The sequence below is a fragment of the Hippoglossus stenolepis genome, chromosome 2 (assembly GCF_022539355.2).
Source record: "Hippoglossus stenolepis isolate QCI-W04-F060 chromosome 2, HSTE1.2, whole genome shotgun sequence".
NCBI classification, from domain to species: Eukaryota; Metazoa; Chordata; class Actinopteri; order Pleuronectiformes; family Pleuronectidae; genus Hippoglossus; species Hippoglossus stenolepis.
In genome coordinates, this window is record NC_061484.1 from 4,153,877 (window position 1) to 4,276,102 (window position 122,226).

At 41.2% G+C, this 122,226-nt stretch overlaps 2 protein-coding genes across 5 annotated transcripts; both read right to left on the reverse strand.

Annotated features, from left to right (window-relative positions):
• Positions 1-13,951: 13,951 nt before the first annotated feature.
• LOC118101415 (endonuclease V) lies at positions 13,952-86,780 on the reverse strand. Its single transcript, XM_035147166.2, has 9 exons — positions 86,485-86,780; positions 84,162-84,333; positions 77,225-77,359; positions 73,302-73,341; positions 67,851-67,963; positions 61,790-61,858; positions 61,486-61,614; positions 43,558-43,627; positions 13,952-14,405 (listed from the first exon to the last, which is right to left on the reverse strand). Exons 1-8 carry the CDS (start codon positions 86,526-86,528, stop codon positions 43,559-43,561), a joined length of 771 nt encoding a protein of 256 aa, XP_035003057.2. The 5' UTR covers positions 86,529-86,780; the 3' UTR covers positions 13,952-14,405; position 43,558.
• Positions 86,781-87,698: 918 nt separating this feature from the next.
• si:dkey-237i9.1 (SEC14-like protein 1) lies at positions 87,699-119,742 on the reverse strand. 4 transcript variants are annotated; one of them, XM_035147144.1, is made up of 17 exons: positions 119,357-119,742; positions 117,766-117,855; positions 101,657-101,806; positions 100,556-100,687; positions 98,974-99,102; positions 98,126-98,399; positions 97,792-97,901; positions 97,327-97,516; positions 96,471-96,559; positions 96,145-96,215; positions 94,898-95,069; positions 94,504-94,638; positions 94,168-94,302; positions 93,322-93,573; positions 93,028-93,218; positions 92,567-92,593; positions 87,699-90,567 (listed from the first exon to the last, which is right to left on the reverse strand). In XM_035147144.1, exons 2-17 carry the CDS (start codon positions 117,826-117,828, stop codon positions 90,462-90,464), a joined length of 2,226 nt encoding a protein of 741 aa, XP_035003035.1. In that variant the 5' UTR covers positions 117,829-117,855; positions 119,357-119,742; the 3' UTR covers positions 87,699-90,461. The 4 variants fall into 4 exon arrangements, with proteins under 4 accessions (XP_035003035.1, XP_035003017.1, XP_035003044.1 ...); XM_035147126.1 differs by lacking the exon at positions 119,357-119,742 and having other exon boundaries at positions 93,040-93,218; XM_035147153.1 differs by lacking the exons at positions 92,567-92,593; positions 119,357-119,742 and having other exon boundaries at positions 93,040-93,218.
• Between the last annotated feature and the right edge of the window lie 2,484 nt (positions 119,743-122,226).

Consider the following 122,226-nt stretch of genomic DNA (forward strand, 5'->3'; position numbering starts at 1 on the left):
AACCCTACAACACAGAAAAGTTATAAAGGTCATGAAATCAAAACAATGGGCTAAAAGATGGTAAAATGCTTGATGGAGCAGAGTGGATCAATGGGCTTATTATTCCTTTTAGTTACAAGTATTCATGTAATCCACTGTGAATATGAAAGTGTTGCTGCTTTTGAAGTGGCACTTTAAAAACAGCAACAGGTCCATTAATAGATGATCCCAGATTTAAAGCATAGACATCTAAAGGCTGCAGGCTCTCTTTGAAGGTGATATACCTCTGAGCTAATACCTGTGAGTAATTTGCTGTGCTTAATTCAAATCAACAGTGACCCAAATGATTCTCTTCACATGAGAATGAGCTGATGCCTTTGGGTAGAAGTAGTAAAAGTACTGAACAGTGTGTGTGTGGGTGTGTGTGTTAAAAGAGATGGGAATCAGATAATCAGCCTCTACTGTCCCATTAGATTCCATTGATTGTCTTGTCTCATCCACTGTTATGACGAATAAGAGTGAGAGCAAAGACTGAATGATTGCCTTAGGCTCATTAGTTTGCTGAGCACTCACTGTATCTGTTGTTGCCCAATAAACCTCCGACATTTAACACCTAGAACTCTGCTTTCATTCGATTAAAAAAAACACACTCGTCCCCAAGGCTGTGTTACCAATTGGGCAAAGAGCCCACATCCTTTAAAGGCCTGAAAAGCCCTTGTTTCACATTATTTGCAGCACAAATGTAGCACTGATCTGACACCATAACAGGACAGTCCAAACCCAAGCAGTGTTTTGTGGAAATTTGGAATAAAAACCTAGAACTAGCTACTTTAGACACCTCTGCCAAAGAGATTATGTTTTCACTCCTGTCTGTTTGTTTGTTTATAAGCAAGATTATGCAAAAACTACTGGATGGGTCACCACGAAACCTGTGGACGAATGCGGTATGGGTCAGGGAAGTACCCATTAAATTGTGGTGCGGATCTGTATCAGGAATGTTTTCATAACTTTCTTTAACATTGCGACAAAGGGCGTTTATATATTTTCACAGATTTCCCAGGGAGTAATTAATGGATCTTATAAAAAAAAAAAACTGACATATTCAGGGAAATGATATGTTTATGCAATTGGATGCAGCTTGATTAAAATTGGGCCTTGAAAGAGGTACTCTACCGAATGCCATTTTTGTAACCACAAGAAATCGGAGTACATGAAAACACAAACAAATGTGCATATACGTGTAATGTGTCAAACCACAACAGACCCAAACTACAAAACACAAGTGTGTATTGGGGACTAAAGGGAACAGTGCGGCTGATGAAGTTGGCTGAGTGCGACAGAGCAGAGCAGGTAATAAGAGGCAGGGTGAGTGGAGCGGCTGCCGGCACACTAAAAACAAGAGCCATAGCAAACAGGGTAAAGACTGACAAATGCTCGTCTGACGTACAATACCATGAGGCAAAGAGGCATTCTCTGGAGGAGGTAGTGATCAGACCAGAGGCTGAACAGTGGGACACACACTGATGTTTCAAAATGTCATTTAAAACATTATTGTATCAAGTTGATTGTGTTTTTGCTCTGTAACACATTTCATTCCAGTGTTAGGGATTGTCCCAGCCTCTCTCATGTAACAACCCATTGCCCACGAACCCTCAACCCTAGTCAGTGTCTGTGGGAGCTCGTCTAAATCCCAAACGAGGCCGGACAACCCTGACAATCGGGCTGTTGTTTGAGATGCAGAAGCCTTTTGAAGTGTGCGTTTGATCTGAGCTCTCAACAGATGGATTCTCTCGCCTGTGGTTCTGGGGCCTCTCAGGTGTTTCCTCCTTCTGTTTGCGATGACTTTCTCCCAGGTGATCCCAGGTTTCCTGTGGACCTCTGTGTATATCCATGAATATTGACATTTTCTTCAGGTTTATTTTCATGTTTAAGATTCATAAAACAAACATACATGAGTAAAATCTCAATCATACTCAGTCTCACTCCCACCATTCCACTTCCGATCTGCTTTGATTTATTAATGTGCCTAGCCCTAACCTACTACCACTTACCCCCTGCTGAATCCTCAATGAAATATGAATGTCTGACGCACGACAACAGGAAGTCAAGCAGGAAGCTGGAGGCACATTGGGGAGGGTACAAGGGGAGGAGTCGTCATCACCAGGAGTCCTGATCTCATTTAAAAGGTCGTCTCAGTTGAACTCCCCCATGGAAATGAGAATCTGTGAGGCAGATGAAAATGACAGAGCAGGGATTTATCAGAGCAGGAGACAGATACAGAGCTGGTTTGCATTGGATTGTTTTTTTCTCCAAATCAAATGAAAACAAATGAATACTCCCTGAGACACTGCCTATAAATTGATCTTTCTGGAAATTATTAGAAGAATTTGGGCCTCAACCTTTTTTGTGTGCCAGCCTGCAGCAACTAAGGAAGAGATAATGGAACAAAACTTGCAGCAGAGCCATTCAAACACAGTTCTGTACATCAGCACTGATTCTCAGTAGAAGATCGGTAACTATTGACGTCTCGTGCTCATGTGTTAAGGCAAAAAGTTGTGTATGACATCACTGATAGAATCTATCATGGTGTCGATATCAAATAAAACCGAATACAGTTACTAAGTTAAAAAAAGTTAAAAAAAATGTATATAATAAATAATAGATGCAAATTATATATATATTGACTTATTATAATAAATAATGAATAATATTGTGATTATATAAATGAATACAACAATCTTATAATAAATAAAAAATACATTTTGTATAGACTTTATTTTTTGATCAATAGACATAATTAATAAACAAAGTGAATTATTCTGCAAACAAACATTATTACACATCACATGAGTAACAGGAAAGGAATATAAAACAAATTTTAGGATAATGGCAAGAATATTGATGAATATCCATATGCATTCAGTTCAATTTGTATTGTCCACAACAAAGTTTAAATTAGATATTTTGTGTGTATTTTGCATAAGTGACAATGATAGTCAATCTGTGTTTATTTGTACCTAATGTGTTAATGTGTAAAGTTACTGTGTTTTGTCCACTGCTCATGTTGAATGGTCTGATCTAAACTCCACAACAAGGTGCATTCAAAGTAAAAGACAGAGTCAACACAATTTTTTCTTCTCACCAACTGTTGATTTGAAAGTGGAGCCCCAGAGCTTAGACATTAGACACTCCAACACAAGGGCTTTCAACCATATCCCATTTTTATATAGTTAGCATTAATATGTTGTTAACAATGGTTATAGATTGTTAGCTTTTTGTTACATATGAACCATTAATGAGAGCAACCTTTGTATAAAGGAGTAGTTTTTCTAGTAATTGAATCAACACTGCTATTTAGGAAGTCATTAGACATACAGGATATGAGTGTCTTCTTTTCATATCAGCAAGTCTGATGTTTTACCAAAAACTTGATATGCATTTATTTTGTATTGTGTATACACTAGATAATTAAACAGTACTTTTAAGTATTAGTCTTATATTTACTGGTTTTGTGTCATTTGTCGGATTTCAAACAGCTTTTTATAAATTTGCAATTTTCCAGAAGTAGACCCTTTAAGGCATTCTATTGTATTCTATTTTACTCTACTCTACTCTACTCTATTCTATATAAAAAAGATAGAAACCTAATTCTGCACAACTTGGCAACCCAAATAGATGCTCATAACAAAGGCCCTGAAAACATATTTTCAAGCAAGTGTATTGTCTGACAAAGCTAGATAAATGTTGTTTATGATATTTATCTACCTCCATACACCCTCATGACATAGATTTAAAACTATGTCCGAGGGGCTACAAAAGCTTATAACTGATCCAAAAAGAATGAGCAAAGGATCATTAACGAATAAAGAATTGGATTTGTTTTGGTGGCTTATTTGAATGTGTTACAGGAACTTTAAATTAAAAGTGTAATGAGTCCACTGACAGTGCTGTTGGTTCCTTGTACTCTCAGAGTTTATATGCCCGTAGCTCTCGTTTTCCCCCTCCAGTCTTCTCCTCCTCCGCCTCCTTCATCATTTTCATTTCTCTGAACTCAACTAGCAGCCGTATGCTCTTAACTCATTTTACCCTTCCTGCATGTTCACCCTCCCTCAAGTTCTTTTTACTCTCTCTCCCCACGTTCTCTTTCTCTCGTTCTCTCTGGGGAAGCAGTTACAGCCCACATCTCTCAGAAACAGGACATCCACCAGAGGAGGCCAGTGATTTCCACAAAGGGGGGAGGGTGCTCAAAAGATGAGTGGGCAAGAAGATCATGGGAGGGATGAAACAGAAGAGGACAAGAGGAGGAAAATAGGAAGGAAATTAGTCACCAGGAGACGAGAGGGTCACAAGGTTTGAAAAACCATTGAGGCCAAATATAGGCCCTGGACTTGTCATCAGTAGGTCCCCTCCACAGGGGCCAGTGCAGTGTAGGGTGACCTGTAAATGGGATGATGTTACCTCCCACAGGGGGTTAAGTATATGGAGTGATCGCATATTCAAGGTCAGCTATATGAGCGGGAGTTTGCATCCTGACGGAGATTATCACCGCAGCTCTCTCTTGAGTTTTGGTGGCTCTAATGGTGGGACTTATCCTGGGATCATGGCCTTGAGGAGGGATGGAAGATACAGTGTCACAAGGAGGAAGAGGGAGCTGGAAACAAAGTAGATAGAGAGCGACAGATGAGGTGAACAGGAAAGAGACTGCGAGGGGAGGAGAGAAAGAACAAGGAGGAGAGAAAGAACAAGGAGATGTGAAAGAGAAAGACGGATCAAATGGAGCAAAAAGAGGAGGATGTAAAGACAAGGAGAAGAAAGAAGAGATAGGAGGGGGGATGAGAGGCAAAGCTGGACGAGGCTGACGACAGTGAAACAGAGGAGATGCTGCAACTGGGTATACATACTATACATATTCCATCTCTGAAGCTGCTTTTCTTAACACCAACTCCCCACCCCTCACTTCACTCTCTTTCTCTCTCCCTCCCTCCCTCCCTCCCTCCCTCTTTCCTTCGCTGCCTCTCTCCTCCATCCCTCTCCCTCCCTCTCTCTCTGTGCCAGAGCACCGCAATAGCACTATGAATAATTGAACAAGCCTGAATCGGGATTGAGAATTTCTGTTGCGGTTGTGTCCGCTGCTGCTGCAGGCAGGCGTTCATGACAAAAACAAAACAACACCCACAAGCACAAACACAAACACAAACACAATGACTGACCGTCTTGTTTGCGTCAGTATATAAATGTGAGAGTACCCTTGAAGACACAAGAACACACACACTGTCTTCATGCACAAGGTTAGAACTTGCATTTGGAATAAGTAGCCCGTGTTCACCATCTCACAGTGGGGATTTAAGTAAAGCAGAATATTCAGCTACAGATGTACTGGAGCCTTTCAGAGCCTTGTATGACACTGAGCTGATGTTCAGACTCAGAGCCTGAAGGCGAGACCGAACCGGCAACGTTTGATAGGAATATTCCCGCTCAGATTTCTACTGGAAGGGAATGTGTGCAGGATGGGTTCAAGCCATTTTCCCCGTGGGAAAAAAACAACAACACATGAGGACAAAAGTAAGAAGTATACTGCAGTAGATGGGTTTCTGTGTGTGTTGTATGTGAGAGGAAAGAGGAGACGGGAGGGCTGCACTGTTTGTGTGTGTGTGTGTGTGTGGACAGAAAACAGGCTGAGTACCTGAGCTGTGGAACCGAAGGGAAAAACGTGTGTATGTGTGTGAAAGAGGAGGATGGTGTACACACAGGATGATGTCAGGTCGGGCCAGAGTTCGAGCTATAGCATGTGTTTGTGTGTGTGCGTGTTTTTGTGTGTCTATATATTTGTGACAAATGCTCCAGTTCCAGCCTAATTGGCCCAAATCTGCCATTCAGTGGGGCCGGTTCCTCGCCCCTCCATGTGGCCCCCCCAGGAGAGAAGGAACATAAGTGACATATTAAGCTAGTTCCTTCTCTCTCTCTCGCACAAACACACACAGTCACACACCTGCCCACTCACCTTACCTCCATCTGGGAACACTGCCAACGGATGTTCAGAGTAATTGGGTCAACTGTGTATTGTTTGATGCATATTTACAGGTATGCAGTACACAAACAGACAAACAGACAAACACACACACACACAAACACACACTGAAAAGAAAATGTGGCCCACAAGTCTTAAAAGGTTAAAAACTATTTAGAACAACACCTCCTTAAAGTTGTGGCCTTGCAGGGGAAAGATATCAGTGATTCATCTGTGCTGCTCTCATAGTGTAAGAGTCGACTTCCATGTTAGTGGCTGTTCTTTAAGCTAACATTAAACCCTATCACGCTCCCAGTGACTACACTAACAAGCTGTAACGGGTTTACCATGGCCACAGTTTAATTCAGTAAATACGTACATTTATGGGAATGTCAATAGCTTTGCACGTATTTTGGATAAATTCTAAATTTGACCTGATGATGGCACAAAATGTAAAGTCAAGGCATCAAAACAGATATTACAATTCTTTTTGAAACGACTTTATTAAAGTGTCTCTTTACTTACGTCCGCCCTGTGATAATCTGCCGTATGTGAACCCGGCCTCTGGACCACTGTGGAATTTGGGGATTGGCTAACGGCAAAGGATAAGCTGTATAGATGTTGGACGGATGAATTGATTTAATGACACTAACAAGCTATCTTTTGTTGCCAAATCTGAAAATCAGCGGGTGGACATATTTCTAATGAATTCTTGGTGTATATTTGGACCTGGTTTCTCTCACACATGACAACTTATGTTCGGGGCCAGAGCTGTGACGTTATGTATGTTTTTACTGTGTGTTGCCGAAAGATTGTATCGATGCTTGGGTTTATACAAATAAATTAACACCAAAGCTGGACACATTGAACACACAGTGATCTGTTGAAGCTGCAGTGCTCTTCAGTCATTCAACTTAAATAACTGCTCCTTCAACCCCACAGTGACGGAGGGCATGTACAATTCACCAGAGACCTGGACAAGAGAACTAAAGTCAATTGACTTTGCTCTGCAAAAAGCATCCACCTCTCTGGCCTGTGCTCTCTCACACAGTGGTAAATATTTTAGCTGCTCTAAAGGTGTCTTCAACCCAACCCCTAAAAAATCCCTATATGTATTTTTAGACATTCTGAAGTGTATATTTTAGAAAACAGAATAGATGCATCTGGAAATAAAAAGTATTTTTCCATAATTTCGTTTCTTTTTTCCTCTTCCACACTGGTCCAGACTTTAGTACATGAAGTAATCCGACATTACACTAAGTCAGATTGTTTTTTTTATTATTTTACTGCATAGGAACCCTGACTGAACAGGAGGTGCAGCATTAAACTGTGCAGCAACATCGTGGCTGCATCTGTTGTTTTTTAATGGTAATGCAGAGCCAATAATTAGGCAAAATGTCAGCGGCTGAATGAGCTTTGCTAAAATTCTGAGTGCATACGGGCAAAGTTAAATCAAGACAGCAAAGTCCAAGAGAGCTAAACTAACGTCTGCATGGTAATAACCGACACATTGCCACTAATTAGTCACTGCTACACTGTTTAGTTCAACACGATTCATGTCTGCATTAAGCCTTACTGGCACAGTTAGTGTTTTGAATTAGGCTACTAGAACAATTACATTACATAACATAACATATAAATAAGTTTGAATTACATAAGCGAACACAGAGCAACTTTTTCTTGTATCTGCGGCAGGGGACGGAGACCTGGCAGATGACGGAGCGAGACTGACACAAAGATGGGAATAAAAGTGATGATTCAGCAACTGAGCGAAAGCCAAGCAGAGGCCATGTGGCTGTGAGGCTGACGATGACAGGGCAGAGGGAGAGGAACATTTCAAAGGCAAGCAGGACAAAAGGGACCTGGATTCACCTCCGACTGATGAGTTTAATGCTGAGAGACTGAGAGAAGATGAGGAGCGCAGGGATGAGGAAGAGGGAGAGAAGAGCAGAGTCAAAGAAGGAGAATACAAGACAAGATAATCCATATGATGTGTTTCGAATATCGTGTGCTCACCAATCTTTTTTACTCTGTAGACCATCATATTGACGCCATCCCATTGATGACAAGTGGATTTTAGCAAAGAGAGAAGCCACGAGACCATTAATCAATCCAGTGATGGAAAGAGAAATAATTACAGGACTATTACAGAGAGGTTTGCTATATTCCCCTAATTCTTTACAGATACATCACTGTAGCTAAAGTATATTGATTTCAAGATGCCTGTGTCATTCAGTGGTATATTTACAGTTTTTTCCTGCATCTATCAAAGCCCTTCATCCTGATCCCTTTGTATTCCACTGTCCTAACCACAACATCAAGCTAAATGTGAACATCACAATAGATTTTCTGCTTATTGTCAACAAATCTTGTGAAAAGACCAAAACAACAATAAAACGATAAATGACTGATATAACTAACTCCTTTGTGCCAGAGAGTTTATTAATTAAAAACTACTAAAACTCACCACTTAGTTACACAGTGAATACACATTCAGTTGGCTGTGGCTCAGGAGGTTCAGTGGGTCGTCTACTAACCAGAAGGTCGGTGGTTTGATCCTCTGCTCTCCTCTGTTCACATTCTGGAGTGTAATTTAGGCAAGACACAGAACCTCCTGCTGCATGTGTGATAGAAAAAGGGCTGTGTGAATGTGTGTGAATGGGACTTTGAGTGGCCAATATTATATATTATATTCAAAATTCATTTGGGAACCATTTGATAATGTCTATATATGGAATATATTGGTTATATCGGGACTATGGTGAGCAGTCACACTAGAATTCTTAGTATTTAGCACTCAAAATGTTTTTTATAATTGTGAAAAATAAATTATCTTATGAGATTTACATAAAAAAACATAAATCCTATAAAAATATTTACATCTTCAGTAGGAACCGATGTTTGTTTGTGTTGCAAGAACTCAGTTCAGGTTAAAATGCACTAGAAACGTAAAAAAGAGCAAAAGCATCCAGTCATGTTGCGGTTGTCCTTTAGGGAACGAGGACGTGTGTTGAAGTCCTGCAGCTGAATATGACCTTGTGAACTGGTGACAGCGCCAAGTGGAGTAAGAGCCAACAATTCCCTGATGGTTTATCCCAGTCACCCTCACCAATTGCTGCTCCGATGTCCCAAAGAAAGACACCTCGAGCTCTAAAAATCCCTCGCCTCCCTCTAACCACACACAGGTAGCTCACAGGCTCATTAAAAACCCTCGCTCTGGTCTTCTTTCATGTGTACTTCTCCCCTAAGAGACTTCTGAGATCTCCTCTTGTCCTTTTTCCACTTAACTGGGCCCCAGACTGACCTTCACAAGGATGAACAGCAACACAGGCTCCTCATGAAGGTATTCACCTCACTTTGAGACACATTGTCATGCACTGTGTTGGCAGAGAAAATGTACTTTGCAGCTGAATGCGCTCAGAGCAGAGCAGCAGAAATTAGTGGAGCGTGCATGATCCCCAAGAAAGACAAACACTAAGTAATATGTGCAATAAGAAAGCAGGATAAAAACAAGTCAAGGATGATATTAGATATTATGTATGTGAAACATCTCAATAAACATATAGAGGTGATAAATAGACAAAATGATATCCACAAATAAAAATAGGAGAAAAACTTACCAGTCAAATTTAGCTCATTATGTTTCTGAAACTTTACAAAGCTTGTCAAGTTCAGATTAGTACCAGGCTGTTGTTATGAGAACAAAATGTGATTGTAATTTGCAGGTTTGTGACAGAACACAAACATTAAACTCAGATGTGCTAGAGCTCCACTCACCATCCTGAGCTCCACATTCTTACCTCCACCACATAAAGGACAGACCACTTCCTCTCTTGACACTTTGTGTTGGCACAAATCATGAGGTGCAGAACTCAATATGGATATCATTACTAATGATACTGGGCAGGGTCAAATATATTGTCCTTCCAACTAAGGCATCAGAGGGCATTTCCAAATGACGAGGACTTGTTGCAGTTGGTCAGACACTACTTTTTGAATTAGTGAATAAATAATTATAATAAAGGACCACAGTGGTATTTACAAACACTAGTTCTGCTCTATCATCAGCATGGCAGAGGCACCGAGGTGAAGCAGGAGACCACCAGGACACTGGCAGGTAGAGGACAGAGTCAGCCCAGTGTAGAGGAAACTAAACCAAATCAGAATTTCCTCCTGCACGCTACCTTGCTGCCAGCACGCACACACTTATACAAACAAACACAAGTTTACCCGCACAGAAGTACAACATGTGCCTAATTCATGAAAGTGTTACCTTCAGTCAAGAACGCACAAAAGGGACGAGGCGTGTTCTCTCTCTTCATCTTCTCTGTAGCTGTGAATGACATGATTTCTGTCTCTGCCCCTTTAATCTCCAGCCAGCTGAAAACCACCACGAAGCGTAGGTATACTGTAGCTACTCCAGGAGGGAGACACAGACAGACAGGCACTTAATATTTGATGTCTGCAGAGAATCTTCCGCTCACAACGAGCTAGGGACCACATGAAACACCGTTTGATGGTTAAACCAAGTAGTGAGAAATCAGCGGGATGAAACCCCCAGGATAAAAGCGACTGAAAGAACATTATCACTTCTTTCTCTTGGAAGTCATTCATCTGAGAGAATGGAAGATCGTTGTGGACCACAGTACAAGCGGAGAGTAAATCTGTACCCAGTCCCTGTGTTTCTGTGCAGTCAAGCATCTGTGACAGAGTGTGTTTATACTCACCAACATGTCAAGGGTGCCCTGTTTGTTTGTGTTCTGTACAAACATGTTAAACCAAGTGACAAACAGCAAAATCCCAAACGCTGCACAATACAAAAGGCTTGAATGTTTGGCATTGTGTTAAACAGAAACTATAGAGACTCAAACTTGAATTACATTTTAGTGAGGTACACACACATACACACACACACACACACATGCATGTACAGGCACACGCAGGCACAGTTTTGCACAGCTACAATAGGCCGAGGTTCTAGTGTGAGCCCTTTATATTAAGGCAAATAAAGAGTCAGATCAGCTCAACATGGGGTCCGTGTCAGGAGCTGGGGAACCAGGGCAACCTGAGGAGAAGTGAGCTACTAGAACACAACATTCAGGGAACTGTTGGAAGGCTACAAGTTGGCAAGATGATCCCAACTGAACCAGAACTCACCTTGGCAGATGTTGAGGACAGCTACAACTACCTTGGTGTTCCAGAGGCAAATGGAAACCATAGTCAAATATAGTGTCCATTTACCAGAACTTCAACAACTTACTGACTTACAACTGGACTCAACTCCAACTTGTGTCGATTGACTTTGGACTTGACTTGAACTGATGGGATTTGAATTCAGATTTGACTGCAATTCATTTTGGTGCTAAATTATACAAATCCTTATTGATATCATTTTAAAGAAATTTGACATTAATGAGGAACAAAATAGAGTTTCAGTGGCTCTGATTAACATGAACATGAACCCCTGTGGTAACAAGCATAAAAAACAATATGAGACGCATCTTAACTTGAATATGAAATTGTTGCATTTGTGGTGTGCTGTTGTAGATACACATTACCAATATGTTTCTGAACTAACTTTCAGTACATTGTGGGAAATGTAAGGCTGATGCAGGAATAGATGACGTTAATACACAAAGTAAGTAAAGTGAAAAAATTGATTCCAATATAACCTCAGGCAATTCACCTTTGTGGAGGATTTCTTTTAACCTCTCCTTCGTGTTTATTTTCAAAGAGTATTGAATCACAGATCTACCTCCACATCGTTGTGTAAGAGCGGTCTGGCTGCACACGTTACCGTTGTATTTATCTAACGGCGAAACAGTAACAGACATATATCGACCGTGTGATTGAACAATCTAAATCTTTGTCTATCCATTTGCAGAGAGTAGGTTGCTCGCTCAGATGTTTTAGATTCCAGTAGCGAAGGGGATTACGGAAGAGTTGACAGGCCACAAAGCAGAAGGGGAGGAGAGTGTGGGGTGAGACGTGATCGATGGCAGGCTTGTGTACCTGTAGCCTACATCCCGTTAGTCAGACTTGGCCTCTGCAGACTGTGGAAGTGGTCAAATCAAATCAAAAGAGACATGAACACGTCTCTTTACAGATTAACACAGCTGCCTGTCACCACTGCCTTGCTCACCCTCCTTTGTTTGGCTTCATTTCAGTTGTGTGTCAGTAGAGTTTGACACAAAGATTTACGCTTTTTATTTTTTTATTCCTCGTTAAGAATGCCACATTTGGTTTTCACTCATGATGGTTTTGGTTTTTACTCCACTTTGACACGTGGAGGAGATGTCACTGCTCCCCACCTTACAGAGAAGTGCATGTGTATGTGCATTCAGAAACTTCATTGCTTCTCTCAATAACAATTTGTTCTTGAAAACAGCAAACGTCTTTGTTTCTGTGTCTTGTGTATTTTTCTTTTCTTGTGTCTCTATGTCAAATCTCGGACCTAATGCAGAATGGAATTAGCTTAGTGGGTTTCACAGCAAGTGACGGAGATCAGGGACACAATGAGCAAAAAATCAAATGTTAAAGCTGAGACAAACTAAAATAACGAGGGAGAGAATGGAGGAGACCCGAGAGAACAGTGGCCGATCTGTGGGAGAGGACGGCAGGATCACTGCCCTCTGTCAAAGTCTTCAGCCTCGAAATAACGAAGGAGCAAAGATGTCCACCAAGATTTTACTGCTCAGGGCAACTGAGACTCAGAGAGTGAGAGCGGAGATGGAAGAGAAGATGGAGGGATCACACGATGGGAAAACAGCAGAGGAGGAAGCCGTCAGATTCTTTGTTTGAGTCAGTTCTTCACAGACATTATTAAAGCAGAGGTCTAATGAAGGGGTTATATATCACTATGTAAAATCCGGTGACATTAATACTTCTTAAAGATGAGCTTTTCGTGACTTGTGGTGGGTGGAGATAGGACCTGCAACTTAAAGATAAGTACAGGTATGAAAGTGAGTTTTGACAATTAAACTTCCATTCAAATTATGAAATTGTATCTTGAAAACCCCCCAAAAAACAAACTTTTGGCTCACTCCTGGAAGATTTAAAGTGTATATAAAGATGGACGACATGGAAGAGCACCCTGCAAGAAACCAAAATATCCCAGTCGCCTCCTAGTGGCTGGCTGCAGTTTTGATGGGTTTTGTCCTATTAGGTAGTTTAATCACAATCGGTTTAATAACATGAATATTTTTTCTATATATTGTTGTATATTTCTATTGCTTTATATTCCTTCACCCAAGTACTGCATGCTACTTATGTGATGTCTTCTGCTGCTGTAACATTGCAAATGTCCCCATTGCGGGACTAATAAAGGACTTCTTCTTCTTCTTATTATTAGTTCTTATCACACTGATGTATGTTCCAGTGTTCATTACTCTGATGAAAATGTTGTTAATTACTGATGCAGTAAAAACAGGGGGAAACATCATGTTTGACCCCTGACACTGACTCCTGATTGGTTGAGCACTAACAAAACCCTGATTTATGGAATGAGTAATAACCTGCACTCTCTTCCCAATTGTCACAATCTGTTCATACTGTAAATACATTATGTTCCTCGTGTCCCACGCTGTACATCACTCTGACGCGAGATCAGCCTGCGGTCTGCACCAGCTGATCTTCTGACCCCTCCTGCTGATCAATACTGCCCCATCTGACCACTTCTATTCCTGGACACCATCGTGCAGAGTCAGCCCCCTTACCCCCTGCTCTTCTCTTCCGCTCGCCGCCTCGCCGGGACCAGCCTGGCACAGCAGTACCTGCTGCTAGGTCTGACTCATTTTAAAGAGACACACGCAGTGACACATCTTATACAAGGCCCGTGACTGATTTTGTGTTACTGTGTTTGCTGTTCCCACATCGAGCCACATGGGAAAAGCTCTCTGTATAATAGAACAAAAAGCACAACTCACACACCTCTCGGATATTAACAGACGACCACTCTGAAGCAGGTCAGGGACAATTATGATTTATTCACAAGGCTCCCAGTGTAAAAAGCTGAGTGACCCAAAAATGTAATGAGAACAGTATATAAAAAGAGCCAATCTGACCCATATCCAGTTTAAATATAGGGCGAGTGCTTAAAAAGGTTCAATTAATCTGATAGTGTCTTCTGGCCCCGACTAAAACAGCAGTGGTTTTAAAAGTACATGAACGACAAAGCACTTTTTCTGTCTCACACACGCAAACACACGCCACATACACACAAATGTTTGTACTTCTATCTTAGTGAGTACACTTATTGGCATTATGCATTCCCTAGCCCCTTACCCTAACCTTAACCATCCCATCTAAATGTCTAACCCTAACCCTAACCCTAACCCTAACCTACACACACTAATGGAAGCTTCACAAAGCTGCTGCAGATGCTGGTGTTAACGTTCTTGAGATCCTCTCCGTCATCAACCTGTAACAAGAGCAGAAGAGACAAAAGATGGTTTAAATAATATGGCATTCACATTCAGCAGCGGCTCTCGGCCCAAACAGATCAAAACACCAGAGATACACAACATCCAGCCTGAGTCTACGTATATTCATCAGGCATCTCGGAGTCACTCCTCGGATTTGCATTGAAACTTCCCCCTGGACAAACAACACTCTTACCTCAGAGAGTAATGCCCTACACTTACTGTCAGTACTACTCCTCTGAGAGGGGGGGACATTGTTTTTTTACAACACTCAGAGCTCAAAAGTAGAAAGTATTAGGACGTGTGGTTCTCTGACAGCTAAGGTGAGCTACAAATTGGACAGTGGTCAAATTGAGACAATGAGAGAATGAGCACTATTCTAGTATGTGAATGTTTTACATGTAAGGTGGCCTACCAAGGTTCTATATGCAAAAATATGATGCCAGGAATAATTTGAGGATGACATTTCCAAATCACCATGTCAACAAAGACACGAGTGGCTTTAAGAAAGTGTCATCTTTGAAGTTAAACATTAATAGTTATTAGATAATTCCACTCTGTTCTCTTCCACAGGCATGTTGCAAATCCTCCGTGTACTGTGGCACACTGGTCCATGAACATCGTATTTTCTACAATTCCCCTCTCAGCTACATCCCTTGTTAACTATATGCCTGGCATGTGCATTAGGGGATAATTAGATGTTTTCTGTAAAGTCAGTCTGGGGTGATGCACCATAACAATAGAAACATATTTCTACAGTGCATCCTAGCCTGAGCTGTTACTTGGATCAGCCTCCATAACAAATAATAAGATATTATATCCTTTAAAAATAGTTTTCCTGTTATAATTAGGTGGAGATATCATTATGCAGCTGACATCCAGCCGGGGGGAAATTATTATGATTATTATGATTCACTTTTTGTGAAAGTGTTGATTCAATAAGCTTTTCTTTCATCAAGTACTCACAAAATGCCTTTCCCCTCTTGCCAGAACACAATCTAATGAAATCTCCTAACAGGTTAGAAAACTTCAGGAGTGCAACTAAATATCCGCAGAGATATGATCGATGAGAACATTAAAAAAAGTTGATAAAATCCTTTTACCTCAATTCCTAAAAGAGGACCAGCAGGGATTCCTACTCTGAAACACAGACCCTGATCCATTGCTGGCAAAACATCCAGATGGTAATGAAGGGAAATTAGTTAACAGGTGAGTTTACACTGAACAGATACTACTACCATACCACTCAGTACTGAACACATACTACTACCATACCACTCAGTACTGAACATATACTACTACCATACCACTCAGTACTGAACACATACTACTACCATACCACTCAGTACTGAACACATACTACTACCATACCACTCAGTACTGAACACATACTACTACCATACCACTCAGTACTGAACACATACTACTACCATACCACTCAGTACTGAACACATAATACTACCATACCACTCAGTACTGAACACATAATACTACCATACCACTCAGTACTGAACACATTATATACCCACTCAGTGGACCTGAGGTTAATATACTGCAGCACATATTATGTAGACATTATATCACGGCCGGTGTGTAAACAGAGCTATCATTAGTTTTATTAGTGGGATTTAATGTGCATGTGAGTGTGTGTGTGTGTGTGTGTTTGATGACTCAAGCATCCATATTGTTTTCTGTAACTGTGTTTGCGGGTGGACATCTATTAAACACACACAGCACCCCTGGGCACACAACATGAAGTAGGAGGGCTTGTTTCTCCTCTTTTGTTCAGACGTAGCCCTTCAGGGAAAAACAATAAAGTTTTCAACAAGTATTGTAATTACTACTCTTTTATCTTGTCTTGTGTTACCATGCAGCTCAGTAGGTAGATCTGGGTACTATCAGTGCCAGGATGAAAGGATAATTCTGTTTTAGTGCAACCTGGGTCTTAATTTTGTAGCTTTCTAATTCTATCAGTAATAATGAAGGTACTAAGGGTAACTAATCAGATGTGTTAAATGTGGAAATCAGATGGGGCAAGAAACATGAGCAGACGGTCGGGCAGATTATAAATAGAGCACACGTTTGACGAGCTTCTTCTTGCAAACTGATTAGACACTTAAAAATGTTCTTATTCAACTTGTTCTGAGCTTCACATGAACACAACATTTTCTACCAAAGCTGTAAAAGTTTGGGGTATTTCGTATGAGATATATGGTGTCATTTTTATTTACTGTATGTTTTAAATGTGTGCTTCTGACTGATTTGAAGAGGGCACTGTTCAGATATACAGCGGGCAGGGGTTGTATTTTTCAGAGAGATGTTTTAGCCCCAGCGCTTTGTATTAACCAGCCGCCACTGATTAGACCACTCCCACACAGTCCTGATGAAAACATTTAAGTGAGATTTTGATGTCTCATCCACATTTTAACTCTATATATCCATCCATTATTATGACTTATCCAGGGTCAGTTTGTAGTGGCACCATGTCAAGCAAAGTAGTCCAAATGTCCCTCTGCCTAGCAATGTTTACCACCTCCCTTCGGGGAATCCTGAGGCAATTTTAGAAAATATGAGATATGTAATATCTCCAGCATGCGCTGAGTCTACCCGGGGGTCTCCTCCGAGTTGGATGTGCCCATAAAACCTCCAGCTGAAGGTGCCCAGGAGGCTTAATCAGATGCTCGACACAACTTAACTGATTCCTTTCCTCAAAGCAGCTTAGCTCTGAGCTCCCCTTAGATACCCAGACTGAGCTCAGCTACTACCCAAAGCTCAGGGCCATAGATGAGGGTCGGAAGGAAGATACATTGAGAGCTTTGCCTTCTTTTTGGTCTCAAACTTCTATGTAAAGTGCCCTGAGACAATGTATATTATGATTTGGCGCTATACAAATAAAATTGAGTTTAACTGAATTCTGGGCAGAATCTCTCTCCATCCCAACCCAAGAGCAATCCACCAATTTCAGTCAGAGCTGCAAACCTCGGCCTGAAAAGCCAAAAGAATCACATCATCTGCAAATAGTTGAAAAATAATTGATCCTATTTAGTAATTCATATTAAATGTTATAAAAAGGTGAATATCTTCAGAGGTCTTAATATAATATTTAACTGGCTTGAGAGTTTATTATCAGTAATGAGAGGATGAGGTACTGAGGAGCATTCCCTGCTCTTCCTCTGATAAAAGAGTCAACAGGATAATGAATGTCCGTAGATATTACGATGGAACAGGATTAATTGAGTAGCTTGTTGAACCACTATGTGAACACAGGTGAGAACTGTTGCAACAGACCAGGCATGCCATGTTGCAAATCAGTGCTTCTTAATGTGCAGTCTAGATAATGACTCTGAGAAGTGGGAAAACATAAAAAACCATCCATTCCCATTTCTTCTTTCATTTTCCCTGGTCTTTCTTAAAATACACACATTAAAAATATCCTCACTGTCGAGTATGGCCTCATTCTTCTGAACACACTGCAGCACATGTTGTCATTGTGTGTTTCTGCTAAAAGGTTTTTGCAGATAAAAGACACATGATGAGTGTTATTCTGTGGAAGTAACACCTTTTGATAATGCTCAGTGGGGCTTCGATGGCTTATGACTCAGGCAGTTAGAGTTGGGTAATGTTACTCTAAAAGGCTTTTATGCATCTTTTCTAATTAGATATAAGACATGATGATACATGAGGGGGAAATTACAGGGATGTAGCACTAATTATAAAAAGGGAACATTTCAATTTAAATAAATATTTCCAAACAGTGTGTATATACAAACACACAAACATGAGTGTGAGTTACACTGAGGTGTCTTTCGGTTACAAAGTGACTGGCGTTCAGATTCAGTCTAAAGTCGGAGGTTTCTCTGCTCCCTGTCCCACTCGCCCTGCTGTCAAACTGGCCATGACCTGTGTGTCTCCTTCAAAAAGGACATCCCCTGGATCTTTGAAGGATGTCAGCAGAAATCTACTGAGTCCAGAATTATTGAAGGTACAGGTGAAGTTCAAAATGAAATAAAACCTCAGAGTGAATGAGTGATGGAAACATACCAAACAGCTGGGCCACATAGTTGTGGCAGAGCTCCAATAATGCAAAACTCCCTCTAAATTGGCTAATCTTCAACCCGCAGCTTTGTTACGGTTGATTCATTTGCAACAAAACAAAAAGCTGTAGAGCAAAATGTTCTCTGCCTAATAAATCAAAAAGAAAAAAAGAACACAATCACCAGTAAAATGCCAAGCTTCATTTGAAAAGTGGAAGGAAACAGGCTTATATAAAAGGAGTCGGCTTTATTTTCTTTACCCCAAAGTCTCGATGGAACTTCATCATCAAACTTGACTTTTATTCTGATAAATATGATGTGATGCTGCACACTCGCTGCAGGGAGCGTTCTGCACTGGATTCAGCAGCTGTTGATGCCAACACCCATAGAAACTTAGGATCAGAAAACACCAGCTGTCAACTAAGCGTAGATGGCTGCTTCGCATATCCTGCATCCGTTTGGTGCGCAGGTTGCGCCGACCTCAAAGTTAACACTATGCATATGCAAGTTGCAATACGCACATAAAGGCCGGGGCAGTAGTGAGAGGGTTGGTGGGGACGTCACCAGTGACAGAAACACCTCGGTTTTGAAGAGCAGGTCTGGAATCATCGCCACACTGCCTGACTATGACAAACTGCCAGGACGCCAAAGAATACTGAAGTTTGACTGATACACTAAAAAACTTCAACAAACGTGCTAACGCTTGGCTACACTTGCTTACTCTGCTGACATCATTCAACTTTTCTTTTTGCTGTCTCATACTGACAAAAATCCCACAGACTCCGATCAACTAACACATCTCTGGTTGCTGTTTCAGACGCTGGATGGTAACAAACAGGGATGATGGGTAACCCCTCACCCCTCAAAAATGTCACATCTGGTATGAATGCTGAACTGAACTCTTATAATCACATTAACAGCATCGCCGACAAGAGACATTTCAAAAGATCAGAGGTTTTCATGTTTTCTCTTCTCGTCTGGCTGAAAGCACAATGCCTGTAATGAATAGGCTGCATTTCGTCTTTATTGGTTTTCCAACTGAAACCACTTATTGGCTGCAGCTCATTTAGAGTTATTCTCAGACACCTGGGTGAGCTACTTGTTACTTTCCGTGTTCAGAATGCAATTAAATTTAAGATCCTCTTCATTGTGTCCAAAGCTCTTAATGATCTGTCTCTGCACCACAGGTCGGACGTTCTTTTATTTCAAACCTGTCAGACATCTCAAGGCACAAGGAGCTTTCTCCAAATCTGGTGAGAACACTTAGCATTCATGCACCTCAAACAGTGAGAATTCAACAGGCATTATTTAAATGCCTCATGTCTCCCATTTTCTCAAGGAGAGCTGTTTCAAAGGCTCAAATTAGTTTGCTTCCAGTTCTGTGTATGAGGAGTAGGAGTCTCTCCCCTGTGGATGGAGACCATAAAAAAGCAGGCCTGGAGTACAGTGTATATTTTATTTTGTCTTACATTTTTTGTGATACTTCTTTGTTCATTTATTAAAGAAATATGAAAATATAAACAAATGCTCAAACACAAAAAGAAAAAAGGCCGTCCCCCATCATGTATTCCTTACCTCCAAGCAGTTGACAACTCTTAGTATACTGTGCCCAAATACATCGGAGCACAAACATGAAAAGAGAGGCAATTGCGAAGCTTCAAATACGTGGCAAACCATTTTTTCGTTGCTGTATTTCCAGTTAACAGTGCTCGTTGATAAATCAATCACAATGGGCCTCATTCACCATTATCTTCTTAAGAATTTTCTTAAATTGGTTCTAAAGAAGTTCCTTAAGAAAACACTACATCAGATTAATGAAGCGTTCTTAAACTGCAGAATGGTTCGCACCTATGTTCCTGTATTGAAGAATGCCATGTCTTTGTAAGTTCCTAATTAGCATAGGTAAACGCCCCATCAATGACCATAAAAGGGCATTAAACTGCAGTCCTGTGTGTAGAGACAAAATCACAGAAACTGAAAAGAAAATTTAAGAAGTCAAGAAAGTCTAAAGAAAAATCTAAAGATGGTGGCACACCGGACTCAAACCATTAAACAGTTTTTTATAGTGTCAGTAGTGGATATAAAATGCCGACGATATGCAGTCACACATTCAGTGAAAGCTGTAACAGGAAAAAGTCACACAGTTAAAGTAAAAAAACATAGTTTGATCTAAAATTTTAAAACTAAAGAAATATTGTCTGAAGAGAGAGGGGTAAGAAAAAGTGAAAGTAGGGGGACAGACTGAGCTGGAGCAGCGCATCATTGGAAGCTCAGCACTGCAGGTGAACCCTCAGCTGAGCATCTGTGGATACTTGACCTGAGCCTGACAGGACTTGACAAGCCGGGCGGGGTTCAGACAAAATGTTTTAAATAATGTTTGGGTTCGGATCGGTCACATTCACTGGGCTGATGTTTTTACACTGCACATGTCTGTAATGGTGAGACTACGTGGCAGGAACACAAACTCATTGCAGCTACATTTACTGCATCGGGTTCGGCGGCGCACACAAAAAACTGAACGCCTGTCAGGTTGGGTGTGTGCGGATGGTGAATGAGGCCCAATGAGTGTAACGGAGGGGGCGGGGCAGTGTGATTTCAAACACCTTGGAGAGGTTGTGATAATAACTACCAGTTGCTTTCAAGGAACAAAAGTAGAAGTAGGGTCAGCAATTGTTTTCATTGAATAAAGCTTCCAAGATAATAGGCACTATACTTGTGTATTAAATTGCAATGAATTTGCTGGTTAACTTTGTCCCAATCAAACACTGGGCTCAGATCTGTCCTCCACAGAGCTTTTCATTTTGTCTTATGTCAAATTTGTTCTTTTAAAAATGATCCTTTTTATTAAATGAATTGTTTCTTGTGTTGTAACTTCTTGTGATTATTCTGTTGCCTGGGTTCTACTCTTTTTGTTCTAGTATTTGTTGCCCTCTGATGCACTTTGAGCTGCATTTGTATTATGGTGTTTCATAAATCTACTAAAGCTTTATTTTATATTAATAATTGTATATTAAAAGGTAGTGTTAACAGATACTTGGAGGATTAGATCTAACCTCTGTTTAGTTATTCTGAAGTCTCTCTGGGAGGGAGAGAAAAAGATGAATGGACTGACCTTCGACCTTGAGCAGCAAGGTGAACCATCATCTCGGCTAACCTGTCTGACCTGAGTGTCTGTGCTCGACAGCCAAGGTCTGTGCTGCTTTCATTGGCCTGCCACAGTCGAGCTGTCTGTCAGACACCCAACGTGGACATATAACAGAGAGCGAGGGGCAGGAAGCGAGAGAGCAAGGGGGATCTGTTCCATAAGAAAGAGTTACTTTAAGACTTAAGACTTTAAAATGCTTCTTTTATTTATGTTTTGGTTCACAATAATATAATAAATATAAATAAATACATATATTATATACATATATATTGAGCCTTTTTTAATCCTTTTTTCCCCCTAAGTTTAATCTTTTATCTTTATCTTTGTGCATGGATGTAGGAGTGGTGAAGTCAGTCCAATGCTTTGGTCCAGACTGAAATACAGTCAATACCCTGTTGGATGGACAGGCTCCGAACACTGTACATTCATGGTTCCCACAGGATGAATCCGACTGACTTTGTTGATTTTTGCCATTTCGGTGAACATAATCCTGGAGTTGTACTCCTGTGTTAAAGCTACATTAAGTACTTCTTAGTTTTCAACCTGTTTCAATAGAGGATTAGCGAGTTAGCCAAACTATGTTATGTGATTTGATACACATCATGCTCAGACGTCGGTAACTGTCTCGGCTGCTTGCTTGCTGTGTTTCAGATGAACTTAAACACTGTAATTCCTCTCATTCTCTTTGTTGTATTACTTTTCATTTCTAATGTCTCAACAAATAAAACTGTCGTACTAGTGTAAAATCTTTGGCTTATGAGGTTGCCATTTTTTTCTCCGTCAGCTCATCAACAAACACAGGTGTGTGCAGCTGTGTTCATGGGGAGGGTCAAACGGTAACTTATATTTACAACAGTGAAGTATGTATCCCACCTGTAGGGGGAGCGCGAGTATAGTAGAGAGCAAATCTTGCATTGTGACGCTTTAAGGCTACTTGTGCTTTCCCAGGATGTTTCAGACACCGTTGGAGTTTGAGGAGAATAAAAACGAGTTGTTAAAGTTAAAGACAGACTCTCATAGAGAGTAATCGTCTTCTTTTCACCAACAAAGCAATGTGCTCACTGTGAGAAAGAAAGAACAAAAGCTATCACAGTAGTGGTAGCCTCCTATTCTGTAATGAGGCGCAGTAAAATACGACAGTAAGCTACCTGCATGTAACTCAAGGTAAATACATTTGTGTGTAGCTCACCATTGCTCTGCATCACGGGCTAAATGAAAAATGTAAAATCAGCTTCCACGGGGGAATATAAATCCTGACGCAGCCTGATCATAAACATCACATGAAGTCCCACCCTCAACTATAAATCAGAACCTTAACACCTTGCACCAATCATATAACTGTTACCATTTAGCTCAAAGTTTAGCCTCAAAGTCTTATTTAATTTTGTTTATGTTTTGTTGTTGAATTCTTTTTTTAATGTTTTTTTATATATGGTCACTATGACACAAATCAAATTTTACAGTTAAATTCTCCTATCGCTATGCAGCTGGTAAAAAGGGGATGTCCCATTAATTTCTGTATTCAGTAAGATTTCATTAGGAGGGAGACTTCCACATTTTTGGTGCTTTAAGTGCATCAGATTTCATCTTTAAGAATTTATGGAAATCTGTGACATTAACGCCCTGGAAGCGAGCACTCTGCACATCCCTGATTTCACCATTTGCATGCACACACACTGCAATCATGGCAACTGCTCTGGGTACCTGGTTCAATATATCTATGCTAATTCAAGGAGCCGGGTGAACTGGGGCGCAGTCTGGATATATAGGTGCCCCCACCCTACAAATCATTAAGAAATAATGAGACTGACCTATAATTTACATGATGTGTGCTAATAGGTTTTCTTTTCGACTTGCATATGAGTCAGCTTCCATGCACTAATCAGAGCTACTGATCAGAGTATCATGATGGTGTACCTGTTTGGGACTGTGCAGTTTAACAGGCCTCTGTCCTGTTCTGGTCAGAACAGAAAAAGAGAAAGATGAAGAAAGAAACACTGTACAACACTGTACAACACTGTACAACACTGTACAACATACTGTACAGGCTGCAACAACAGCTGGCTCCTGGGTTTACTGCTGTGCAAAAATATATACATTAACGCACAATGACATTCCTATGGCCACACACACACACACACACACACTCACAGGTACTTCTGCAAACGCATACAAAAACATTTGCTCACACAAAACCTCCTGAAGTCAGCACATTTATAGATGGTAAACAAGGCTGGGAGCTGCTTAGCCATGCTGGTCAGGCTTCAGGCATTACTAGTGCACATAACATGAACACACACACACACACACACACACACACACACACACACACACACGTTCTCAGGGCTGTAAACATTAGCAATATTTTCCCATTTCCTCTGCAGGGCAGACGGGAAAGCAGTAGATCTTTCAGGGGGCTGAGCCCTTCACTAGTAATAATCTTCTTTACACTTCACTCTGCCAGGGAGATGAATCATGGTGGATGGGGTCAGTGTGTGTGGGAGAGGCAAGGAGGCATTGATATGCCACGTGAAGGCTGGCTGTTACGCTCTTTTGGTGTGTGCGCATGTATGTATGTGTGTGTGTGTGTGTGTGTGTGTGTGTGTGTGTGTGTGTGTGTGTGTGTGTGTGTGTGTGTGTGTGTGTGTGTGTGTTCACAGGGGCAGAGGGGGGCCAAGGATCCTGTTCAGATATAGTCGGCAGATAAAAGGTGCTGAGCTGAGAGCCTGACACAAATATACATAGATTAATTAGTGGACATTTTTATAAATATTGTGGTCTCTGTCACCCTCATTCTTCCCATTTCCAGAACAGATGATTTATTTACATATATAAAATCATAACAATATTTTTTGGGGTAGAACTACAGTAAACAGCAGGAAAGAATAGTTTGGTATTTCGGGAAATATGCTTATTTACATTTTTGCTGAGAGTTCCAAAAGAAGATTGATGCCACTCTCAGATCTGTACAGTACCTTAACCTGCATGTTTTGTTGCATCGCCCAGAGCACAAACAGAACAGCTGCTAAAAATATATATACAATTTAAAGAATATCATATCTAAGGAAGTGGAAAAGTCTCAACAGCACAAATCTACTACTAAAAATATTAAAAAGCTATTCATGTTGAAGATATAGATGCATGTGTTCCATCAGAAAGGAATAAAGAGCATTACAACTGTTTTCCTATCACCTCTTGTTACTTTTCACATGAACAGCATGACAGGTTTAATGGGCCACGCTCAATAAGCATATAAACCAAACCGTGGTTCTGCTTCACATGAACATTGTTAGTGCATCTGGGCTCATTTTTAACTGGAGGTTGATTTTTGTGCAGATGCATATTTGCATTCATGTGCCTGAATGAGCCTTATTTCATCTAAACCTCTAAAATGTGCACATACAACAAGATTTGGCCTCAAGGTCTTTGTAGTTTACATAACTCCAAAAGCTTTCCATAATCAAAGTTTCCACGTTTTGTTATTCAACCTTTAACTAATCACATTATTACCATTAACCAAACTCCCGCTTAGTTCCTCCTGTGCTCACTATTCTCTCGTGGCGTTGTCTGATGAAACAGAAAAAATGCAGATGGCTCATTTGGTCTGAAAATTATACTTTCCCACATATGTAAAAAAAATGTTTTATCTTAGTTGGGTCTCTGAACAACATCAAACATAATGTTGGTTTATTCATGACTGTGTGAGGAGGCCGAGTGCTGAATACTCTGGATTGGTCACACCTTTGAAATAACTGGATGCAGATAAAACGCAGGGAACTCGCGAGAGGTCATCTATAATAAAACAGTAGTTGAAGTATATGAGATGTAGCATTATCAGGCCTCAGAGCTACACTGTGTGACGTTAGCAGTGACCTGACGGATGAGGACATGGCACTGTGACAGAGACACCTGCTGCTTGTCCCCAGGAGATGTTCACTGCCTACGTAAACTGCTGACCGACTTCTAAACCGAAACAGAATCACCTAAATTTATGGGGGCGAGATCTGCACTGCAGTGACGGGCTGCAACTCAAGATCAGAGGTGTGCCTTCATGATTCAAAATGTCATCCACAGCATATTTCATAGAGGGTGACATTTTTACCAGATATTTATGACAGACACTTATAGTCAGAGTGATATTAGTGTTAGCAATAGAAGTACAACCTTATTTCTGTAGCAGATACCTATAGTTTACTTATTTGTGTATTTTATTTTTGAGCAATTTATACAACTGCATATAGCAATTACTTTTTTTATACATTCATAATTTATATAAAAAAAACATATGATCTTATATGATGCCCTGTTTAAGATTAATCTACCTTAACTTACAGTGAGATAAGTAAGGGATAATATTTTGCTAATTTGAGGAAGTTGACACAGAGATTTTAAAGGTTTGTGCTGCTGTTGGACAATATTGTGTCAAATTGTGTTGGTTCTAGAATTTAGTCTCCCGCCATAAATGTGTGCGTCAACCTGAGATATTTATACATAAATGATCAATTTCATTGTTTCACAAGAGGAAGAGTCAGAGGATTGGAAAGAGGGTTTATGTTATGGACCTTTTTTTAAAGATTTTCTGTTGTATGGACTTATATTATGGTCATTTAACTTGTTCTCCTTGTATTTTGGTTTCTAGATTTGTGACCTGTGTTTAGTTATTTGTTTGTACTTTGAGTTCTCTGTTTCCTGTCTTATTTTGAAACTTTTTTCCTCCACCTTTCCTAGTGTGTTTCACCTGTGTATACTTTTGAAACTTTCTCCACCTTTCCTAGTGTGTTTCACCTGTGTTATCCAAAGTTATCCAAAGTTATCCCTGCCTCCCTTGTGTATATAAGCTTTGTCTCAATTCGGAGGCTGCCTCCTCCAACACGGCCCACGAACGCCGTCTCCTTCATGGGCCAGGAAGACCACGAAGGACAAACCTAAATGAGATGGTCTGGTCTACAGTTGTTACTGTTGTCTAGCAACAAAGCTGCTGTTCGACACGCCAAGATAGTTTAATGCCCCTTGAATTGTTTTTTTTTTGTACCATTAGCTGTTCGGTTGAGTGTGATACTCAAGCATTGGACTTCCGGTCGCTCACCGGTGCCATTACCACTTTGAAAAACGGTTCATGACTGAAGTGCAATGAATGGGATTTGTTGGGCCAAGAAGGGTCCACCTGCTAGAGCCTTCGTTTCTCGGGGAGAGAAGGAGGATTTAATGGAGCCTTCGAGTTGCAATCAATCTTCAAACGCAGCCTCTGAAAAATGCGGCATCTGAACTGAGACACAGCTCGAGTCTCTGTGTTTCCCTTTGTCTTTGTCAGGTCGGCGGTCCAGTCTTGTGTGCTCCTTTTTTTGTATCCCTTCTGCCACTGTACGCCTGTTTTGTGTTTGTTTGTTTTAAATTGTCCTTCACCAGCTTTTGATTGCATTTTGCCTGCATTGAGGTCCTCCTGCTGGAATGTGACAGATGCATCTCATTGCATTCAGCACAAGAGAATTTGCTCAATGGTAGTGGGTGTAAAACTGGTGCACTAGTAGTAAGTCAGTAAGTAATATCATGGATGTTTCCAGAGGTTCATACTATCTGAGCCTTGATCTGAATCTTTGCAGAACATTATCCTCCTGCTGTCAAGCATTTTTCATCAATGAGAAATTTCATCAATGACATCCACATATTTCACAGTAGGCCCGTTTCATTTGAGTGAACCGCTCCGTTACAAACGCCTACAGCATCAGAGATAAAAAAAATCTGAAACGTGAGAAGTCGAGACATGATATTTGTCCTTCTCTCTCTGTCTGTCTTCTCTGTCTGTCCGTCTGCCAGTCTGTCTCGCCTTGGTTTCAGCTCCAAAGCAGCTGCTTACCAATGGCCAGCAGTCGCTTTGAAGAGATGCCCCGCTATGCTGAATTCTGATTGGGTCAGTGTGATAAGATGCACTGCAATGTCTGACAGCTGTGCACCAGAGACCGTGTTGATGGAGGGGAGGCAGAGTCAGAGAGACGGCCTAGGTGGGAGAGATGAGGAAGAGGGAGCTCGAGACAGATGAATACAAAAAAAGAGCGAGGTGTGAGAACAGAAAATGGTGAAGAGGAAGAGAGGAGAATGGAAAGGTAGAAAATAGGAATGCTCATAGACCAGGGTGAGAAAAAGACAGGATGTTTAAAGCCGCATGTCTGATATTAAAGCTCAGGGTGTCGGCTACAAGGCAGCTGAGGTTTGACACTGAGGGGTAGGATGGGGAGGAGGAATGAGGGGTCTCTGTTACTCTCCGTCAGAGAGGAGAATTGACATAACGAATAGTACAATCTGTAGCTAACAATCTGCACCACTGCCCTTCAACAGCCATGATTTACCACCACGCTCCCTGTGTACTACATGTTCTGCAACTATGTAGCACTATGCCTGCATGTCATTAATAAATTCATAAACCTATAGCAAATGTGTGCATGGAGAAAAAACACATACACTCCTGTGACATTTGAGCTGAAGCCAAATATCAACATCATTGATTCACTGCTCATCTCGCCAACAAATCACACTGTTGCCTCGCCTGCAGTAAAAACACCACATTACACCCTGATGCAAATGAGCTGTAGTGGCTGTGATGCATGGACGTGGATGTGGTGTCTTCAGCCGATACAAGCCGCCAACCATCATGTTGATCTACTCCAACACCAACATGTACGTTATACGGCTTATGAATGGCCCGGGAGACGAGGCTTTACCGTGGGCTGCGGTGAAAGAGCCCATAGGCCACGGGTTCTTTATAGTGAGTAATGATGTGTGTGAGTGCGCGTGCTGTGTGCATGGTGTTTGTGCGTAGGAGTTGACGGTTTTCCCCCGGTAACGAGAGGGCTTGATGGCATATTACGAATATGAAAAAGCCACAAAGTCGTGAGCACAAACACAGAGAGTAGCATGCAGAGAGGATCTCCGGGGAGCAGAGTGAAATGTGAGCGAGTAGGCGCACACGTGAGAGGGTTAACGACACTGGAGCTGCTGAGGAGATGTCAGGGCTGAGATGAGAGGCTGATGCTTCAGATCAGCATGTGATTATCTCAGGGACTTGAACCTGTGAGCTGCGTCCATTATTTCCTCAGGGTTTATGACGAGTGCTTTTGAGCATAAGTGTGTGCATGTATGAATAATAAAAAGAAACAATGTATGCGGGAAAAGTGTGTGGGTGAATCTGTGAATTAATACAACACACAGGTTTATTGAAGAGCTAGACAGTTGGACAATGCAGCAATGTCTTCTTATGAATCATGAGTTCAGCTCTTGCAGGTCCTGACCAGACACCACAAATACAATATTGAAAAACATTATTCTTTATCTACATAGTTAACTTCGGTTTAATTTCCCAACAAGGTCACAAGTGATGTTTTCAAGTAGTGCTGGGAGATATGGTCGTATATCAAAATAAAACAACAAAACTTCAGTCAATATCGATAATTATCACAATAAATGTCACATTATTTCTTGAATTTTTTTTCTCCTGAGTGAAGGTTGTGGTTTTAAAGTCTTGTTTATGAGCAGAGAATGACAAACACTTGATAAACAGCAAAACATTTTACAAATCTGAGGTCCATCAATACTGTGTTATGTCTCCCCAATGTGCTTACACGATGCAGAAGCATTATATTAATATATATTGGATTGGACTTTTGTTATATTGCTATTGGTGAAATTAATGTTGTGATGATTATTGATATTGTTTTAATGCCCATTCAGCCTTATAAATTCTAAACCTTCAGCACAGTCAGGAATACAATTCTGGCAAGGAACCCCAGGGTACACTGAGTCCCTTTTTACTTCTTCCTCTGACTATAACACAATTTATGTATATTTGTATGTAATTATTTATATATATTATTCATCAATACTACAAAATATGGCTAATACTGGAATAAGCCTGTGAATTAATGAGGAATGTCAACTGCCCGTTGTTGCTAAAACCCTAAAAAACCATGACCTGCTCAGTGTCCTCAAATGTCGCTACGGCCTGACAGATTTAAATAATAGCTGTGCAGACCCAGTCAGATGGATGTCATGACATCACGTCTGGGCTATAGCCTCTATTCCACCTGCTTCTGCTATGCAATCTTTCATTCAGCATAACTTTCATTAACCTTGCAAAGCAGAGAATCCATCTTGCCAGGCTCTAAGATATTTGCATGTGGCCGGACCACAGTGGTTCGGACCAATCAGGATCCTGTGAGTCATCGAAAGTCACTAGTCAACATCGTTCAGAGATATTTTTTAAAACTCTCGTGGAAAACTGACTATTTAGTCCTGGTTGGTTTCGGACCTGCTCTCCTTCACAATGCTGTACAACAACAATCCTTCTCTTTATTCGACCGTCCAAACAATAAGCGCTGAAAAAGGTTTAAATTTGTTTTTGTGATAAAGTGAGTCATTTATTAGCTAACTTTACCTGCAATCTCACTACATCCACAAGGAAGAAAAAGTGTTGTTTAGCACCAGCAGCTTCTTCTTTATTTTTGTGAAGCAGTGAGCGTCGCAGAAAATGCTGAAAAGGTTACCTGATAAACAGTGATGAGTGAGGTGATATTGTAATAAAGGTAATAGAAAATATGTCTTGTCTACAGGCCTTTATTCGCTGTGTAACAATAACTACTGTCGATCTATTGATGTTGGGTACAAATCCTTTATTCCACAAGTAACTGAATCCTTCCCACAGCACAACTCATGTTTGAAGAAGTCAACTGATTAATGGAGTCGGAGGTAAAGCCCTGACTGCTCTGAGAGACGGACTGAAATCTCAGCAGCCAGAAGAATAGACAAACAGATTCAGTCCATTCAGTGAGTGATGCTTGGCTGAGTTCATCGTGATGAGATGCTCTGAGCACTGTCTATCCAACGCTCTCACTCAGATTATTAATATTTATCAGCATCTGCCAACAATTGTGCCAAATACACAATGAGACTCAACTGTATGCTCAGTTTAACAAACAATAAAACTTAATTTTTCCAGGTTCTATTACTTGAGATCTCTACACTCTCACAGCCTTTGACATTAAAGGAGAAGCTGATTGATTTAAAAGAAGAAAAGAAAGGGGAGTAAACTTGATTATGAAGAAGCCTGAGCACAACATGCAACATGTCTGAATAATTTAAAATGTTCATTTCTTCGCACACACCCCCTAGTGGACTGAACCAGCCAATGGGACAAATTGATGTAACCCAAAACATTGAGCAGGTTGCACTCAAACTGAGTCCTTTTTTAAATACCTTGATTAACCACATTTGTATTCATATGTTATTAAATATTATCTGTTCTTGAGACAAACTTCTTTTCATAATTTGTAGCTCTTGTGCGGAAGTAGTGCGTCCACTTACCAAGTGTCCTTGGCCGAGATACTGAACCCCAAATTGCCCCTGATGGCAGTGCGTGATAGACATGTGATAGAGAAAGTGCTGCGCACCGATGCACTGTATGAATGTGTGTGTGAATTGGTGAATGGCAAAGTTCCTTGAGTGGTGTCTCCATGTGTGTGTGTGTGTGTGTGTGTGTGTGTGTGTGTGTGTGTGTGTGTGTGTGTGTGTGTGTGTGTGTGTGTGTGTGTGTGTGTGTGTATGGGATAAATGACTGTTCTTGTAAATGTTTATGAAAAAAACACAAAAAAACAGCAAACACAATGTAAAATGGGCAATAAAGTCCCACTGGACATGTGGTAAAGATTCCTGAATACTTTAACACACAGTTCATTGCTACACAACAGAGTTCAGGTGAGAATCTCATTAATGTCTAAAGGCTGCAGTCAGTGGGAAAGGCTTCTGAGAGCGTTAATCCCACTCCTGACGAAGTCGAGCCTTGCTGCTGACTGAAGAACCTTACAAGGGGGAGCACAGCGGCCCGCTGGCAGCGACCATGGAGTTGCTAAACAGGGGTGGACTTCACATAACAGCCACTCAATGAAAACAAAAGCCCCGGCCCTGTCTGCTAAGCCTCTCTTCCCCTTGCCGGAAAATCTAATAACCGATGTTCGCAGCATCTCCTCCGCCTCGTCCAAGGCTGACGCATCCTTATTACAATAGATTGGCCTCAATTGATTTGTCTTTAGAAGCCTCAGGGAAAAAAAGAGGCCGAATTGATTTTCTGGTTTACAGCAGAGGCATGGGAAAAGTTTGTGCATGGGGTGAAATGGAAGGCAAGACACCTGGACGGCATGTACGCGTGAGTGTGTGCCAAGGTAGATCGTACAGGCGTGTTCGTGGGATGCCTGTGTGAGTGAGTGAGTGAGTGTGTGTGTGTGTGTGTGTGTGTGTGTGAATGTGTGTGCTCCGTGCCAGCGCTTCTACAGGAGATAAACAAGGACATTTGTCTGATACTGCAGCAGCTCACCTGTCATTTTAACTCAAGTGCCAAGAGATGTTGGTCCACTCATCTATCAATCTCTCTCACCCACCCCCACCCACCCACCCACCCACCCACACACACACACACACACACACACACACACACACACACACACACACACACACACACACACACACACACACACACACAATGAGGCAATGAGGCTGCTGTCTGTGGTAAAGTTAAGCCACATCACCACAGGGACACTGTTTGTCAGCATGAAAAACTTACAAAAGAGAAATCACACTATTCTTCTGTGAATGCGATTCAGTTTACATTTTCAATGAGCTGATTCTTTTGACCAGGGTGACAAACTCAGTTCAAAATACAGGTTTTCTGTCAGTGTTTGAACACTTTAAGGACTAAGAGACAATGTATGACTAAAGGGTTGGTAATTTGTTTCTGAAACACTCTCTATCCAAATGATTGTCTGGCATACCTGTCTGTCACTAACTGACCTGCCTGCCTGTGTGATCCCTGCCCATGTCTGGGGAGGCACACACCACTGAAGCAGAGACGAAAGACACAAGTTAGCGACCGCCTCACAGAAACGTCGGCTTCCAGCAGTTGTCAGTCAGTGCATGGGTGGCATTCATCAGTTGCATTTTTCAAAATGTAGCCTGCTTTTGCTATCTTTTTTCCTGGATTACCAACCCTACCTTTAATCCTGACTCAAGATAACTCTGATGACATCATATCAGGAGACACTACGTCCACAGCCTGAGAAGGACTTTCCGTGGCAAGAAAATGACCTTTAAAATCAGAGGGGCCAGTTTCCCAGAAAATTGTGTTTTTATGTCTCTATACTTGCCACAGTAGTGGCCAGAGGCATGATGCTTTCGTCTGTCTGAGGGAAACATATTAACTCTGACTCAAGGATGAACGGATTCGATTTTTTATGAGGTCAAGGTTCAAGGTCTATTACGCCAAAATACATTTAATAACTTTCATTAAAAAATCTTTTTTTTTACATCTATGTCCATGTAAACTGCAATTTGCATAGTAAACAACAGCTGGGCCGTTGTATTTATTTAACTAATGGGTAAATATTGCTTTAAATGTACTTCATAATGCAGAACTATTTACATGAAATGAACCTTCTGAAGATTAAATAAACTGTAAATGATTTAGTAGTTAGTTGACTGTCAGAAAAATAATTGGCTTACATTTTAACAATAGGTCATTAAGCTCCTTAGAAATATTCTTGGTTTATCGTTATAATTGATTGAATGATTTTAGGATTTAGACTGGGACAGACAAAACACATTTCATTTCACGACCTCACCTTCTTATATAAACAAGCAAATCAAGACAGTAATTTACAAATTAAAGGACCAGTGTGTCAGATGTACAGGATATTTTAGCAAAAATGTAACAATTCTAATAATGTTTTCAGTAGTGTGTAATGACCTGGAAGTAAAAATCATTGTATTTTAGTTAGCTAATATTGAACCTTTATATCTACATATAATGAGGAGCATGTAGACCAAACACCAGCTCCAGTAAGGGTAATTTAAAGTTTACCTCCAGGCCACCATAGGAAAGGGAGGGTGTGGGTTGGTTGTAATATCAAACATCACCACTAGGTTTCACTAAATCCTACACAGAACCTTTAATTGCTTATAAAAAAGAATCTTTACTTACAGCCTTAAACTTGACACAATAATCATACCACAATTAAACTGACTTTGTCATGTTCATGTTTTCTTTAGTTAGGTTTACATGTACGTGCTTAATGTCAGCAAATCTGTGGATTTCTATCAACTTTTCTTTTAACAATCGTTTTCAAGAAGTGACATAAAAAACTAAATCTGATTCATCAAGACAATCCATTTGTGTTTGGTTTAATGATTTGGTCACTTTGTGTGTTGCTCTTGTCAGCTACTATCTTACAGACACAGCTGACGTGAGAGAACCTGTGTTTGTATTTGATTCTTTACTGTCAGCACTCTCTGTACGAGTGAAGGCAGGTAACAGTGAGTGACAGGACGACATGAAGGATGTGTCTGCGGTGCAGGAGGCAGAAGCATGGACCGAAACACCAAGGTGTATATTTATGTTATCTCATCTTCCATCTCAGCCAGGCGTAAAGACTTTGCAATCTTCCATCTTATTTATCCCTTGGTTTTTTGGGGTTCAGCTTGAAAATGTGCACAAGCTGGTTGAAACATATCAAGTAAAAATGCTCCTGCCTTCATGCGTTTACTACGAAACATACAAACAAGCTCTTTCCACCCAGTTCAATGTGTAAAGCTCCAGACCACTCACTAACATAATCTACCAGGAGTACACGCCGTCACAGGAAAAGGTCAAAGCATAACAAGAGCAAAGAGAAACAGACAAGTGAATATTCTATTGATTAAATCGTCTAAATGTGTCTTTCCACAGCCTCCGGTCGGTTCTTCTGCTGTAGCGTCTCTGAACGCAGCAGTTTGCTGCATCAGTCTGTGGCGCGGCTCAACCTCTCCAAGTCAACCGGCTCAGGCTGTGATTTACAGTCACGCAGCTGCTGTAATGGACAGTATTTCGTTACGACAGGGTGTTGGTGGGTAACTAAATTGTTTGTGAGCATCCTGATGCAGTGACACTGTTAAGATTCACAGCTGCTGAGCAGTGAAAGGGATTTTTCTAACACACTGACTCAGTGCTTCTCCGAATCCTCCTGAAGCAATGAGAGTATGTGGTGGGGATTCAGAACAGCCAAGTGACAATGGGAACATTTTAACAGTGCTTGTGTTTAACTCAAAAAGTCTTGCTCTTTAGAACATTGTTTTGTGTCATTGGCAAACTGTGGCCCTCCCTGTCGATCAAAAGCTAAATGGAGAGATGTTTGCTACAGCTTGTTTTCTGCGTCTGCCCCCTCCCCAGACCCCATCCACATATCCCCCGCTCATTTGCCCTTTCCCTCTGTCTTCCCATCTCTCATTCCTGGGGCTCAGCGATTGTTCTTGTTATCGCTGAGGAGTGCACAGGGTTTTGTGTCAGTGTGTTTGATGACGAGGTGGCAGTGGTGAAAAATGAGGCAGGTGGTGGCAATTCATCAACACTTGAGCAGCGCTTGGTGGCGTTCTGGCAGAGAGAGGCGAGGCGGCGCTTAACGCGACACTGAAGGTTTTTCAGTGTGAGGCCGGGCATGATGAAATGGATGCGGTTTCTCCTCCGCTGCATCAGACAGACAGCAGGGAGGATGGATAAAGAGAGGAGGAGAAAGGGGGAGGGGAGGGAAGAGGGAATGGTCTTTTCACTGCAGGCCTCCACATCAAGCAGCGGCTTTTCTCCCCCTGCAACTCCCTCCACATCATCCCCATCAGCACCTTCCTCCTCTCAGGCAGTCTTCAAAGGTGTGCTCTATAAATGTGCAACGTGAACTTTTTACCTTTGTCTTATTCCTATGCAATTTGTATCTCTGTTGGCATGGAAACAGATGAAAGAATACCAATAAAAACTGAATGAAAAGAGAGAAAAACTCTTTCACAGTCCAATGATGCCATATCTGCAACTCCTCTCCTCCTGCTCCCACCCACCCTTTAACTTGATTTATCTCCCTCCCTGTCATCTCTGCTCCCTACCCCCTGAATCAGCATGTTAACACACACACACACACACACACACACACACACACACACACACACACACACACACACACACACACACACACGCACGCACGCACGCACGCACGCACGAAAGAGAATGCTAATGGGCATAATGCATTCCCTAACCCAAAGATAAAAAGTACTGACTGGTCCAAACGCCCCAAAATGTTCTTTGAATCAAACTTTGTCCTCACAACGACAGAAAGACAGGTGCACACACACACCTACGCACAAGCCCCTTGACAATAACACTTTCTGACCTTTTCGCAATTTATCTCCTTCCCTCCTATCTATTAATGCATAAACACACAAATACAGATACAGTACACACACACACACACACACACACACACACACACACACACACACACACACACACACACACACACTACAGTACACACAGATACAGTACACACAGATACAGTACACACACACACACACACACACACACACACACACACACACACACACACACACACACACACACACACACACACACACACACACACTCTTCATGTGATCGCTGTGGAGCTGAGCCAGTAAAACTGGAACAAGTGAGGAAACAATAGGTGAAGATGGTGAAACAAGGACCAATAAGAGTAAACATGAGAAAAATAGAAGAAACACCCTGGGGGATTGTTAAGTGGAGGAGAATGTCTTAATCATAAATGCAGCCATAATTTCAACAACTATTGAACAGTGGAAGATGAGGGAGGATGAGGAGGATGAGGAGGAGAGGGCGAAGACGCATCTAAACACTTGTCTTTGTTTACATCTTTGTTTAAAGCAGTGTTATTCTGTGTTTCTGGCTGCATGCAGAAAACACAGGTGACCACACACACACACACGCATGTCATTTTATGGCATATAAAGCTGTTTTGGCTAGCATGTAAGCAAACAGTTGGCTGTGTATACATCCAGCAGGAGTCAGTTACACACCTTTTGTTTCCAAGTGAGTCTGGCTAACCTGGGCTTTGTGTAAAACTTGGGCTGATTGGCTGAACGCTTGTGTTGCTTTTATTCTGTTGTCTTGTTCCCAGAACTCAGTAAATAACATGGTGTTATTCTTTAGTAGTAAAATACTAAACAAAATGCAAAGTCACACAGGTCAGTGTAAATGCACTAGAAGATAGAAGGAATCTTACATATCATATTTCACAACTTATTTCCTGATTTCACTTTGTGTGTCTGCATGAGAGAGAAAAACAAGAGCGTAGAACAGAGGGACAGAGCGCTGGAGACAGACTGAGAGGAAAAAATTATATCATTAAAGCTTTGTGCCCCTGAGTCACCTTAACATGTTTTATTTGTCGTCCCTTAGAAGCAGAGTTGGCATCAGAACTGTTTACTTCACGGTCTGGGTCAGTCTGGGGCGAGCACCTGGTACACACTGCCAAGGGCTGCAGTCCTTCAGGACACACACACACACACACACACACACACACACACACACACACACACACACACACAGACACACACACACACACACGCAGGATTGTGCAGCTATCCTTGTAAGGACTTTGCAATGTCTTCCATTGAATGTGGACAGCCTAACCATCTTTCTGTTCTATTGGTGAAACAGCAGAGTTAAAAGCTTCCTCTCAATTTTCGCAAGTTAAATTCATTGTTGGTAAAAAACTAATTTTCAACTAACAATCAAAAGGCTAAACGTTAGTGCCCGATCACCACAACTGCAAATTTCTGAAACTAAATGATTACAGACAGACAGCCATGCTGATCACTATCCCCCTGCTTTATATGCATGGGGTGTAATAAAATGGACCCTTTGCTTAATTCATCACACTCAGGGGTTTTACTGCTACAGTCTTACCTTGTCTCGTATGGGTATAACCCTGCTGAGTGAGTTCTCTGACTTTATGACTCTTACTGTGCTGATGTTGAACCACATTTTAACTTTTAGCAGCATCGGACTCAACACTTCTAGCCACAAGTGTCACTGTGCAGCAAAAGTTACCTGGGAACACTAACGGTATCCCGATTCAAATTTAAATAAACCCGCCCGTTTGTGTCCTGGGTTGTTGTGGACAGAGCTTTTTATAAACAGTCTGTCGAAATAGAAATAATGGAATTATCTAAATGAGTTGGTATGACAGATATTATTGGCCACAGACTGCTGCTGTAGTTAATCCGAGGACGTAGAAGAAGATTCCTCAGACTGAAGGTACAGCCCCCGATTTGTAGATAATTCAACCTTAACAGGTTCATCTGAATCGGTCCAAATCGAGGTGAGGTGATGGTATTTATAAATGTCAGGCTGACACTGGATATGGTGTTTCTGAGGTGGAAGAATGAGACACAGGAAGGAGATGAAACATGGACTGCACCTCAGTCTATCAGTTAATACTGAGGCTGAGTAGTTCCTACAGCAACAAGCAATGTCCTTGTACCACTATTACTTTTTAATGAGAGCCGCTGCTCCCGACAGAGCTCATTGGTCCAACCTTGGCCCGACTGCCTCCACAACATGTTCCATGACATTTTAGAAATGTTTTTTGAAAAGGGCAGTAAAGTTTGTACAACAGCATGAATTGAATTAATACAATCCCCATAGTTGAAACTGGATGGTTACATGATGGTTTGAGATTACTGTGTTAATATGGTATTTAAAGATCTGCCACAATAAACCATGAAGACAACTCACACTCAATGACATTGATAATTGTTAAGAAAGGGAGAATTGAAGTTAATGTGAGGATCTTATATAAGATCAGCATCCTGCCCTTCTGCATTACTGTTTATGCCTCCACGACAGCCAGTGATTAGATTTTGGTGGCCAAAGGTCAAGCCTGTGATATCTTAAGATCAGCTTGAGGGAATGTCTTCAAATTTGGTCCAAACATTTACTTAGACTCAAAGATGAACTGATAACATCTTGGTGGTCAAAGGTAAAAAGGTCAAGGTCACATGACCTTGCGTTGTTTTGATCTCGTTATATCAGGAATTCCCAAAGAGAATTTCATTACGTGGCACAAACATTCATTTGGACCCAAGGATGATCTAAATTGAATTTGGAGGTCGAAATCAAAGGTCAAGGACACTGTGACTTCACAAAGCACATTCTGTATCATGTGAATGTGATAACTACGTAACGCCTTGAGGCAATCCTTTCACATTTGGCACAAAGATTCACTTGAACTTGGATTTTAGGTCAAAGGTTAAGGTCAGTGTGACCTCATGTTCCCGTGAATGTTATATATATTGACTGCCCATAAGGAATATCATTACATCTGGCAAAATTCAATTTGACTTGAAGACCTGATTAGAATTTGGTGGTCACTTATTTTAAATTTGGCACACGTTCACTTGGACTCAGTGATTAATGTATCAGATTTCGGTGGGCAAAGGTCAAGGTGGCCTCAAAAAACTTGTTTCTGGTCTCTTGAATGTGATACCTCAAGACGGCTTAAGATAATTTCTTCAACATTTGATCAGTTGTCGCTTGGACTCAAAGATAAAGTCATTTCATTTCAGTGGTCAAAGGTCACAGTGACATATGAATACCACAAATAATTGTTTTAAAATACAAAAGAGAAGAAATGACACTTTCTGTTAGAAATACTTTGTTGATAAATGCGCCTTGACAACAATTTAATATTGCATTTCTATTGTGGTATTAAATTAAATCTGTTGATTCAAATGATTTCTTTGCTTTTTAAGAGGTAATTTGAAATTGTTATTTTTACAGCAAAATGACTTTTGCAGCCATTAAATCCAGGAACGAGCAGCATATCACTCTGTCACTAACCACTGATGCCTTCACTCCTCTTTTTTCTCTTTCTCACAGGCATTGATTTTTCCATGCTCGTTGCTCGTTCCCTTCCTCCCTCCGCACCCCTGTTGATTCCTTCCTCTGTTCGGATCTCTTCATCTCCTCTCCTGCTGCTCCATCTTTCATGTCTTCCTCCTCTTTCTTTGACAGAGACAGAGAATCTGCCACCCTGGGACACAGACCACAGTCCGCTGTGGAGCTGCTCGACCCCCCCGGGCCTGTGTGCAGGTGAACACTGGGAAGAGCTCGGCCACAAACAGGAGAGCTTGCAGCTGGAGGCTGACTTTCCTATTCTGTCTGACTAGATGCATCTTTTGGTGGAGAGTGTTTCCAAAAACAGGGACTTCATTAAAGCCACCTTGAAGAGACACAACAATTTGTGTATTGACACGTCAACAAACATTACCTGGTAGCATATAGAGAGCTCAGGAGGAAACTCCGAAGCAAAAGACATTTGATGGATTTTCAGAAACATTTAAATGATTTACAAAGAAAACAAAGGTCACACAGTTTTCATAGAAAACTGTGTGACCTCCTTGCAAAGCTATTTTCCAAACCCCGTCAAGAATGTAATGAGGTGACTCTCCAATATCGTCCCTTAAAAATCATTTCACTCCTTTTGTAACAAACTCATTTTCTTCGGGTGCTGGAGGCTTGAACATCTCTAAAAACATCACCACCACAACAATACATGAAGACTAAAAAGCATTCAGACGCATGCCTCCGTCAAGGCCACACAACACACAAAGCTTTAATAAAAGAAAATGTTGAGAAACATTTAATCTGGAAGTGAATATGGACCTGCGTGAAAAATATATATTCAGGGATAAATGGAAAAACGCTCTGATTAGCTGAGAATAACTAATGTTTGGAAAATATCTAAAATCCTGTCCAGGGATTTTACTACATTCATGTCATGACTCATTGATTATCACAATTATGAGCAACAAGCAGAAGCACTGTTGATATCATCCTCATGTTTTGTAATTCTACGGCAAGGACATCAGGGGCCTCATTTATAACTGTTGCGTACACCACTTATCACGTAAACGTTGGGATAAAAACAAACTTGTTGTAACTCTGACCCAAGCGTACGAACATTTTGGAGACGGTAAAAAGACGATGCAGACGTGAGGTGGGGAACTGAAGCCAGATTCTTGATCCACTTCATCATTAACATTAAACAACAGGGTTAGTTGTGCTCGCGAGACATAACTGTTCCATATGAAACTTAAATTGAAAAAGATATAAAACAATTTACAGCAAATTACATTCAGGTTCCATTAAACAGCAGAGTTACAGTCATTAATAGTTTTTAAATAATATCTTCTAACACTGCTAGTGTATCATCAAGTCCGACTTTAGTTTTCATACAGTTTGTTTGTGTGTGTAAAATCGCTGCAGTGAACGTGACTGTGCCAGCAGGCGCACAGAGCGCACTGGAGATCACTCACAAAAAATAAGGAAAGACTATTCACTTTAAAACTTCCATTTCCAAATAATATCCCAGAGTGGAGGTTAGGATCCACCGATGTGTGAAGTAATCGGTCCAATTGCTCTGAATATATAAATACTGCGGTGACACTCGTGCGTACTGCTGCGTGATGGATGCAGTGGCACTGATAGGAGTGCGTGAATGGAGGGATTTGGAGGAAACAAGTGTTCAGCGATCACAAAGATTTCCTGTCCCATGATGATGACTGGTGTAGATTCTATAGATCTGTGATCTTTGATCTTTGTGTTGAGCTGATTCCAGTATTACACAGATCTGAACCGAACCATCCCAGTACAAACACAAGTACTCACCACTCTGGTTCATTAGCTGACAGGTCTGTGTGTGGTATGATTAACACTGTGTAATATTTACCTTTCTGTGTAGAGCCTCTTTTATTAATTAAATAACAATAATTATGTTAAATTTTATAGAATTTAATTATCCTGCAGTTTTGGATGATTAAAACACGTACAACAAGTTCCCTCACATTCTGACAGTGTGAAGCGTTTACTTTTTTGCCTCCACCTTGAATTACATTTATTTGTATTTTTTTTATTTCATGACCAAAAGCACGTTGATTTACTGCAAGGTTCTTCAAGTTTCAATAGTTACAAGTCAAGAAATTAAGCACAATAACCTACGAACTTGAATTTCAGTGAAAGTTTGGACAGAAACCACCCACGTAATAAAAATAAAGCAAACTCACTTTCATAAAAAAAACACTGACTATGAAAACTTAGTTTCAGATAAACCAGGTAGGATGAACACAACGTTTTTGTGGCAATAGACGATGCCACTGGGGTCTCCCAAACACAGCCAGAGATAAACCAGTTGCTTTTCAGCATTTTATTCTTCATCAAGTAACAAATATAAATTCAAACAGAACATCAATGGGCCAGCAATCGCTGCTGGCACAGTGCTGCACTGTATGCATGTGTGTGTGAATGGGGGGATGGCAGGTTTAGAGCAGGCACTGCGCTAGTATGAGAAATCACAGGATCACATGTGGTAAAAGTATAGCCCACATGCTCCTGTTGCTACTGTACAGGACGTCTGCTCCAAAGTGTGTGCAGCCTGTTGAGTGAGGGAGTAAGTGAGAGGGTAGTGCTGGGTCAGGGCCTGGAGGAACCTGCTGCAGCCCTGCCTACTCAGCACAAAGCCTCTCTTCCTGTCTCAGTCTCTTTGTGGAGAGGCTGATCAAAGCGAGCGGTGCACTCAGAGGAGTCACCACGTCAGGGAGCTGCTGAGCGGATCAACATGGACACCCCATTATGCTTCCCAGTGGTGCAAGCTGAGGGATGCGAGTGTGCACACATCCTCGTGAGAACAAGTGTGAGTGAACATATAAACATATGTGTGTGAGTGAAGATGAGGAGCTGCACTTGGATCCCGAATGTGCAATTCTGTGCATGTTTGGAAATACTGTGAATGATGATTGGGTTTTCGAAGTATCTGAGCGTGCTAACGGTCCTCAGCTTTGATCGGTAATGAGGAAGGCTGGTCCGAACCGAGCGGCGCTGCCTGTTATTTCAGATGAGAGTCACAGGATCAAAGCCGTGTTTCTCCCCTCGTCGCTGCTTCTCTCTCTCTCTGCCTTTGCATCTCTGCCTAACCTCCAGCGTCCTTGCCTCACCTCTGCCCCATGCTCATCCCTCCCAAAATACAGAGCACCTGTCAAAGGAGATTAAACTCCCAAACTTTCCACCTCTCTTGCTGCAGAATAGAGTTGTACACTGTCACCGAAAAAGGAAGCCAGGGTTCAAGCCCCCATCTTAAAACAACAGTAAGTCTCAAGCAGCTACATGGTTGTTTTTACATGACCTCTGACCTCTGACCTCCCTGTTGACAGAGAACATGAAATGACGACGCCAACACAATACAAGTTTCGGTCATGTTACGGAAGAAAGAACAATACACCATCATGATGGGGCTGTGGATCATTGTTAGAGTGGTCGTCCTCTAACCAGAAGGTCGGTGGTTCGATCCCCATCTTCCCCGTTCCACATGCCAAAGTGAACTCCCCCCATAGAGAAAAGTGATAGATGCACTGTGTGAATGGGTGAATGGCAAAAACTTTACTGTAAAGCGCTTTGAGCAGTCATCAAGAAGAGCTCTTTAATACACACCATTTACCATGATCCATTATGAGTGACCAATGTGTGTTTTTCCTTTGTCATACGTCAAAGTGATTGCAGAGACGGAGCCAAAAGTAAATGGCTTGTTACCTTAAATAAAATTCTGTATTTCCTTGGGTTTGAACATTGATGGAATCATTTTGGATAATGTAAATACAGAAGTCATCAAAATGTACAACATACGTGTACCTGTTTTTGAACATTTTATATAAAGAATTGTTACATATAGTATATCTTTAATTTCATGGGTTTAATCTAATCTTGTGCAAATTGAGCATGAATTCTTCTTGTGTACATTGAACAGTTTTCTGATGACACCATAATTTATCCTCCTCGACACCAAATTAGTTTAATTTAAACATCAAAGTAGATGAGACTGTTTGGGCTTTTTAACAACCTGGGTTTACTGTAGGATTAGGGGAAATTCTTCAGTGACTCACTTGCTGTGGCTTTTAATCCTATTTTAAGACTGTATAAATTACTCCTCTCAACATGCGCCAAGGTAACACACAAAAAAGTTGCACGTGTGAATGTGCGCACTGGAAAGTGAGAACACAGACGTGTATGATAAAGATTTTGTCACTTACCTCATTCTTTGATTTCTGTGTCTGCAGCTGAGAAGTGTATGCGAAGGTATTCTCTGGAGCGACAGTCAGCCTGTGGAAGAGGAGAGGAGGAACACAGGTGGAGGGGGAGAGAGAAAAAAGAAGAGAAAAAGAGGGAGAGATTCCACATTTAACAAGTTTCCACACAGCGTTTGAAATTTGTCAGCTTCTCAGAGGTGAGCAGGAACGTCCTTGATCACCGAACACGTTCGTCTGAAGTTTGAAATTAATATTAAGTGCCTTGATGCTGACTTCACACACTGAGCAAACTGAGCCTGTGTGTTTGTTGCCAAATCTGAACAACAACATAAATCATGATCTGACAAATCAGTTGTTGTACAAATGTCTCTGAGGCAGCATATCCATCTAAACATCATTAGGAAATTACAGCACTGCTTCTCAGGTCCCATCATTTAAGTATTATTTTTTATGATGTCCTCTTAAGCTCCACAAATGACAGAAATCCACCACTTATTTATCGTGCTGCTCCTTCCTCCAGGCAATGTCCCTGTTCATTACAAATAAAAAATTGTGAGGCTCCATAAAGGCAACGTGACACAAAAGTTGAGATGGTGGATGTGACAAAATGTAGTTTAATCAGGTAAACTACTCACATGAACCCTTCCCCTGTTCATTTGGTGTTTTTTAATCCTATCAGCTGACATCTCAAGAACTTACTACAATTTTGATTTGTACCATTATTCGTGGATTGTGGGGCTGGGACAATGTCAGAGCATAAGGACATTTCAATCAGGAGAGACTGCAATTGAAAAGTGAGCCAAATGTCTTTCCGTGCACAGAAAGAGATGAAAGTGATATACATGAGTCCATTAGACCCCTCGTGGTGTCATTAAGGTTAGAAATGGTGGTGGTTGAAGGGATCTAAATAATGATCTGAATGAGATGAGTGGACACGGAATAAGGAAAGTGGAGGTAACTGGGGAGGAGGAGGGTTGCAGTAAAATGCTGAAATGACAGCTGATGAACAGATTTAAAATTAACAGCAACAACGTGACTGGCTGATTGAGATCATGGCAAAATCGGATTGGATTACCATAAACACTCAGCAGTCATCTGATAAGAAGAAGCAGAGAGAAGCAGGCAGAGTAGTGAATGAATTGGACACACAGGTAGACTTCCTGATTGAACTTACATTAAGCTTCATTTGTGGGGTGCCTCAAGGCTCAACACAAGGGCTTCCCTGATTCTTTATAGATTAAAAATAAAGCAGCTTTGACGTTCCTGGAACCTTTGTCGACATCGGCCAGCAGATATCCACGGCTGCCCCCGATGGCACTCGTCTTTTAATTGCTAATTTATTTAAATACATTTTATTTCATGTATATTTCAACTTTATTCCACATCATCCACCTCTGGTCTTTTTCCTGTCATCACCATATAATCTGGCAATTAAATTACAAAGCTTCCAGGGCACATTTAGTCTATGTAGTACTATTCATTGAGAAATGTATTATTCTCTCATTTGATGACGTGAAACATTTTGTGGCAGAGAACGGAAATTACATCTTAAGATATATCACTCATACAGGGGTAATACAGGGGTAAGAAACTGATCAGTGTTGTACATCTTTTATTGCAGTAAGTTTCTGATAAATTTGAATAAGACTGAGATCCCTCTCAGTGTAGAATGTGTAGGAGGGTGGCTCATCAATAATTAGCTTTATGTGCAGTTGGAGTCACAGTGAAGATATTGTTTTTCAGACATCATATTTCTACTGAGAATATTCTCATTAACACCGAGCCATTTTGATTAGGCCTGTTGCACTTTATGTGACGAATTCACCATCTAATTGTTGGTGATGCAAAATGACTTAACTGGATCCATCTACTCTGAACAGTCATCTGATACCAGTCATGCCATGAATGTGTGAATGGCCAGGAAGGGCCTGTGTGTGTGTGTGTGTGTGTGTGTGTGTGTGTGTGTGTGTGTGTGTGTGTGTGTGTGTGTGTGTGTGTGTGTGTGTGTGTGTGTGTGCATTGCTCTGAGTCTAATATACAGCTTCTTAAAGCTGTAAGCTTGAAAAAACAAACAAAGCATCAGCTCTTCTAAACATTTTCAATAATATTTATTTTGCAGTCTATTTCTTCCATGCTTCTTCAAATGAAGTATCTGTTGGGATCTGAGTTGTTGTTGCAAACTTATTTCTGCAGTGGCTAACTTGCTGTAGTGTCTTGTGTGCCTGCTCAGATCGCTGCTTCCTGCCTAGTGAGTAAAAATAGGCAACTTTAGTTGAGAGGCACATCCAGAAATGTTGAAAACCCAAAAAGGAACAGAACAGAACATCATGTTTGACACTCTACATTTAAATAGAACCACACAGAACAATTCTTTATAGATGCTTGAGCTGCACTCAAATGCAGACACACAAAAAGCAGACCAGATATAACAACAGCACCCCAGGGCCTTCATCATTAGGTCGACCGGATGAAATGACATATTGTAGAGAGTCATGTTCCCTCAGGATTGTTATAGCCCCAGTGATGAAATGTAATTTAACACAGGTTTATGACCAAATGAAAAATATCCCCCAAAACTAATTCAGTCAAGTTTATTCTTAAAGTGCATCTAAATCAAAGACAAGAAAAATAATAAATGAAATCAATTCAAATAAAAGCTAAAAAGTTTATAATACCTTTAGGACATTAAAGAGCTTGAGGAAACAAGTGGGGTTTCAACTCACCTTTAAAAATGTATACAGAAGGTGAACACTTCATTCTAAATGGTAAATTGTTTTCAAAGCTTTGGAGAGGCTCCAGCAAATGGACAATTACCTTACCGCTTAGTCTCAACTAGGTTTATATGAAGATTTTGTTCCCCACAATGTCTGACTTCTCCTGCAGTTATATCTACAGTATATTAATGCATTGCTGTTTGTAATGTTGTTTTATAGCTTAGACCTACCCTAAAATTACAGTAAACACCCCCATTGTTATGTCTTTTTTGCTTGCTTGCTTTGTGTGAATGATGTTTGCAGTTTTCTTCCTGAAACTGTAAAAGTGATCAGCAGTAATTAATCTTTGACCTGCTGGAGGACTCAGTCCACAGAACCCTGAAGCTACTGCTGCACAAAGAGCTGTTCACATGTCTATACGAAGCTTGGACAAGTTCGACTCAGTCCTCGCCGTGATGGACAAAGTTACTCACGTTGATGAGTCCCAGCCGCAGCTGCTACAGAGCTCTGGTCGTATGTCCAAATCGCCCCAAATTCAATTCTGCACTTCACCGGGCCATTAACAAGAAAAATCCCAAAACTTAAAACCCAAGTGTTTAGACTCATCGTGTCACTGATACTCAAACCTGGCAGAGTGACACAAATCTGTCCAATTAACCATCTACTTCTCAGCTCCCGAACGTTTTTTTTACAAACCAACATTAATGGTTTGAGAATTAATTTATAAGTAGTTGGCATGAACCTATAAACAAACCATTTGAAAATGCAATTTTTCCACTCTGGTTTTTAAGCCCCACAAGTGATCACACCGTGCGCACCAGAAGAAGAGAAAGAGGAGGGAGAGTGACTGAGGGACACTGAAGAGATTGTGACAGCTGTGTTGCTGCGGAGCAAAGAAACCCACGCGCCTGAATTTCTATCAGTTCAGAGCTGGTTTTCTCTCGCCACAGTCCCTGCCAGGGTGGGACTGCACAGGTGAACAGATGTGGCCTGCTGGCTCTCTGCTGGGGACACACAAACACACAATGACACACACACAGAGGTGTCAGAGTCCTGGCTTTGGTCCAGTGGCCCGGGGCAGGTTCTTATCCTCTGGTCCCCCAAAGACCCTGAAGCCCTGCAGCTATGCCAGTCTGCTCTACCCATTCTTCCTTTCTACATCCCTCCTTCCTTTTTTCAAAACCATCTTTATATTTCTCCTTCTCCCTGGAACCCACCTTCCCTCACTTAAAATCCTTTTTATCACTCTGATTATTAAACGGTTTTCCTCCAGATCTCCCTCCCTCCCTTACTCTCCTCAAACCTCTGTTTCACCTCTCATCTACACTTCTCTTTCATATCCACCTCAGGGCAGCTCCTCCATCTCTCTCTACACCAATCTCTCGGTGGAGGTCCAGAGTCCAGTGGCTGCAGCAGCAGAATGTCAGAGAGACATATATTAACATTTAGACAGCCCCGAGCCCCAGAGGGGAGCTCCACTTTAAATCAGTCACAGCCTCTCGACACTTGCAGAAAGGTTCCACTGGCTGCCACCAGCGGAGCACTGGTGTCTCCCTCACAGATTTCACCCTGCCACTTGTCCAACATGACTGTTTTATGGCTGTGTAAGCTTCTCTTTCTCTCATCTATTCCTTTCAAACTCAATGAAACACATTGTTTCCATCAAAGTGAAGTTCTAGCTGCTCCACAGAGGATTTGGTTTGAAAAGAGGAACAAATGGGGAATTGATGTGTGCCATTGCTATCCATGTGGTTTGCAGTTATTCATATTATTCATTTATCTGTTGATTGTTTTGATTATAAAATCTTGAGAGTGAAAAATTTAGAAATCACGTTTACATTTTACTTTCTTTTCATCTGACCAACAATCTAAAACCCAAAGATGTTCAATTAACAAAGATATAAAAAGAGAAAAGATGTATGTGCATCCTCACATTACAGAGCCTAGGGCCATGTCGGACAGCCGAACAGTGGCTCCAGCACCAAGCTCCAGACTGAAATATCTCCATTAATATTGCATGAATCAGCATGAAATCTGGTCGACAGAAGAATCATAATGACTTTGATCTCTTGACCATTCTGCAGTTTTTTCCAGCAGATCCAAGTTTGATCAATACTTTACTTTGGAGCCAAACTGTTGCAAAATTAATGACAATCCAAGCAGCCGTAGCTTTACTTTGTGATTACAGCTATTAACCAATTGTTCACCTGATATATTTGGTAAAGTAAGATGGTGAACACAATAAACACAATGGCTAAACATCAGCATGTCAACATTGCAATTTAAGAAAAACAACAGAGATTACATATACAAAAACAAAAAACCTATCAAAAAACAAGTACAATATGAAAATATGTGGACTATATCACAGATTGATTGATTATATATGAGCATGCTGCAAAGGTTAGCGTGTATTTAAAGGTTAAAGTGCTGATGACATGCTGCTGCTGCTTTGTTGTCAGAAAAACAAAAACGAAAACCAAGTGGCTTGTGTGTTTCCAACTGGATTATTTAACTGGAGCCGTTGGTGTAAACGTGAGCGAGAATGGTTGTTTGTCTCTTTATGTCAGCGATAAGCATTATAGTCAGTTGATGGATTATATTTGTTGTATTCAGTGATTTCTTTAAACTGCACTGATCAATGTCTTTATTTTAACAAAGGATAAAATGACTGTTGAACATGACAGATGGTGTAAAGACCCTGTCAGGATAATTGTTCGTAGTTGGCGAGTCTCAGTCTCTGGTGCTATTTTGGTGTCGTCAAAGAGCTTCGTTGGTTGGCTGTGTGTGTGTGTATGCGTGCATGCTCACTGGTATGGGTTGTGTTTGTGTTACTGCAGAGGTGACAACAACCAAAAATATACTAGCACTGCAGGCCTGAATTATTCACAGAGTGGAGAAGACGCAGTGGGGGGTGGGGGAGGAGATAGATGGATGGATGAAAGACGTCGGAGAGAGAAGAGTAAAAAAAAAAATAACAGTACAGTTAGGACGAATAAAGTCGAGGAGACCAAGGAGGCTGAGAGTTAAAGGAGAAAGTTGAAAAAGTCGGAGTGGGGCCTCATCAAATGCAAGACACACACACACACACACACACACACACACACACACACACACACACACACACACACACACACACACACACACACACACACACACACACACACACACACACACACACACACACACACACACACACACACACACACCTGAAACAGGCTGGTGTGACATAACACAGACATGTACACACACACACACACACACACACACACACACACACACACACACACACACACACACACACACACACACACACACACACACACACACACACCACACAGACATAACACAGATTACATCACACACACACACACACACACACACACACACGTTTTGTTATGGTTTGCTCTGGATGAATTCTTGAACCTGGAGACTGTAAAAAAAAGAAATCTTGCTTCTTACATAAATACATCCTTGCCTTCAAAATCCGCATAAAAAACACACACCTCTCTCTCTGTCTCTCTCTGTGGCACACACACACAAACACACTGCATGCCCTCTCCCCTGTACCCACAAACGCACAAAGCCTCTCTCAATCTCTTTTATTCTATGCATGCAGCCTCCCCACCGCCTATCACTCACATTGAAATTCCATCTGTTTTTGCAATCTGGGACTGCAGCTGTACAGCTTTTACATTTCCCGTCTTCCTGCCCGGCACAGCGGAGGGATGTATGGAAACCCAAAATGGAGAGTGGAGCGAGGATCCACATTTATTGCCCCTTAATACGAAAATTGTATAGATCTGGTATCCAAAGAGCCTCATGGTGTAAAGGAGGATGTTTTAGTATAGGTGCTCTGAGGATACCCTTTTATGTAGCAAGAGATGAATGTCAGGAAACCTGAAATACAAGTTCAACCCCTCTGATACTTCCAGGAAAGTATTTGCCAGAAAACAAACAGATAAACTTTAGACGACACACTAATATTTTACAGTCCTGTATGAACTGGGAGAGTCAGCGGTGTACAGGTGACTGCAATAAGAGAGGGATCATAATTAGTGACTTCCGCTCGGTGCAGAGCACTCAGACAGAGAGGAGAGGTCTGGAGATAAGCTGTTACTGTACGTCTCAGCCTGCTCCTCAGAGTCCCATTACCAGTGGATGTCTTCCCATTAGTGTATGTGGAGGATGAGGTTTAGGGGGTTGACTATAGTGAGTAATGGATTTTAGCCTGGAGATAATGACCAATGGACCAAATGTGGGCCAAGACTACACACATGAAACAACAATATATACCCAAACCTGTTGAGTGAAAACCAGCATGATATATGCATACATATATATATAATGACAGATGACAGGTTGTATAGGTGATGATTCAGAGGCCACATAATTTCCTGTTCTTGATGGTGTTTTGTCACTCATGCATGAAGCCTTATAGGTTTATCAAAATGTCAAAGCTTTGAAATATAAGTTTCCACAAGTTTGAATTTTCAAGGTTTTTCATGCAGGCTACAGTGTGAGTTGAGAGGTCAGAGGAGGGAGCTTCTAACCAGAGGGCTACATGTTGAACATGTTGAATCTGACTCCCACAGATTCAACATGTTCAACAAAGGTTCGATTCCGATCTATTCTTTTCTGATTCCAGATTAATTCCCGTAACTTCCCAAGGAAAAGTTATGACTGATTAAAAGAGGAAACACATACAAAATTCTGAGCTGTAATGTAGTATGGTCCAAAGTATTGGGCTCAGTACAGGAATTTCTTTCCAAGACTAAAACATGAGAAAAAGAAAAGCTGGTGTGAAATACACAATGCCCATAAAACAATCCCAGAAACCCCAAAGTCAAAGAATTAGATGAGACATAAGGTCACTGAATCGACCACAATTTACCATTTAACGTATGCATTCTCTGTTTTTCACAAACGCAACAACCCCACTGGGACTAGCATTTTTTGTATTACACATTAATCTGCTGATCTCTTCCTAATAGGCCGCCGCCTTGTTATGTTGACCCAAACCCAAAGATATTTAGTTTACACTTCTCTTTAAATTAGAGAAGCTATGACCCAATATTTTGGATGTTGGTTTGTAAAACATTTAACACCTAATATCTGATCTACAGCATCAATGAAAATGGGTGGCAATTTACTGTACATACCGACTGATCATCCTAGCTTTATACTCCACTCGCATATGGAACTCTGAGTATGTCATTAACTTTCTTGTAGTTTTCCTGCTGTTTTTTTCATTTGGGGGCTCGTATCTGCTAATATGAGGTTATGTATTGTAACACTGCTTCAATGTTGAAGTCAACTTTTCTAAACAGAATTAGTATCAATCAAAACCAGAGTCAGTCCCACCTCACATGATGGCAGGATGCCAGTAAAAACACAGATGACTCAGTAACTGCAGAGTTCTGAGACAATGAACTAAAATCAACTAAATGTTTCTACAGGGGTTAGATTTGTCTCTGTGTGTTAGACCGGTGACCTGTCCAGTGTGTACTCCACTGTCAGCTGGAATTGGCTCCAGCCCCCCACGACCCTCAAAAGAATAAGTGGTAAAGCTAATGGATGTATGGTCTGGTCACTAATGCAACATCTTCCGGATGAGTCAGCTTCCGCTCTCTGACCTCTGCTTGTCACTCTCTCACTGTCACAGTGACCGCAAAGTAAAAACAGAGACGATGACTCGAGGAAGATGTCAGACTACTTCACATCAAATGTTCTCTGAAGCTGTTAAAAGCGTGGTCTTTCATTTTGAGATACTTTTTGTTTCATTATATGTTCAGATTTGGAATGACTTATTTTACTTTGCCTTTAGCTGGACTTGGTTGAACATGAGGCACCACAGTATGAATGGGCATGTCACACATTTATTCATCTTTCAAACTGAAATATTTGAGTGTTTATTATATCACAGTACCACTTCTGCTGAGTTGCTTATCCTCTCAACTCAGACTGTTAGACTGAGATTTTGCATCGACTGTCTATGCTACCTTTCCTGTTCATGTCAATAAGTCCATATCTTGGAGATGATGATATGGGGAGATACCTCCTCTATCATCTCCAAGAATTAACTCTGAGATTTGTGCCAAGTTAAGAAGAGTACAAATGTAAAGAGCACAATGATCAGTAATGTAGCAAAGAATCCCAGAGTAGCAGTTAAAGGCTTTGAGGAATCATTGAACCAGATTAACATCTCCTCATCAGTAGGGTTGGGTATCGTTTAAATTTTATCGATTACGATTACGATTCTGCTTATCGGTTCCGGTTCTTATCGATTTTCCCACTTCGATTCCAAAATGGTAAAAAAAAGAGGTCAAATGTTTGGATAACAAAACTATCTTTATTGGACTGGACCGATGCACAGTAGCTGTGCTTCATGTTACACCGGGGCAGCAGTAGTAACGCCTTGTGGTAGACAGGCAACATTACAAAAGAAAACCCACACAACTCATCTCAGATCCTTATCAGACATGCTCAATGTCTTTAACCCAACTGTGTAAATTAGTAGTAACTGAGATAGAGGCAATGTTGAAACTTTTTGCCTTTAAATGAACCTTGTGTTCCATAACAACACAGTGGAAATCAGTTGAACCATTTGTGGATAATAACGGTTTGAGCTGCTTGTTGTACGTCTCATTTATAGTAAACCTACTGACATAATTCATACAAGTCATGTTAGTCAGCTTTCCCTTGAATGCCAGCGAGAACGGTGTGTCGCTGCCATCGCAGCTCGCTCTGCCTGGCTCTACTGGAGGTGCTAGCAAGGTGCTACTGGTGCTAGCTGAAGATGACACACTCGAGACTGCAGAACATTAAATGCTGTGCAGTCTTTCAGATCGACGCCGTGCTGCCTTCAATGTTTGGTGAGTTTGGATATGCAACCTGACTTTTGACTGTTTATCGCGGCTCATCTTAGCCACGTTAGCCATGCATACGAGGCTGTGTCTAAACAAATGGACAGGCTGTTGCTTGGTGTGTGACAGAGTCACGTATACAGGTCCTGGCAGACACATACGGCATCCTTGCAGTTTAGGGACCAATAAGCAGAACCGAAATTCTATATTTTGGATTCGGTTCTTGGATTTGGAACCGAGTTTCGGTTCCCAACCCTACTCATCAGCTGATCATACACAAATCATGGTGCATGGTGTCCATGGCAGGAGGGAGGAGGAAGTTGCAGCTCTCCAAAAAAAGAAGAAAAAAAACACAACATAAGTTTGCCAAGGAGCACCTTCATATTCCATAGAGCAACTGGGAAAATGTTTTTTGGACCGAAGTAACTGATTGACAATGAACACCAACAGAAAACATCATCCACACAGTGAGGCACAGGATTCAGGCCTCGATTATCTTCACTTCATGTTGACTCGAGAAGTAATCTCAATGGATGCAGTGACATAGCAGATGGAGTTGTCAGTGAGAGAACTGTTCGACCTGTCACATGGAAAATCAGCAATAAATACACAAATATCAGTACATGCATTTACTCCCATGAACAAATGGGACATAACCAATCAAATCTGAATAGAGTAATGGGGCTAGTAAAATAAAATATGTTCCATGCTGAAGTGTGATCCTCTGAACATTGTTAGACAAACCAGCAGAGACGTGGTAAAGTGACATTGTGTTGTCAACATTAACTCTGTCTGGGGAATTGTACTAAGCTTATTACATTGCGCAGAGGAAGTTATGTTTTAGTCTCTTTGTTTGTCTGTTAGTTAGCAGTTTTACGCAAAAAATTACCTAAATGGTTTACCAGAAAACTTGGTGGAAGGATGTGGTATCGATCAGCAAGAATCAAGAAGTCATACAATTTTTGTGTGGATCTGAACAGAGCATTTTTCAACATTTTCGTTGAGAATAATTCTTGGATCTTGAAGGAAAAAAATGAGGAGTATTTAGGGGACTGTTATTTATGAGTGTGTACAAATTTTGATGTGGTTTCATTAGGAGTATTGGTGGAGGTATACACTCTAGTGAGTGCCACTCTAGTTTGGACAAATAGAAAAAAGTTTCATGAGTGTGAGGAGCAGGACTGAAACTAGGGGGTATTTTAGAGAGGTTATAGGAAAAGCTTCGATATAACAAAATGTGAAATGAAGAAATAATGCACTCTAAATGAAAGTTCACGCTCCTTACTAAAGATGGGAAAGAAACTCAATAGGCGTGGGATACATGAGGGTGAACATATAATGGTGTGCTTGTGTGTGTGTGTGTATATATATATATATATATATATATATATATATATATATATATATATATATATATATATATATATATATATATATATAAATGTGTATGAGAGAGACTATGTATGTGACTATGTCATTGTGGGACATAAGATTCTGCGTCAGTGCATCAGCCTTCATTGCAGGAGCCAAACATGATGTCACCTTTCATCTTCCTCTCTTGGAATTTCAAACTGTGGATGGAGAGGTTTATTTTACTTATCATATATGAGAAAAATAAACAGCAGAGTGAAGGGTTCTTTTTTAGTGCTGAGACACTGAGGAGACACTTGATCACAAGTTTTAAAACTGCAAGAAACACTGACATCCTGTGTTAATCCAATTCATTATGTGTACCTTTAAAAACAGGATTTTGCTCTATACAATATGCAAAATACAATAGGGGTTATTGCAACTGGCTCAGCTTTACAGGTAACCGCCCATGCACCATCTGTGAGACAGCAGCATCACTATCTCCTTAATTTCCTTCCTCAATGCACCTCTCTCCAAACTGGGCCTCAGTTGAGTGGCTTCTGGAGGTTTTCAAATGGGCACCCCCCTTTCTCAATGGTTCATCAATTTAAGCCCATGACATCTCCGGGAGCTCAACTGTAGCACCAGTGTCCTGGTACTATGCCTGCTTCCACCACTCAACCCTGTGATATTATTGGCCCGTTACCAGTTTGGCTCTGCCACCACTCCTTCCAGATCCAAAGGTGATGCCGCCTCTGCCGGCTTGGTAATAGTGGCTACTAGCCGCCTTTTAGCTGGACCTTCCAGCCCAAGCATTCCAAGGGCTCTCCAGAGTTACTGCCCTGCAAAGCTCTAGAGCCGACTTCCACTGGCAGGTTCCAGGCCTTCTATCCATTGCGTTGGCTCTCAATGATGAGGTCCTGATATTTCTTTAGCTTTCGTTCATGTGCCTGCTATATCCTCTCTTCCCAGGGTACTGTTAGCTCGATAAGCACCACCTGCTTGTTAACGTTATACCATATGGCGATATCAGGTCTCCTGAGCTACTGTGGGCTATCTCTTCAGAGAATTTGAGCTTCATCTTAAGGTCTTCCTGCCTTTCCCAATCACTTGCCGCGGCCAGGACCCCTTTGCTATTCATCTCTGTTGTTGCACTCTCCCCTGGCCTGAGAAAGTGGATGAAACAAGGGCAATTAGGAAGCTGTCTTGCCTTCTTTCTTGCCTGCTTCACATTCACACAGTCATCCAACTGTGCTAGGATCTGGTCGTGTTGCCACCATCTGCCGAACTTGATCAACATGAGGAGAGGATAGGCTCAAGGTTGGCAGGCCTTTGGCAGAGCGTGCAGGTGGGGCTCTCTGCTAACCCTTGTGTGGAAGTTTGATGGAGAAGGCAGGATCCGGTGTCCTTCCATGCCAGGTCAGTGCCCTCCTTGCACAGCTTCCCAACTTGTTCAGCAGCGCAGCTTGTTCATGGCTACAGCCTTTACGTGTCCGTTTTCCTCCACTGCCTTGTGGACCTCCCTCGGCACCATGCCATGCTGCTCTTTTGGTCTAGTTTTGTTCCAGCTTGTCCTGGTGGAGCAACCCAGACCTAGCCTGCTCTGGGCTACTAACCAGACGACTGTCAGCATGATGTAGGCGATCCTCAGCCTCCCTCAGCGCTCTGCTGGCTGACCTTGATGTCTGCCTGGCATACTTTTCTATCTTTACCGTCTCACAACATCATGGACTGCTGTGTTTTTGTTGCCTTATACTCCTCAACCACAGATGTTCCTGCCAGCAACACCTCGCTGCCTGTGCAGTATAGGCCAATGGAGCAGAAACTTCTCGGGACGCCTAGCCATCTCCTCTCCAGCCCTTCAACAGTGGAGACGGGTACCTTGTAAACGAGCAATGTCATCCGGGTTTCAGCTTGCATGAGCATCTCTTTCACACTCTGCTTGTCATCGAGTTTGGCCATGTACCACTTCCCCAAACTCTTCACAGGACCCTTGGACAGTTAGGATGATGCCCTCTCCGATTTTAAAATAGAACCAATCCTGGACAAGGCCCCTCTTCAGTACCAGGCTTCTGGATTCTGCAGGTTTGAACTCTATCCTTGCCCAATCGGTGGCTCGACCAAGTCCTCCAAAATCCATCTCCCTTCAGGTTATGATTTAGCTGTGGTGGTGAAATCGTTCATAAATGCCCTGACACCGGATTAAATGTCTGTTGGATGCCGCTTGCCAGAACTGCACCTCGACGCAACTTCTCTGCTGACCTAACCGGAAGGTTCATGACTGCGGAAAACAGCATCACTAAGATTGTGCAGCCAGTGACAAGCCAAGGATTTTTGGGGAGCACTCATTGAGACTGTGGCATTCGACCTTGCCACGGGGCTCTCCCACACACAGCCAGAGACAGACATGTTGCTTTTAAACATCTTTATTAAATCACCAAACATAAACTTAAATCAAACATAAAGCAGACTGGCTTTGCAGCTCAGTCCGGGCGTCTCTCCAGTGTCTGAGTCTCTGAGTTCCCCCTGAGGCAGCTCCGATGCTGCCTCTTAAGCACGAGGACCAATCAGCTAACAGCTCTCACCTGCACTGATTGATCCTCTGTGGTGCAGGTGAGGGTGCTCTCCCAGCCCCCTCACCTCCACAGAGACAATTTTAAAAAACAATATAATAATATAGTTACATTATATTCCATGTCATTTAACTGACGCTTTGTATCCAAAGCGACTTCCAATTAGTGCATTCAACATCTATGAGGGGCCCATTCAGGGCTTAGCATCTTGCTTCTCTACCCCCTCAGCCAAAGCCGGGCGTAGAGAGCATACCTCCGCCAAGGCCCAACAGTCCCCTTATAACAAAAATGTAAATTCACTAGATGCTATTCTTATTTGGATCTACACCAAATAGCACACATTCATAAATATAAGTCCCCTAAACAGGCCTGATTATTTTCATCATGATCCACAAATTCAACTCTGAGAAATCAATGAAAAAGTGGATAAACTTTCTATCTTGCAATGTTAGAGTGAAGAAAATAACTCTGGAGCTGAACCAAAATTTAACAAGTTCTTTCCTGACACATACCACATTCTTTCAAGTTTTGAGGTAATCTGTCTTCCAGCTTTTGTGTATTTCTGCTAACACTAAAAAATCGGTATAAACCCTACGCAACCATCAAACTGAGAGGGTTCAATGAAATCACTATCTTGTCATGGATTGTGTCTGAGGAGTTTGACATTATGAAATATTGCACTGTAACACCATAAAGAATGACAATGTCACATCAGCAGTGACATTATATAAAGTTGCACTGTGAAACCACAAATTGTGACAAATGGAGGACTCAGGAGGACTCAGGAGGACACAGCTGTGTCACGACAGGTATATTTGCTCAAGACCCTGCAGGGAAGTGAAGTGTCTTTTGGTTGATGCCCGTGAGAAGGGGAGTAGCTGGATTAATGCAGACCGAGCAATTAGCCCTAATGACAGGCTCATTTTCAACATGAACTGCTCCAGTTACTCTTTAATTTAATTTGTCACTCGTCTGTACATGAAGCCTGTATCAGCTCAGCTCCTCAAACAAACACGAGCACTGTGAAAAACTAATTGATGCAGAGCTACTTCAGAATTATTCCTTGTCATTCCATAAGTTATATTTGAGTTTTATATAAGTTATAAGTTTGAATGATTTCTTGAACTGCTGTCATTGTTTCATACATTACATGTCCACTATTTTAAAGGTCTGTGGCCATCGACACAACCTTCAGACCCAAGTTCACAACTTTTCATAATAAAAGCTCTGTAATTCAGCTCGATAGAAAGCATTACAGCAACAAAACAAACATTTTGCTTTTACTTTGACGACTAGATGAAGAGGAAGTGATTCTTTGAATGTTGTTGGCATGACAGAGATCAGCACCCAGGACTCCGGTGAATGTGTCAGTCCAATATGGTGAAATAAAAATAATGACATAGAAGAAGTGAGATGTTCAACTCTGTCCACTGCCCGGCCCCTTATAACTGCTACACAGCGCCGGTTGCCTATTTATAACATTGTTTAACTATTTAACAAATTGCGTGTTAAAATAGCACCAAACTTGGCACTGCAATTTCTCAGGTAATTTACAATAAACATGCCTAGTGTGAAGTTGATTAGATGACCTATTTGTGAGATATGTGTTCCACATAAAGACAGACGTTTGTGGAATTAGTAGGTAGATATATTCTGTTCTCTACCCATCTGTCCAACTTCTTGTCAAATCTGCTCCACAACCTGCTCCTCCAATATGCTACTGATGCCAGTTAACAATGTTTCTCTCCTGAATATAAACATAGACTGTGCCCTTTTCTGGCGAACCCCAACACTGCTCTGAATGAACCACAGCTCGAGATCTGCCACAGAGACACTGGCAACCTTTAGCTGCTGAGTCCGGCTAAGCATGTACTACCGATATTGATATTGATATACAAGAGTCTGGACAAATTACATATTTTCAAACCAATAATTTGACATCTGTGTGGCCTGTTTCGGCCGTCTTGTTGTCCAATGCACGTGTCTGACAGAGGAGAGGATAGAGCAGCTTGACTTCTATCGTCTGGGTTCAGCTCTGAACATGAAACTCTCCAGAACTGGATCTGTGAGGGGCTGCTTTCTGTGATGTCAGCAGTAAACAGAATAGAAAATATCTGTGGGACAGACAGAGATAGAGAACACAAGGCGAAAGCAAGAGACAGACAGAAAAAAGGGGAACGTGGACTTCAGAGAAAGGTTGGACAGTGAGACAGAGGTGTCAGCGATTGGACGGAGGAAGGTGAGAGTGTCCCTGGTTCTGTCTGATGTCCACACCCAGTCCCTGCTGCTTCCTCCTCCTCTCACCAGCTAAACACATCACATTCACACTTTGATGAAATAAACACACACACAGGAGGGGATGAGTAAGCCGCTGCAACTGCAGCTCTCTTGGTGAAAAACTGATTTTGAGAGGCGTGTGTGCGCTTGTGGGTCTGAAAGTGTGTTTTCTGTTCAGCGAAGGTGAAATCATGCTGAGCAGCAGAAGCACAGCACAGCCTAGTGGCAGAAAGAAAAAGAGCCTGAGGGAGGAGGAGGGATCAATTCAGGTCAGGTTTTTTGTCTTCCTTTCTTCCCCAAAATGACAGTCAGTGGGTGTTTTTATGATTTAAGACTGAACTTTTTATGACCCTTTTTTCAACAGAAAATGCAGAATGCAGTCAAAACTATAACTATTACTATATGACAGGACTCATTAAAGCTGTAAAAATAACCTTCTGGGACATTTATTTCCTTTGCCCACTTATCCTGGTAATTAATAGTGATCTTAATCACCATCTCTGGGCAAAGATTTCATTCAGTTTATTATATTGTCTAATGCAGAGGATGATATAATGAACACTGACAGGTAGAAACACAAATAAATACTGGATGAACAACACAATATTTGTTCACTAAACCTCTTACATTTTTGTGCTTTGTTATAAGGTTTGAGCATGAGGGGGTGCATGTTCATGAGATGTGATTATCAACATAATCAATAACCCATGTAAGGATACAGTCTCTTCTCCATTTTGTTTTATTCAAAGTCAGTTACTTAAAGGTTTAAGAAAAACCTTCTCATCCACCCTCCACTTACACCTCTTTTCACATTAATTCCTATTAAAAGAGAATTCCACCAATTATGCAAAGCACTTCTTTAAACCTGTCAAACGTTTTGTTTTGTTTTAAAGAATGAAAAACTGATGCAAATATCTTTTCTACTCTTCTATCTTGTCAAAACCTGGTGTTCACATTACCCACAATGCAAGGTTCAGGTGTAATAGTAGCAGTGGCTTTAAAAACGTATCAACTCCAGCCCCAAGTGACATCACTTGAAGACATTTATTAGACACAACTGGCTTTATACAGATTTTGTCACACATGCAGTTCTACTCCCCTAAGACCTGTTGCGATTTTATAAAATTGATCAAATTGTATCAGTTACCTTTTATGATGTGTATGGATATGTATTTGTAGTTATGAGAATCGACCAGTTCCACCTGAGGACTGGTTCCAAGATGTCTAAACCATTGAAATCCAATACCTCCAAGTTTATCGATTCCTTCTGTCAATGTCGCACATTGCAAAATGACATCAAACTGATGCCTCTACGCTTCTGGAAACTGGCGACTGGAAAGAGGAAGATAGTCCCAAGAAAGATAATGATAATGTCTATAGAATGGAAGAGAAACTAGCAGAATGCTGAAACATCTTTCTGCTCAACATGGACTTGAATTTTAGGAATGCTGTGGATCTGACATCGTATGCCCAAGTGCATACCATGGACAATGCACACCAACCAATACTCAAGGCAATGTATACTTGGTGATTTGGGGTTTTTCATTTGTGAGAAAAGTATACAAGAGAAAAATAATTACACCAACTTCTCAAGCGAATTCAAGCATTTGAAACCTTTAATTAACACAAGACTTCATCTTGAATGTGACAGCTACAGCTACAGTGTGGGAGCTAAAAACATCTTCACTTTCATATTGGAAGAGCCGTGGTAGCATTATGTTATTCACTGAAATTCTTTGCATTGACATCTACATTGGTTCTGGGAAAAAAGTAATCCTAAAAAGTTGGTGCATGGAGACCTAATTTGGCTGCATTCATTATTCCCTCTATTTCTCGCAGGCCCCAAAGCAAACACAGCATGATAATCAACATCTCTGTCTCACAGCAGGACGCTGTCACACATCTTCTGAATTTGCCTTTCCTCCAGGACTTGTTTTCAGTCACTCTGCTACAGAATTCACTATTGACTGAGTGTGTGTGTGTGTGTGTGTGTGTGTGTGTGTGTGTGTGTGTGTGTGTGTGTGTGTGTGTGTGTGTGTGTGTGTGTGTGCGTGCGTGCTTGCGTGCGTGCGTGCGTGCGTGCGTGCATGAGTGAGTGCGTGTGTGCGTGTGTGTTTGCGTGCGTGCATGCTAGCGTGTCTGTGTGTGTACCTGTCTGATGGGCTCGGGGACCCGGTAGCGGCAGCAGGAGTGTGTGAGGCGTACAGCTGTGTCCAGGCTGATCTTGTGGCCCACGGACACGTAAACTGGCTTGGAGCTCTTATCAGAGCTACGCAGCGCCTGCACAGAGAGTTACTGTTCAACATTCACCTCTCTTCATGACTGTGGTCGTCATACACACTTTGTTGAGTTTGACTTTTAGCAGGGTGTGTGTTCTTTGAAGGCAGCAGCAGAAAAACAACACCTTGGCGAAAACTATTTGTTTCTATCACTGTGCATGTGTCCTTCGCCGCACCTTTCCGAGCACTTTGCCTGAGGCAGCAGTGAGTGGGAAGCTGTCTCCTCCTTTCTGCAGAGCAGCGATCTGCGGAGGCAAAGGAACAAAAATCAAAGTCAGAGAAGGATGTACAGCATGCCAGAGCAAACTGCAGCAAACTGAGACAAACTATTAACCCTCTGGAGAGGATTCACAAGCTTTATCTGTAACCTCAGTGTCTTGGCTTTCATGTCCAATTGAAGCCGTTTCAAGATTCTATCAAACTAAATATAAAAAAAAAAAAAAATACTTCTGTCATTGAAAAGTCCAGAGTCTAATTCACTGCCTGAACACTCACTGAGCAAAAAAATATTTCGAGAATAAAGTTGCACAAAAGCATCTTTAAGTGTGACTCATGCCTTCAACATGGTGAACATGTAGCATCAGTGAAGTTTATCAGATTGTACAACAACTCTTCAAATAAAACAGCAGCTGTGTGTCTTACATCAAAGTAAAGCTTGAGGACAGGATGATTAAAATGGATTTTTCTACGTGCATATGCATGCTCTAGTTTTTGAAGAGTGTTACAAAGGTGTAAGTGATACCCACCAGTTTTGATTGATTTCACTGACTAATTAAAAACAAAAGGGAAAAATTATCAGCACATTTTCCTGTGGCTGATGAAAAAGTTTTTCTTTGGGGGGGAGGGGCAAGAATCAATTAAAGCAAATTATCAAGTTTTCATAATTTTTTGACATTATTTTTGTTAAATTACTGTTCTGTTTGGCGTCTCAACACAAAGTCAGAGTGTAAATAAGTCAGGGTAGAAATAAAGATTAACCAAAAACTGATCAACAATATGGAACACAACATGATGATAAACAGTGCCACACTAAAGAAAACAAGATGACTGCAATGATTTAAAACCATGAAGAAACCAGCTGAAGAAGAGCAAAGTTACTCAAATATACTCAATAATAATTTTACTTTTACTCCTAAACTTAAGTTAATAATGACGGTATTCAACATATATTCATTCCACAAGCCTCTTGTATGAGATCATGTAATAAAGGGTTCTTATTTCTAACCTAACAAATACCTGAAACGTCACATTAATCAGACAGAACTGAAGAAACCTCCTGGATGAGAGGTGAAATATCTTGATGAAAAACAACCAAGTCTATATGTACATGTACAACTTCTGAAGATGCCATTGGTCATGTACACACACTTAGTCATTAATGACTGAAGAGGAACAGTGTGAGGGTAATAGCTGCTTCTCTTCCATGACTGTCGTGGATGGATGGAGGTCCCCCATGTTTACATCAATACAGACAGAGGTGGGAGTCAGACCTAAACTTGTGTAAAGTTTGTCAGCCACTGTGTGAATCCTACAGACACACAGAAGTCAATTACAATTTTCTTCACCAATTCCATTTCTCTCCACAGAGATTACATCATTGCGAACCCAGAAATACAGTATATGTGATTTTACTATATGTATAAGTTGTATGACTGCCTTCCTACAGGATCTGCAATTTTATCCGAATGGGGGAAATAATTTTTTTTAAATGTTTATAGCTTCATTCAGATTCCAATGTCCTGTTTTTGGAAATTAACAGTTTCATATGACTTGAAAAGATCACATACATTGTTTCTATAATTTGGTATTCCAGACTTGTGTATTTCCAGATTTCCATCACTATATAAATACATATATATATATATATATATCTTATATCTTTAAACTCTATAGACACAATATCTATGGCAGACTCTGACTCATTGTAATTAATCTCTATAATAAGCCATTAGCCATCCATAAATATCTGGTGATTATCCACACTGACTCCTACGTTTTTGGCTCTCTTCTAACATCAGTGGGTTCATATATTAATCTGGTATTAAAACCATACAAAGAAAAATAACCTACACAATATATCAGTATAATAAAACTCGATGCACAGATATCTAATAGGTTAGTGGAGATTTGTGGAGGAAGACATCAGGGTAACTGCATTTTAAAAACAACGTCCTCATTTTGCTTCATAGAAACTAAAGTTTTGCTCTCACAGTTGAGGAGACGGAGCAAAGTCAGACACAGTGATGTTGTCTGTTGTTGACAGGTGTGTGGTGGGTTATGGGCCAGGGCCATGAAGGGAGCTTAGCCACCATGATGGATGGGGTGTCCACTCTACTATGAATGATTACAGCAAGCAGCCAGCAGGGAGACAGGAGGGGCCACACAGGGCCTCCAATCCCAGCTGGGATGTGGCCAGCGGCGTGTGTGCGTGTGCGTGTGTGTGTGTGTGCAAGAGATTTGGCCCTTACGAAGCAAGTGCAGCAGAAAGACAGCGTGAGTCATCAATAACACACTAGTTTGAGTTACAGCCAGGCTATCAATGTGAAAAAAAAACAGAGACAAAGAGGGGGGGAGAAGTAAAGGAGATGAGAAGGGAGGAAAGGGGACAAAAGGGGACGGAGTAAGAGAGAAGGCGAGCAAAGCTGGAGGTAGAGAGAGAGGTGAGATCAGAAGAAAGCTGAGCAACGGGGAACTTCCGACAAGGATATCATTTTCCAAAAGTGAATCAAGGACAAAACAGGAGAAAGGAAACATTTTCTCGCCTCTCTCATATCTCTTGTTTCTGATAAGAACACACCGCACTCCCCAGGTTCTGTTCGAGCACAGACACATTGTTACATCCTGTGGAAACTCAGCTGCAAGCAACAGAGCAGCTAGAGAGCAGGGAGCGATGGAGGGTTTTGTTCAACAACACGTCAACAGGATGCGTGTATAGAATGTCTTTTAATGGACTACTGAGGGGACTACACTGCAAAGACTCTCAACTAAACAAATCATTGGGACAATCATTTCTGTAACAGACTGGAATAACAAAGTTCTCATACTACTGCTTGATTTTTTTTCTTGATTTAAAGGTTTACTATGACTTTATTATTATAAGTAATAAAGAGCAGACCAAGTTGGGAAAACAAGTCACAATTATTAGCAAATTTTAACAGTTTCATTATTTACCATTTAGCGAAGAGTTTCAGCAAAATGAAGGGACAGCTACATTTAAATAAAATGCAATATTAATACCAATACAACTAATTCAGCTCATTTAAAAGAAACTAGTCACAGTCACTATTAATAAAATGCTCCCAATTTGTAATATCACAAGATGTATTAATTTGGTCTGCAGGGGAGGTAGAGAAGCTTGTATATTCCAAAGTCAGGACAGTTTTGTGCTACAACAAAGTTGTTTCGGACCAAACTTTAAACACAAAGAAACCTACCGCCTTGAGCTGGTGTGCACAGGAATTTTCCGAGTTGGGAACTACTTTTTGGGGGAGTATTACGACCCCATGTGAATGCACAAATATATCCTTACTCCAGGTTTACTAACTGCAAAAACATGACAGATACTTGATCTCTGAATTTTATTATTTTCACTCTTTGAACAAGTAACACACAACTATGAAAGGTGATATGAATCTTCTCTTCCTCAGCAAGATAAAGAGGACATTTCTCATAATGCTGAGTGATTCCTTTAAGCTCTTAAAGGTTTAGTGTGTAAACTAGCAGTTATGATTATTATGTATCTGTTACAATCTAACTACATCCTGTAACAAATTGTGTATTTGAAATATATATAACCACATAAAACTTTTGCTAAAGTATTTTATTTTCATATTTAGTATCTTTGCACCTGCGTCTAACACACACACACACACAGACAAGACCTGCAGATTTAAGTTGTGTAACAGAGACAGAGTTCTGTCTGGAACCTTCAGAGACACTTCTCAAACTGCATATTGCTTGTTGAAAGCTCTCAGAGTGCTGGAAATGTTTTTGGACACGCTCTATAACATTTAATTGAGTATGGCAGCATATTGCTTGTCAATGGTACATGGCGGTGATAGTATAGAGCCAGTAATGGCTAATCGTATTTCTTAATGGCTAATTTTCTGAAGTTTGGTCGGGAGCCTGATATGGCTCATGTTTCACAGATTACTTCAAAGCTAATTTCCCACCAAGCGATGAAACGGCAAAGCTGGTGTTGACTCAAGGCCTCACAATAATGTACGTGCCTGTAGACAAATTAGACCGAGCCCCAGAGAGTGACAATTACATCAGTATGGACGGGAGGGGAGATCTAAAATTTCCTGCACAGCCACTGAACCAAAGCTAATCGCTTGAGCCAAAAGACGCGGCGGCATGGGCGTGATGATACCTGATACGTAAAATGAACATGTCCGAGCCACAGATTGTATCAGAAGATGTGGGTGACTGCGTACTCAGGAGGTGGCTGTGCTTCCCACAGCAGATACAAACCAACGTTTTCTGGACTCTTAACGCCACTAACACTAATTGAGGGAGATCGATATGCTCCTACAGAGAATTGGATTAGCATGTCGCACTACAACGTGAGGACGGCTGAGGTTATAAACAGAGTATTGCCAGATAACTGAGTTAACATTATAGCAGACGAGTGCTACAGCCGTGCACTCAGGTTCCATTTTGATAAGCACTTGTCGGCAGCATTACAGGAAATGCCCGTCGCTGATCTGACACAGATCAACATCATCTACGGAGAATTTGCATCTTGACATTTTCCCCAAAGAGAAAGCTCATTTATTATCACTGTCACATCAGAGCTCTGCGTGCTCTTGTCATGTCTGTTTTGGTTTGAAACAGGTTGTGCTCCCTGAAACACTGAGGATCCCGTTTCAACCACCACCCATGGGGATGACATGTAATAAAAACACCTCAGACGGTCCTATTTCACGATGTAAACAAAATGTGTATTATTAATGCGTTAAGAGCTTTTAAACATCACATTGATACCTCTTTCAAATATTTGCATTATAAATAAGAGCAGAGAAGGATCAGACGGGGCATATGCATATTATGATTTCAAACGTATGCACATTAATCATGAACATGACTGTATAGGCTAAACATTTTGATATAGGAAGCTTGTGAGAGAGGAACACACAGTTTGCAAGTGACAAAAGTTTAAAACTTAACAATTAAAGCTTCTATTGAGAGCTGATAGTAAAATTATGTTAAATGGTTTGTAAGTGATGACCTCAGCAACTTCAGCTTGTTTTGGTTCTGTCCTCAACAGGTAACTGAGGAACAAAGTGAACATTTGCATATTAATGACATCCACATGCTGCTGTCCCGCAGGTATACTTTGACCAACAGCCATTTGTTCCAGCTTGATTTGTATTCAAGAAGTCACCTTAGCATTAGCTACACAAGGAGGCCTTGGCTTGTATTAAAAGTCACACTGTAGACACCAACGCACACGTGCACAAGCATACAAATAGACTTGCAAGTGTGAGTTCACATGCACGCACAGACGCACATTGAAAAGCAATTGAGGATTCTGTCCTTCGTCCCTCTGACATTTGTTTTTTTTAGAATGCAGTGAGCTGTAAACACAACAAAAAATAGTGACTTTCACTTTGAAAAACTCAAATAAAACATCTATGGACTCGATTTGGCAACTCCTCTACAAGGGAGGCATATGTACACATTCAAAGGAAATTGTAACTAGAATTGCCACCTGTCTTTTAATATATGTAGTTAAGAGTTCTCCTTGACTTCTGGAATTTAATATATAAGATATTAAGTACATTTTTGGTGGAAATGAATTTGTTTTCTTCACGTAGATCTTTATCACATGGTGCAACGACAGTCACCTGAAGGTCAATATCAGCTAAACCATTGAGCTTGTGGACTAGGAGAGTAACAGGTGGCCCCCTGTCCTAGTTGTCCAGGCGTGGGCGAGGAAATGAAGATGGTGTGGACCTATAAGTCACTAAATAACCAGCACTTCCTCTGTCATACACTCAAACACTGCCGGCACAGCGGTCAGGAGTAACTTGGGGTTCTGTATCTTGCCAGTATCATGGCACGCAGAATGGAGGAGTCAGGGATCAAACCGGCCTGGTTCTGATTAGTGAACGACCCGCTGTAACTCCTGAGCAACAGCCAACCCAAATGTGTAGTTTTAAAATTATGAGGCTGCGCTTGCTCTTACATCACCTATACATTATATATAAAACCTTTAAAGGGGCAAAATCTCACCTGCGACTGGTGCTCCTCATTCTTGTTCACACCCTGCACCTGCAGCAGGTTCTTGGCCACGCCCACACACGGCAGCCCTGACAGCACTCCCAGATGACACGCCAGGCCGAACTCTGCAGGGTGCAAACAGTGACAAGACCTGAGTTATGGTTGCCCATTTTATTTTGAAACTCACATTTACTAATCACCATATAGTTGGTAAGATGGTGCATCCCTAGGGGCAGCCTGTTACAGCAGCTCTAGCTCAGTTAGAGATTTTTTTCCCCATTTTAACAGAATACAGAGGACAGACGTGGGACGCGGCCTCCAGATCAACGCGGGGAAAACCAGTGGCAGGTTTCTGCAGGCGCTGTGAGCATTTCAACTGCTGACAGGAAGAGACTGGATAGACTGATAAGGAGGGCCAGCTCAGTCCTGGGATAACCCCTTGACCCAGTGGAGGTGGTGGGACAGAGGAGGATGATGGCGGACATGTTGTAATGGAAATGTTGTCTTTTGTGTATGTGATATTGCATGAGCAGACGATTATTGCTCAGAGATTTTAACTTTATGGCCTCTTTGAAGCCTCAACATTATGGTATCTCTTTGTATATGGTTGGAATCTCACATCTGGGGTCGTCCACAGAGACGTGAAGGCAGAATGTCTTACTGATACGACACCAGGAGGGTAATAAATACCTTTACATACCTAATGGGAGGGGGCTGTTGGTTATAAGAACACAGACCTCACCTCTGTGATTGTACTGTGAGTCCATCTGCAGATGCTGAATTAAACTTACAGAAAGACAAATGTTTGACTTTGTGCTTGATTCACAGAAATTGCAGCAGTAAGACTGCACAACCAGCTCTGCTCCCAGTCAACCACACATACCTACGGACTTTTTAACTGTGTAATATTCATTTCTGTCTGTGAAATTCAATGGCTTGTGTGCAATCCATTTCACTGAACATATGTTCACACTGTCTGTGGAGATTCTTAGTCATGCAGGTCATGTTATATATCCAAGTGCTAAAAAACAGGTCCAGAGTTTCTGGAAGACGTTTCACCTCTCATCCCAGAGGCTTCTTCAGTTCTAAGTGACCGCTGGGACTCCCAGTTAGAAACGTCTTCAAGAAACTCAACCAAGTCCAGTTGATATGTTCACACTATACATATATTGTTTACACTGTAAATATTAGTTTTGACTCCTTTGTATATGTTTTATATCTCCTTACATTGTAAGTATTGCATGTTATTTACTACTCTACCTCTTGCTGCTGTAACATTGCAAAATTCCCCACTGTGGGATTAATAAAGGATTATTTGATCTTCTTTAGTCCACTACGTTTTGAGTTTGCCATTTTGTAGTGGTATCCGCATGTTAAGTGACGTTTTTTACACCATATAAAGTGGATTCAATGTATCCCACAATGCATGCTGAAAAGTAGTGTACAACCGATGGTCAAGGTCACGACCCAAGCAATATATGCCATCACGCATTATGCTTGCAAGAAGAGAAATGGCAAGAGGAGAGAGGGCAGCATGTCTCAGCCTTCTCTCTCTGGTGATTCTACGCTGTATTCTTATCAAAAATATCTGAATGTTCCTGAGGATAAAGACAAAGATAAAGGTTTATATTTGCCCCAAATGTTTCCGATGGTGTAGTTTGTTGGTGGTAAAATATACAATAATAGCCGAGCAGCACATCACAAACTGCAGCAAACAAGGTTATTTCCACATTTAGACCTGGTCACTCATCATTTCACTCTACTGAATCTGAGAGGTGGGGAAATTAATCGTTTCTTCCAATGCATCGTGGTGCTAAAGTGGACGACTCTGCATCGATGCAGAGGCAGAACATAATCGATTCAGGTTTTCAACTAATACAATTTTTTTAGCGATGTCCCTCCCCTGCAGATTTAGAACCATCGCTGCTTCAGGATCAGGACAGATGCACATTAAGGATCCGGTCGTCTTTTACCCTGTCAGAGTCTCCTGTCTGAATGTCCTCCCCCCACTCTCCCACCGACCTGCGCTCACTTTACACTTTAACTATAAACACCAACACTAATCAGGAGCTGGACCTGAACAGTACTGACGTTTACTTTGCGTTTGTTGATTCGCTTTAGAGTTTATGAGGAATGTATTTAAACACGCGTACAAGTTCACCAGCTACACACAACACAAGTCAGGCACAGTCTGGACATCAGGGTTAAAGTGACTGGAACGACCACCATCGATTAATAACTGAATACATGTGGTTATCAGTTTTTGCGAGTGACAGAGATGGGCAGACACACACACAGGCTGCAGAAGGGAGAGTAGCACTTCCAGCAGATTACCACACAACGCAGAGTTTTTTAACTTCAATGTTATATAACAAGTGACGAAAGGTGCCTAGATTATACCACTACTGAATATACATTTTATTAGTTGGTGCATAACTGCCTCTTAACATCTGACCCTCTTATTGAACATGTATTTAACACTGAAACATATTGTACAGTAATATCAGATCATGACCCCTTGTCAATTACTTTTCACCGAATAATTCCTTACAGACACTACTCTAAAGAATGAAGACTGAATAATTCAGTTTAAATCAATACTTTTATCTCCTGAGTTGAAAAGAAACAAATGAATTGAATCATCAATGTAGACTCTGCTTACTCTACTCTACTGAGGGCAAGGTTGGTCCCAAAGTTACTAACCATATATCCAACGTTTGCACAGTTAAAAACTATAGCTTGGATAATTTCTTGGAACTCCCATTGTACCTGATGACCCACATGAGACATGACAGCTTCAATATCAAATCTTATAAATGGAAATGCTGTCTCCACTGCTGGTTAAGTTGTGCCGCCACAATAATGTGTCTTCAAAAACCAGCACATTTTCAAACTTAACTTACTTTTTTTCATTGTTTGAAATTGCCCATACATATCACATTAAAAATGTTTAACTCGCCTAAAGTTTTGAAATTAATTTATCCGTAAAACTTTGCAGACATGATCAGACAATTATATACTCAAATACACACAAGACACATCCCATGATTTGAAAACACTGGACTCCAGGGGGTTAGGTCATTCCTCTCTGTCTGGAGAAAGTTATTCCGTCTCTAATGAATGTGGAACAGGTGGGATTCAAAGCTTTGTGTCATTCACCTCATAATATGAAGAGGCTGTTTCAGGTCATGTCAGCTCTTCGTGGCTTTATCCTCAACCCGTGATGAAATAAGCACTGGATGCAGAGAAAGCCTTTGACAGGATAGGATGACCACAGGCTCCACAGTCAGAAGCAATTACATTATTTCTGACCCTTGCCTTCTCTATAGGGGGGCACAGCAGGAGGCCCAATATCCTTCATATTTATTTTAGCCTGTGTCATTCATGTATATCCAGAAATATTCACCACCTCAGTGGGTGGACATCGGTTCAAAATGAATTTAGAAGTCGATGTTATTGGCACTATCCGATCCTCTGACCTCTATGTGAAGGTGCTGGATATAATCAAACTATTTGGTTCATTTTGAGAATATAACATAAACTGGAATATAAGTGAAGCTGTGAAAGATTCTACTTGTTCAGTTTAATTAGGCTCAGTCCCTTACCTCTGGAAAGATGAAGGAATGAAATATACTTGGACCAATAATAAATAATAATTGTCAAATCCAAATCGTTCAAGGTCACTATGAACCATTGAAAAGATGATTTTAAAAGATGATGTAAAACGATGGACAACTGCACCTTTATCTTAGAGAGCAAGGGCAGATATATTAAAAAAGGAAAATATTGTTTAAATGAGAAAAATACAACAATTTCTATGGGAAAAAAATTAATGAGATCAAAATGTCCCTGCTGAGGAGTAATGGTGGTTCGAGTGAATACGAGCTGCATCTCTGTTTCCCTTTATAAAGCCCCAAATAGCCCATTGTATGGGGTCATGGAGGTACAACTTCAAAAGCAAAGAATTTACAGAGCATAATAAATCTCATTCTGAAGCATAATTGATGAATCAGTATTGTTCCAAACCTAATGCAATGTTAAATTTGATATAATTTCAGCTAGTGAGGTAAAAATTATACATAGGATGTTAGGTAACAAAAGTAAATGGTCTGTATTTATATAGCGCTTTTCTAGTAACCTTAACAGGTTATTGCCATTCACACACACAATCAGTGCATCTGTGGGCAGCACTTTTTCTATGAGGGCCAAATTGGGGTTCAGTATCTTGCCCAAGGACACTTTGGCATGAGGATGGGGAAGATGGGAGTCGAACCGCCGATCTTCTGGTTAGAGTTTGACCGGGTAGAGCGGTCTACCCCCTCAGCCGCTGTCAACCATATGATCGACTGTGATATTAAAGTTTTAAATGTGTTCTTCACTCATGCATAAAAAAATCACGTTATCCTGATCCAACCATTTAGGTCCTTGTAGTGTCATGCTGTATCTTGTGAGTATTTCAACAAGCTGGGGTGACCTGCATTTCAATGTGGGAATTAATGTAATTACATCACTGTACAGTCACAGGCAAAAAGTCTCCTTGTTGGAAAACTGTTTAAAGGAAAAGCTCAACATTTTGAGAGTTGTTAGTAAATCCTAATTTGCATTACTCTGTCTCTAAATACATTCAGACTTCATTTCACTGAAGTTTATAGTTTGATTGGTCAAAATGATTAAACTACAACAGATGTGAATTCCTTGGGGACTATTTTCAGCTGCCCATTAATACACACTGTGCTCTAGTGAGGATCTCTGGCACAGAAGCAGTGTATGTGGGATTGACTCAAAATAACAAGTGGGTTTTTATAAGAAGGACAAAAGTGACAGAACAATTACATGAATGAATAAATAGATAAATACAGTTTGCGATGAAAAAGGCTATTTCTGTATCTATTTATTTATACATTTATTGATGTAAGTACAGAGTTCAAGTCAGGACACAGTTAGATTCGATTAGCATGAAGACAGGAAACCTCTACACCTCCACTCTGTTATATCCTTTTAACTTAAGAGAAAAGGTAAACTAACACATTGTGATTGTAGAGGGAGTTGAAGTGTGGGAGTCTTTCCTCAGGCTTTAAGCTAAGTAACTCCAGCTCTGTTCTTAACACAAAGACATGAGATTAATATTGATCTTTTCATCTCGCTCCCGGAAACAAAGCAAATGAGTGCATTTCTCAAAATAAAAAGGACCACTGTCTGGGCCACAAGGGTTGTTAACACAGTGTGAACTCCTGCCATAAATCACTCTGTTGATCTGAAGGCAGTAAACCTCCTTCACAGCAGACGTGTTGACGTGTGGGGAAGAGGAAAAGCACAGGTGTGACGGGAGTTTGATGGACGAAAAAAAGAATGTGAACTTCATTTTAAGGTCTCACCGAAACATATCCATCCATAAATCAAAAAGAAAGCACAGGCAGGGGATGAAATACTTTGACCGCGGCAGAATAAACCATGTAGATGTACCTCTGTAGTGGAAGAGACCGTTCCCATCCACAAACACCACCTGCAGACAAGACACAACACATTCACAACCAACATTTACCAGAAAATACTTCAACTGGTAACAGTTGTTTGTTTTAATGTTTCTTCAAATCAAGATAGAACTCAATTCATTTGTAATTGTTTGAAGCTGGTAAACAATTTTCTTCTGTCAGTGTGAGATCAACACAAACTACAGCTGATACTGTTTCATTTCTAAAACACCATAAATGTCAAGTAAAATATGAATTACATCAAAAATAGTTTTTTAAAAAAAAACGTTTTCTAGGTCTTAAGTGCCTCAGACATTTTGTCAAGCAGTAAAAGCACAGGTACAGTGAGTAATGCTACACACACAATGCAGAGCAGAGGCATTGTTAATGTTATTAGTTCCAACTGCACCCTCTCACATGACAAGTTCAAGATGCCTGCCGAGAAACTTCTTATTATGAGGATCTATATTCTTTGGTCCCAACTGCAGCTACTGTCTGATACACTGTCAGATGTGGAGCGAGGAAGCAGAGCATCTTCATCCTGAGCTTCAAAAGATTAAAGTTAGAAAAGAGACAAGATCCTCAAAGCAACATTCTCCTTTCTCCAGCTCCAACACACCAATACATTCTTAAAACTCAAAACCTTTTTTTTGCTGTAGTGAACAGTAAGATATAAGCATATTAAGGGACTGTAGTGGAGGTAAAAATGTGCGTGTGCAAAAGTGAGTTTGCATGTGTTCCTTTGACAGAGAGACAGTCAGAGTGAGGGGAGGACGTGGGCTGAAACAAACACGACTGTGCGGCTGAGGAGGAAACAGAGGCGAAGTTTGGAGAAACAGTGAGAGATGGAACACAGGAGCTTTGTCCCAGAAACTAAAACTCATTCAGGGTTTTTTAACGTGCATGAAGTGAGGGAAGGTTCACAACATTAATTATCTAGAACTCAACTCGCTCCATAACTGCCACAGATTAACAAGTGCAATGCCAGTTTTAAACCTGCCTGCTTGATGTGAGCTGTTTGTGTCGCCTGTGGTAATCCCCACAGAGCTACTGTACTTCTGAGGAAGTGGAAGAAAACTCTTTCAACTTGGGCTGCCGACTGAAGGCACACTGCCCCGCCCCCACTGACTGCTACAGAGCGCTGGTCGCCTGTTTATTCAAAGTTTACTAATATTGAACGTATGGCGTGTTCACATCATACCAAATTCAACACCGCTCTTCTATGTTAGCATATAATAATGACTAATTCTAACATAAGTGTGTTAGCATGCTGCCTTTAGCATTGAAATCAAAGAACAAAAGAGCCAAGCTTGACTGAAGGCTAATGAGTACAATTGCGTAATTTTAAGTACGACAATAGAACCTGCAATCTTTTTTAACGCAACAAATCTCCCTTGATATACAGTAGTACACAACAGGGCCTATTTTTGGTGCCATTTTTCACTTAGCATAGACAGTTAGTCTGGCTTAATCTTAAGTGTAAAAAATATACTTACTCCAAAAACTGGCTTTTGTTTAGTTTTTTTAACAAAAAACAAACAATCTTATAAAAAAAGTAATTCATGGTTATTTTTGGGGGTGCTCTGTCAGGGAGCCAACATCTGTTCATCCAGTACTGTGAAGCAACAATAAAAACATAATAAATAGCTTAAGAGATTTTTGTGACAGAGCCAGGCTCGCTCTCCTTGCCTCCAGTCTTAAAGGGGACATAGCATGCCCATTTTACCACAAGTTGATATGGTTCCTTGGGGTCTTAATGAAATGTCTGTAACATACTTTGGTCAAAATACCACAAGGATCATATAAAACAGCACCCTTTTTACCCTGTATAAAACAGCCCTCCACAGAGTGACCTGTTTTGACTGCCTGTTCCTTTAAATGCTAATGAGCCAGCTCCCCCCTCTCCCCATGATTTTAAACGATAAATTACATATTTTATATGATATAAATTATCAAATATGCATCCCAAACTTTGTATTCCCCTTGTTGTCCTGGAGTTTTAATTTTCCCAATCACATAATTAAATGTCCCCCTCTGCCCATCCACTACAAGCACACAAGCAGACAGACAGAGAGAAAGAGAGGGGGGGCTATGAAGACCATCATTTACCCCGAACCCCGACATTCAACGGGTACAACAACAAGCGGAGAAAGCAGAATCGCGGGCTGACCTTATATATACAGTCTATGGGGCTGACCAGCGGAGAAATGCTCGTCCCGTGTGAACAGCCAGGCGGCTGCGCGCTGGAGAACGGCGCTGCGCTGCCTCGCTGCGCGCTTCAGCGTCCGGTGTACCAGCGTAACTACTGTAACCCGGCGTAACTACTGTAACCCGGCGTGAGTAGAGCTGACACATACACAGGAAGCTCATTCAAGTCACACAGCTTAGAGGAACCATAACAAAATGCGCGAGTGTTTTTTTCCCAGAGTTTTTGGATTGGTAGACATGCCAGATACCCACATTAACGTGTAGAAGCACTAACAAAGTGGAATTTTCATGATATGTCCCCTTTAATGCTATAGGTTTACGCAAAGACATAAGAATATTAATCTTCTTATTTCACTCTCGGAAAGACAGCAAATTCGTACATTTCCCAAAACTTGAAATTAGAGTAATAACAAGTTATTTTAATTCATATATATGTAATAAGCATTCCAGCTTAGTGTGGCTTCCTTTGGGTAAATGCAAAAATAAAACAGAAAAAAGACACACCAAAACTCAACTCCAAAACCATATTTAAATATTTTGACATTTAAAAAGAACTTTGCTGCAAATAAAACAAGAGGGCAACATCATTAAGGATTTAGGGACCCAGACAGAGACACAGGCAAAGGCAGATAGGAGCAGTGAAGATATTCTAATATCTAGGGCTTCAGATGCTCTGGCAGGGAGATTCCAAACAGGATGCAAAACAGGTGATCCAAACACAAGGGACCTGAGCAAAAGCACAGGGTAACACAGGCGAGTGGAACCGACGAATCTACAGAGTGAGGGAGAACACGTGACTAAATACACACAGGGGGCAGAGGAAGTGAGGCACGGGTGTAAGACATCAGGGCGGAGAAGGTAAGTTAACACACTGGGGAGGTCAAATATCATTAGACATTTGAGGAAGGTAATTCTCAAAAAAAACAGGAAACCTTTAACAGAGTCTGGTCAAGAAGTCTCTCTGGGGGAAGATCATGACAGCTATGGTACAAGGGTGTAATATAGAGAAATGTTTCTTATAGGCCCGTTTCAAAACAGATATTTTGACATGCCACAGTAGGAAAAGCACAAGTGTAATGATGGCTCAATTCCATTTATCTGTTTCATTTTCAGAGTTGTGGTGTTGTGCATGCAGTCCACTGTCACACTTCCATGGCTTATACATATTTTACACAACAATTAGCAGGTTTACGCAGGTAAAACTCCTTTCCCATTGCTAGTAGCGATCTGCCAATTTTTTTTCCCCCTGTGCGTCATGTTCGACATCACGCACACACCGAAAACTGAGGCCCGTATGATACAGGTGTGAACGCACTCAGATAGGATAGAACATTTGGAGGTGGTCTGGTCCACATGTGTCCACATTCTTTTAGCGGTGTGAACACAAATCCGTCCTGGGGACCTCCTACTGGCGTCCTTATTAACACTGATCAAAACTCATATCAATACTTTCCTTAAATTGGTAAGATCTTTCTTCACAGCTGCACGAGATTCATTCAGGCTCTCCTGACTCGTGTCTCTACCTCTCTTTTGTTCACTCATGCTGGCAGTCACACACACGCGCACCGCACACACACACACACACACACACAGAGCGACATCAGACACTTAAGGAAAAGAAAAACAAAAAAAGCATCATATGTCTCCTTTGAAAATGTCTGCTGTGAGAAACGGCCTTTACCTGTGTGTGTGTGTGTAGAAGCTGACCTGAGGGAGAAGTGTGGGCTGCTTCCTCTGCAGCCGCTGCAGAGCCTCCAGGAGGAAGGGGGTTTCTCTGAAGGCCAGGAAACCAGCTATGTAGGGGGCTGTCAGAGTCACCATCTGACTGTCCTCATACAGCACCTGGCAGGAGGGGGTGAAACTGTGACTTTTGTTTGTGACTCTTTCAGGGCAGCACAGTGGCTGCGTGGTTGTAAACTCAGGTGTACAAAGAGCTGGTCCATCCACGGGTCAATCCACAGTTGTAATATAACAGCACTGGGATTGGACACATGATGTAAAAATTACTGACTTGTGCACTACTCTGCATCAATACTATATTTATACTGTACATTATCAACATTTAGTCTCATCTATTGTCAAGAGGAGTTGAGATCCCTATGTCTGATCATTGCCTGAGGCTCCTGTATGGACAATGTTGAATGTTCTTTCCCTCAGCCTTTATTAAAAATCTATACACAGAGGTCTCACTACTGTGCTGCTTTGTGGGAGCAGCACAGTAGTGCGGGGGTTAGCACTATCGCCTAGAGGATCCTGATTCTGTTGGGGTCTTCCTGCATGGACTTTGCATGTTCTCCCCATGTATGTGTGGGTTTTCTCCGGGTACTCCGGCTCCTCCCACAGTCCAATCACATGCAGATTGAGGTTAGGTTAACTGGAGACTCTAATAACAGTAGGTGTGAATGTGAATGGTTGTTTGTTGGCTCTAAGATACGCTGGTGACCTGTCCAGGCTGTGCCCCGCCTCTCCCATGATGTCACCCTCAAAGGATAAGTGGTTAAGATAATGGATGGATGGTGTTGAGTGATTGAACCATTACATCATGTAACCACTAGAGTGCTGATTTGCAATACATCCGGTATGATGTAATGAATAACAGCAGTAAATAAATGGTAAATGGTCTGTATTTATATGTTTCTATGTGCAGCACTTACTCTATCACACATCATTCATACGCTGCCGACATCAGGGGCAATTTGGGGTCCAGTATCTTGCGCAAGATGGGGATCAAACTGCTGACCTTCTGGTAAGAGGACAACCCGCTCTACCTCCTGAGCCACAGCCGCTCAAACAGAACAAAAGAGTGAATGCTGCCTGTGTAGCTCATGTATGTGTGTTTAACCCTTCTTCTAGATGTGTGTAAGAAGAGGGGGGGGAGCTTGTTACAAAGTATATAACAGAGATTAAGAAATCTCAGTTCTTCATGTTGTGAGTATCTGCAGTGGTCAATCTTTAACAGATCAAAGGAATAGAGGATTAAACATTCTTTGTAGATTTGACCAACCTGTTGTCGACTATTTGGGGTTGAAGTCTCCTGTGTTCACAAACTGTCATGGACATGGAATCTTGATCTGTATTATGGGACTTTGTACAGAGTCAGGCTCTTCACTGGATCACCTAAGCTCCATGGCTAAAAAAGGCCACGTAGTCTCTCCTCTCTCTTAAGTATAATATCATTAGTGTGTCAGCTGTTTATATTATCTTTAATTTAATCAAATTACAAATACATTTAATTGTATTGTAGTATAATGCATATATTTTATTATATAGTTCTAATTTTTTTTTACATACTTTCATTCATATTCTGATTCTGTGCATCTGTACATATTTCTATTCTTGGTTGGAGCAACTGGAACAAAACCCAATTTCACCGGAGGATCAATAAAGTAGTGCACTTCTGATTCTGAGTCTGAAAAATGTGTGTCGTTGAATGGAGCTCAGACAGTCACACTGTCAGGGTTCAGGATCTGCAGGCTTCAGAGATAATAATGTGTGCAGCCCAGTGTATGTGTGAGTCCACACTCCACAGTCACACACACAAGCTGTGCAAGATGATCCCTAACATCCCCCATCTGGTACAAAATGAAACATCTGCTACTTCTTGTTGTTTAATGGCTCTGAACATATTCTGAACACTGCATAAAGTTTTCATACATGATTTACCTGCTGTGTAGGAACTGGATTCTGTTAAATCAAGGTTATACAGATTCACAATAAAACTGCTTTTTGCCTGCTACAGCATAAACATGTCTCCTCATCTGAAAGCAGGGACACACACCGCTCGAGTTACACCTTAGCGTTCTGAACTCGTTACCACAGGGAACAGCTATTCTGCAAACATCAACATGAGTCCGTTTAGATGTTCAGTGATGCTGATGGCTGTGGTCATTTTCATTCAACACCACTGATGCTAAAATAAAGCTACAGTTAATCAACACAAGTTTTATTCCATTGTGCCTTCATACCGCCGCCTGCTCAGCTCTCAATCACACACACACAATGACCTCACTCACTGAGGTGCTTTAGGGCTAAAGGAGCGCTTCTGTAATTTAATCTATTTTCAATCTATTCTTTATTTCCTTTTAGAAATTTACTAAATATTCACAACACATTTAAAATCTATTTTGATACTATTTTTGACTGCAAATAAGTTGTCAAAGTCACTACAGCCTTCCTCCCAAACCTCCAGCTGTGGCTCAATAAAGATTCAACCTGCCTGCGATGCTCAACTCCAGCTACACTCAGACACATCCTCACTGGTTGTAGTCCCGAGGTAGGTACACATGGAGACACAACCAAGAACTGAGATGCCTGGAAGCAACAATCGAAACCAAGAGAACTGCTACCAATATCTTGCCCTCCAGAACACCGAGCACAGTTCCAAGGACACCATTTGTCCGAGAAGGGGAACAGGGACAGAGAGGGCCTCCTCCACTGACCAGTAGTGTTCAGTTGGAGTGAGCCTGAGACTGGGAAATGCTGGCGAATATAGGCCAGTGGCATGTAGTCCCATCACAATTTGTCACCACCACCCTAGAACCATATCCTGTACTTTGGTCCAAAACCCTGCGTGTTGTCTACTTCATAGAACCTGGGAGGATGGGAAATGGCATCTGAGGCAGAACAACAAGGCTGCAGAGCAAAAGTCCACCAGTGGAGGCTGTCTGCAGGAGCTTTATTGCAACATCCACCTTCCAGTTGCCCTGCGCCAGATCATTAAAGAAACATCAGGAACTGCGGAACGCTGCAGCCAATGGGAAGATCCCAACTGGGCCCAAAGATGTTAAAGGGGACATAGCATGCAAATTCCACTTTGTTAGTGCTTCTACAGGTTAATGTGGGTATCTGGCATGTCTACCAACCCAAAAACTCTGGGAAAAAACACTCGCGCGTTTTGTTATAGTTCCTCTAAGTCAGAAACGTCATGCTTGAGCGACTCGATTGCGCTTCCTGGGTATTGTGTCGTAACAAGGAACTGGAAGTCTCCTACATGGTCTTGGCCCCCCGTCCCCATCGCTTTGCTCTCGGGCTCGGCGCTGGAGAACGGCGCTGCGCTGCCTCGCAGCGGTCTTCCACACTGCCAGCTGTGTGGAAGACTTCCACGATGTTCAGCTCTACTGTACGCGGGTTACAGTAGTTCCGCGGGTTACAGTAGTTCCGCCGGGTTACAGTAGTTACGCCGGGTACACAGGGCGCGAGCGCCGCAGCGAGGCAGCAGCGCCGTTCTCCAGCGCGCAGCCGCCTGGCTGTTCACACGGGCGAGCATTTCTCCGCTGGTCAGCCCCATAGACTGTATATATAAGGTCAGCCCGCGATTCTGCTTTCTCCGCTTGTTGTTGTACCCGTTGAATGTCAGGGTTCGGGGGTCTTCATAGCCCCCCCACCCCTCTTTCTCTCTCTGTCTGTCTGCTTGTGTGCTTGTAGTGGATGGGCAGAGGGGGACATTTAATTATGTGATTGGGAAAATTAAAACTCCAGGACAACAAGGGGAATACAAAGTATGGGATGCATATTTGATAATTTATATCATATAAAATATGTAATTTATATCGTTTAAAATCATGGGGGGAGAGGGGGGAGGGGGGAGCTGGCTCATTAGCATTTAAAGGAACAGGCACTCAAAACAGGTCACTCTGTGGAGGGCTGTTTTATACAGGGTAAAAAGGGTGCTGTTTTATATGATCCTTGTGGTATTTTGACCAAAGTATGTTACAGACATTTCATTAAGACCCCAAGGAACCATATCAACTTGTGGTAAAATGGGCATGCTATGTCCCCTTTAAAGACACACACCCAGGTCTGATCAGCCTGTGACTAGCCTGCATTAGAAGATGTCTTGTGATGATTAAAAGTCACAATACCCAATGACGCAAAGGTACACAACCGACAACATGTCTTAAACATCCCCTGGTGGTCCCTGATATCTGCTGGTGGTCCCTAATATGCTGGTGATCCCTGATATCTGCTGGTGATCCCTGATATCTGCTGATGGTTGGAAACTTATCAACAAACTAGTGCAGAAGATTTTCAAACATTAAAATATAGAATAAATATCTACGGCCATTTTCTAATCTTATCATCTGATTGCTTAATTGATAAGACACAGACCAATGGTATGGCGTGCTCATGGTTTTACAAGCTACAATCTTCTGGTTGAAAACAAATTTCATCGAGCAAAAGTCAGAATAATCCAAGTTTTTTACATTATGTTCTGCAAAAAAATGTCATTTCTGCACAAGTAGGGCAACATATACACAAGTATACATGTGAAAGGCTGATACCAACTGATGTCAATGCATCCGTCAGGGTCTAGTAAGCTTGTAAGTGCAATCAAACTGACATTTACAGTAATGTGTTTCTTTACAGTTAGTACACACTGGCAGGCTTCGGGCATCTCTCTATCTTACACTGATCTATTTTGAGCAACACAATGGCAGGTGAACATATCTCCCATGATGATTCCACGGTTCCTTGACACAACAATGTCATCTGAATAGAAATGTCACATCAGAAATGTCAGCTCCCTTTCAGGATATGTCTTGACAGCAGTGACCTTCATTCCCCTACACCAATAATAAAAATAGTCTGTCAACAAGCTGTTTAAAATTGAAAAGATACTTGTTCTTTGTATGCTGTGTGATACGTTGATCTTCTGTTTTAGACTAAACTTATTTAAATGCAACCTTCACAATAAAAATAAATAAACTCAGCAGCAGTGGTTTCACTGTGCATCATGATACTCGTCATATTTTGCGTCACAAATGGCCTTCAGGGGCAGTTTTGCAGGTTTAGAGGGAACATGGTCTCGTTATTGGACAGCATTTCTGAGCCACATTTCATTAGCCTTGTTGGGACCATGTATCAACAACGTACACTGGAAAATGTCATTAATCATAATGGGCTGTATGTAGGGAAGGTGACGGCAGCCGTTATTAATGCAGAGATCAACAGCAGGAGAGGAGAGAGCCTGTGAGAGGCTGCATGGAAAAGTAATTGAAGCGAAAATAGGGACTTTGAAGGTCATTCTAACAATGTTGGGTTTAACAGGACTCAACCTCGAGCTGTTTATTAAACCAAAGCCCTGCCGTTTATTCATGTTGCTTTCTATAATTAAACAGGCTGCTTAGGTTGTATTGAAAATGTTCATTAAGATCTGATGTCCATCATTGTGTTGGTAAAGAATGTTCAAGACCATTGCAGTTATTGGACAAGGAACAGGTTAGTGATTAGAAGATCATTTCACAAAATGAATCAATAACATTCAAAATCCCTTTTAAATTTTCGTGTTCTTTTGAAAGGTTTGAGAAATAACATATTTCCCACATTTCACAGATCATTTAGAAGTATTTGTATCCCTTCATTATATTGTACGGGACATACTGTGTATTTCTATATCCTAATACTACAAGATCCTTTCATTCAGTGGCAAAATACAAGTTGACCAGGCATAATGTGAAAGGTGTCACTCAACTTTGCAAATACCTTCAGCTCTACGGAGCTTTTGCTGTAACTTTTTTGGTTCACACTCGCTGAAGGACAGACAAAAACAGTAACTCATTCAATATATAGAACAAGTAAGTGTGTAATACGTCTAATTTTAAAGTTGTGTGTCCTGTTGTGTATCCTATAAAAACCACGTAGTAAAGCAACCGCTCGCAAGTCAATAATTCATATCCTTAGAACTTTCATGAAAACTGATGTTTATCAACAACTCAATAGTTTGATGACAGAGACACATCAGTGTTCATAGGTGATCTTTAAAATGCATCATTGTCAGTCAGGTCAGGAAATTATGGACTATAGGACATCAGAGCTCATCTGTCTGTGTTTCTGTGACATCAGAGCTCATCTGTCTGTGTTTCTCTGACATCAGAGCTCATCTGTCTGTGTTTCTGTGACATCAGAGCTCATCTGTCTGTGTTTCTCTGACATCAGAGCTCACCTGTCTGTGTTTCTGTGACATCAGAGCTCATCTGTCTGTGTTTCTCTGACATCAGAGCTCATCTGTCTGTGTTTCTCTGACATCAGAGCTCACCTGTCTGTGTTTCTGTGACATCAGAGCTCATCTGTCTGTGTTTCTCTGACATCAGAGCTCATCTGTCTGTGTTTCTCTGACATCAGAGCTCATCTGTCTGTGTTTCTCTGACATCAGAGCTCATCTGTCTGTGTTTCTCTGACATCAGAGCTCATCTGTCTGTGTTTCTCTGACATCAGAGCTCATCTGTCTGTGTTTCTGTGACATCAGAGCTCATCTGTCTGTGTTTCTGTGACATCAGAGCTCATCTGTCTGTGTTTCTGTGACATCAGAGCTCACCTGTCTGTGTTTCTCTGACATCAGAGCTCATCTGTCTGTGTTTCTGTGACATCAGAGCTCATCTGTCTGTGTTTCTGTGACATCAGAGCTCATCTGTCTGTGTTTCTGTGACATCAGAGCTCATCTGTCTGTGTTTCTGTGACATCAGAGGTCATCGAGAGCTTGAATAAAATTAGCTGTGACTTTTTCTAATAAGTGGAGCTTTGTGAGAGGTGGGAGGCTGCGCTACAGACACTGCTGCTGTTCCCACCGTCACAACTAGAGGTCAACAAAGCTCAGAGATTCCTACGTTCCCCTGTGATCATTGGGCATAGCGAGGGGACGGCTCACCTCCAGGTCGGGGTAGCTGAGCACTACAAGCTGGGCGCAGGCGTTGACGTCGTCCCTTTTGATGAAGGAGAGGTCCACTCCACCGACTCTCTCCAGGCCAGAGTAGCCTGGAGTCATCTGCCAGTCTTCAGTGTCCTCCTCCACCACCTGCTGTCTCAGACGAGCCTGCTCACTGCACAGAGAGACCATCACTCAGTGGAGCTGTGAAGCCTCAACAGAGGCCGATACACACACATGTGAGAATATCTTTTTGTAATTCAAATGCTTCTTCTTTTTTTTTTTTTGCAACAAAATACTGCAGCATACGAAGTAGGAGATTCAGTACAGATCATTCACACAGAAGAGGTTGACACGCCATAGAATAAAATAAAATACAATAAACCGTGGGCACTAAGGATATGTAGCTATTAATTAACATATTTGAATACATTTTAGACTCAACTTGACGTGAAGACAGAAATATTTCTACGTCTCAGTTATATTTCCCCCAATATTAATTTTACCTTACAAATGTTAATCATTTAATTCTTTTGCCATGGGACATGTAGGATTTTTCCAGTTTTGTAAATGAGTGTTGCAGCTATAACTGAATTTGCTAATCCTTGCATTGGGTATTATTGATTTGTCCCGAGGAGAGAAAATCATGGGTGTGATGGTAGAGCTGAACCTGCAAATTCACCAATATTTCAGATATTTCACACCAGAATAGGGTTTGTGTCGGTAACCCTCCTGGATCATGTGCAATTACAGGTGTCACCACTGGAATTGTGTTTATAAAACAAAACCAAGCTTTTAAAATGTTCAGAGGTAATGCTAAGTACTTGGTTACAGAGTTACACAGCAGCTTATCATCTTTAAAAATACTTCAAATATAATGTCTCATTTGTAAATATTTCCACACGACCCCTTTACTTACAAGCTTATATTTATTTAGCAAATTCGAATATGACATAATTACCCCTCTCATGCAAATCATTGAGTTTTTACTCCTTTAGACAGTCTCTCCAGTAAACTGTCCATATTTTAGGACATGCCAATATTGAGATTTGTTTGCATTTGTAATATTAGTTATATAATCCACTGAAAAAGAAACTTCATGTAGATTTTATTTAATAATAAGTAAAACATACTGTAGCTGTTACATCCCATTAAGTTTCTCCACTTCCTCTTTCATTTTCTGCATTACTAACATATCCTTTCTTTCTAGTTCCCGGTCAATTCACTACTACACATACACACATCAATATTAGCTGTTCACTTTCCTATCCCTGTTTTTCCTGCCTATAAACCTCTGGATATAGGCTGCTCATTCCATGTCCACTGTTTTCCTTGTGTTCATTCATTTCAGTGTTTTTCCTGGTGTTTCATCGCTGTGTGTGACCTTTGCTTGTGTTTTTGGATTCTAGACTTTTGTTTTTTGCCTTATCTGTATTGAAAGTAAAAGCGCAACGTTTGTTTTGATGCAACAGTGCTTTATATCAAGCTAAATTACAGAGCTTTTATCTTGAAAAGCTGTGAAATTGGTTCTGAAGATTGTGTCGGTATATTAACAGACCTCTGAAATAGCTGACAAAAATGGTGAATGATGAGCACAACGTTTTCTAACTTCACTCTGCACCATAGACTGTTTATACAAATCTTTCCACACAACATCCAGAACATAAACAATAAAAAGAGACAGTATATTGTAGAACTGTTTGAAGAGGACTCACTAATGTCAAGGAATAATTCTGAAGTAGCTCCACAGCATTAACACAGGACAAGAGAACAGGCAGGCACTAGTTTGTATAAAACAAATCAAGAAAAAAGCCTTTGGTATTTTATTCATTATACTTACACCTAAATATAGAGAAACGAATCAAAATGAATAATGAAAAAAGAGCTTTCTCATTCTGAGCATTCTTGTACAGTTTGGTATATGGCTGGTCAAAACTTTCTTCCAGTAGTTTTTAGGTCTGAGTTTTTTTTTTTAAAGATTGAAAACACACACAGAGAGAGAGAGAGAGACAGACAGACAGACAGACAGACAGACAGACAGACAGAGAGACAGAGACAGATAGACAGACAGACAGACAGACAGAGACAGAGAGAGACAGAGACAGACAGACAGACAGACAGACAGACTCATTTCAAACCCACAAAGCCCTGGTTGCTGAGGAGGGGGCTCAGGTCCAGAGCTGCTGGTGACAGTGTCAGACTCTAACAACAGGCAGTAAACTGTAGTAACATCTATCTGCAGCTCATGGAGCAGTCGGCTCTTTAACAGGCTCCTGCCTCAGGTCAGTAGAAACACATGCAGTGTAAATCCAGGTGTGTGACTCACCTCTCCCACTGTGTGACCAGCTCCTCTGCTGGCGGAGCAGACATCTTCGTTTGTTTGAATATGTCTATGAATGATATATAGGAACATGTATACAGAACAATTCAACCAACACAAACAACGTGAGGACTGGACAGGCTGTTTTGCTTCCGTGTAGCGACGTCACTGGGAGGCGGAGCCTATGACGAGAATCGGTGATGTGGTGTTATCTGGGCAAACGCTGCCATCTAGTGGCATAAAGGGAAAATTACATAAATATATAAAATAATAATAATAATAACTTTATTTGTATAGCACTTATCTAAACAAGGTTACAAAGTGCTTCACAAAAATCCATGGCAAAAAGCTGAATAAACTGAAATAAAAGGTAATCAAATCAGTACAATTTAAAACGTCAAATCATAACATAATAAAGTCAAGACCTTAAAATGTATAGAGAATCCCAACAGTTCCCACAAGAAGACCACATGCAACACATTGCAGTGTGATGGATCACAGAAATATGATCTCATCCTCCACATCCAGTGCAGTAACTGGAAACAGACTCAACTGAATAAAAAAATGCTACAAAAGCAGAACTTAATTTGCCTGTGGAACTGTTATTGTATATTTTCTCAAAATTTTATAGGAAATATGATGTATGTCAAGGCTCTGTTCTCAGCCCCCTGCTTTTCTTTTTAAGTAATCTCTTGGCTTATAGAATGAGTTTAATGCTAAACTGACGCTATTAATAATCACAACAATAACATGAATCCAAGGCTTCTTACCTATCTGCTAGAAAATCTGTCTCATGAAAATTCCTGCCTCTGGCAAATCAGAGATGTTGGTTATTAATCGCTTACCTACAGCTGCTCTAACAGTACCTGAGAGAAAGATTCAGACTGGAAAATAGTGGTGTGCAATCAGGAAATTAAGGTTAATGGGGACATATCATTATTAAAGTCAGTGAGTATTTATGAAACCCATTTTTATGATTCTCAATAATTAAAGTCATTAAAAAATGAATGCAGTCAGTGGCACAGTGAATACAAAGGGTCAGGAGACACACTGACCAAGTTTGCTGCAATAAACACTGCAAACAATTAAAGATGCTCATGCTCATTCCCCAAGTCACGTGTTTTTTATCACGATAGCTTTACGTACAATGTAACCATACTCCGTGATCACAATGAAAACTAGCACAGCCACAGGACAAACAAATGAATTTGACACATGTACTTGCTCATAGTTCAAGTTTAATGTTTTTAAAACATGTAAAGGCGCCATATTCTCATTAATCCAAATATGTACTTTTTACATTATTTCTCACATGAAGATAAAGAGAAGATATGCAACGATGTCAGAAAAAGAAGCAGAGACAGACAAATGTGTTGAACAGTCAAGACAAACAGTTATAGCCCTCACTTGTCATTGAGATCTTGATGAACAGGTTCAGTGTTTATGCCTATGGCTTCAATCAAAAGGTCCACTCTGATTTCTATAGATACACACCATGGAGTGTTAGAAAGCAAAACTGTAAAACTGGAGTGTACAAGAGACAAAGAGGGAGAAAGGGAAATATGAGTAGTTAATTGAACTGATGCTACTTGTTTCATCAGTTGAACCGTTGAAGGAATGGAAATCTAGTCTCCTGAAGAAATATCAGGTAAAGGAAGGTTAGTTGTGTGATTGAGACATGCTCCTCCAGACTCGTGAGTGGAAACACACTTGCTCTGTGCAGCCGAGTCAGAGTTTACACACATTTTACAGGCATCTCTTAAAAGCCACCGTTCATAACCTTTACTCCTTTACACAACTATTCACACCTAATATCCCTCAGTCTGAGGAGGTCCTTTTTCTCACTAAAGCATTTCATGTTATTGCAGTTATGACATAGTTATCACACGTTAACCCTTGACCTTTCATTTACAGTTTCAAACAAGCATGTATCAAAAACGACAACAGGCAGAGCCAGGAGTTTCAGGAGGAAGCCTCCATCTCGGGTTTTTTTTTTCTTTTTTTCGTTTGTTTGTTTTTGCTGTGAGCTGCACTCGGTTACCATGGCAACAGCACCTGATGACTCCTGGCAATGGTGATTGTTTCTGCCCTCTGCGGGCAGTCGGATCTATGTGAAGTCATCAGTGCTCATTAACCAAATAGTGTATTTAAAAAACTGTTGCATGGATGTGTTGCATTTAGAAATGTTTCTTAATTCACAATCGCTCATGTATTACAGTGATGACCTTGAAAAAAAAGCAGGTACGTTTCTAAGTGATGCTTACAAAGGCTAAAATGGTATTTATTGACACATGGCTCTTAAAATGGCTATTTCTTAACTTTTAAATAATACATCTGTAAACCCAATCACCACGTGACCATGCAGCAAAAACACCACACTGCTTCACCTCATCAAAAACTCATCCCAAAATATCAGTAACATTTTTAGCTCCAACCAACACGAGCACATGTACAGTTTCAACATGCCTCCAAATGATAATCACAAAGTAACATTCACCCCTAATGCACACTGAAATCTACACCTCTCTGGAAAAACAAATATCGAATGACGGCAGTGCTGCCCAATGACACAAGAACCTTCCAAATTCAGGCATTTCATTGGTTCGCGAGTGCTGACCAATCAGTAGCACATTCACAAATCAGTGACAAGGCATCACCTTGACGACCTGATTCTGACTCATTCCTCAACTGTGCACAGAATGAACATAAATCAAACTAACAATGGACATTTCCAGGTAACGTTTACAGAAATAAAAGGATAATAAAAAGGTGCCCAGGAGAAAATCTGGGAAGACATGTTTTTTTTTTTTTTTTGCTTCTCTCCTGACATAATGGTAACAGAGACAACAAGTGATAATGCTGATGCCAGAGTTTAGCTGTTCACTGGCTCAGTTTGCCTGTCTGTCTGCCTGTCCACAGCAAGAGGGTCATCTGCAATCGGCACCCATGATCCTCCACAAACCTCAAAATGATAAATAGAAACTTTTCACACAGTAGAAAGTCAAACTCCTGTTATTGCTTCTAGTGGATTACTTCGCTGAGAGTCAGACCCGGGTCAAATAGTCTGCTTTTCAAAGTGTGATAAAGCCCTCGTGAGACAGATGCGTGAGCTTTGCGTCATGTGACAATACAATGGACGCCAAAAAGATGCAGGAAAACGTTTGTACACTTTCCTGTCAAGTGGAGACTGTGCTTACTCCATCTGTATTGTCATGATTCACTGAGCTCCACCCACTCTGTTAACTCCACACTGTTTAAAAAGAAACAACATTATATGCAGCTGAAATTCGACCCAGGTCTAGTTAAGAGTTTACCGCACCCACACTTGACCTATAAACAGTTCACCAGATTAAACAAACCTCTCTGGTAACAATATGGCAAACATTTTTTTTGCATCAAACGTCCATTTTGTATGTTGACATGTTGGTGTTGTTTAATGTATGTAGCAGCACATCCAGGCTTTTCAGCCACCGCACAGGAATGAGCTCTTCCTCATCTCAGTGCTGTGTATGTGAATGTACACATAAGTAAGTGCATATATGTAACAGCGCCTCCAGTGTTGTCGTCCCGTCTCGTCGTTCCCAGAATGAGAATATTGCTTCTTCCCGCTTCCGGTGCCACAAAGGCCCCTCGACCCAATTCTTGACTTTTAACCTTCCCACCCTGCACGTGATGCAAACAAACATACCGCTAATATACTGATTGTAGCTGCTGCCTAGCAGAGACGCCAGGCACAATAAATATTTGACCTTTGTGCAAAAATCAGCCCTTTAATTTGCACAGTCTCCTTTTTTTCTTTTTGCTTCAGATTTATTTGTATTCTTTGTCTTCTGTTTGTGCAAGCTTGCATGCTTCAGTTCTATAGAGACTGGCTGTGCAATAGGAACAGAGTCCAAAACAAGAAGGGGGGGTTGGCTTCAATGTTGATGGTAAGGTCAGTCAGGGGGGGGATTATGGGGATTGAAGTCCTCTGCTTCCATTTTCTACCTGGAGATCATCGAGCTGGATTGTGATTGGCTGGAGGAGGTGGTGGCGGCGCTGAGCTGAGAGAAGCCGCTGTGGCTCGACTCCAGGCTGGTCATCGAACCCCTGAGAGAAGAGACAGAGACAGATAACATGTGAGGAGACGCTCATTTCAGCTGCTTTATGCAGCACCTAAGCAGCCCCCAGTCTGCCTGTGACTAACTGAAAGCAGTCTGTGTGCATAACTCGTGCTCATGATGCAGAACCATGCAGACAACTTGCACCTTCCGGAGGGAAATGTACCCACAGTGTTAAACACCAAACGCTAAGGTTCCACAAAAGGCTGCAACAACCAATGAGGATGTGTTAGAGGACATAAAAAAATACCTTTGTGGGGAAAGGTTTTGCTTAACTTCAGTGAGTTTCATTGAGGACAGAATCAAAAGTCTTTTGTGGCTTAACTTATATTTCTTTTTTGTATTTTTTGCATTAAATTCTGCATAAATATATCAAAACATGTTTTAAATAAAGACCTTACATTCAAAGTATATGCAGCAGGAAGCTGCTTGATGCTTTTGTTTGGATCAAAGAGTCATTAAGTTTCTATGAACTCAGTTTACTCGTTTATCTTTTACATTCTACTGCACCTAGTTAAAACTAATGCAGTCAAATAGTCTGCTGCAGGTGTTGTTGAATTGTACTAAATTGTACAGACAAGTGTTGCTATTATTTCGCCCTACCCTGTGATACTACGGAGGACAGGCTAAATAACACAAAGACCTCTCTGCACAATGGAACACAGTTCACCAGCGCCACCGACTCCAGCCGCTGCATGATTGTTAAGTTCAATGAACTACTCTCTTGAAACTGTACATTATAACCTGAATTACAACTGTATGTAAACCTTCATAACACATTATAATCCAATAGAATGACTTGCATTAACAGCTGAAAGGAAATATTCATACAATTAAAAAAAAGTCAAATATGACAATTTTCATTTTTTACTAGTATAATATTGTATAATAGTGTAATATGTTTTTTGTATCTTAACTTAAAAAGATATTAAGTGTTAAAGGCGAGTGCAAGCATAAAACAAGGAGAGAGAGAGTGGGGGAAAACATGCAGCAAAGGGCCGGGTCAGAACCCAACATGAAACCACTGCAGGACGACTCAGGCGGTTTCCATTGAAAACGATATTAAAGCTGGAGCCACGAATCACACTTTTGCTTCATAAATGACTTAAACTATCAACTGCTTCTGACAAATGACATGAATTTGTTGTAGTATTGTGATCACTTTTGTAATGCTTTGTTCTTATCATCCATCCTATTGGAGCGATTCTAACCTTGGGGCCAGGAGCAACCAACGGTTTGCCAGGTGCTTACATAAACATCTTTAAAATGTACATAAAATATGTCAATTCTATAGTAATGTTGACCTTTTAAAGTCAAGGGTCACTGCATCACAAGCAAAAAACACGATTCCCAAATTTATTTTCGTATGTAGCTATGCGTAAAATATTACCTAAATTTCATATTCACTTAGTTTAGGTTGAATTTCATACGTAAATCTCAACCAAATGTGTAAACCATTAGAAAAGCATCCTGTTAAATACCACTACAATGAGTTAGATGGTGATCTCAAGTCAGTTTTAGACGGCAAGGTCAAATGAAAAAACAGGGAAACTGAAAGCAAAGTGAGGTTCAGTAGGTTGGGTAGTAAACATGAATGAGTATTGAATAACAAATAACAGGAAATGAATTTGCATGTGGATAAAAAATGTTGTGTGGGCGATTGGATACACCGAAACTGACAACAAGTCTGAACTTAACTAAGATTCCTGATATTGTTAGTCATGCAAGCAGGGTGACTGAAGCCAGTGAATTAAACTGTAGTCTCCGTGCAAGGACACTTTCTCCAGCGAGAATAAAGCAGCAAAGTCCTGTTAGCCAGCGCTAACAAATTCTAAATTTTGAGCAAAAACAGATGCGATCAAGCATCTCTTTGCTGCTTTAGAATCTTGACTCCCACTGAGGAGCATTCAGATTAGCAGCCAAAAGCAGCAGCAATGAGGATGAGGATCTAGTGCTTCAGGAAAAGGGGCAAACACTGAGCCACTTACAAACTCTGCACATCACAGCAAGCGGTTCTTCATTGTAAGAAGACAGAGCAGGAGGAGGACGAGGAGGAGGAAGAGGAAGAGAAGGGGTAGGAGGAGGACGAAGATGGGGTTGTGAGGGACAAAAAAGGAGTGGATTGGACAGAAAAAGATTAACAGAGTTTCCAAGGGAGAGAAGTATCCTCATTTTAAAACTCTGGGCCAAAACAATCCTGATGCTCTTGAGGCACTTCATAAAGGTCATTATAGGAACATGACAGATTAAATGTGTACTAGGTTGTAGAGAAGGAAAACGTAAAGAAGACAGGAGTGAGAAATGAGAAAACATAAAGGAAAGTAAAAGTTTGAAATCAAGACTATACATCATGGTTAAACATCTGAAAAACTGCAAAAATATGGACACATACAAACTACATGTATATAAAATGGACACAAAATTATGTTTTTTTCTGTCAATCACTCACACATTCACAAACCTGAAGTCCTCAGATCCCAACACTTCGGTGTAGTACATGACTTTACACTTGTGCGAGGAGACCTGCAAGGTGGCCAGCACATCGTCCACTCGGGGCAGGTTAGTGGCCGAGCAGGCCGGCATGTTGTGGAACTTCCATTGGAGGATGTAGAAACCTGGCCATCGCGTTATATGGGAGCCCTAAAGACAGAATACAGATAACGTCAATGGCCAACAAGCAAAGAAACGTTAACATTTATGGTTTGTCAATGTTAAGATATTATTCATGATCCTGGATGCTCACCTGTACGCTCTCCCCCTCCTTACAAGTAAGTGGGGACTCCACCATGCTGTAATCTTGCCCCAGCGTCCACGACTTGTCGATAAGCTGGACGTTGTTGACGACTGGAGAAGTGATGCCGTGGGCCACCAAGGCCTCTTTGCGTGGCGCCTGGGGGGCCCGCTTGGAGTGGAAGATGTTGAAAACGACGTCGCCCTTGCACATGTCAAAGTCCCAGGTAATGACTGAGGAGGCGTCGATGATTTCTATCAGCAGCTAGTTGGAGGAAAGAGAAGAGGGAGAGAAGTGATTCAGTGATGTCTCAGGAAAGAAAGAAAAGGACCAAACAAAACAATGAGAAACATTTTACAACTCTCTCTAGTTCTCGTTTCTTATTTTTCTCATTCTTTTTTACTGCTATTAAAGGCAGCGCTGCGCTGCGAGAAAGAAATGAATCTCATACTGTTCTCTTCGTTCATGTTGCTCCATATCTGAGATTCTTACCAAAATAAGAAAAAAAAATAGAGGAATCAGTGGACATCTGTGTGTGATGGTCACAGGCTCATCACCATGAAATCTAAACTGCTTCCAGAAGGCTGATTATGCCTGACGATGCATCCCTCCCTTTGGAATAAATTATATAACGGGACAGTAACAGCAGATTATGATTCAACATTTGGTCCACATCTGAACTCAGAAACCATTAAGAAGTAATCTACATGTAACAGCCACTAGGTGGCAGAACTTTCAACAAAACTTGCATCTGTGACCTAATGCAGATCTACATTGTCCTGCCCTACATTCACGTAAAACATCATCACAGGATTATCATCTTTACTTCTCACGTCGGTGCTCTGTGTTCAGCCTCACCTCGTGCGGTGCTCCCTTGAAGATGCTGGCGCTTTGGTAGATTGTCTCTGTCCACAGGCGGATGTCCTCACTCTCCACCTCCTCGGCTGTGCGGTACATGGATTTGGGAACCAGGCCGCCTTCTGGTACCTCGCACTGCAGAGAAAAAGCAATGCATGTTCACACATGCAGAGACAGAAGCACACATGGAACTGGGTCAGCATATCTGAGGGATCTGCTCCTGACACCACCTGAGATCTCAGATAGTGTGGTGTCCCAGAAAGTTCAGCTTCAGAATTTAATTATTTTGATAAAAAAAAAACATCTAACAAGTTAAAATCTTCATCAGACTCTCACCATACACTCTCCTCCCAGGAAGTCGGGGATGATCTCTTTGTCGATGTAGTCGACCAGACCTCCAGGACCCTGGTAGTCATTGCCTGCATAGATGAGGAACTTCTTTCGGGTGTTTTCATCAATGAATGGACTCACCTAAGGCCAGGGGCAGAAGTGGTTTTATCAAATTGGTTGTAAAATGGGCAAAACGTGTAAATTTACAGCAACAACAAAAGCAGAGCAGAATGTGTGCACGTGTTGTTTGGAGTTATCAGTTTGTAAAACTTGCATTTTCTAACAGAGTTAGTTATATTTAAGGCAATACTTGTTTTTGTGTAGCTGTGATATGGTGATGTTTAGGTTGTTTCCTCCTACTCTATTTTTCGAGTTACTGTGACTCTGTCCTGGTTCTCACCAGTGTCCATAAGACAGGGAAGACCCTGGGAGCTCTTAGTATAAGCAGCCGTCCCAGAGTCTCTGGGTAGTTGGCCTCCACAACCTCGATGATCCTCAGCAGCGCCTTGACTCCCGGACGCCACAGGTGACGCATGTTCAGTCCCTCCAGATCTACCAGACAAGTCCAACAGCTACAGAGGAGGAAGTGAGAGGATTAGAGTGTGCATAAGTGTACACACACACACACACACACACACACACACACACACACACACACACACACACACACACACACACACACACACACACACACACACACACACACACACACACACACACACACACACACACACACACACACACACCTGGGTTACAGCCTCTCTCTGACCACTTAGCACCCGTCACCCTTCAGTGAAGCTTAAGTGGTGAAGGCAATGCTTGCTAATTTGGGATCTCCTCTCGCCCCTCCCCATGCTTCCTCCATCTCCACAACTTTTGTCTTCCCTCCATGCGCTCCAGCTGAGAACTGTGATGTGCCAGCCATTCATGCTTCACATGCTTTCCTGTGAGGCTCTTATCCTAGCCACCTCCTCCTGTTTTAGAGGGCTGACAGATGACAGATTCCATCTCTGTTCCCTCACTCTCACCCTGTCTCTCCATCGCCATTTGAATCAGTGCACTCAGAGACGGGCCTCATGCATTCTTTCCATTTTGGTAGTGATAATACTCCTCTGGACTGACTCATGCGTTGTGTGAATGATTGTGTGTGTACTATCAAGGCTGCAACTACTGAACTGAATCCAGACAGCTTGAGTTGTTTGGTGATTTAAAAAAAAAAAAAAGCTTTTCATATACTTTTGAGCAATTAGCTCTGATTTCCCTTATCATTTGCTGGATATGTTATCTTTTTTAGGATTAATCATTGTTAATTGTCAGTTTTTTTACTTAGTCCACTTTGTAGTCTTAATTGCACTCTGGTCTTTATATCACAGTCTTAAGACAATGTAATTCTGCATTTCGCCTGAATTATACAACCTTATGATACTTTTCTTTTACAAAATGCCCATCACGCATTCCAGGAGTCAGATATTTTTTAATTGCTTGTTTGTAGTAAACCAACACTCAAAAAATCGAAAGAGATTCAATTTACAAATATATTTTACTTTGTAAAATAGCAAATGCACAAATCTGAGGAAAAAAACAACTAGAGAAAGTTGACATTTTGCCAGATAACTTGATGGACTTTGATCAGTGCTGAAGGTTTACCTGATGGGTCGACCAAACACCTTGGTGTTCTCCTCACAGCGTCTCAGACCCTCCTCATTGATAGACAGCACCTACAATGACACGATATACACTCATTGCTCTGTGTTTTTACATGTCGGTAACCAGAGCAACGTACAGTTCAAGCAGCTTTATAAATAAGCAGACTATTTATACATGGCCTGTACTGTATACATCCTGTTGTTAATACACCAGTCAGGACATGCCACTGCACACTCATTCCGTGTAATCCAACTACCTACTGCCTGCCCTATAAACCCATACTGAAACATGCAAACTCAGAGTGTGTTGCAGCTTGTGTTACGTACATGTCTGAGTAGAGACTCCTCTCCCAGAGCACGGACCAGTCCTTTAGTGTCCATCTGGCCAAGCCTTAGGATGTACAATGGACGACCATCTAGACAAACAAAACAAATATTTACATGATCCATCACACTGTTTACATTCTGCGAGGCTGAAAGTTAAGTGGAAAGGCCTGCATTATGTGCATGTCTGTTCTTCTGTTACGTAAAGCAGTAAGTGACTGTGTACAATGGGAAATACTTTCATGTTTTGCCCCTGTTGATCTGGAACAAATACATACGGTTTTGTGGACTCAAACACTTCACCCCTCCCATCAGCATAGCGGTGAGTAGATAATGAGTGCATTTAAATTTTTGGAGGAACTATCCTTTAAAGCTACTTAAATGTAACTCTGTGTGTGTGTGTGTGTGTGTGTGTGTGTGTGTGTGTGTGTGTGTGTGTGTGTGTGTGTGTGTGTGTGTGTGTGTGTGTGAACTTGTGTGTGTGTGTGTGTGTGTGTGTGTGTGTGTGTGTGTGTGTGTGTGTGTGTGTGTGTGTGTGTGTGTGTGTGAGACTATGTGCGAGTGTGTGACTCTGTAAGCTATTTGGGTAACAAAGTTGAGCCAACAAATTGGCTTCATATATAATTCAAGTCCATGGCTAAAGGCTGTGGGTTGCTGAGAATGACTCTAGTGTGCCTGCCTGCATGCAACTTGAGAATGGGAGAAACTGGAGAACTGTTGACAGTGCAAACATAGCCAACTCCAAGACGGTCAACATAAATCAAACGTGAACATGTGTTTGCATATGCTTGCACACGTGAGGCTGCAGCACGTAAACTTGATCAACTGTGTTTGAGTGTGTCTGCAGATGCAAACCAACCTCTGTCATGGTGGTGCCAGCCCCCGGTGTAGTAGTCCTGCAGGACCTGTGGTGAACTCCAGGTCTCCAGCAGATAGTCCACCTGGTGCTGCTTCCTCCAGGTCAGCGACTGACACAGGATCTCACGGGCCTTGTCTATGTTGAAGTCCCTCGCCCGCAAGAAACGCAGGATGTGCTCGTCCTTAGGGATCTAGGGAGTAAGGGGAGAGTGTTAAGCTGTAGTTTATTTTGTGAGAAAACAAACAAAATCACAATAATTTTCTATAACTATCAGTGTCACCGCAAGTTTGCTAGTTTAAATCATTTTAAACTGGCTGCTGAGTTACACGTAACACATAGTTGATAGCTGTCCGAATAAAATCATCTGAGTCCGAATTTTTGATCTACTTAACTTTTTGTGTTATACTCCTCTGTAAGAGGTCCATGACAATAATTGAATATGAGAGTGGGAAAATTGTTAATCACCTTTCCCTTGTGTGACTCCTGCAGCCATTTACGAAGTCTGATCAGACAGCTCTCCTGCAGGGGGGTCAGGTCGCCTAGGTAACGTTTGATATAGTCTGCATCCAGCTTGTCTGCAACACAAAATCACAACAGCTCTGATTAAAATTGTTCAGGCAAAGGTAATGTGACACACAGCTTCACTGAAACCAAAGTCATTACATCTTCTTTATTTGTCCATTTCTTTGCCTTTAATAGATAACTTTTAAATGTTGACTTGCTACAAAGATTGTCACCATTATAACTTGTGCATATAAGATAAGTAGCATTCATTTTTCAAGCATCTGCAGGAACAGACCTTCAGGTGTACTGGCCAGAATCTCAGTTAGGCTGTCTGCCTGAAGCGCGGTGCTGTCCTGCTTGGTTTCTTGGGAGGAGCTGTCTTTGGCGTTGGCGGGCAGTGGAATCGAAACAGCAGGTGTGACCACGAGCTTGGGGGGGTCAGGCGGGCTGGTAATTAGGCTGGTCGGCCTGGGGGGAGGCAGGAAATGGGAGGAGGAACTCCAGCGGGGTATGCGAGTGATCCCCTCATCTTCTAGCTCCTTCAGGTAGTACTCGATTATTTCTTTTCCCTGTGAGGAATAGCAGGAGAGGATGTGAATTCAAGGAAATGAACATTAACAGAGGAATTTGGGAGAAAGGGCTAACAGTAATCATGATACTATATCTGTGGACTCCTGTCCACTCTAAAGCTGCATTCAAACCTGTATTGAACCGAATAATAACCCTCTCCAGAGGGGCTGTATGTGAGAACGCGAATGTCGGAGTCAGTTGCTGCTGAGATTATGAGTTTCTCCTGCCAGCCCCCTGGTAATATCGTCTGAATGAGATGCACATTGTTGACATTTCTAACACACGATGAGGTCAACAGAAAGTCTGGGCCCAATTATACAGATATTTTGCGGCGCTCATATATGAAAATGGCTAAAGAGATTATACAAGCTTATTTCTGCTATTACAGCATGAGATGGACTGACAGACTTGTGCTGCAGAAACCCCTTGATACCAAAGTTACATAATACACTGATGTGTGTTCTGTTTTATCCATGCAGGACCCATTATGCTGTTAACTTATGCTTCTCCTTACCTTAACCAATTTGGTCGGTACATATCATTAATTAGGTGTAACAACCCAAACACACACACCTTGTTGATACTGCTGGCGTACTGCTTCATAGCAATCTTTTCCACCGTGCTCTCAAAGCCAAAGAATGACTTGATGTCCAGACTGGCGGTCTGCTCGAAGCACGTCCACTCCTCATTCTCCGGATGAACCTGTGCAATCATACAAAATGTTTTTAGTATATTTTATACTGTATGCACATGCATGTTTCTATGGTCACCACACACCCAGCGTCATTCAACGATGACTAACACAGAGAACAATTTTCACACTGTGCACTGCCAGTGGGAGTGTGTGTCATTCGGTCCATATAAAATTAGCCAGTCCTTTACAGATCAGCATTTCCCAGTAAAACTAACACCTTGCTAACATACAAGAACACACAGGCTACTGGTAAATGGTACAAAGGTTTTGACAGTCAATCAAAAACACAGAACAGAGTCAAATCAGATCAAATCATCAGGATTCGCTGGTCAGTATCCTTCACTATTAAGCACAATTATTTTCTATCCATCTTCCAGCTGATTTTAGCACTGCGATGGCAGCTCTACAGGGGTTGTGATCGAGATGGGGTAAATAAAAATCATCATAGAAAGATGTTCACTGTTATTGGACCATATAGAGCTCACTCTATACCACAAAGTTAAATTATTTTTCATTCAGGCTTTGAAAAGAAGTCAAAAGCTAAATTCTTCCTGAGGGCAGTGTACTGGTAACTTCGTTACCCGTGGCTACCAAAATATTTCAGCTTTAGCCAGGTCCATTAGCTCAGTCCAACTGAGCTGTCCATCCCAGTTACTGTTAGCACAGTGTGCTTAAGCACACAATAAGAGCTTGTGTGGCCTTGGACCTAAATTTAGCACGCTAGTTGGTTGGAGGCTAATTCAATGTGCTTGACCTCATTAACTCAGAGCACATCCATTCATGAATTGCTGGATATGAATGCAGAGCTCTGAAGTAAAGCTGGTGATGGTTTCAGATCAGTATTTAAAAGCATTTAGACAGAATGAAGATGAATGAGTAATTCAAGGCTGCAATCAAGAGTATTTTTCAAATATTTGTTAGATTAGTAGATTAATGTAACAATTATTTTTTTTAAATGATTCTATGGCTCATCTGCGTTGTCTCTTCCCGAGACACAAAATATAATGAGACATATTTTTAACATGAAATCTATGATTGAAGGAAACATTTCTTACTTTAACTTTTACTAAACTAGAAGGCTGCTCGGACAGCACATACCTCCACCATGAAGGACAAACAGAGAACTTAGTCTCCCTTTTTGTATTTAATAACATCTTTGCCCCAATGATATGTGATAGCTCGCCATATGCTCAGTGCTGGTCTAAACATGGCTTATTCTGCAGGGAGGCACGGCAGAGATTAGAGGAAGCACAAATATTAAGATTGGTGTGCTGGCAGCAGCTCATCATTCAGCAGCTGAACAGCTTCACAAAATGTGTTTACTTGTTTGTGTGTGTAGATAAGCGATTGAGTAAAACACAATGGGTTGATTTTGATTTTCACTTTGCATTCACCTGTGCTATAAAAAACAAACCCACACGCATGTGTTAAAAGCTATGTGGTGGAATGTATTCTACTGACCGAATAACAGCAGGTCTCATGAATGATGACCCTGTTGGAGAAGGTCTCATTATGGGACTCAATGTGCAGCGTCCTCTCCTTTCTGTTCAGAGTGTTTTTCTGGCTGAAGTAGACGTAGTCCACACCAGCGATCTGCAAACCACACACACAACAACACATGTTACAAGAAACTAAACTGACATGAGGCAGAACATTTTAACATTAGCTTGAATATGAACACACCCAAAGATATTACATTGTGTATTAGGGTTGCAACAACTAACTAACAAACTAACTTAATCGGTTGTAATCGATTATTAAAATAGTTGGCAACTAATTCGGTAATCGATTAGTCTGGTCAGTTATAATGCCTGGCACACACACATCTCCTGAGGTGGGGCAGTAAACCAGCCAATCCTGTGCCTTGCTTAGCTCATGTGACTCCTCTATGGAGTAAACATTTGAGAAATGGCAGAGACAAGTCATCACAAGTGTGGGATCACTTTACATTAAAGCCTTCAGAGACTGTAGCTGCAAACTCCTAATTTTTCATTATAGATATCTACAATTCAGTTGAATTATTATATTATAGTATATTACATTATATCAACATTTTTATTCCAGTTTTAGATCTCTACAATTGAATTCTGACTATTCATAATTCAAGTTCATGACATATACAACATCATTCTGACAGGTTCAAACTTAGTTTAAGGCATCATAAATTGAGGAAAATTAAAGATACGTTGAACTTCGATTATGACTAGTCATAATTCAATTGTAGATATCTGAATCTGGAATTATCCTCATTATTAAGTTGCAGATGTCTATAATACATATAAAAACAGCATTGTACCAGAATATGAAGTTGCTTTTCGAATAAACTGCTAGAAAGGGTCAAATGTAGCTTTTGTCTTTTTACCTGATTAATAATCGATTTTCAAAATAATCATTAGTTGCAGCCCTATCGTGTATGTGTAAGAAAGGTTGTAAACAAATGAAAAAACGACTTAATCGTATTTAGTTATAGTTAAAAACGATTTAATCCTCTGAAGCAGGAGGGAACCATAATAACCATAAGGCACTGAACATGAGATGCACATAATCTAATGAACAACATACCCTTTTGAGGAGGCGTGGAGCGTCCACGTCCAGGGCACAGCGGCGCTCAACTCTGTTGGTTGACCCGTCTTCGCTGGTCTCCTCAACCATCACGTCACTCGCCACAAACATGGGGATGAGGTGACAGGTGGGGAATCTGCGCTCATAGGCCTGAAAGAGAAAGAGAATTGTCAGTTAACACAGTGGTTCTTATAAAAGTTTCCATCTTCTCTTCAGAGAGTCACAGTAGTATTAAGTTTACACTTTGTGGGGAAACGTTTGGTTGAAGAAAAAAAAACTAACTGGCTGGTGACTATACTTCATCATATGGCTGCTCATTTCCCATGAGAACCATAGACTTTATTAAACTGTATCCTCAACACATAATTCTTGTGTAGTGAGATTTCCAGTAAAGCCAGGCTGATATGTCAAAGATAATGTCTGATAAAAGTTTTTTACAGATATATTGGCGTTGGCGTTTGTTTGCAGATATGTAACTACATGAAAGCTTACTGAATAAACTATGCAGAATAGATACAACAAATAAAGTTGATATTCTTGTTTCAACTTCTTTATATTTAGTTTTTTTTGTGTTTTCTATTTATGATAAAAATTATGGTTAATCTTTACAATATCAAGCCTCAATTACTTTTTCTGTGTCATTAGGGTTTGAAAACATCATCTTAGGAATCATTGAGAATATTTTATGTAATGTGGATATCGGCTGATATATATCAGTCAGGCTATAGCTCCACTACTAAACTTAGCTTTATTTCAATAAAAATGACTGAAAAGTTCAGGGTAAATGAGTTAAATAAAATCACATAACTACAATGGGTCTTGTACTGGTAACTAACACAATCTTTGAATACAGTGCAGCCAAACAAGTGAGACGCCAAACAAACTCTCCTTTGCACAGTTCTAAAATTCTCACTTCAGTTAAGCCACAGTAGAAGAACTATAATTTTTTTTACAACAAAGGGATCCACACACAATAGGCTCAGCTGTGTGTCTCTAAATTACGTTTTGTCACAAATGCAAAACATAGGCAAACTCAGCTCTTGTAAAACAGCCGGCCCGCAGTTATGCAACAGGGTCGTGGCTGATACAATGTGCAGCAGCACCTATTTTCAACCCCTTTTCTTCATCGCCACCAGTCTCCCATCTTAGATCTGACTGGCATGGTTACATAACTGGCAAGTTCAAACACTGAATGATGCCTGTGATAAGAGGTAGTCATAACACTTAGCTAGTCTGAGACTTTTACGTCATGGAACTTGCTGTAAAAACCCATATTTTCTCATTTGACAATCAACCCTAAAATTTGAGTCTCCAGGAAGTGAAGGAATGCATTTATGAGTGAATGATTTTTATATTAAAATAAAATCAGGGAAGCAAAGACATTAAATAAAGAAAGAAAAAGAAGACAGGAAGTAGTGTAGGAAATGGTGTATTGCTATCAGCTGCTAATCTACCACTTCATCAGCGGGGACATAGACCGCAGATATACAGTATGCCTGAAAATAAGGGGGCCAATTGAGATTTAAGTGCAAGCCAGAGCGGGGACAGACTGTGCAGGACGAGTGCTTCTCACAAGACTTTTGCCGTTGGCTGAATTTGTGGCAGCTGAACCTTGCTGATAAAAGCGCTGTGTTCTGTGGAGCATAGGACACACCATATGTCTGAGGTCCTGTGAAAACCACGAGAACAGGCGAGTGTGTGAAATAAGATGAGGCTTGAAATTCAATTATTTGTCCTTAATCACAGCCATTTGTAATTACCGATCAATTTGCATGTACTGTCAATATGAATGGTTCATCTATACGACTAGTGTGAATAAACCGGCCACATTCAGAACATGTTCACATAAAGAAACAAGCACGAGGGTAGGTTCAGACTGGTTTGTTTTGTGTCCGAGTAGGCAGTCAGTAGGGTTCAACAGCTCCTGGCATACCACACTACCAGGGCCACTGAATCACTCAGCTGCCTACTGTCCACTGACTGAGTGAATTGTGAATACCGTTTTTCAGCCCTGATGCTCTGGAACACTGTGGTCCAGGCTTTGTCCTGCCGTCAGCACAACAGCAATGACTGTAAACATTAGTTTCACCCATTAAAAACAACCGTACCTCAACAAAAAAACTCAACCACGAATGCCAGGTCCTGTCAAAAACAACATTACTTTTCACTCACACAATAGACTTGCATACAGCAACAGTCATAATCCACCACTATATGAACAACAAAAAAAACTAGAGTAATGTTGTGCTTGAGAAAAACAGACTAAACACACAGCACAATGTTTAGCTGTCCCTTGTGCACAGAAAACAGCCTGACTGTTTTAGTGTTGAAAAGAGGGAGGTCAGTAAGGCCATGCTGCTGCTGCTGGGTTTTTTAAAACACAGAGAGACACAATCTGGTCACATCTGAGGAGCTTTCACCAATAAAGTCTCTAAAACACTGAAAGTTCTGCCCATTATGAGACCAAAACATTAATCAACAAAGTTTTACTGTGAATGAACTGTGAATTTGATGCTTGCGATCAGGATAAATATAATAAGACTTTTGCACAACACATGATAGTAATATTGAAAAGTAGGTCCATTATCAATTAGCATACACTCCATTATACAGATTTTTATAACATCAGACTTGTACTGAATTTAGCAAAGTAACACAGTTATGAAGCATTTCAGGGTCTGTTGCATCTAGTTATACCTGGAAAGCTCGTCTTTCCAGTATGTCGTGTTTACATTCATGTTGTCTGACACTACAGAGAACCTCTTTCAGTCACCTGTCATCATGTTTTGAAGTCCTCTGCAGGCATTACTCAAAATACACAGCTTAAAGTCAATTAAATGACACTATGTCAATATCCAGGTCATCTGGTATTTACCCAGATAATTAGTAGTCTAAACTGACCTATGCTACGGCTGTATTCTTGTAAACAGTGTTGAAGTGTATAACACTTCACAAGTCTTTTTTCTTCATTGTTTTCTAATTGTCCCTAATATTACAGAGAGATAACTGCAAAGATGTGATACAGCCCTTGAACCTGCTGCTGAATCTATTGAATTCAACAACAGGTAATGGATCCAACATTACAAGTCAGGTGTGCTGAAAATAAACAAAACTAGAGCTTCACAACAATACACTATGAATCTGACACCAGGATGTTCAATTTCCATCCATCTTTCATTTAAACAATGCAAGATGGGAATTCTCAGTAGGCACCCAAAGCATAATTTTAACAGCAAACAATCATGTGCAGACATGACACCGCCCTTTCATTTAGACCGTCTTTGGGAAAAGGAGCAAGCATTGATGGCATATCAAGGCCAACCGCCATGGTAACCAAGCTCCATCACAATAAATATTATTTGTCCCCTGCTTCAACTCTTTGCTGGAACACGTCAGCCCAGTGAAAAAATAAAAACAAATGTACCAAAAGAATTCCTAGTTTCCAGACTTGCTCAAAACCCAGTGCGTGAATAAGAAAGACCAGGAGAAGCGAGTCTTCTGGACACCATGGTGATAAGATAAGTTAGGACACATTTAACATGTCAATCCATGTGTAATGGTCCTGGAATTTTGGCTGGAGATTTTACGTGCTTTCCAGGGTCACACAAGAGAAAATACAAAAGCAATGCATGGTTTCGTAAACCCTTCCTGCAAACACAAAACATTTTCCCCTTGGAACACAGGCAGTGTGGACAAGGGCATAGGTATGAAAACTAAGATCTTTTTCTGCTCAGGAAGGGAGATTCAGGAAATCCAGTAGCTCCGAGGGGATACATAAAACACTTTCGGAATACAAAGGACTACAAGATGCATGTATACGCCTTTAATTTACTGGAATGATGGCAGACAGCCCAGTCATTATCCATCTTGATCTTAAAGCATAACAAACCTGCAAACAAATTCAGGAAAAGCTAACTAGGACATAGCACATAAAGTTGGATGCCTATATTGACAAATCACAATTTTTCTCATAGGGCTTAACACAGTTTGACATCCTCTGCCCTTAACCCTCAACAAGAGTAAGGAAAAACTACCAAAAAAACGTTTTAACAGGGGAAAAAACGTAGAAACCTCAGAGAACCCACATGGCAGGGATCCCTCTCCCAGGACGGACAGAAGTGCAATAGATGCCACATGTTACTGAAAACATCATCAAAAGCCCCGACACTCATATTATCTGTTGTGTCTGTGAGAACAAGGAGGATATCAGAGGAAATTAGGCTTTCTGTTGTTATTTATCTCTGAAGAAGGGGTTCCATTTACTTCAATTGTATTGGATTTGGCTGCAACACTGTTTATCCCTGAGACTCCAAAAGTGTTTTGTGGACTCCAACACTTCATCCACCCCAAATGAAAATTCACTTATTATCCACTAACCGTTAGTGGATAATGAGCAAATTTTAATTTTTCTGTGAACTATCCCTTTACCTACATTTTTAGGTTCAACTGGCCTATCGATGTTGCAACAGGAATTGTTGGGACATGCCAGGTGTCAGTCCTGACCTCTTTGGGGCCTTAAACCAAGTTCTGCTCATGGGCCCTCCTACCTGACAAGTGAGCCATTTCAATGTGACTATGTAGTCACAAGTGCATATTAACATTAACAAACACAGGACATTTGCACTGAGCTTTGGCGCTGCTTCCTAGGAATTAGTACTGGTTGATGAGCTAGTATCTCCTCTACAAATTTACGTACAGCACCAACATGTAAACAAAACTATCATAAATTGTATTCACTGCTCCCGGCCTTTAACAATAATGTCATTAGAACCGTTGGGGTCACACGAGGCCAAGGAATTTTCTCTTTTCGTGACTGAAAAGAAGAGCCAAGCGATTCTGGCAGTGCCCAATGGCCAGTAAAACACTGCTTGTACACACTCTTTTTTGTGTGTACATATACTTAGCTTATATGAATATTTGTGCATGACTCATTAACTATATGTGTACCTTCAGGGCTCCAGAGTGCACATATGTTGACACAAAACAGTATCACCTGCCTGGAAGGAAAGTAAGAAAACCCCAAGGGCAAAGCCATTGTAACATAGCAACTGATGCACTCTCTGATGAAATGTTTGTTTTTATCTACAGCTGTTCACAAGAAATAGATCGAGTTGCAACTTGTGAAAGACATCAACAGACTTGATCGTAGATGTTCTGATAAAATAAGTTTTACGAAGCCTTCACAGGAAATTCAGTACAGCCAAGGGCAAAATCCCACAAGCTTTTGTTACACGGGAGCAGAACTATTTAGAGGCATTAGATCTTTAATGGGCTGTTTGCTTAGCTAGTCTACCTGAAAGTGAGAGAAAGGTCAGTCTCCTGAGATGAAGTTGAAAATCCTTGGCCTGTAGGTCTCCAGGGTGAAAAACTCTGAGGGGAGAACACTTGTAACTTCCTCAGTGGTAGGATCACGTCTTTTGAGCTTATGCAAATTGTTGTGTAATAGAGACGACAGCCTGCTGGCTGGGAAAATGGGAACATTTTGGTAGGGTGCACTTAAGATTAAGATATTTGATGACGAAAGCTTAGAGATGAAGCGAAAACACCCAGAGTGCACAAAGGCAGGATGCAGCAAAACGATCTGGCTGAGTTATCTAAGTACTCACAGAAGAAGAATGACTAACAGTGCAGTATGATAAAGAGTTGAGATGTTCTATTCATGGGTTCGCTCATTGTAATGTGTAAATAGCAAACTGTGCCTGTTGTTTGCCTAACACACAAATGAGTCTGACATTTTGTCTCAGAAACCAGGAGCATACACAAACTGTATAATACACAAAAGGATAACCAGCATGTGTAAGCAAGTGCTGCCTGAGAGACAAACACTTTCCTTCTACCATTTCAGTACCTTTCTGTGTCTCACATGTGTGTCACACTGATAAATGAGGCCTATAGTCAGACAACTGACAACAGGCAATAGAATCCAGAGGGCTGCCACACTTCAGTCTGATGTGCCCTCCAAGACCCAAAACAAATTGTCTAATGACTATACACCAGCCTTGACATCACAAACAAACAAAACATGGCTCTGAGTGAGGACCACTGACAAGGGTATGACGTTACTTAGCCAATGTTAGTTGACAGAAATCATTACGAGTTACCACATACCTCCTCGGGCAATCCTGGGACCTGTTGAGGACGTCACTAAAGGGGTTGAGATCACACGCTGGCCAGTCACCTATTTGGATCTATGTTGGGCATTGTTGACCATGTGAATGACAACAACTATAGGGCTTGAATGGATGTGAGGATGCTGCGTGATGGACAATCAAAGTCACAACAACTTTTGAGATTACTAGCCCCACATATTAATGATTCACCCCAGGCTACCACTGGACACTAGTTGAATATCAAATGACAGAAGATGTCACATGCATTAATGAGCACGGTTGTCATTGACACACAACCCACTTCTGAAAATAACGGCCTGACGCACACAACACCTTGCTGGCATCCGTTTACATAATGTGAGGTGAATAGGTTATAGAGAATGAGCTTTAGCGAATGGACAAGAAAATTCCTCCTGGTTTTCTTTTCTGACAGCAAGGCTATAAACTCCAACCTAGGTCACTGATGATGACAGGGGGGAGAGGCAGGGAGGCTACTGAGAAGGCCGCTTGAAAATTCTGTGTTTCCCCTAACTCCTTTACATGAGAAGTAACAGGTTTCATTTCAGACATTTATCAGGGTAATAGTGGTGATAGATAATAATGGAAACTCCCTCATCTTTGATGCCAAAATGAGAGAAGTGAAGTAATGTGTTTATTTTTATTTCCTTGTATTGTATTTACCTGATTACTGCACCTTCTCGGGAAACCTAACACCAAAACCAGAGCAATTATTTTAATAATGAACCAGGATTTAGGTGAGGGGTGGTGCAGCAGGCAGAGGCAGGACGTTACCCTAAAGGGACTCTCGACACATCTTTGTTGGTGTCTTCTACGTGTGTGACACCGATCTTTCACCCAGAAATATGTGCTTCCTTTTTGTTCTTTTCTACAGAAAGAGAACTATACATTTGAATGTGATACGAAGTGTCAACGAGGGTAATAGCAACACTACCTCAAGACTGGCCAAAGTTTCTCCACCCTCAGCTCCAAAAGCATCTGAGCTTAGGTGTAGACTAGATGTGGGGTAAGATAGAGAACAATCTCCAGATTGAAAAGAAACAACAATAGAGCCTTTGGTCTCTGCATGCCATACCACCCACATCTCTCCTTCCACTGACCTCCCTTCAAGAGGAGGGGGACAATCTGCATAGTGCACAGACCTTATATAAATGTCATGTCCTAAATATTTGGTAGGCTGTGCAAAATGCTTAACTGTAGTGCTTGCCTACTTGGTTATGTATGAATGACTGGATAAGTGTGCACATTAGGGAACTGAAGGCAGCAGGATGGCCATCTGTCGGCCATCAAAAAGTCATCAGAGTAAGAACAAGAAATGCTGGATTACACACATTTCCATTGCTATAAGGCTTACTAAGACATGACTCTGTCAAAGCTTAAACTCAGGTTATTATAATACATAAAACTGCTGAGACAATGAATGACAGTATGAATTCCTGTAGTTCCTCATGAGCAACAAGTTACAGAAAACTGCAGCATTACCGACATCCTGCAAAGAGAGGAACTGGCAAAGCATGTTGTGTTGCTTGCTCTACCACCACTAATACAAAGTCCAGATATTTTATCAACTGTGATGAAGATCTAATTAGATGGTTACAGTAAATGCTGCTGAAACTTCCCTAGTATCTGATTTCTTGCAGCTGAAAGCTGTGGGAAGAGGGGGACAGAGTGTCTGGTGATTTCTGATCACTGCTCTTGAGAGATTAATGAACGCTTCTGTGTTTGACTAAGGCATGCATGTGAGAATGCATACAAATGGGAAGAGAAAAGACACAGATATGTAACAGGGAAGGATAATAAAGCTTCACACAGAACTGTATTAAAACTGGACTGCAGGGTGATCAATGTTTTTACATTAATTGCACTCAAAATCAGACCAATGTTATCTTGCTACTCATTTCAAAATACTAAAGCTGAGGATGAAAAGAAAGAGAATCAACCAACAACAAATGCAGCCACGTATTGGCAGCAAAATGCAATGGCAAACATAAAAACACATGTTAAGACTGTTACAATATACTGCACATGTTCCTATGAACGTCACATAGCTGCTGCATAGGTCTGAGTCACTATCCACTGCAGCATGATTGCAGGCTAAAATGCACTAAAGGGTCATTGTGGGCGAGTATGTGCGTACACATTCATCTGTGTCTTGCAGAGCAGAGCTGAGTGGGGGAGGGGAGCTATTGGGGCAGCATCTCGACCTTGCAGCAGCAGCAAAGGGACTGAATGAATGTACTGGTGATCGGTGAATGAAATCAGGTCCAGAATTTTCTCACAGGCCCCCAAAGTCACGTGGTGCTGGCAGTACAGTCCTCCTTTAAAAGCAGCACGCCGGACGATAAGCTCCTCGCCCAAGGCTGTTACTCTTCATTGTTTTTAGCAGAAAGCATCTAGCTGAGTAAGTGAATTAGTCACTGCAGGCACAACTCTGACAGATTCATTCAGAAGAGTGGATGAAAATGTTCTGAACCACTACAGACAGGTACAGTACTGGGAAAGCTGATGAAAAAAGCAAACATGAACCGCTAAATCGGAAACTTGTCACTGGAGCAGGCACACTAAACCTGAACGCACTATTTTTCAATGGAAACATTACCTTAACAACACAAAATGTGTTAGCGTGCAACACATGAGGTCAGTGACCATTGGTCGGTTGCTGAAATAGGCCTACTTCCCTAATAACTTTCATCACTACTGTTATGGATGTTTTCTGGAAGCTGGTGAAAGGAGAACTCAGGCAGCAGCTGATGTCTTATGCAGAAGATTTTAATGTAGACTTGATGCATCAAGGAGACCAGAAGTTGGAACAATATACAAACGCTAACAGAGTAACTTGAGCAATTGTCACCCCCCCCAAGTCTGAAGATGTCTCCCACAGCTTCCCAGTATATCTCCCTCTACTTGTATCACCCATTCTAACAGCACATCCATGAAAGGCTAGAATTGCTGTCACTCTCTATGTTACATGTAGGTGTTCACATCCTATTGGATAGTTAAGTCTAAATATGCATTCCTACATCACGGTGTGTCCTTACATCTTGCCACTGGTGAAATATGTAAAAGAGTTAAAGTTGGGGCCTCTCTGTCTGGAGCATCTGAGTTAGATATGAAAGTCAATGAGCGTAGACACAATGTACTGTTGGTTGGTCCTTTATCTATAACCTGACCTTGGGTACTGCTTGGAGAGAGAAGGGAGTATCTGTGGAACTAGACAGGCACTATTCTCCTGTACAGATATAGTGTAATATACATTATATCCATAATATACAGTGGCATAAACAGTAATGTGTGAGGATGGTCAAAAAATCTTCAACAACTACAAGTATACTGGTGACACTAGTTTTCAAAATTCTTTATCTGACCCTCACTGTTCACTGTCACTATGGTATGCCACAAGAGATGTGATGATGTCATTTTCAGAACCGGGGAAACTGTGTTGAGCTAAGGCTATCAATAAGCGCTAAGTGCTAAGAGATTCTGTAAGTATGTGGCGGCACATTAACGGTATCTTATCAGTGTGTCTGCAGCGTATACAACATTAACCTAATCCAACGCTTTGGTGAGCCTGTGCAGACAATAAGTACACCTCTCTCTCCTCACTCTCTTAGGTCCAAACTGGGTTAACTTAGCTCTTATCCTGAGCTCAGCACACACTTCATGGCTGACTAAAGTAACATGACTACCGCTAATGGGATATACACTTATCTGTGGCTGCCCCAAAAGGTTATCTCACACACCGCTACAGACTCATAATATAGGTTAGTTATTTTTCAGTGGACTGTCACTATAAAATAATTAACCTGTATTAATTTGCAACATTGTTTTGTATACCTCCATAGACGGAGAGAAAATATGAATTTGGAATAAAAGTTGGAGCTCAGTGTAAGACAGACGAAATGAGAGAGAACTTTGGAAGTCTGGATGGGACCCAGATTGGGCTAACATCCCTGGACCCAAGACTTGGTTGTACCACACACAAACTTGCTATGTAAAATAAATCAATGAAATATGTGAATTCAAATAGCTGTCATGAATCTTTCATACAATTTTTACATTCATTGGCAGATGGATCAAAAAGTTAATTTTAAACACGGCCTGAGACACAGACGGATTAAAATAGTAAGTCTGTGATGGTTAGGCGCTAGAGAACTGGGCTGCCGAAGCCTTAACCAGACCTGGCCATAAGTGGGTCAGGACATGGTGGGACAGGATGTCACCCTGGCAAGGCTGCTTTTCACTGAGGCCAGGCTAGACATGGAGAAGAGGGATGAGCCACGTTTAGAAACACTAGCGCTGCACTAAATAGGCACAAAAACAATGTGTTAGCAATCTGACACTTCGACAAACTTGTTAAGGGTGACCCACATACAAACAGTTAGAGGATGAGCAAGGAACTTTAAGTAGTTAAGTGTGCAAAAGATAACACAATTAACAGACCACAGGATATGAACTGCAGCAACATTACATTACTTCCTACTAGAAAACCAAACCTAACTATTTTTTTCCCCTTCAACTCTTTAGCGTTTGTAGCATGAATGCAGCTCTTGAACCGCTGGGCTTTTGTGCTGTTACCTCAATACCCAACAGGCAAGACGGACACTGATATACTTCTTTTAATAAAATTTTATTTTTTCTATTTGGCCCAACGTAAGCTTAAATTGACTCTAAAACATTTCCAGTTGTTCGTCGAGATCCAGTGCGAGAGCCACTTTCACATGGCATGTTGATAGGAGACACATGAACCAGTTCAGAACAATGTTCAATGTAGGTCAGAGCAGAAGGATGGGAAATACTTTTGATAAGGATCAAATGATACAGAGCTGGTGATGTAAACAAATTTCAAATATGAGGCTCTCTGTCAATTGTTACTATATGCATGTGAAGATTACTTGTGGGATTAGGCTGACTGAACACTGTTCAAGCACTTAAATGCCCATTTCATTCACCAGTCAAAACAACTTGTACATATACAATATGTACAGTAGAGAAGAGACCTTAACTGAGAAGACTAGGTCAACCAGGTCATCTTTATACAGGAAAGGTTGAATAAAGAGAAACTGGGTTTGGTTTTAGACACTTGAAGACCCAGTAATGTGTGTAACTTGGTTCATTAGTGCTCCCGACTGTTGTAAAAACAGCTGTTTTGAGTCATTCAAGTTTGAGTTCAAGTATGAATGACCTAATTTCTTAAACTCTAATGTTTGAAGGATGAAAAATGTGACCACTGATATCTTGAACAGTTGGGTTTTGGTGCCGTTACCAAACTTACTGACACGCAAAACAGATATGCATCTACTGCATGTGTACCTTTTGGAATAAAACGCTCTTGTTTCTGTTTTGCACAATGGAAGCTCAGAATGAAAAATTCCCTGCAGCCACTCCCACATGGTGTGTGGACAGAAGATGTCACAATCAACAGATTCAGAAAGTTCTCGTCTTTGCAGAAATAGCATTGGTTTTCTATCATTTCTTATGTATTTTGAAAAAGATCAGCCTAAACTCAGAAAGGTCAGATATTGCCATATTTCAATGGCAAAAGCTTTACGTAGCTTTAGCATCTGGCTAAGCCATTTGGAGTCTCCAAATATTATTTTTGAAGCTCTGACTGGATTATGTCATGAAAAAAACCTGTAGAATGGCTATACTTTATGCTAACTTCTTCAAATTTGAGACAGGGGTTTACTAATAGGGGGGCCTAATACTGTCCTTTACCTACTGCAGTCAACTACTCATATATATGACCCTTTCATGAAAAATCTTTAGGAGTTTTCTGTCTGGCAAGATCTTACTCATATATGTATTCAGCCATCTTAATTTTGGTAAGGAGTTTTGGGCATGATTACTCAAAAGTTGGGGGGAGTGGAAAAGGTAAATGAGCCTTTAAATAAGCAACAGGTTTCAGTCCACCACTGTCTTGAAGTGTGAAAGAATATCTCACTCATTCACTCTTTGTTGTTTTACTGCACCATATGTTTGAAATATTTTTACAAGGCAACATCACACATTGTTTCAAACACATGACACATTTTGGATTACTCTTTCAATATATTAAGTATCTATTTATATTAACATTAATATATATTATATATAGTATATGTTTTTATTCGTGTAGCTGCCAGTGATATAGAGGATCTAATCACAAAGGAAACATTCCCTGATGGTGGCATTACATTAGCATGGCACATCCTGTTCCTTCTTAGAAACTCTACTGGGACAGGGGCAGGACTGAAGCACTTTGTCCTCATGGATTAGCCACAGACCTGTACGTTTCCATGGAGCGGGCTGGGCTTTGGCTCACTTAATACCCTCTCTCTGAAGAATTTGTGCTAATCTGAGAGTTGGGGGACTTTAGGGATAGCCATTGTCGTTCAAGATTAACTATGACAGACAGCGTCAAGTTAGCAGTTATTTTCAATCACAGGGTCGGTCAGGGTTTTAGTCCTCTGGTGACTACTGAAGTCATTCTTCTTTATTGGATATGTGCCAGATGCAACTGTCCCTTTAGGCCTGAAACAACAACAACAGGAGGGGGTATTGTGTTTTGCTTTAGACATTCCTCTCACTCCCTAAGGATAGACTAGGGACTCTGAGACTGAGCTGCTGCGATAACATCAGCAACAGCATCAAATACATTTCCTGTTATTGATATGTCGCAGTTGACTCAAGGGGCCGTTGTGGCCGAAGATGATATAACAAAAAAGGTAAGGGATCCTCAACAAAAACAAGCCAACTTTGTGCAGCGATAAGAAGGCTACCAAGCTACTCAATACTACACCTGTAGCTGCCGTTAAGGATGAGAGTGTTGCTGTGTTGTTTACTTTTCTAACATATAGTCGTTCTACAAAGGAAGTTGCCTAGTGGAGCACACACTGAAGGTGACGTGGTGTCTTTCACTCTGGCACCGTTGGTATCTTGTCAGTATTTTGAGGAGTTGGCGTCCGTGACATGCAATCTTCAGTTGACTTTGTTTCTGCAATAAATCACTTTGTGGAACATCATCACATTTAGTCTTCAATTAAGAGTCAAGTCGAGTCCTGTTCAGATTACTTGCACAGCTCTTCATAAGTGTTGCAATCTAAAAGCTCTTCACAAAAGCCATATGCCCAAATCCTAAGAAAACTACAACACCCAACGATAGATATCTTCCCTTAACAGTTGGGCCAGATTATCCATTCTCAAACACAAACTTGATTATCATTTAAATCAGAGCTATATTAGTACATTCTTTTCTAAAGCAGTTATGTCATAATTGTTTTTACAGATTGTAAAACCATCATATTGGATTCTTTTCAATTCAATTCACAAGAAGAGGGTCAAATCTGCCAAAAAGCTATCAACACAGACAATACAGATTATAACATTTTCAATTGTGGGTACAATAAACACTGCAGAACAAAAACAGCTGAAGGGGATCTGAGATCCAGGCCTGCCTTATGTAACCGTACATGCAAGCCACAGCAGTTTTAACGAGAGGTTGAAATACTTTGATTGCACCTGTCAGTGAGCCGAGTGGCTCCTTGAGGCAAAGTGAGGAGAGGCTGTATTTAAACTACACTAAAGGAATGCAGTTAAGGCTTTAACAGAGGAATGTAGAGCCTTGGAGTTAACCCTCACCAGAATAAATTGGTATTTAAAAGAACTGACAGTATCCAAACAACAGAGTCAAGTAGAGAGAGAAAACCAAATTCCTCAAAGCAAAATGTCAAATATAATCCCCCAACAGACGAAAGGGAGAAGCCATTGCTGACAGATATTTCAGACACCACTGACAGAGAGAAATAACATGGTTGAACAACACATATAGCCATGTGCATTTCTTTTAAACTATTCTACAAAATGACAAGCTGAAAGAAGCTGGTTCTTTTTAACACAACAGAAACAGTACGCAGAATGTTGTTACACGACTATGCTGCAATGATGAAAGACCTGCTTTAGAGGAAGCGAGAGGGAAGAGATTTCGCTGGATTTTCAATAGAAAGAGCCAGCAAGTGTTGTGACGCACCATTAAGTCTGCTCTGCAGTGTCTGCAAAAATACTCACTGCGGAGGAAAGTCACAAAAAGGGGAAATGATCAGAACGCACCAAACCCAGCTTCAAACAAACTGAAATGTAATTTTTTTTTAAACAATAGATTCTGACCATGTTGCTCGTGTCCTACCCATAATGTCATACAATACAAAGGAAACCTTTATTTCTACAACAGAAACTAACATACACTGTATTGTTGCTGTCCTCGTTTAAAGCACCCAGAGCTACTCCAGTGGTTTTCTCAAAAGTAACCCTGTCCCATAAAGCCCATGCAGGTCGGATTTGGTATTATTAATATTCCCCCCTTTGACTGCATGTGTAGACCCAGGTGTCAGCACCAGCCCTCTATTTATAGCCATCGGTTTGCCCAGTGCTCAATCCAGTCTGTGCTAAGGAGATTTAGACTTCTGCACCCTCCTTGAGGCTGGTGTAGAAAGCTGATTTCCATTTAAAGAAAACGGCACCTGTCTGGAACCTGCAGAGCTAAAAGTAACATAATGTAAAAAATACAGGAATTGCCCTCTAATTTCCTCATTGGACGTCATTTAAACAAGTGAAGCAGAGAAAGAAACAGCACAAAAATAATGCACCCCTGGCTAGTTCAAATGTTTGGCTAAAATAGACAGTTGCGTAATAAGGCCAAGACTGCAGACATGCACCATCACCACATTACCAACAATAAGCAGCTGAGGTCAAATCATTACTGAGTAAACCGTCCATCCGCTGTGTGACCTGATTATAGGTCCTAGTATAGTACGCTATAGCTTCTTTTTCAATCATTTTTAAAGAAAGCAGATCTCACAGATGTGACCCGACAGAGAATCAGTTGCTTAATGTGTTCTATGTGCAACTTCTGAAGCTTTTAGTCAGTGCAGCTTCTCTGACATCCAAAGACTAACTGGAAGCTGCACATAAAATAAAATAAAAATTTTCCATAAGTGGAAAAATGCACATACAGAAAGCATAGATGTCACCAGAAACACCAAAGCAAACAGAGAGGTACATTCAAATTCACACTCTCTCTGCACTAAACATGGCACTCATGCCTGAAAGTGAACAAAAACATGCAGCATGGCAGTCATTTGCTAAAAGCCATGGTAGCCACTGAATTTTTTACGCTGCAAATGGACTACCACCTCCAGGTCTGCATTGGAACCTCTGTCAGACATAACAGCACAGTTTTGCTCTATAGTCAGATGCTGAGTATGCATGCACGATGTATAGCATGATGGCTCAACACTGCAGTTATCATTGAAGACATCTTAAACCTCAAGATGACAGGGAACTGTATGGGGTCAGTGCAACCGTGTTCTTCTTCTGTGCTGGTGTACAAAGCTGATGTCCATTTAAAGAAAAGATCAACTGGAGCTTGGTGGGCTAAAAACACATGGCAGGGTGTGTGAAGAGTAAACCACATGACATAAGAGTGTGGTGTATGTTGTAGAGGTATAACCTCACTCTAGCAAGTAGAGCACTACGGTGAGTGTGTTCACAGTTCACACTAAATCAGCTTCAACTCTGTTCCTATAATTCAACGCATTAGTTGTGATGGCTGTTTTATTTGATTCAAAATTTATGCTGACAGAACTGCTCAGAAAGCACTCTCAGTGTAATGGTGATGCAGAAACATTGGCAGTAAACTGCCTGCACTGCAGTCTAGCTTAAGCAACAGCATTTTGATTATGTGAACAAATGACAAGCAAGGTGTGTAATTCAATGACTACCCTCTGAGGGTGACCTCTGAAGCGCCCACCCACCAGCATTACATAACTCTGCATCTGTGATAAGGATGCTAGCAGCGACACCATTTGATAATAACTGAGAAACTGACCATTCGCAGACAATAATTGGATTAATTGTTTGAATTTTTATGTATTTGACAATTCTCACCCATTCCTAATCTATGGCGTGCAATACAGGGCTGACCCGCGTACAGGTAGAGACACTTACCTCCATCACCAGCTCAAAGGGTTGCTTGTACACCCGCACAGGGGACTGGTACTTCTGCACCATGATGGGGATTAGAGTGACACCAACAACCTGAAGAATAAATCAAATCAGAGAAGAAAGAGTTATGATCTTTGTGTAATAAATCAAACCTGATCTAGGGCTGCAGTTCATTTGGCATCATCACAAGAACTGTGTGCTGCTGCTGAGTGAGTGAGTGCCAGAACTACACCATTATAGGTGTCTCTGCGTGTAATTAAGTAAAGGTGTGTTTTGGCTGACTTGATGTTTGTATGATGCCAGGTACAGGGGTGTGTGTGTGTGTGTGTGTGTGTGTGTGTGTGTGTGTGTGTGTGTGTGTGTGTGTGTGTGTGTGTGTGTGTGTGTGTGTGTGTGTGTGTGTGTGTGTGTGTGTGTGTGTGTGTGTGTGTGTGTGTGTGTGTGTGTGTTGGCTAGCAGCCCTAAGAACAAGAAAAGCATGAATAGTGATGAGCAGCGAGGGGGGTGTTTGGAGCCATGGATGAGGATCTCAATGTTCTACCTGCTCATTTATCAGGGACTGTACCACTGCAAGGGCCTTTCACTACAAACTACTGGGGATTTATTACACTAAGTCCAACTACCGTCACTGCAGGAGCTCAGGTCACAGGTATACACAAGTCACTTCATGTAATCATACAAGAAGTGATCCAGTGAAGCATCTGAGCTGAAAGCAGAATGAAAGGAGTCTTCTGGTCGTTTGAAAGGTGCCAGTTGTAAAAGACAAATGTTCATGTGTTTTCATGAAGCAAACACTCCTTGAACTGGCTTGAACTTCATCTCCAGTCAGCATGCTGATACACGTTTCTAACCACTGCTATGTCGCGGGAACATGGCTGCACTACTTTCAGAGGGATCAGGGCAGGCGGACTAATAATAACCGGGCTGTAGGATCCACAGACAGAACACAAACAGGTCGCCACAGTGTTGATAACTAAACAACACATTTATAAACACATAATTACCGCCATGCTTCAGGATCTGTCCGCAACGTCAACAAAGACACGTCAAAGCAAAAACAATTACTTCATCAAGAGACTGAGGATGACACAGTTTCAAACACACCACTCAGCAGTCTCTCTCTCTCTCTTCTCTCTGTGTCTCTCCAAGTCTAAGTGATTGACTACAACTATTAAAGTATCACATCGGGTTATCCTCTCCAACGTCTATACATAATGTCTGTGTTAGTGTTTCCACTGGACCCGGTAGCTATCAGCTAATGTTTTGAATGCTTTCATTTCTAGCATTTGTTGTGGTCTTTTTCTGGTTTGGTGTCCATGGAACAGGATGTGGTAACAGTGTTAACTGAGCCACAGCTGAGGAATATCACACATTTTTTTGTCAGCAGGTGTCAGCAGGTGTTAAGTTGCTAGTTCAAAATGAAAACCCAACAGCTTGTTGTTGTTTTAACACAAACACCTAGTGAGTAACATTTGCCACGCCGACTTGTTAACGTTAGCTTAGACAACAGTGGCTAGCGGAGACTAGCCAGCATGCTAGCGCTAACTTTACAGATCGCTGTTAAGTTGACCTAAATTGAACAAATCGTGCTTACCGGTGACTCGGACCTCTAAAGAAATGTGGATCTGTTCCGTCTGCTTAGTCGCTGTGTCTTCTGAAAGAGGTGTCCGAGGGAACTCTGGCCATTCCACCTCCTCGGCTCTTCACTTCGCCGGGTCCGTGTGTTGAGCTGAAGCCAGCTGCTAACAACAGTTAGCGGTGCCGTGCTAGCTGGCCATGTAGCTACAAAGCTAACCGTCGCAGAAGCCTCACAGTCCGGCGATAACAGGCATAGTAAGAGGGATAACCGGAATATCCAGAACCGTTCACCGTGTAATCTCACTCACTCACACACAGGAGCAGTGTCGCCGGAGGAGGACTGCGTCCCTCTGCCTGTCACCTCCTCCTCTCTCGCCGGGTCATCGCGCCCGTGACGCCGTCGCTCCTCCTCCAGTTCCCCCAGCTCAGTTCTTTTCCACCTCCCAGAGCAGCGCAGTGCTGCGTTCACTGACCACATCTGCTCAGTGAAAGACGAACACCAGGGGACAGTGAGCAATGATATGAGTCATGTCAGAACAGACAAATTATTTCCTGTGAATTCCAGTGCAGTCATACATGACACAGTGCAAATCTTATTTGTAATGTTTTTTTAAAAAAACGAAACCAGATGATTGTCACATGTTTCCAGTGCAGTGTTGTGTGTCTGTTGTGCCTGAGGTAACAGATGCCTACATTCTTCAGCAGAGACTAAATATGTTGCAATGGAGAGCAGATACATACACTATCAGTTTGTGCATTAACAGTAAATGGGGATGATTTGAACTGATCCTGCTTATTCAAAGCCTCTGCGCACACACACAGGGGTATTTGGTTATTGATCGATGAGTAGACCTGGTCACTGGGGAGTATGGTGGTCATTTATAATGTCGCACAACTCCAAGGACCAATTAGATTCCATTCTCAAAGATAATCATTAATTACTTATTACAATATTTAGATTTGTGAATATATGATTTAGCAAGTGGCATAGTCCAAATAATTATATAATTTTACTTTGATTTGTTGGAGATTCGATATGCCGGGAAATAAAACAAATATCTTGCCAAAGCAAAATTAGTGGAGACAAGACCAAAAAAAAAGACTAATATCTTCTGGAGCCAGATGACAGAGAGAGCAGTCCACTTTAATGTCGTGTTTGTGTCATAACATCGATGAATCCTTTTGAAAGTCTTTTCAAGAGACTCTGACTCCAAAAATGGGACAGAATAGGAAGAAGATCCTGGATCTGCCCCCTGATCCAGATCTGCACCAAAATTGTGTTGGTCAACTCCTGACCTATACTGCATTCTTCTTCTACTAAGTTTCATGGTTATCCATCCAGGACTTTTTGTGTAATCCTTGGTGGAGGTAATAAAGGGAAAAAAACACATTTTAATAAACCTAAGTAAGTGATTTTTGCACATAATTATTACATTTTTGACAAATTATCTTTCCAGCTCATATGTTTCGGACATGTGTGTTTCTTTGTTGACTCACATGTCCGGACTTCTGTGGCCTATAAGCTTCTGTTTAGTTCTCAGAGTTAAATACACTCACATCCTAATTATGTAAGAGGTTTAGCAGCGATGGCGGTGGATGATAGCATTAAGGCGATTGTGTTTCAAAGGGCAGGCTAGTTGAATTCATGGCTTACACCAAGGTCTGTCCCTACGGCAAATGTGAAAGAACAACAGTTTCATTAAAAATACAAACACATGTCATTGTATGTTCATATAATGATCGGCTGGAGAATTTGCTTATGGAGAATGTGATCTATTGTGAATCCATAGCAGCAAAGTAATACACCATTCCCTGATTTAGCATGAAAACAGGATTCAGCAGTGAATACAGCTGCTTTGGTTGAGATTCAATCCAGGTCACTGCAAAAGGTCATCGTGTTGTGTGTTGTTCAGTGGATCAGCATGCGAATGTCACCTTCCTTGAGTGATAACAGAACAAAGACACCATTAAGTTGGGTGTGTAGTGGGCTCGCCAGGCTGAAAGCAAATACCGGGTAACTGTGATGTCCTAGATTCAAATCCAGCAGTGTGATCAAGAGCATGTGGTCCATTGATCATGCATCTGAGGTACATAGTGATATGCCACATTGGATCAATAACTGAGGAGTAGATCACATAAAATACTGTTTAAACACAAAAGGATAAGGGCTACTTTATGGCTTGACAACAGTTTCAATGGATGTGCAGGGACCTCTAAAGGGCAATAGCTGCAATTACAACTCATTGAAATCTAAGAGGGAAATGGACTGTTGAAAGAAGGCGTCAGTGCTTTCTCACGTTTCAGCTGTAGTTTGTTTAGGTTTAGCCGAAAAAACTATTTGTTTAGTTTCAGGAAAAGATCATAGTTTGGGTTGAAGTAGACTCTTTCACAATGTTATCCACAGGCACAGGCATAAAGCCCCGAAGATAGACTCCCAAATGCAACAAATGAGCCATGATGGGGTCAAATATAAACCAACTCTCCTGATTTAAATACATTACAAAAATGGGGTTATACACAACAACATTGCATTCATTACAGCACATTATTTGGAGCCAGCGTTATTAGATAAACAAAATTATATTAATGAGATTAACAACTGCATTAAATAAAGCAAAGCAAACAATTTTTATGGTCTTTTGAAAAGATTTATCAAGGCCACATCTCAAATCCTCTGTGTTACAAGTACAGAACATAAGAACATTCCTATGTTAGAGTTGGCAGGGCTTCTTTACAATGAACTAACAATTTCTTTCCACAGTAGAACAAATAACGTTTCCTATTAGCTGAGATGTCTCAGCATATTCACTTTCCTAACTAACTGGGGCTGAGATTTCTTTGTGTGCACTCATATCCAACAGTAGTGACAATAAAGGTGAGAAATAA

Excerpts from the sequence above, each read along its gene's own strand:
- si:dkey-237i9.1 (XM_035147144.1), bottom strand. The coding sequence starts at position 117,828 with ATGGTGCAGAAGTACCAGTCCCCTGTGCGGGTGTACAAGCAACCCTTT. Across the intron at positions 97,902-98,125 it reads TCTGGCCAGTACACCTGAAG|ACAAGCTGGATGCAGACTAT; the intron begins GTCTGTTCCTGC and ends TTTGTGTTGCAG. Across the intron at positions 94,303-94,503 it reads TCCTGGGAGGAGAGTGTATG|TGCGAGGTACCAGAAGGCGG; the intron begins GTGAGAGTCTGA and ends TTTTCTCTGCAG.
- LOC118101415 (XM_035147166.2), bottom strand. The coding sequence starts at position 86,528 with ATGTCTGCTCCGCCAGCAGAGGAGCTGGTCACACAGTGGGAGAG. Across the intron at positions 77,360-84,161 it reads TCAGCTACCCCGACCTGGAG|GTGCTGTATGAGGACAGTCA; the intron begins GTGAGCCGTCCC and ends CCCTCCTGCCAG. Across the intron at positions 43,628-61,485 it reads TCCCCGAGCCCATCAGACAG|GCTGACTGTCGCTCCAGAGA; the intron begins GTACACACACAG and ends CCTCTTCCACAG.